General features: G+C 44.9%; 1 pseudogene; it reads right to left on the bottom strand.

Moving 5' to 3' along the window:
* Window positions 1-30,770: 30,770 nt before the first annotated feature.
* Window positions 30,771-111,269, bottom strand: LOC138664089 (zinc finger protein 585A-like; annotated as a pseudogene).
* Between the last annotated feature and the right edge of the window lie 32,910 nt (window positions 111,270-144,179).

Genomic DNA, 144,179 nt, shown 5'->3' with positions numbered 1-144,179 from the left:
CTCTTGCCTCCAGAGAAATACCCCACAGAAATAGCAGCCCGCCACATATAATGACGGTGAAATGAGAGGAAGGCACATACACAGTATGAAAACAGATTCAGCAAAATGAGGCCCGCTAAAACTAGATAGCAGAGGATACAAAAGTAAACTGCGCGGTCAGCAAAAAACCCTTCAAAAAACCATCCTGCAATTACTTGAACTCATGTTCCAACTCATGGACCATGAGGAGCAATTACAGCCCACTAGAGCAACCAGCAGCAAAGAAACAATTATATGCAAGCTGGACAAGACAAAAATAAAGCAAAACGTGGAACAAGAAAATCAAAAACTTAGCTTGTCCTGAAGATTACTGAAGCCAATAGCTGAGGTAACAAAACACTCTGATAACCTTGATAGCCGGCGGGGAAATGACAAGAAAGCCCGGTTAAATAGGAAACTCCCAAATCCTAATAGAACAGGTGGACACCAGAGACAGCAGAATACAAATCACCCAGTACCATCAGTAACCACCAGAGGGAGCCCAAAAACAGAACTCACAACAGGCAGCGCCTGAATCCACAAATGCCGTGACAGAATAGGAAGACAAAGAGCAGATCAAAGTAACGGACAAAAGAAATTTCGACTGTACCGTACCAATGGTGGCAGACTTAGCGTACCGCTTAGTGCGCTTAGGACAATCGGAGATAGCATGAGTGGAATCACCACAGTAGAAACACAGCCCATTCTGACGTCTGTGTTCCTGCCTTTCAGCTCTGGTCAAAGTCCTATCGCACTGCGTAGGCTCAGGTTTATACTCAGATAATACCGCCAAATGGTGCACAGATTTACGCTCACGCAAGCGTCGACCGATCTGAATGGCCAAAGACATAGACTCATTCAGACCAGCAGGCATAGGAAATCCCACCATGACATCCTTAAGGGCTTCAGAGAGACCCTTTCTGAAAATAGCTGCCAGCGCACATTCATTCCATTGAGTGAGCACGGACCACTTTCTAAACTTCTGACAATAAATCTCTATCTCATCCTGACCCTGACACAGAGCCAGCAAATTTTTCTCTGCCTGATCCACTGAATTAGGTTCATCGTACAGTAATCTGAGCGCCAGAAAAAACGCATCAATATTACATAATGCAGGATCTCCTGGCGCAAGGGAAAATGCCCAGTCTTGAGGGTCTCCACGTAATAAAGAAATAATGATCTTAACTTGTTGAACTGGGTCACCAGAGGAGCGAGATTTCAACGCCAGAAACAGTTTGCAATTATTTTTGAAACTCAGAAATTTAGCTCTATCTCCAGAAAACAAATCAGGAATAGGAATTCTTGGTTCTAACATAGAATTCTGAGCCACAAAGTCTTGAATATTTTGTACTCTTGCAGTGAGATGATCCACACATGAAGACAGACCTTTAATGTCCATCACTACACCTGTGTCCTGAACCACCCAAATGTCTAGGGGAAAAAAAAGGCAAAACACAGAGCAAAGAAAAAAAAATGGTCTCAGAACTTCTTTTTTTCCCTCTATTGAGAAGCATAGTACTTTAGGCCTCCAGTACTGTTATGAATAGGTAATTCAGAACCACAATGGACCTTGAAGTTCAGAGCACACAAAGTGACCTGACAATAACCAAAAAACATAAGACGAGCTCTGAGACGTGGAACTCTGCTGACCGCAATCCCTAAACCTATCACACCACACTAGAGGTAGCCGTGGATTGCGCCTAACGCTCCCTATGCAACTCGGCACAGCCTGAGAAACTAACTAGCCCTGAAGATAGAAAAATAAGCCTACCTTGCCTCAGAGAAATTCCCCAAAGGAAAAGGCAGCCCCCCACATATAATGACTGTGAGTTAAGATGAAAATACAAACACAGAGATGAAATAGATTTAGCAAAGTGAGGCCCGACTTACTGAATAGACCGAGGATAGGAAAGATAGCTTTGCGGTCAACACAAAAACCTACAAACAACCACGCAGAGGGGCAAAAAGACCCTCCGCACCGACTAACGGTACGGAGGTGCTCCCTCTGCGTCTCAGAGCTTCCAGCAAGCAAGAAAAACCAATATAGCAAGCTGGACAGAAAATAAAGCAAACAAAAGTAACACAAGCAGAACTTAGCTTATGCTGAGCAGACAGGCCACAGGAACGATCCAGGAGGAAGCAAGACCAATACTAGAACATTGACTGGAGGCCAGGATCAAAGCACTAGGTGGAGTTAAATAGAGCAGCACCTAACGACTTAACCTCATCACCTGAGGAAGGAAACTCAGAAGCCGCAGTACCACTCACATCCACCAACGGAAGCCCATAGACAGAATTAGCCGAAGTACCACTTGTGACCACAGGAGGGAGCTCGACCACAGAATTCACAACAGGGTACATGGTGATGTTCCATTGCTGTCAATTTCGCCTTCCACTCCTTCTGAAGTCCCTGAGTTTTTATCAGATTGCCAGGATGTATTTGAAGAGCCCAAATCTGGTGCACTACCTCCTCATAGGGATTGCGACTGTGCTATTAATTTGATTCCGGGTAGTAAGTTTCCTAAGGGCCGTCTGTTTAATTTATCTGTGCCAGAGCACGCCGCTATGCGGAGTTATATAAAGGAATCCTTGGAGAAGGGTCATATTCGTCCGTCGTCGTCACCATTGGGAGCAGGGTTCTTTTTTGTGGCCAAGAAGGATGGTTCTATGAGACCTTGTATTGATTACCGCCTTCTTAATAAGATCACAGTCAAATTTCAGTATCCTTTGCCGCTGCTGTCTGATTTATTTGCTCGGATTAAGGGGGCTAGTTGGTTCACCAAGATAGATCTTCGAGGGGCGTATAATCTTGTGCGAATTAAACAGGGTGATGAATGGAAAACAGCATTTAATACGCCCGAGGGCCATTTTGAGTACCTGGTTATGCCATTCGGGCTTTCTAATGCTCCATCTGTGTTTCAGTCCTTTATGCATGACATCTTCCGAGAATACCTGGATAGATTTATGATTGTATATTTGGATGACATTTTGGTCTTTTCGGATGATTGGGAGTCTCATGTGAAGCAGGTCAGAATGGTGTTCCAGGTCCTTCGTGCGAATTCCTTGTTTGTGAAGGTGTCAAAGTGTCTCTTTGGAGTTCAGAAGGTTTCATTTTTGGGTTTCATTTTTTCCCCTTCTACTATCGAGATGGACCCTGTTAAAGTTCAGGCCATTTACGATTGGACTCAGCCGACATCTGTGAAGAGCTTGCAGAAGTTCCTGGGCTTTGCTAATTTTTATCGTCGCTTCATCGCTAACTTTTCCAGTATTGCTAAACCGTTGACTGATTTGACCAAGAAAGGTGCTGATGTGGTCAATTGGTCCTCTGCGGCTGTAGCGGTTTTTCAGGAGTTGAAGCGTCGTTTTGCTTCTGCCCCTGTGTTGTGCCAGCCAGATGTTTCGCTCCCTTTTCAGGTGGAGGTTGATGCTTCTGAAATTGGAGCAGGGGCTGTTTTGTCGCAAAGAAGTTCTGATGGCTCGGTGATGAAACCTTGTGCCTTCTTTTCTAGAAAATTCTCGCCTGCTGAGCGCAATTATGATGTGGGCAATCGGGAGTTGTTGGCCTTGAAATGGGCATTCGAGGAGTGGCGACATTGGCTTGAAGGAGCTAAACATCGCGTGGTGGTCTTGACGGATCACAAGAATTTGACTTATCTCGAGTCTGCTAAACGGTTGAATCCTAGACAGGCTCGATGGTTGCTCTTTTTCTCCCGTTTTGATTTTGTGGTTTCATACCTTCCGCGATCTAAGAATGTGAAGGCTGATGCCCTGTCAAGGTGTTTTGTGCCTGACTCTCCGGGTGTTCCGGAGCCGGCGGGTATTCTTAAAGAAGGGGTTATTTTGTCTGCCATTTCCCCTGATTTGCGGCGTGTGCTGCAAAAGTTTCAGGCTGATAGACCTGACCGTTGTCCTACGGAGCAACTGTTTGTCCCTGATAGATGGACTGGTAGAGTTATCTCGGAGATTCATTGTTCAGTATTGGCTGGTCATCCTGGAATCTTTGGTACCAGAGATTTGGTGGCTAGATCTTTTTGGTGGCCTTCTTTGTCATGGGATGTGCATTCTTTTGTGCAGTCCTGTGGGATTTGTGCTCGTGCTAAGCCCTGCTGTTCTCGTGCCAGTGGGTTGCTTTTGCCCTTGCCGATTCCGAAGAGGCCCTGGACGCATATTTCCATGGATTTTATTTCTGATCTCCCTGTTTCTCAAAAGATGTCGGTCATTTGGGTGGTTTGTGATCGCTTCTCTAAGATGGTCCATTTGGTACCCTTATCTAAACTGCCTTCCTTCTCTGATTTGGTGCCATTGTTTTTCCAGCATGTGGTTCGTTTGCATGGCATTCCGGAGAACATCGTCTCGGACAGAGGTTCCCAGTTTGTTTCGAGGTTTTGGCGGTCCTTTTGCGCTAAGATGGGCATTGATTTGTCTTTTTCTTCGGCTTTCCATCCTCAGACTAATGGCCAAACCGAATGAACTAATCAGACTTTGGAGACATATCTGAGATGCTTTGTTTCTGCTGATCAGGATGATTGGGTGTCCTTCTTGCCTTTGGCTGAGTTCGCCCTTAATAATCGGGCCAGCTCGGCTACTTTAGTTTCTCCTTTTTTCTGCAATTCTGATTTCCATCCTCGTTTCTCTTCAGGGCAGGTTGAGCCTTCGGACTGTCCTGGTGTGGATGCGGTGGTGGACAGGTTGCAGCAGATTTGGACTCATGTGGTGGACAATTTGACATTGTCGCAGGAGAAGGCTCAACGTTTCGCTAACCGCCGGCGTTGTGTTGGTCCCCGACTTCGTGTTGGGGATTTGGTTTGGTTGTCATCTCGTCACGTTCCTATGAAGGTTTCCTCTCCTAAGTTTAAGCCTCGTTTCATTGGACCATATAAGATTTCTGAGGTTCTTAATCCTGTGTCATTTCGTTTGGACCTTCCAGCTTCTTTTGCCATCCATAATGTGTTCCATAGGTCGTTGTTGCGGAGATACGTGGCGCCTATGGTTCCCTCCGTTGATCCTCCTGCCCCGGTGTTGGTCGAGGGGGAGTTGGAGTATGTGGTGGAGAAGATTTTGGATTCTCGTGTTTCGAGACAGAAACTCCAGTACCTGGTCAAGTGGAAGGGTTATGGTCAAGAAGATAATTCCTGGGTTTTTGCCTCTGATGTTCATGCTGCCGATCTTGTTCGTGCCTTTCATTTGGCTCATCCTGATCGGCCTTGGGGCTCTGGTGAGGGTTCGGTGACCCCTCCTCAAGGGGGGGGTACTGTTGTGAATTCTGTTGTCGAACTCCCTCCTGTGGTCTTGAATGGTACTTCGGCAAGTTCTGTCTATGGGCTCCCTCTGGTGGCTATGAGTGAAGCTGCTGCTTCTGAGGTTCCTTACACAGGTGACGTGGTTTATCCTTTGGTTGGCTTCCTCTGACTTCAACCCTATAGAGAACCTTTGTAGTATCATCAAGCAAAAGATCTATGAGGGTGGGAGGCCGTTCACCTCAAAACAGCAGCTATTCTGACTTCATGCAAAGAAGCAGAAACTCTCCAAAAACTCACAAGTTTAATGGATGCAAGGTGATATCGAAGAAAGGTTCCTATGTTAACATGTAACTTGGCCTGTTAGGATGTTTTGGAGTTAAAGGGAACCTGTCACCTGAATTTGGCGGGACAGGTTTGCGGTCATATGGGTGGGGTTTTCGGGTGTTTGATTCACCCTTTCCTTACCCGCTGGCTGCATGCTGGCCGCAATATTGGGTTGAAGTTCATGCTGTGTCCTCCGTAGTACACGCCTGCGCAAGGCAATCTTGCCTTGCGCAGGCGTGCACTACGGAGGACACAGCATGAACTTCATACACTTCATACACTTCAAATTTATGTTAAGGACCTTGTTGTGAATTCTGTTGTCGAACTCCCTCCTGTGGTCGTGAATGGTACTTCGGCGAGTTCTGTCTATGGGCTCCCTCTGGTGGCTATGAGTGAAGCTGCTGCTTCTGAGGTTCCTTACACAGGTGACGTGGTTTATCCTTTGGTTGGCTTCTCTATTTAACTCCACTCAGATCGTTACTCCATGCCAGCTGTCAATGTTTTAGCATTGGTTTAGTTCGCTCCTGGATCTGCCTGGTGACCTGTCTTCTCCTGCAGAAGCTAAGTTCCTTATTGTTATTTTTGCTCATTGTTTCTTTGTCCAGCTGGTTATCCTGATTTTGTCTTGCTAGCTGGAAGCTCTGGGATGCAGAGTGCCTCCCCCCCCCGCGCACCGTTAGTCGGTGCGGAGGTCTTTTTGCACACTCTGCGTGGTCTTTTGTAGGTTTTTGTGCTGACCGCAAAGATTCCTTTCCTATCCTCTGTCTATTTAGTAAGTCTGGCCTCCCTTTGCTGAAACCTATTTCATTTCTGCGTTTGTGACTTTCATCTTTACTCACAGTCATTATATGTGGGGGGCTGCCTATTCCTTTGGGGAATTTCTCTGAGGCAAGGTAGGCTTTATTTTATATCTCTAGGGCTAGCTAGCTCTGAGGCTGTGACGAGGCGCCTAGGGAGCATCAGGAGCGCTCCACGGCTATTTTTAGTGTGTGCGATAGGATTAGGGCTTGCGGTCAGCAGAGCTCCCACATCCCAGAGCTCGTCCTGTATGAGTTTAACTATCAGGTCGGGTGCTCCTAACCACCAGGTCATAACAGGACCTATAATTCTGCCCTTCACCTCGCCAAACAGACCTACTTCACCACCCTGATCTCCTCACTATCCAATAACCCCAAGAAACTTTTTGACACCTTTCACTCCCTCCTCAGGCCAAATGCACAAGCCCCTATCACAGACATTTGTGCTGATGACCTTGCCTCCCACTTTATAGAGAAAAGAGACAATATCCGTCAGGAAATCCGCTCCCAATCACCAAGTTCAGTGACTCCCATCCCTCCCTGCATTTCCCCTGGCTCACTCTCCACATTCGATCTCATCACAGAAGAAGTCTCCAGGCTCCTCTCCTCTTCTCGTCTGACTACATGCACCACCGACCCCATTCCCTCACATCTCCTCCAGTCTCTCTCTCCAGTCGTCACAAATCACCTAACTACAATCTTTAATCTCTCCCTCTCCTCTAGCATTTTCCCCTCCTCCTTCAAACACTCTATCATTACTCCATTACTAAAGAAACCCACCCTCGACCCATCCTGCACAAACTACAGACCAGTCTCCAATCTCCCCTTCATCTCTAAACTCTTGGAGCGCCTGATATACTCCCGCCTTACCCGTTACCTCTCCACTCACTCCCTCCTAGACCCTTCACAGTCCGGTTTCCGCCCCCTACATTCGACAGAAACTGCACTCATCAAAGTGACCAATGACCTTCTGACAGCAAAACGTAACGGTGACCACTCTCTGCTCATTCTTCTTGACCTTTCTGCAGCTTTCGACACTGTTGACCACCCTCTCCTACTCTCTAGGCTCCAGTCACTTGGCATCAAGGACACTGCTCTCTCCTGGTTCTCCTCCTATCTTTCTGACTGCTCCTTCAGTGTTCTGTTTTCCGGCTCCACTTCATCTCCTCTTCCTCTCACTGTCGGGGTACCTCAGGGCTCAGTCCTTGGCCCCCTTCTCTCTCTACACGGCCCCAACTGGACAGACCATCAGCAGATTTGGCTTTCAGTACCATCTTTATGCCGATGACACAGAACTATACACATCCTCCCCTGACCTTACCCCCGCTGTACAACAGAACGCCACTGACTGTCTGTCTGCAGTCTCCAACATCATGTCTGCTCTCTATCTGAAACTCAACCTATCCAATACTGAACTTCTTCTGCTCCCGCCATCTACTAACCTCCCTAAACCTGACATTTCCCTCTCCGTGGATGGCACCATAATAACACCCAGCAGCAGGCGGCCTGTCTGGGTGTTATGTTTGACTCCGATCTCTCCTTCACCTCCCATATACAATCTCTTGCCCGTTCGTGCCACTTACACCTAAAGAACATCTCTAGAATCCGCCCTTTTCTCACCATGGAAACAACAAAAACCCTCACTGTCGCCCTGATCCACTCCCGCCTGGACTACTGTAATGCTCTACTAATTGGCCTCCCCCTTACTCGACTTTCCCCTCTCCAGTCTATCCTTAATGCAGCAGCCAGGGTCGTCCATCTGGCTAATCGTTACTCGGACTCGTCCGCTCTTCGCCAGTCATTATTCTGGCTGCCCATTCATTACATGATACAATTCAAAGTACTTGTTCTCACCCACAAAGCTCTCCACAGTGCGGCACCCCCATACATCTCCTCCCTGATTTCTGTCTATGGCTACGTTCACACTAGCGTTCGGCTAGTGTGCATCGCGCTAGCGTCGGGCGACGCAGCGGCGACGCACGCGTCATGCGCCCCTATGTTTAACATGGGGGACGCATGCGTTTTTGCTTGTTGCGTTTTCCGACACGTGCGTCTTTTTTGACGCTAGCGTCGGACCAAGAAAACGCAACAAGTTGCATTTTTCTTGCGTCCGATTTTCGTCAAAAAACGACGCACACGTCAAAAAACGCAGCGTTTTTGCGTGCGTTTGCACGCGTTTTTCGGTGCGTTGTGCGTCGCGTCGCCGACGCAGCGGCGCACAACGCTAGTGTGAACGTAGCCTATCGGCCTAACTGACCGCTGCGCTCTGCAAATGACTTTTGACTAACCTCTGCACTAATCCGTACCTCCCACTCCCGACTCCAAGACTTCTCCCGTGCTGTGCCAATCCTCTGGAATGCTCTACCCCAAGATATTAGGACCATCCACAATTTGCATAGTTTTAGGCGCTCGCTCAAAACGCATTTGTTCAGAGCGGCCTATCACATTCAGTAATCAGTCATTTTATGTCTGTGTGTGTAGCCCATTCACTATCTCCATCTATCCCCCACCCCCTGAAGATGGCTGGACCATCATTGTAAATACATCATTGTAAATACACACCTGTACTTTGTATTGCCCCCACCTCATTGTAGATTGTAAGTTCTCACGAGCAGGGTCGTTTTATTTCGCTTTAATTATTGTATTGTTAACGTTGTTACTGTTTGTGTTTGAAACTGTTAAACTGTAAAGCGCTGCGGAATATGTTGGCGCTATATAAATAAAGATTATTATTATTATTATTATGAACTTCAACCCAATATTGTGGCCAGCATGCAGCCAGCGGGTAAGGAAAGGGTGAATCAAACACCCGAAAACCCCGCCCATATGACCGCAAACCTGTCCCGCCAAATTCAGGTGACAGGTTCCCTTTACATAGCTTTTTTGTTCAGTGAATGTGACCTCCTAATGCTGCAAATTCCAGAAATGAGCATTTTCAGTTCTTTAAATCATATGAAATGTTTAGAAATTCTAGTGTGCCTAATAATTAGGAACAGTGCATTTTGAGTTTTCATTCATTTTGGAGATTATACTGTTATCATTGGGATGTTTCTTCATTAAAATGAACTTTATTAGACTGACTGTCATCTGCACCGACCATTTAGGAAAATCCGAGAAAAATGTAATTTGTAAACAAAATGCTAACAGTTATGTAATTAGGACTATGGAAATATAAATGCCTTTGTAGGGTGCATTGTAGTGTAACTGCTATGTCACATAACACTTGGTGTATATATATGTAGCACCATTTCGTATTATCATTAAGATATCATATTATCTTTATTACTTATATATTTTTTAATTAATTGATGACGCACTGGCACTTTAAATAACTTCACATATGTTGCATTTATAATTCTGCATTTCATGTGACTCTTACATGATCATGCAGTGTTGGATATTTTGAAGCTGGTGGGTGACTCATTGGGGATGGTTGTCCGTCTGTGGGCCCCTCTGCCAGTTCCTCTGCCCATACCCAAGATGGCGATTCCATACAGGAAGCGCTCACTCCGCAAGTGTTGAGGGAGGTATCACAATATGATCACTTGTGCGCAAGTCTCTGACGTGAGCTCTCTCCGTGTCATCGCTTCCAGCATCTGCTAGTGACGTGTGCGGGTCACTGACATCATCTGGGAGTTCCCCGTGACCTGCACCGTCATGATGTCGCTGGAGGTGATGTAGGACTTGGTGCTCATTTGTTCGGGCACATGCGCCACCTTTTGTGATAATTGGGATCCCATCCAGAGGGGTATTTAAGAAGGACATAGGGGACATCTTGGCCCCCTGAGGAAGCAGATGCGAAACGCGCGTAGAGGCGCGTTTTATGCCACATCCATAAAACAGGATTTTTGGTTGCTTACCGTAAAATCTGTTTCTTGGAGCCTCCATTGGGGGACACAGGAACCATGGGTGTATGCTGCTGCCACTAGGAGGCTGACACTATGCAAATAAAAAAGTTAGCTCCTCCTCTGCAGTGTACACCCCACCAACTGGCATTATACTCTTCAGTTAGTGAGAAAGCAGTAGGAGATAAATAACAAGGTTGAAAAACCATAACCACAAACATGAGAACTGTAAATGTGAGAACAGCCATAGAACATAAAACAACAGAAACTGAGAAACATTGGGAGGGTGCTGTGTCCCCCAATGGAGGCTCCAAGAAACAGATTTTATGGTAAGCAACCAAAAATCCTGTTTTCTTTATCGCCTCTCATTGGGGGACACAGGAACCATGGGACATCCCAAAGCAGTCCCTACGGAGGGAAAAACAGACTTCCATCAGGTCAGAGGACTCACCACTGCCGCCTGCAAGATCCTTCTGCCTAGGTTGGCATCCGCCGAAGCTGTTGTGAATTCAGCTTTTGGGCTCCCTCCAGTGGTTGTAGAGGGTAATGCAGTTGTGCCTGGACTGCAGGAGTGGACAGGTGTATCTACTAATTGCAAAACTGACTGGGGTATATAGCTTTGCAGGATCCTTTAGTCAGTGCCAGTTGTCCATTGTTCTTGAAGGATTCACTTCCCTGCTGGTCTCTCCAGTTTGCTGTGTTTTTCTACAAAGATAAGTCCTGGCTTTGTTTTTGCTGTCCACCTGCTGTGGACCTTATAGTTCTGTGCATTTTCATGTTTTTGTCTTGTCCAGCTTAATCTGTGAAGGATTTTTTGCAGCCTAGCTATTTCTCTGGAGATGCAGATATACCCCCCATGTCTTTAGTCAGATGTGGTGATTCGTATTTTCTGCGGTGGATATTTTCTAGTGTTTTTATACTGACCGCATAGTACTCTGTTCTATTCTTTCTTTTTAGCTAGTATGGCCTCCTATGCTAAAATCTGATTTCATATTTGCGTATGTTATTTCCCTCTCCTCTCACAGTCAATATTTGTGGGGGGCTATCTATCCTTTGGGGATTTTCTCTGAGGCAAGATACGTTTCCTGTTTCTGTCTTTAGGGGTAGTTAGATCTTAGGCTGTGCCGAGGGGCCTAGGGAGTGTTAGGTACCCCCCACGGCTACTACTAGTTGCGCTGCTAGGTTCAGGGTTTGCGGTCAGTACAGGGACTGTTGTGAATTCTGTGGCCAAACTCCTTCCTGTGGTCGTGAGTGGTACTTCGGCTGGTTCTGTCTATGAGCTTCCTTTGGTGGATGAGAGTGGTACTGCGGCTTCTGAGTTTCCTTCCTCAGGTGATGAGGTTAAGTCGTTAGGTGCTGCTCTATTTAACTCCACCTAGTGCTTTGATCCTGGCCTCCAGTCAATGTTCTAGTATTGGTCTTGCTTTCTCCTGGATCGTTCCTGTGGCCTGTCTATCCTGCATAAGCTAAGTTTTGCTTGTGTTATTTTTGTTTGCTATTTTTTCTGTCCAGCTTGCTATATTGGTTTTTCTTGCTTGCGGGAAGCTCTGGGACGCAGAGGGAGCACCTCCGTACCGTTAGTCGGTGCGGAGGGTCTTTTTGCCCCCTCTGCGTGGTTGTTTGTAGGGTTTTGTGTTGACCGCAAAGCAATCTTTCCTATCTTCGGTCTGCTCAGTAAGTCGGGCCTCACTTTGCTAAATCTATTCCATCTCTGCGTTTGTATTTTCATCTCAACTCACAGTCATTATATGTGGGGGGCTGCCTTTTCCTTTGGGGTATTTCTCTGAGGCAAGGTAGGCTTATTTTTCTTTCTTAGGGCTAGCTAGTTTCTCAGGCTGTGCTCGAGGCGCATAGGACTGGTCAGGAGCGCTCCACGGCTACCTTTAGTGTGGTTGGATAGGATTAGGGATTGCGGTCAGCAGAGTTCCCACGTCTCAGAGCTCGTCCTATGTTTTTGGTAATTGTCAGGTCACTTTGTGTGCTCTTAACTTCAAGGTCCATTGTGGTTCTGAATCACCTGTTCATAACAGTACTGGTGGCCAAAAGTACTAATGCTTCTCAATAGAGGGAAAAGAGAAGTTCTGAGACCATTTTTTTTTCTTTGCACTGTGTTCTGTCTTTCTTTTCCCCTTTACATCAGGGTGCTTCAGAACACAGGTGTGGACATGGACATTCAGGGTCTGTTCTCTTTGATGGATAATCTCGCTATAAATGTACAGAATATTCAAGATTTAGTGGTTCAGAATCCTATGTTAGAACCTAAAATTCCTATTCCTGAGTTGTTTTCTGGAGATAGAGCTAAGTTTTTGAATTTTAAAAATAATTGTAAACTATTTCTGGCTTTGAAACCCCGCTCCTCTGGTGACCCAGTTCAACAAGTTAAGATAATTATTTCTTTATTACGTGACGACCCTCAAGACTGGGCATTTTCCCTTGCGCCAGGAGATCCTGCATTATGTAATATTGATGCGTTTTTTTCTGGCGCTCGGATTGCTGTACAATGAACCTAATTCAGTGGATCAGGCAGAGAAAAATTTGCTGGCTCTGTGTCAGGGTCAGGATGAGATAGAGATTTATTGTCAGAAGTTTAGAAAGTGGTCCGTGCTCACTCAATGGAATGAATGTGCGCTGGCAGCTATTTTCAGAAAGGGTCTCTCTGAAGCCCTTAAGGATGTCATGGTGGGATTTCCTATGCCTGCTGGTCTGAATGAGTCTATGTCTTTCGCCATTCAGATCGGTCGACGCTTGCGTGAGCGTAAATCTGTGCACCATTTGGCGGTATTATCTGAGCATAAACCTGAGCCTATGCAGTGCGATAGGACTTTGACCAGAGCTGAAAGGCAAGAACACAGACGTCAGAATGGGCTGTGTTTCTACTGTGGTGATTCCACTCATGCTATCTCCGATTGTCCTAAGCGCACTAAGCGGTTCGCTAGGTCTGCCACCATTGGTACGGTACAGTCGAAATTTCTTTTGTCCGTTACTTTGATCTGCTCTTTGTCTTCCTATTCTGTCATGGCATTTGTGGATTCAGGCGCTGCCCTGAATTTAATGGACTTGGAGTTTGCTAGGCGCTGTGGGTTTGTCTTGGAGCCCTTGCAGTGTCCTATTCCATTGAGAGGAATTGATGCTACGCCTTTGGCCAAGAATAAGCCTCAGTATTGGACCCAGCTGACCATGTGCATGGCTCCTGCGCACCAGGAGGATATTCGCTTTCTTGTGTTGCATAATCTGCATGATGTGGTCGTGTTGGGGTTGCCATGGCTACAAGTCCATAACCCAGTATTAGATTGGAAATCAATGTCTGTGTCCAGCTGGGGTTGTCAGGGGGTACATGGTGATGTTCCATTTCTGTCTATCTCATCATCCACCCCTTCTGAGGTCCCAGAGTTCTTGTCTGATTACCAGGATGTATTCGATGAGCCCAAGTCCAATGCCCTACCTCCGCATAGGGATTGTGATTGTGCTATCGATTTGATTCCTGGTAGTAAGTTTCCTAAGGGTCGACTGTTTAATTTATCTGTACCTGAGCACGCCGCTATGCGGAGTTACGTGAAGGAGTCTTTGGAGAAGGGTCATATTCGCCTGTCATCGTCGCCATTGGGAGCGGGGTTCTTTTTTGTGGCCAAGAAGGATGGTTCGCTGAGACCTTGTATTGATTACAGCCTTCTAAATAAAATTACGGCCAAATTTCAGTACCCCTTGCCGCTGCTGTCTGATTTGTTTGCTCGGATTAAGGGGGCTAGTTGGTTCACCAAGATAGATCTTCGTGGTGCATATAATCTTGTGCGTATTAAACGGGGCGATGAATGGAAAACAGCATTTAATACGCCCGAAGGCCATTTTGAGTACCTGGTTATGCCATTCGGGCTTTCTAATGCTCCATCAGTGTTTCAGTCCTTTATGCATGACATCTTCCGAGAGTACCTGGATAAATTCCTGATTGTATACTTGGATGATATTTTGGTCTTCTCGGATGATTGGGAGTCTCATGTGAAGCAGGTCAGAATGGTGTTCCAGGTCCTGCGTGCTAATTCTTTGTTTGTGAAGGGGTCAAAGTGTCTCTTTGGTGTTCAGAAGGTTTCATTTTTGGGGTTCATTTTTTCTCCTTCTACTATCGAGATGGACCCTGTTAAAGTTCAGGCCATTTATGATTGGACTCAGCCAACATCCCTGAAGAGTCTGCAGAAGTTCCTGGGCTTTGCTAATTTTTATCGTCGCTTTATCAATAATTTTTCTAGTATTGCTAAACCGTTGACTGATTTAACCAAGAAGGGTGCTGATGTGGTCAATTGGTCTTCTGCTGCTGTGGAAGCTTTTCAGGAGTTGAAGCGTCGTTTTTCTTTTGCCCCTGTGTTGTGCCAACCAGATGTTTCGCTTCCGTTCCAGGTCGAGGTTGATGCTTCTGAAATTGGAGCAGGGGCTGTTTTGTCGCAGAGAAGTTCTGATTGCTTGGTGATGAAACCATGCGCCTTCTTTTCCAGGAAATTTTCGCCTGCTGAGCGAAATTATGATGTTGGCAATCGAGAGTTGCTAGCCATGAAGTGGGCATTCGAGGAGTGGCGTCATTGGCTTGAAGGAGCTAAGCATCGCGTGGTGGTCTTGACTGATCACAAGAACTTGCCTTATCTCGAGTCTGCCAAACGGTTGAATCCTAGACAGGCTCGTTGGTCGCTGTTTTTCTTCCGTTTTGACTTTGTGGTTTCGTACCTTTCGGGCTCTAAAAATGTGAAGGCGGATGCCCTGTCTAGGGGTTTTGTGCCCGATTCTCCGGGTTTGCCTGAGCCGGCGGGTATTCTCAAAGAGGGGGTAATTTTGTCTGCCATCTCCCCTGATTTGCGGCGGGTGCTGCAAAAATTTCAGGCTAATAGACCTGACCGTTGCCCAGCGGAGAAACTGTTTGTCCCTGATAGGTGGACGAATAAAGTTATCTCTGAGGTTCATTGTTCGGTGTTGGCTGGTCATCCTGGAATCTTTGGTACCAGAGATTTGGTGGCTAGATCCTTTTGGTGGCCGTCTCTGTCGCAGGATGTGCGTTCTTTTGTGCAGTCCTGTGGGATTTGTGCTCGGGCTAAGCCCTGCTGTTCTCGTGCCAGTGGGTTGCTTTTGCCCTTGCCGGTCCCGAAGAGGCCTTGGACACATATCTCTATGGATTTTATTTCGGATCTACCCGTCTCTCAAAGAATGTCGGTCATTTGGGTGGTTTGTGATCGCTTCTCTAAGATGGTCCATTTGGTGCCCTTGTCTAAATTGCCTTCCTCCTCTGATTTGGTGCCATTGTTTTTCCAGCATGTGGTTCGTTTACATGGCATTCCAGAGAACATCGTTTCTGACAGAGGTTCCCAGTTTGTTTTGAGGTTTTGGCGAGCCTTTTGTGCTAGGATGGGCATTGATTTGTCTTTTTCCTCGGCTTTCCATCCTCAGACAAATGGCCAGACTGAACGAACCAATCAGACCTTGGAAACATATCTGAGATGTTTTGTTTCTGCTGATCAGGATGATTGGGTGTCCTTTTTGCCTTTGGCTGAGTTCGCCCTTAATAATCGGGCCAGCTCGGCTACTTTGGTTTTGCCGTTTTTCTGCAATTCTGGGTTCCACCCTCGTTTCTCTTCAGGGCAGGTTGAGTCTTCGGACTGTCCTGGTGTGGATACTGTGGTGGATAGGTTGCAGCAGATTTGGACTCATGTAGTGGACAATTTGACTTTGTCCCTGGAGAAGGCTCAATGTTTCGCTAACCGCAGGCGCTCTGTGGGTCCCCGACTTCGTGTTGGGGATTTGGTTTGGTTGTCATCTCGTTATATTCCTATGAAGGTTTCCTCTCCTAAGTTTAAGCCTCGTTTCATTGGTCCATATAGGATTTCTGAGGTTCTTAATCCTGTGTCTTTTCGTTTGACTCTTCCAGCTTCTTTTTCCATCCATAACGTGTTCCATAGGTAGTTGTTGCGGAGATACGTGGCACCTGTGGTTCCATCTATTGATCCTCCTGCTCCGGTTTTGGTTGAAGGGGAGTTGGAGTATATAGTGGAGAAGATTTTGGATTCTCGTGTTTCGAGACGGAAACTCGAGTATCTGGTTAAGTGGAAAGGTTATGGTCAGGAAGATAATTCCTGGGTCTTTGCCTCTGATGTCCATGCTGCCGATCTGGTTCGTGCCTTTCATGTGGCTCATCCTGGTCGGCCTGGGGGCTCTGGTGAGGGTTCGGTGACCCCTCCTCAAGGGGGGGGTACTGTTGTGAATTCTGTGGCCAAGCTCCCTCCTGTGGTCGTGAGTGGTACTTCGGCTGGTTCTGTCTATGAGCTTCCTTTGGTGGATGAGAGTGGTACTGTGGCTTCTGAGTTTCCTTCCTCAGGTGATGAGGTTAAGTCGTTAGGTGCTGCTCTATTTAACTCCACCTAGTGCTTTGATCCTGGCCTCCAGTCAATGTTCTAGTATTGGTCTTGCTTTCTCCTGGATCGTTCCTGTGGCCTGTCTATCCTGCATAAGCTAAGTTTTGCTTGTGTTATTTTTGTTTGCTATTTTTTCTGTCCAGCTTGCTATATTGGTTTTTCTTGCTTGCTGGAAGCTCTGGGACGCAGAGGGAGCACCTCCGTACCGTTAGTCGGTGCGGAGGGTCTTTTTGCCCCCTCTGCTTGGTTGTTTGTAGGGTTTTGTGTTGACCGCAAAGCAATCTTTCCTATCTTCGGTCTGTTCAGTAAGTCGGGCCTCACTTTGCTAAATCTATGTCATCTCTGCGTTTGTATTTTCATCTCAACTCACAGTCATTATATGTGGGGGGCTGCCTTTTCCTTTGGGGTATTTCTCTGAGGCAAGGTAGGCTTATTTTTCTTTCTTAGGGCTAGCTAGTTTCTCAGGCTGTGCTCGAGGCGCATAGGACTGGTCAGGAGCGCTCCACGGCTACCTTTAGTGTGGTTGGATAGGATTAGGGATTGCGGTCAGCAGAGTTCCCACGTCTCAGAGCTCGTCCTATGTTTTTGGTAATTGTCAGGTCACTTTGTGTGCTCTTAACTTCAAGGTCCATTGTGGTTCTGAATCACCTGTTCATAACAAGGGACCACCTTCTCCAGAGTCCGTCTCATGCTGCTCCTAGGCCACCGGATCATAACAGTACAACTGGCCAACAATGAGTTAAACGCATCTCAGAAGAAGGGAAGGAAAGTGCTGAGCCATTTTTTTTTCTGTAGTCTGTTGTGTCTTTCCTTTCCTCTTTACCTCTGGGTGGCTACGGAGTCTAGTATTAACATGAATGTTCAGGAGTTAGTTTCTCGGGTGGATCAGCTTGCTGCTAGGGTACAGGGTATTTCAGATTTCATTGTTCAGACTCCTGCCTTAGAACCTAAGATTCCCACTCCTGATTTATTCTTTGCTGACAGATCCAAATTTTTGAGTTTCAAAAATAACTGTAAACTGTTTTTTGCATTAAGACCCCGGTCTTCTGGTGATCCTATTCAGCAGGTTAAAATCATCATATCTCTGCTGCGTGGTGACCCACAGGATTGGGCATTTTCCCTGGAATCTGGCAATCCTGCTTTTCTTAATGTTGATTCGTTCTTTCGGGCATTGGGGTTGTTGTATGATAAGCCTAATTCTGTGGATCAGGCAGAGAAAATCTTATTAGCCCTGTGTCAAGGTCAAGAAGCGGCAGAATTGTATTGCCAGAAATTTAGAAAATGGTCTGTACTGACTAAATGGAATGAGGATGCCTTGGCGGCAATTTTCAGAAAGGGTCTTTCTGAATCCGTTAAAGATGTTCTGGTGGGGTTCCCCACGCCTGCTGGTCTGAGTGATTCTATGTCTCTGTCCATTCAGATTGATCGGCGCTTGCGCGAGCGCAGAGTTGTGCACACTGTGGCATTGTCCTCTGAGCGGAGCCCTGAGCCTATGCAGTGTGATAGGATTTTGTCTAGAGCTGAACGTCAAACATTCAGGCGTCAGAATAGGTTGTGTTTTTACTGCGGCGATTCTGCTCATGTTATTTCTGATTGCCCTAAGCATACTAAGAGAATCGCTAGTTCTGTTGCCATCAGTACTATACAACCTAAATTTCTGTTATCTGTGACCTTGATCTGCTCATTATCATCATTTTCTGTCATGGCATTTGTGGATTCAGGCGCCGCTCTGAACTTAATGGACTTAGAATTTGCCAGACGTTGTGGTTTTCCCTTGCAGCCTTTCAGAACCCTATTCCTTTGAGGGGCATTGATGCTACACCGTTGGCTAAAAATAAACCTCAGCTTTGGACACAGCTGACCATGTGCATGGCGCCAGCCCATCAGGAAGATTGTCGTTTTCTGGTGTTGCATAATTTGCATGATGATATTGTGCTGGGTTTTCCATGGTTGCAGCTACATAATCCGGTGTTAGATTGGAAATCCATGTCTGTGACTAGTTGGGGTTGTCAGGGGGTTCATGATCAGGTTCCTTTGATGTCAATCTCCTTTTCCCCCTCTTCTGAAGTTCCTGAGTTTTTGTCTGACTTCCAGGATGTATTCGATGAGCCCAAATCCAGTTCCCTTCCACCGCATAGGGACTGTGATTGTGCTATTGACTTGATTCCAGGTTGTAAGTTCCCTAAGGGTCGACTTTTCAACCTGTCTGTGCCTGAACATACCGCCATGCGGAGCTATATTAAGGAGTCTTTGGAGAAAGGGCATATTCGGCCATCTTGTTCACCGTTGGGAGCGGGGTTCTTTTTTGTTGCCAAGAAGGATGGCTCCTTGAGACCCTGTATTGATTATCGCCTCTTGAATAAGATTACGGTTAAATTTCAATACCCCTTGCCTTTGCTTACTGATTTGTTTGCTAGGATTAGGGGGTCTAGCTGGTTTACTAAGATTGACCTTCGAGGGGCATATAATCTTATTCGTATCAAGCAGGGTGATGAATGGAAAACTGCATTTAATACGCCCGAAGGCCATTTTGAATACCTTGTGATGCCATTCAGACTCTCTAATGCCCCATCTGTGTTCCAATCCTTCATGCATGATATCTTTCGGAGTTATCTTGATAAATTCATGGTTGTATATTTGGATGATATTTTGATTATTTCCAATGATTGGGAGTCTCATGTGAAACAGGTCAGGATGGTATTTCAGATCCTCCGTAATAATGCTTTATTTGTGAAGGGGTCAAAGTGCCTCTTTGGAGTGCAGAAGGCTTCTTTTTTGGGTTTCATTTTTTCTCCCTCATCTATAGAAATGGATCCGGTTAAGGTTCAGGCCATTCATGATTGGATTCAGCCCATATCTGTGAAGAGCCTTCAGAAATTCTTGGGCTTTGCTAATTTTTATCGTCGTTTCATTGCCAACTTCTCCAGTGTGGTTAAACCTCTAACCGATTCGACCAAGAAAGGCGCTGATGTGACGAATTGGTCCTCCGCGGCTGTTTCTGCCTTTCAGGAGCTTAAACGCCGATTTACTTCTGCCCCTGTGTTGCGTCAGCCAGATGTTTCTCTTCCATTTCAGGTTGAGGTTGACGCGTCTGAGATTGGGGCAGGGGCCGTTTTGTCTCAGAGGAATTCTGATGGTTCCTTGATGAAACCGTGTGCCTTCTTTTCTCGGAAGTTTTCGCCTGCGGAACGCAATTATGATGTCGGCAATCGGGAGTTGTTGGCTATGAAGTGGGCATTTGAGGAGTGGCGACATTGGCTTGAGGGGGCCAAGCACCGTATTGTGATCCTGACCGATCATAAGAATCTGATTTACCTCGAGTCTGCCAAATGACTGAATCCTAGACAGGCTCGATGGTCCCTGTTTTTCTCCCGTTTTGATTTTGTGGTCTCGTACATTCCTGGTACTAAGAATGTTAATGCGGATGCCCTCTCTAGGAGTTTTTTCCTGATTCCCTGGGGTTCTTGAGCCGGTTGGCATTTTGAAGGAAGGGGTGATTCTTTCTGCCATCTCCCCTGATTTGCGACGGGTTCTTCAGGAATTTCAGGCTGATAAGCCTGACCGCTGTCCTGTGGGGAAACTGTTTGTTCCTGATAGATGGACTAGTAAAGTGATTTTTGAGGTTCTTTGTTCTGTGTTGGCTGGCCATCCTGGGATTTTTGGTACCAGAGATTTGGTTAGTAGGTCCTTTTGGTGGCCTTCCTTGTCATGGGATGTGCGTTCTTTTGTGCAGTCCTGTGTGATTTGTTCGCGGGCTAAGCCTTGCTGTTCCCGCACTAGTGGGTTGCTTTTGCCATTGCTGTTCCCTGAGAGACCTTGGACGCATATTTCTATGGATTTTATTTCCGATCTTCCTGTTTCCCAAAGAATGTCGGTTATCTGTGTTGTCTGTGACCGATTTTCTTAGATGGTTTATTTGGTGCCTTTGCCTAAATTGCCTTCTTCTTCTGATCTGGTTCCGTTGTTTTTTCAGCATGTGGTACGTTTGCATGGTATTCCGGAGAATATTGTGTCCGACAGAGGTTGCCAGTTTGTTTCTAGGTTTTGGCGGGCCTTTTGTGCCAAGCTGGGCATTGATTTGTCATTTTCCTCTGCATTTCATCCTCAGACAAATGGCCAGACTGAGCGAACTAATCAGACCTTGGAGACCTATTTGAGATGCTTTGTGTCTGCTGATCAGGATGATTGGGTGGCTTTTTTGCCATTGGCAGAGTTTGCCCTTAATAATCAGGCTAGTTCGGCTACTTTGGTTTCGCTTTTTTTTGTAATTTTGGTTTTCATCCTCGTTTTTCTTCTGGGCAGGTTGAGCCTTCTGACCTTCCTGGTGTGGATTCTGTGGTCGACAGGTTGCAGCAGATTTGGGCTTATGTGGTGGACAATTTGGTGCTGTCTCAGGAGGAGGCTCAGCGTTTTGCTAACCGTTGTCGGTGTGTTGGTTCCCGGCTTCGGGTTGGTGATCTGGTTTGGTTATCTTCCCGTCATGTTCCTATGAAGGTTTCTTCCCCTAAGTTTAAGCCTCGATTTAATGGTCCTTATAGGATTTCTGAGATTATTAATCCGGTGTCCTTTTCCCTGGCGCTTCCGGCCTCTTTTGCTATTCATAATGTCTTCCATAGATCTTTGTTGCGGAAATATGTGGAGCCCGATGTTCCCTCTGTTGATCCTCCGCCCCCTGTATTGGTCGATGGGGAGTTGGAATATGTTGTTGAGAAGATTTTGGATTCCCGTTTTTCGAGGAGGAAGCTTCAGAACCTTGTCAAGTGGAAGGGTTATGGCCAGGAGGATAATTCTTAGGTTTCTGCCTCTGATGTCCATGCCGTTGATTTGGTTCGTGCCTTTCATCGGGCTCATCCTGATCGGTCTGGGGGCTCTGGTGGGAATTCGGTGACCCCTCCTCAAGGGGGGGTACTGTTGTGAATTCAGCTTTTGGGCTCCCTACGGTGGTTGTGGAGGGTAATGCAGTTGTGCCTGGACTGCAGGAGTGGACAGGTGTATCTACTAATTGCAAAACTGACTGGGGTATATAGCTTTGCAGGATCCTTTAGTCAGTGCCAGTTGTCCATTGTTCTTGAAGGATTCACTTCACTGCTGGTCTCTCCAGTTTGCTGTGTTTTTCTACAAAGATAAGTCCTGGCTTTGTTTTTGCTGTCCACCTGCTGTGGACCTTATAGTTCTGTGCATTTTCATGTTTTTGTCTTGTCCAGCTTAGTCTGTGAAGGATTTTTTGCAGCCTAGCTATTTCTCTGGAGATGCAGATATACCCCCCATGTCTTTAGTCAGATGTGGTGATTCGTATTTTCTGCGGTGGATATTTTCTAGTGTTTTTATACTGACCGCATAGTACTCTGTTCTATTCTTTCTTTTTAGCTAGTATGGCCTCCTATGCTAAAATCTGATTTTATATCTGCGTATGTTATTTCCCTCTCCTCTCACAGTCAATATTTTGGGGGCCTATCTATCCTTTGGGGATTTTCTCTGAGGCAAGATAGGTTTCCTGTTTCTGTCTTTAGGGGTAGTTAGATCTTAGGCTGTGCCGAGGGGTCTAGGGAGTGTTAGGTACCCCCCACGGCTACTTCTAGTTGCGCTGCTAGGTTCAGGGTTTGCGGTCAGTACAGGGACCACCTTCTCCAGAGTCCGTCTCATGCTGCTCCTAGGCCACCAGATCATAACACGAAGCATAGGTATGGACCTTGTAAAATTTGGCAAACGTGTGAATGGAAGACCAAGTTGCCGCTTTGCAAAGCTGTAGGGCAGAAGCCCTGTGGTGCACCGCCCAGGAGGCGCCGACTGCCCGGGTAGAGTGGGCATTCTGTTCTTGACCCGGTAAGCCTCCAGAATTGCCGTTCTGATCCAGCGAGCAATAGTCGCCTTAGAAGCCGGTTGGCCTCTGCGCATGCCATCAGAAATGACGAAAAAAGAATCCGTTTTTCCGGAAAGTGGACGTTCTATCCAGGTAGATCCTCACTGCCCTGACGAGGTCCAGCTTGTTCAACGATCGCTCCAGAGGATGAGTCGGAGCTGGACAAAAGGAAGGTAGAACGATGTCCTCGTTGAGGTGGAAACCACCTTAGGAAGGAAGGAAGGCGGGGGTCTGAGGACCACCTTGTCCTGGTGAATGACCAAGAACGGAGGCCGGCAAGACAGGGCCGCCAACTCGGAAATGCGGTGGATAGCACCTTCCAAGATAGAACTGACAGGGGTATCTCCCTGAGAGGCTCAAAGGGGGAAACCCTCAGAAAGTCCAGTACAAGATTTAAATCCCATGAATCCACCGGGGCCCTAAATGGATGGACAGCAAGGGCTGCTCCTTGAAGGAAGGTCTTAACCTGAGGCCGAGAAGCTAAGGTCTTCTTGAAAAGGATGGAAAGCGCAGAAACCTGGCCCTTTAGGGAACTTAGAGCAAGGCCCGAATCCAGTCCTGCCTGAAGGAAGGCCAAGATGGAAGGCAGAGAAAAGGACGTAGATGAAACGCGGTTGGACTCACACCAACGGAAGCCTTCCAGGTACGATAGTAGATCCTGGAAGATGAAGGCTTCCGAGCCTGGATCATGGTGAGGATCACCCGGTCCAAAAGGCTGGACGCTCTTAGAACTGCGGTCTCAACAGCCACACCATTAAACTGAGCGACCGAGAATTCGGGTGGCAGATGGGACCCTGAGACAGCAGATCGGGCCTGTCTGGAAGGCGCCAGGGAGTGTCCATGAGGTTGACGAGTTCCACGAACCAAGCTCTCCTGGGCCAATCCGGGGCGATCAGAATGACCGTCACCCCTTCCGCCTTGATCTTTTTCAACAGTTTGGGAAGTAATGGAAGGAGTGGGAACAGGTAGGGTAGCACAAACTGTGACCAAGGAATGGCCAGAGCGTCGACGCCCACTGCAAGAGGGTCGCGAGACCTGGAGACGAACTGCGGGACCTTCCTGTTCATTCGAGACGCCATGAGGTCCACGTCTGGAGTCCCCCATCGAAGACAAAACTGATGGAAGACCTCCTGATGCAAGGACCATTCCCCTGCCTCGAGGCCCTTGCTGCTGAGGAAGTCGGCGGCCCAATTGTCTACGCCAGGGATATGCACCGCGGATATCATCGAAACCATTGCCTCTGCCCAGAGGAGGATCTTGGATACCTCGGCCAGGGCCATGGAGCTCCGATTCCCCCCCCTGATGGTTGACATACGCCACAGCCGTGGCGTTGTCCGTCTGGATCTAGATTGGTAGGCCCCTGAGAATCCTTTCCCAGTGGCAGAGGGACAGAAAGATGGCCCGAATCTCGAGAACATTGATCAGCAGACATGACTCCTGCGCCAACGGCCCTGAACCGTCAGGTGGCGAAAGACCGCACCCCAGCCGAGCAGGCTGGCGTCCGTCGTCACCACTTGCCAGTGAACTGTAGGGAAGGACCTGCCCTGGGAGATGAGAGGTGACATCAGCCACCAGTTGAGAGACCGTTTGACCCGAGAAGAGAGTCGGATCGGATGATCCGACCTGTGCCACTGCGACAAAATGGCTTGCTGAAGGGGTCGCGAATGAAATTGGGCAAAGGGAATCGCTTCTAATGTTGCTACCATCCTCCCCATTACCTTCATGGCCGATTGGAGGGAGGGAGGCCGAGGACCCTGGAGCAAGCGTATGTCCCGACAAAGAGTGGATCTCTTGTCTTTGGGAAGGAAGACCTTGGTCTGACGAGTGTCGAAGAGCATGCCCAGAAAGATGATGCGCTGACCAGCCACCCGAAGCGGTCTAGGGTGTCGAGAACGATGGACAGACTTTCGTGAGCCTGAGAAAAGGACGGAGCCTTGATGAGGATGTCATCGAGGTATGGAAACAGAACCAGGCCTCTGACCCCCAAGATGGCCATCAGCGCTGCCATGATCTTCGTGAAAACTCTTGGAGCGGTTGCAAGACCGAACGGCAGGGCGACGAACTGAAAATGTTCCTGGAGCACTGCAAAGCGCAGGAATCGGTGATGTCCGGGGAATATCGGGACATGGAGGTAGGCGTCCTGAATATCAATGGAACACAGAAATTCTTGAGCCTCCATGGAAGCAATTACTGAACGAAGGGATTCCATCCTGAAGTGTCTCAGACGAACTCTCCTGTTCAGCAATTTGAGGTCCAGAAAGAGGTGGACCCTGCCATCTTTTTTCGGTACCACGAAAAGCTTTGAATAGAAACCTGTGAACCGTTCTTTTTCTGGGACGGGAATGATTACCCCGGCTTTGAGAAGAGAAGCGATGGCTGCGAAGAAACCCGGAACTAGAGCGGGATCTCTTGGAGGTCGGGATTCGAAGAAACGATCCCGTGGTCGTGAAACAAACTCTATCTTGTACCCCCAGGATACAACTTCCCTGACCCATGTGTCCTCTACTGAGGAGATCCAGATGTCCTTGAAGAAGAGAAGACAGCAGCCCAACCTTGGAGGTTGTAATGTGAATATAAAAATGGTTATTTTGAGTCCATTTTGAAATATACTGAATGCATTCAGACCATTACAGAGCAGGATTTCTTGTCATACATTTACAGACAATGCTCATTGTGACAATCTTGAGAGCTGTTTATTTATTGTCTGAAGACCTTTCAGTTCACAAACAGTTCTATGTTTCTGTTTGTTATTGTAAAACAAGGTTTATTTAACCTCTGTCTGTGGTGGGTTTATCTAACCCTTGTGGGCTTTTATGTATCTATGGGTTTATGGCCCATTGTCTGATGTATGACTGATATCTTGGTCTCATCCTATCTTGAAAGCTGGCCACTTGAAGGGCAGGGTGAAACCAAAGTTAAACATAGTGCAAATCACTATATAAGACCAGAGAAACATGACTAAGACATAAGCATAAACTGGTATACCTGTACTTAGTGTTGTGATACCTGCATAAGTGGGGACGCCCGTGCAGTGTTGTGAATTTTCCAGGGGTTCTCTGTCTTGGTGTTGCTTCTCTGATTTTCCAGACAGATGATGTTTAAAAGCTCCTTGGTGACGGATGATGTGAGTATATGTACTTAATCATTAAATGTATTTAATCCTTATATGTTCTTAATCATTATATGTATTTAATCCTTATATGTTCTTAATCATTATATGAATTTAATCCTTATCCTGTATGTACTTTGTATCATAAAATATACAAAGGTGTACACAATCATACTATTCAATCATATTATTCCTTTAATTTTGTACTTTGAATTAAAATTGCATTATATCGCAAGTAGTAGCCTTCTTTAAAGCCGTATCCGAACCTTAGTGTTAAAAACTAGGCAATACAGAGGTGGGCTGGGGTCTTGCCGAGAGTCATGCCGAGGTGGATCTTCCAGTCCTGGGCCTGGAGGATCTACCCTGGGAGTAGCGAGGACGCCAGGACACTGTCTTCTTCTCCTGATGTGCCTGTGGCCTCTGGTGCTGCTGAGAAAAGGAGTTTGATGCCGCGAAGCGACGAAAAGGCCTAAAGGACCAAAATTGCCATCTAGGAGGAGGGCGACGAGGCTTAGCCTGGGGGAAGAAGAGAACTTGTACCCCCGGTGGCGTCCAGCTTGGAACCAAAGAGACGTGAGCCTTGAAAGGGCAGACTGGTAAGGGACTTTTTGGAAGATAAGTCCACCTGCCAGGCCTTGAGCCAAACGGTCCGACAGATGGCCAGCTCCGCCAGCTGCACGGGTGGCGCCCCATCTAGGATATCTCGACGGAGTTCTTTGGCCCATTTAGAAATGGATTTCGAAACCCAAGTGGAAGCAAAGGCTGGGCATAGAGCAGCTGCAGCCGCTTCAAAGGCGGACTTCGCAAAGGATTCTATAACTCTATCGTTAGAATCCTTCAGAGATGCTCCACCGGACAGTGGAAGCACCGTGTTGGTGGACAGCCTGGAAACAGGGGGATCCACCAAGGGAGCGACCGTCCAATTGGCGGTAAGTTCTGGAGAAAAAGGATATAACACACCAAGGCGTTTTCCTCTCTGAAAACATCTGGTCAGGTTCTCTCTTTCTCTGGTCATGATTTCCTCGAATTCAGGATGAGGAGCAAAAAACTTGGAAGGTGGTTTAGCCCATCTAAACGAAACCGCCTGATCTGTGGGTTCCGTAGAGATCCTTGATGCCACAGGTTTGTTTTATAGCCCCAATGAGATTCTGGACCATATCCCTCATGGTGGCGATTTGGTTAGAATCCAGCTCCGAAATATCCTCCGAGGGCGCATCAGAGAACGCCTCGCTTGACTCAGGGAAGGAGGATCGGGAGGACGCCGACCGCAGAGGAGGACTGTGTGGCGAGATGGAGCGTGAAGAGGACTCAGACCGACGTTCCCGTATGGACCTTTTGCGGCTTATCAAGGAGGGCTCGGACGGAGGCTCCTGCGACCCGCTGGCCACTGCGGGGGTCTGCAGAGGTAATCGATCCAGCACAGACACCAGAGTTTGAGACACCCTTGTTAGATCGGCCACCGATTGTGACAGAGAGGAAGCCCAGCCTGGGATGGGGGTATCACTCTCGGGCGGATCGGCCGTGGGGATCCTGGGCGGTGGGAACAATCGGGTTGCTGCAGGCCTGACAGAGCGGAGAGGACTGACCTGAGGGAAGTTTGCAGTTACAGGACGAACATGCAAAGTACTTGACTAAGGCAGAAGAGGAAGAAATAGAAGGACGAGAGCGGCCCCCTTTAGAGGTAGATATTTTGAAGAGGTCCCTGAAGGAAATGCCAGAGGGTTAGGGGACAGGGGAGCAGAGAGGGGTGTCGGTCTGCAGTGCAGAGCTACTCACGGCCAACGAAATTCCGGACGGAAGACGCAGCCCAGGTTGTAGTCCCTCAGGGAAGATAGCCTTTCGTGGAAGAGATGCGCGTCTGCAGCAGTCCAGCCAAGGGAATATGGAACCCTAGGCATTCCCTGCAGCGTACAGATATAAGAGGCATGCGTGGACTCGGGAGTACTAAGATGGCGCCGGTGGGCAGGGAAATGCCAAGTCATCATGGAAGGATGGTCGGGCGGGAGAAAAGCCTGCCCGAGTAAAGGGGGAAGTGGGCGGAGTGGCGTCGCCAGAAGTAGGCCCCAGGAAAAGCCGGGGCCTAAATTAGGAGCCGGCGACAGCCGGAGGGAGCCGCGGTGCCGGCGCTGCCCGGCTAGAGCGGCGCGGCAGCTGCACGGCCGCCGCATGGAAGAGGGAGCACTGCCGCCGGTGGATGTGTCGCCGGAAGTAGGCCCCAGGAAAAGCCGGGGCCTAAATTAGGAGAAAAAAATCCTTTCCCAGCTGGAGGGTGAGCGGCGCGGCAGCCTGAGGCCGCCGCATAGAAGGGGGGGAGCGCTGCCACGGGCAGGTGTTATGCCGCAAGTAGGCCCCGGGAAAAGCCGGGGCCTAAATTAGAAGCCGGAGACCGCCGGAGGAAAACTGGCTTCAGGCAGGAGTGTACTGCAAGTAGGCCCCGGGGGAAGCCGGTGCCTGAAGGAAAAAACGGCGATCGCCGGAGGAACGCGGTGGTGCTAGGTGCTGGCTGCAGGTGCCGCAGGAAAGGTAGCACGGCTGGCAGAAAATCCGCCGCGCCAGACAGGACCACCACACTGGGAACGGGGAAAGTGCTGCAAATGCAGCGATGACCCCGTGTTGAATCCTGGGAACCCCTATAGGAATACTCACCTAAGAACATCCCACGTCGTCCGTTACTATCCTTAGCTGGTGATGGACATCCACGTCTCCTCCAACCAACAGGCTCTGGTGGGCGAGTGGGTGGGGGACTTCTGAGCACGCTTGTGTGCTAGGCTCTTGGTCCTGGAGAGGGATCTGTGAGGATACGGGGTGGCAGTACATGCCGTACTCATAGTCCGCCTTGTGGGAATGCAGGTGTGACTGTTCACCCTGTATCCCTTCCGGAAAAACCTGAAAGGAAACAACGCAAATTGAGGTAGATAAGGGTCTAATGAAAGACCCGTGTCCACCTCCTACTGACACTAAGCTAAACTGAAGAGTATAATGCCAATCGGTGGGGTGTACACTGCAGAGGAGGAGCTAACTTTTTTATTTGCATAGTCTCAGCCTCCTAGTGGCAGCAGCATACACCCATGGTTCCTGTGTCCCCCAATGAGAGGCGATAAAGAAATATGCGTAAGAGCCAACAGTGACTTGATTTGCTTCACCACCGTTAGGACTAAGTGAATTTAAATGGCCACTGATCTCACCTAACAGCACTGTATACTGTTGCTTGGTGGTGATTAAGAGTCTGCCATTATATAAATGATTTTTTTGTATAATTACTTGCACTGTCAGATTACATATGTTATTGAATATTCTGCTTTTATGCTTTTCTACCCTGTATTTATGTTTGTGGGGTGACATCATATTTTTTGGTGCAAAATTTTTACCGGATTTGAACATCTCTGTTATTGACATAACTATTGTGAGACACATTTGTATTGTCTTTTATGAATTGATTTTTCATTAAAATTTACCTTTTAATCGTTACTTCTATGTGACTTATGTGCTCCATGTTTCTATATCTGCTTCTCTCATTGGTCTGACTAAATCATCAAAAAACCTAGCTGTGCAAGTTGCTGCAATAGCAGGTCTTAAACTGCCCTGACGCTTCCCAGGCACCTCTAAGGAAAGAATATACTCTTTTGTCTAGTGGATCTTTCAATACACCCATGTCATCAAAGGGAAGGGAAAATTTCCTGGAATCCTTAGCATTAGCTACGTTTAACTTTGGGTCTTTTTCCCAGGACATGGAAGCTAGATCATCAAAAAGATATTTCATTTTAAGGGATGGCACACAGGAGTTTCTTCTTTTGAGTCTATTCCATTCCTTCTTAATTAGAGATAGTATATTCTCATTAAGAAGAAAAAAGTCCCCAAACATAACATCCTGCACTGATTTTCTAGGCAAGGCTCCATCACTCCCATCATGACCTTTACAGCTTTGACCAGACGATCTACTTCTTCTAATGGGAAACAATGGCACCCTCCCATCTCTTCGTCTGAGGATAAAGAAAAGTCCAATGAACACGAGGGTCTCTGTTCTTCCCTGATTCAGGGCACCTCCTGCTGGTCTTTTGCCTCTTGATACTACCCCCCTGGGAGAGGGATTTAAAGGTGCTTTCGACTTCCGATCTGATTACAGATCCTAACTCAGAGGCAAAATTTGGGGTCTTCTCACATACTCTACGCATGATTGGCAGTCTTTTTTCCCAGGTGACAGGTAAATCCTCATTACAAATTGGGCAACTCGTGCTTCGCCAAGCATTTTCTTCCCCGTTTTAAAGGAGGAATGGGATCTACTGATGGGCCTCTGGAGATTTATCCACCATATCGGAGCTCTTACTCTGCTGGGTATAATGGCCACCAGAATGTCCAATCTGTTGGAATGAGGGTTCATACTGCCGCACCTATTTGGTTACTGCTGCCTTGGCTGCTATGTAATCCTGTGCCTCCATTCCTATAGGGGACAGAATTATGCTGCCAGGAATATCTTCCCATGCTACCTTTTGAACGCAGGCAGCCTCAGCATGTCCCGTCTCCTTCCGGTTTCCTCACCGGAGTTCCTTCTGGTCATGTGACCCGCCGGCCGCATCATCAAAGGACGACTCCGGCGTGGTCCCGCGCATGCACAGAGCTGGACGCCTGGAAGCCAGCACAAGCATGGTGCGATGGCTGCGCTCCCCCCCTCCAGCACACCATGAAAGGCCCCAGGTCCCAGTGGTGGTGGCTTCAGGACAATGAACCGGCCGTGGCAGGGGCATCCCTGCCGCCTGTACCCGTCTGGCCAGTCCTGGACTCCGTTCTTCCATCTTCTTTCAAGGACAGGAAGTCAACTGATGCGAGGGAGAGGTACTGCCCTTTTTATCTGTAGGTTTCTTGTCCTTGAAGGGTGGATCCCCTCTCTCCACGGTGCTGTCATGAGGGAAGGAGAAATAAGAAAGATATAGGGGATTTCATTGAGGACAAAGAGTCTATTGTGTTTTACAAATACATCTCACGGAAAATTAATTGGACCCAGAAAGTATGTTGAGGAAGGGGTACATTTATAGAATGAAAAGCCCAAGAAGGGAATCTGCATATGTAAATAGAACAATAATATTTATTTACCTACATCTGGGTATGCAAGCCTCCCTGGTATTGGCTACATGCTGAAACTGGCAAAGCATTTTTTACATTCTGAACAAAAATATGGATAGTCCCTTTTGTGAGATCTCTGAGGTTTAAGATTTGATTTCACTGTATAACATTTTGAACATGAATATGGCTTCTCCCTTGTCTGAATTCTTTTATGTGTAAGATGTGATTTATTTTTAAAACTTTTCTCATTCAGAATATGAAAATGGTTTCATGCCTGTGTGCATTATCTGATGTAACAGTATGGCATTTCTGTGTAAATCATTTCCCACATTCTGAACATGGTTATGGCTTCTCACTTGTGTCTTTTCTGATGCTTAACAAGACTTGATTTCACTGTAAAACATATTCCACATTCGAAACAAGAAAAAGGCTTCTCCCCTGTGTGACTTCTCAAATGTGCAACAAGATTTGATTTTTGTGCAAAACGTTTCCCACATTCCGAACATGAAAATGGCTTCTCACCTGTGTGATTTCTCTCATGTGTAACAAGATTTGATTTCTTTTTAAAGCATTTCCCACATTCCGAACATGAAAATGGCTTCTCACCTGTGTGATTTCTCTCATGGGCAGCAAGATTTGATTTGTGGGTAAAACATTTCCCACATTCTGAACATGAATATGGCTTCTCACCAGTGTGTCTTTTCTGATGCTTAACAAGACTTGATTTCACTGTAAAACACTTTCCACATTCTGAACATGAAAAAGACTTCTCCCCTGTGTGACTTCTCTGATGTGCAAGAAGATTTGATTTTTGTGTAAAACATTTCCCACATTCTGAACACGAAAATGGCTTTTCCCCTGTGTGACTTCTCCGATGTGCAAGAAGATTTGATTTTTGTGTAAAACATTTCCCACATTCTGAACATGAAAATGGCTTTTCCCCTGTGTGACTTCTTTCATGTGCAACAAGACTTGATTTTTGTGTAAAACATTTCCCACATTTTGAACATGAATATGGCTTCTTCCCTGTGTGATTTTTTTGAAGTTTAAGAAGATGTGATTTCTTTTTAAAACATTTCCCACATTCAGAATTTGAAAATGGTTTCTCCCCTGTGTGCATTTTCTGATGTGTTTTAACATGGTATTTCTGTATAAAACATTTCCCACATTCTGTACATGAAAAAGGCTTCTCCCCTGTGTGTCTTTTCTGATGCTTAACAAGACTTGATTTCACTGTAAAACACTTTCCACATTCTGAACATGAAAACGACTTCAGCCCTGTGTGACTTCTCTGATGTGCAAGAAGATTAGATTTTTGTGCAAAACATTTCCCACATTCTGAACATGAAAAAGGTTTCTCCCCTGTGTGACTTCTCTGATGTGCAAGAAGATTTGATTTTTTTGCAAAACATTTCCCACATTCTGAACACGGAAATGGCTTCTCCCCTGTGTGACTTCTCTGATGTGCAAATAGATTTGATTTTTGTTTAAAACATTTCCCACACTCTGAACATGAATATGGCTTCTTTTTTCTGTGACCTCTTAGATGTTCACTATCAAGTCTGTTATTGTTGTTTTGCATAATAGTCTCTGATGAATCATAAGATAGAAGCTTTTCAAAAGGATCAGATGGTAGTTCTTTACTGTGAAGGGCTGGGGATAAATCCAGAATATTGTCATGTTCTTCCCATGCATCCGGTGTGGTAGTATGATCATGTGCAGTCAAATATGAAAGTGTCCCCAATCTGCTGGTACAGTCATCTGCCAAGAAAAAAAAGGAAATTATAACATATACCACCTTGAAATTAGATTAATAATTATAATATTTATACTTTCTATAACATTTCTGTACAAATTGTTCTAAAATTCGATTAGGAACTGATGAAGGCGCTAGTGGCAGCAATACATATCAAAGCTGGAACTCAGAGTGTTATGTTAGACCATTAGGTTTATGTTCTTTTCGTCTTTCACTTCAACACTTTATAAGTCCATGTTTTAGTGTACCGGTCACCAAACTTTTGTGAAATATAAAATATTTATTTATATTTAATTAACTTTTCAGTGAAGTCTAATAGATGTTAAACTCCCAAAAAATTCTCAAAACTATCCTACCACATTCACTTTCCCTACAACAAATATAAAACCAACAAACAATATTGAAGTGCAGTCAATGAAACACACAAGCGACACGTGTTAACCACCTAACCATTCATACGTCCTTTGCAAAGAACAACTTGCCCAAATCCAGCCTTGGTGAAGCATCCCCAGATCATCACGGATCCTCCACCAAATTTCACAGTGGGTGCAAGACACTGTGGCTTGTACGCCTACCCAGGTCTCCGTCTAACCATTAGATGACCAGGTGATGATCTGGGGATGCTTCAGCAAGGCTGGAAATGGGCAGGTTAATCTTTGCGAAGCCTGTATGAATCAAGCCGCATACAAGGTTATCCTGGAAAAACAGTTGATTCCTTCTGCTCAGGCAATGTTCCCCAGCTCTGAAGACTGGTTTTTCCTGCAGGAAAATGCACCATACCACACAGCTAGGTCAATCAAGGTGCGGATGCAGGATCACCACATCAAATTCCTGTCATGGGCATCCCAATCTCCAGACCTGAAACACATTGAAAACCTCTGGAATGTAATCAAGAGGAAGATAGATAGTCACAGGCCATCTGTCACGAAGTGACTGTCCTAGCGTGACACGACTCGACGAGTGGACGGTCACAAAATGGCAAAACACACAAGAGTACACCGGGGACACAATAACAAATGGTGGTCCCTGAAAATAGGGAACGTGAAATGGACACCTCCTGCATTCACCTGAGGCTGTACCTTAAGCTCCCTAACGTCCCTATACGGGTTCTTTCACCCCGTCACCGAGCAGGACACCTAAACCCTAACTTGCCCTGTTCCTATCCCTAAGTAGGGAATTGGCAAGTGAAGACATTGGTCCCACCGCTGCACTAAAACAACACAAGGTAAGGTAAGACAAACACCACAGGGAAAGGAAACACAAAACAACACTTAGCTTTTCTCTGCTGAAATGCACCGCACAGCAGAGTAAGGCACGAAATTACAGCATTCAACTGAAGCACCATTGAACCAGCAACCTGCAGTCTTCAGCACGGTTGGTATCCAAAAGGACCTGTATAACCAACAGTCAGCTGATGCATCAGGTGACCTTTTGAAGGATGGTAGGAGTGACCGCCAACCACATAAGCAGACTAGGCAGCAATGTAATTACACCAGCGGCCACCGGGGGGGGGGGGGGGGAGAAACAGACACTAACCCCCAATGGCCTGAAAGGAAAAAAGTTTTAATATGAAACGCCAAATATGCCACAGATCCAAAAATAGATCGTGACAGTACCCCCTTTCAAAGAAATGGCGCTGAAGGAAATGCCAACAATGAAGGCTCCGAAGGCGCCACAAATATCCAGAGCGCCGACCTGGGGAATGAGTTGTGTACATTCATAACAGGGGGTAACTCCAACTGGAAAGTCCCTGGGCTGAGAATGGCCGACACCCGATATGGTCCGATCACCCTGGAACTCCAGGTCCCAGTTGCACACTTCCACCTGATATTTTTGGTGGACACCCATACGTACTCATTCACACACAAGTCCGGACCTGAACGTTTATTGCCACACATACATTTGCTTCAAGACGGTGAACTCTTCGAGGAATCGACAACAGATATGCCCCCATGTGTCGCCACACTCACACCCCCACAAAGCTCAATGGGAACAACCACCCTCCCCTGACCCCTCCTCCTAAGAGGACGCCGACACTCAGGGTTAGCTTGTGCTGAGGGTTGAGTCCCCTACCTCTCCTTCCCCCACTGGAGAATAAGGGGTAGGTTGTAGAAGGATGGCAGAGACAGTAGCCCCCGGGCAGCAGCCCTCACATGACTGATCCCAGCTGACCACTTCCCTTGACCGCCAATCTATGACCGGGTTGTGTTTTTTCAACCAAGGGAATCCCAAAACAATGGGTGTAGGCATTCCTCCCAAGACGTAGCAAGACAGGAACTCCTCATGAGGAGTCCCTATACACAGGTGTATATCATCCATGACTTGGGTCACCAACCCCTGGCTGAGTGGTACGGAGTCAATGGCCTGGACGCTTAGGAGTTTAGTTAGAGTCCTACATCTCAGGTTATGGGTCTGGACAAAATGAGCATCCACCAGACTGATACCTGCTCCACTGTCAACAAGCATCAGTATACACTCAGTTACCCCGCCAACCACCACTTCAGTAGGCAAGGTACATTGAAGGCAAGAAATGGAGGAAATATACACTTCCTGGTCACCTCCCTCCACATGACTAGGGGGACGCAGCTTCTAACATGGTACAGGTATTTTGGCATGAGCTGGGCAGACACTGATGAAATGACCAGTCTGCCCACAGTAAAAACATACCCCCACAACACGGCGAACCGCACGCAACCCCGTTGGGAACCAAATCCTCCCACCTGCATGGGTACGTCTACCTGCTCAGGTGTGTCCCCCTCCCTAGCAATGACTGCAGGGGGCACATTTGGTGTATGTCTCTCCCTCAAACGTCTATCTACCTGGATGGCAAGGGACATGGCTGCCTAAAACGACCTGGGGGCGGCATACTGCACAAGAGTATCATGCAACCTTGGAGACAGACCCTGGGTAAAATGGCTCCTAAGGGCAGGGTCATTCCACTGTGTGTCAGTGGTCCACCTCCTGAACTCCGAGCAGTACTCCTCAGCCGGCCGCCCCCCCTGCTTGATTTTACGCAGTCAGGATTCCACCAGGGAGACGCCATCTGGATCCCCATACACAAGTGCCAATGCTACAAAAAACTCATCCACCGACCGTAAAGATGGAGAACCGGGCAGCAGGGAGAAAGCCCAGGATTGGGGATCATCCTTAAGAAAGGAGATTATAATCCCCACACACTGTTCCCCACTCCCTGATGAATGAGGGCGGAGCCTGAAGTACAATTTACAGGTTTCCTGAAAAACCAAAAATGTATCTCTCCCTCCAGAAAACCTGTCAGGAAGAGATATCTTGGGTTCTGGTTGAACCTGCACCTGGGCCAAAGCTTAAAACACCACCAACTGCTGCAGCTGCTGCACCACCTCACCACAAAGCACCTTAAACTTATCGGTGAGTGCCTGAAACAGTTGGGCAAAGGTCTGTATTTGAGCCATGGCTCACCAGAAAAAATGGGATGGTTGGTTATAATGTCACAAAGTGACTTTCCTAGCGTGACACGACCCGATCAGTGGACGGTGACAAAACGGCGAAACACAAGAGTACACCAGGGACACAATAAAAACGGTGGTCTCTGAAGATATTAACCCCCGATGGCCTGAAAGGAAAAAAAAAGTTTTAATATGAAACGCCAAATTTGCCACAGATCCAAAAATAGATCGTGACACCATCAAACAAAGAAGAACTCCTTAAATTTTTGTACCAGGAGTGGCATAAGGTCACCCAAAAGCAGTGTGAAAGACTGGTGGGAAGCATTCCAAGATTCATGAAAGCTGTGATTAAAAATCATGGTTATTCCACAAAATATTGATTTCTGAACTCTTAAAACATTAGTATTGTGATTATGAACTTGTTTTTTTTTGCATTATTTGAGGTTGCAAGCAATGCATTTTTTTTTGTTATTTTGACCATTTCTCATTTTCAGTAAAAAAATGCAAAATGTATTGCTTTCAACTTCGGAGACATGTTGTCAGTAGTTTATAGAATAAAAGAACAATTTACATTTTACTCAAAAATATACCTATAAAGATAAAAATCAGACAAGCTGAAAATTTTGCAGTGGTCTCTAAATTTTTATAAGTGTGTGTTGCCAGTGGAACAGAAGCTTCCATCAGCACAATATTTTCAAAATACAGCCCAATAAAAACTTAAAATGCAACCAATATTTGAATTTGCATTTTCATTTTTTTTCTTCTATTTCTTCAAGAGCCCACTTTTTCATATTCCTGACAACATAGACATTGTGAGGGAATTTTTTTCTTTTTTTGCGGGATGAGCTGTTATTTTGTATGACACCATTCAGAATACCATATAATTTTCTGAAAAATAGAAATAAAAAAAAGCCAAAAGTTGGGAAAAATCGGTAAATACCTTCAGTGGCAATTTTGTATTCCCATGTCAGTGCTTGATATTTTTTCATTTTGATTTTATCTTGATTTCTTAAAATAATTATTTTATCATACAACATACAGAAAAACAGTGAAAATAATTTTGCCATTGCTGTGTGGGTTCTGAGTTCATTGTGTTGCAAAATTACCTTGAACATGATTCTCCAGGTCAGAGCAATTACAGAGATGCAAAACTTTGTTTTAAGTTGTAAAAAAAATGGTATCTGTTGCCCTTTTATAGAGAATCAGAACTTTTTTCCCCGTCACTGAAGCTGTATGAGAGATTGCTTTTTTGCTTGGTGAGCGGATATTTGGTAAGTTTATTTGTTTTTACTCCATTTTTTAGAGGACTGGCAGTAATATTTGTAAGCACCTCTGGGGACCTAAACCTGAAATCTCTTGAGCTCCTCTTCTAAAACACCATTTAATTTAGTCAATTTAAACGTTTGCTATCAAACTTTTTTGCTAGTCCGATCAGATATTAATATTCGGTGTTACAAATCCCAATGAGATAATCATACAATTCTACAATCCAGTGTTTTACCTAAGATAAAAATAAAGTGTGCAAATACCCTGCAGTAAATAAATAGCAATAGTGCATGAAAATAACTTACTGTACTTGGTTAGCATAATTGTGATAAAAAAAACTGTGTGACCATTATGAACATGCACCTATATGTTACACACATACCAACTTATATTCTAGTTCATTTCTTAAAGTTTCTATTCCAACGACTGAGAATAATCTGTGACTTATCTACATATAGTGGTCACTACTCACCTATACAGTTATCTGTATTAATCTCCTCTTTACACCACTCATCATCCCTCACATATGTCTCTGTAGTAATAATATGGGATAGATCTTCACCCTGAAACAAAAATTGTAAAAATCACAGACAAATGGAAAAGTTGTGTGAATGATTTAGAAGAACAGAAAAGATGAAATAGCTGCAGGTCTCCTGTCGGCTCCTAATCCTAAGCAGCAGTCTCCATAACCAGAAAATTGTGAGAAAAATCAAGACAACACCTAATGTCTATGATCATTTTTTTCCTGTCATCTACACCAAATAGAACATACACTGAATGGTCAAATTATTAGAGACACCCACTTGAACCTCCTTTGGTCTTCAGAACCTCAGCAAATTGTTATGTTGTCAGTTCCAAAAAGTATTAATCCTTCTACATGAATATTGTCCTTTGACCACAGGATAGGTTTTTACATCTGCCACAATATAGATGGATTTGCTAACTTGCTCTGATCAAGTCATTCTTACTTGTAAAGCAGATGTTCTATAGGATTAAGAACTAAACCCTATGAGAGCCGCGTGAGCAAGAAAAAAATGCACTGTCAGGTCCCTGGAAGCAATCCATGACGAAATGACCATTGTGGCATCGAGCATTGTCCTGCCGTAACTGTCCTTCTGCCAGAAAAGGGTGAACTTAGTTGACCACTGGCCACAAAGACTAGGTAAGCTCCTGAGCTGACGAGCTGTTTTTTCAGTCACTATAGTTGTAGATCCAGCGTTGCATTCAGCTGCAGGACATGATTGTGCACCTCCTGTTCTTAGAACGACTCTTACCAAATGCCTCTGACTTCTTTAATTCATGAGTTGCTTGCATTCATAGTATTGTATTCATCTATTTTTGCATTGTATGTAATAAATGTTCAAAGTCGATTATTTTATGTTCCTATTATACTGTAGATTCTCATTGCAAATATCCACAGAAAACTAAATCACTGGATTCCCCCCTGCACTCTGGAGTCACTGGTCATATTTCCATTCACGAAAAATTATATTAGAAAAGTTCCGGTGTCTCTAAGGCTAGTTTCACACTAGCGTTTACCTGATCTGCGGCGGGTTGCGGACTTCCTCCGTGAAGCACCGCCCTCCGCCGCACCTCCGCTGCTAGCTCCGCCTACATCTGCATGCGGCCCGCATGCGGCCTGCGTATCTATATTTAACATTAGGTACGCAGGTCGTGCGGCTGTATGCGGATGGTGCCGCATGCGTCGTTTTGACGATGCGGCAACCAGCGTAGGACGCAGCCTGTAGCATTTTTTTTCCGCATTGTCAAAACGACGCATGCGGCACCATCCGCATACAGCCGCACGACCTGCGTACCTAATGTTAAATATAGGTACGCAGGCCGCATGCGGGCCGCATGCAGATGTAGGCGGAGCTAGCAGCAGAGGTGCGGCGGAGGGCGGGGCTTCACGGAGGAAGTCCGCAGCCCGCCGCAGATCAGGTAAACGCTAGTGTGAAACTTGCCTAATAAATCGACAGTTCAGTGCAAAATACTGATGGTTAAAACAAGCCTGAAGACAAGATCTTCACGGCTTTCTACACATTAGGGAGATTTTATAATACATTCTCTCCATCTACCTGATGATCCTGAGGAACATTGGGATCTTCTTGTTTACAGTCCTGCGGACAAGGGAAGGGACATCTCTCTGGTGTTGTCCTCTTACCGGATAGAACTGGCAGAAACATAAAGAGGGACTGAATTCATTCTTTACATACAGATAATTATAGACCGTGTGTATTTAGTCCTGTTTATTACCTGGTGATGTGAGGGGCTGGGGAACCTCCATCATGACGTCCTTGTACAGATCGTTGTGTCCTTCTAAATACTCCCACTCCTCCATGGAGAAATAGACGGTGACATCCTGACACCTTATAGGAACCTGAGACATACAATGATACCGTCATCCCCCCGATCCCTTCATAGTGTTACTGCATAATGTCCCAGCATTCCCAGCAGTGTCACCTCTCCAGTCAGCAGCTCAATCATCTTGTAGGTAAGTTCTAGGATCTTCTGGGCATTGATGTCCTCATATATCAGGGAGTGAGGTGGAGGCCCCATGATTGGGCTCAGGGGTCTTCCCCATCCCTCAGACACAGGGGCCTGACAGCGCTCACTAGAGGTCTTCTTCACTACTGTGTAATCCTGGTTATGGAGAGACATATTAATAAATCTCACTACAGACATTTCCAAAGTCCTCACCTCTCCAGTTCTGTCCATCTGTTATTCCCATAGATAAGAATGATGTAATGTGACGTCATCAGAATCTCTCACCTCTCCAGTAAGCTGGAAGAGGATCTCTAGGGTGAGGTGTAATATCCTCTCCGCCATCTTGCTCCTGTCTCTATCCATTCTTTATGGATCAATCAGGAAAATGTTATTATATAGAAGATCTCCACTGATCGGATCCGATATTGTAGGGTCCTGAATGGGGAGAAAATGATGTAACAGTATTATATTACAGCACTACTGACTCTCTGGTGCGGTGTATATGTAGACGCCTTACATATGTAATTACAATACAGTGAAATATCATTGACAGACTAGTACAGAGGGGAGAGGACTCTGTCCTCATGGACTGATTTCAGAGTCTCCCAAAATGATGGGAGGAGAAAGTTTAGGAAACTAAAGAAGCTGTAGGAGAAATCAGCGCAAATAAGATCTTATCTGATATATATTATCAGTATGTCATCAAATTATACTAACCTGATTTGGTCCTTTGAATAAAGCAAGAAATATAACAAGGTAGATATCAGAGGCAGCAGATCCACGGGTCAGCAAGTGACTGTATCAGTACCAGAATATAGTGGAATGTGCTGCTGAATAAAGCATTAATCTAGATATAATGAAATAAAAGATGATGGTTTATTCTACGCGTTTCTAAGCATAAGTTCTTCTTCATCAGGAAATTACCACATGGAGCATAGATTGAGGGGGACGATATTGTTATGTCGCTGTCACATACGGACAATGATGGAACCACTGTACTCGCAATGTTCTTTGCCTTCTCCTGTGCGCTCAATACCTTACTGCCACTTTTATTACACAGAAAGATGACTGACATGAAGGTGGAGGAGAGGATGATAAATTGGATAACTGACTACCTGTCAGACAGGCCACAGTTTGAACAGATAAAAGCGATTGTGTCTGACAGATTATTGAGCAGTGTACGTGCCCCTCACAGAACAGTGCTGTCCCCCTTTCTTTTCACGTTGTATACAAATGATTTTCAGTATAAATCTGATTTTTGCCAGCTTCAAAATTTCTTGGATGACTCCGTGGTAGTCTGATGTATTAGAGGGGGCCGGAGTGAGGTAGAATATAGAAGTTGGTGTCAGATTTTGTAGAATGGTGCAGTGACGACAAAGCATTTAATCTTAATTATCCAGATGTCTATTTTCAGCTGGTTAAGAACCATGTGCTGTTGTCATACGAGCCTTAACCCCTTAGCGACCGCCGATACGCCTTTTAACGGCGGCCGCTAAGGGTACTTAAACCACAGCGCCGTTAATTAACGGCGCTGTGGAAAAAGTCCATAGCGCCCCCCAGAGGCCGATTTTCTCCGGGGTCTCGGCTGCCGAGGGTAGCCGAGACCCCAGAGAACATGATTCGGGGGGTTTTTAACCCACCCCGCATTTGCGATCGCCGGTAATTAACCGTTTACCGGCGATCGCAAAAAAAAAAAAAAAAAAAAAAAAAAAAGCGATCTCTTTTTAATTTCTCTGTCCTCCGATGTGATCGCACCCAGGTGGCCCCCCAATACTCACCTAGCTCCCCCGATGCTCCTCGTGTCTCCCGGTGGGCGCCGCCATCTTCAAAATGGCGGGCGCATGCGCAGTGCGCCCGCCGGCCGGCACCGGGAGAATCTTTGGGGTCTCGGCTGCCGGGGGTAGCCGAGACCCCAAAGAGCACGATCGGGGTCGGTATTACCGACCCCTGTTTTGCGATCGCCGGTAATTAACTGTTTACCGGCGACCGCAAAAAAAAAAAAAAAAGTTAAGTGTAATTCTCTGTCCTCTGATGTGATCGCACATCAGAGGACAGAGAAATAGGGGGATTCGGGGACCCTAGCATACTCACCTAGGTCCCTGGATCCTCTTGCTGCTCCTCCTGGCCGCCGGCAGCAGAACATGGCGGACGCATGCCCAGTGCGCCCGCCATCTGTCTCCATCTGCCGGCCGGCAGGAGAACAGCAGTTGGGGCTAAAATTAGGGGTAGGGTTAGGGTTAGGGGTAGGGGTAGGGTTAGGGGTAGGGTTAGGGGTAGGGTTAGGTTAGGGTTAGGGGTAGGGTTAGGGGTAGGGTTAGGTTAGGGGTAGGGTTAGGGGTAGGGTTAGGGGTAGGGTTAGGTTAGGGGTAGGGTTAGGGGTAGGGTTAGGTTAGGGGTAGGGTTAGGTTAGGGGTAGGGTTAGGGTAGGGCTAGGGTTGGGGCTAAATTTAGGGTTAGGGTTGGGGCTAAATTTAGGGTTAGGCTTGGGGCTAAACTTAGGGTTAGGCTTCTTTCACACTTACGTCGGTACGGGGCCGTCGCAATGCGTCGGCCCGACATACCGATGCACGTTGTGAAAATTGTGCACAACGTGGGCAGCAGCTGTAGTTTTTCAACACATCCGCTGCCCAATCTATGTCCTGGGGAGGAGGGGGCGGAGTTACGGCCACGCATGCGCGGTCAGAAATGGCGGATGCGACGTACAAAAAAACGTTTCATTGATCCGTCACGATCCGTCGGCAATACAAGTCTATGGGCAAAAAACGCATCCTGCGGGCACATTTGCAGGATCCGTTTCTTGTCCAAAACGACGGATTGCGACGGAATGCCAAACGACACAAGTGTGAAAGTAGCCCTAGGGCTAGGGTTAGGGTTGGGGCTAAAGTTAGGGCTAGGGTTGGGGCTAAAGTTAGGGTTAGAGCTGGGATTAGGGTTAGGGTTTGGATTAGGGTTCGTATTAGGGTTAGGGTTGGCATTAGGGTTACGCTTGGGATGAGGGTTAGGTTTGGGATTAGGGTTAAGGTTAGGGTTGTGATTAGGGGTGTATTGGGATTAGGGTTAGGTTTGAGGTTAGGGTTGAGATTAGGATTAGGGGTGTGTTGGATTTAGGGTTTTGATTAGGGTTATGGTTAGGGTTGACTTGGGGTAAGGGTTGTGATTATGGTTAGGGTTAGTGATTAGGATTATGGATGAGGTTGGGATTAGGGTTAGGGGTGTGTTGGGGTTAGGGTTGGAGCTAGAATTGGGGGGTTTCCACTGTTTAGGTACATCAGGGGGTCTCCAAACACGACAGCCAATTTTGCGCTCAAAAAGTCAAATGGTGCTCCCTCCCTTCTGAGCTCTGCCGTGCGCCCAAACAGTGGGTTACCCCCACATATGGGGCATCAGGGTACTCGGGATAAATTGGACAACAACTTCTGGGGTCCAATTTCTCTTGTTACCCTTGTGAAAATAAAAACTTGGGGGCTACAAAATCTTTTTTGTGAAAAAAAAATATTTTTTATTTTCACGACTCTGCATTCTAAACTTCTGTGAAGCACTTGGGCATTCAAAGTTCTCACCACACATCTAGATAAGTTCCTTGGGGGGTCTAGTTTCCAAAATGGGGTCACTTGTGGGGGGTTACTACAGTTTAGGTACATCAGGGGCTCTGCAATCGCAACATAATGCCCACAGACCATTCTATCAAAGTCTGCATTCCAAAAAGGCGCTCCTTCCCTTCCGAGCTCTGCCGTGCGCCCAAACAGTGGTTTACCGCCACATATGGCGCATCAGCGTACTCGGGATAAATTGGACAACAACTATTGCAGTCCAATTTCTCCTGTTACCCTTGTGAAAATAAAAACTTGGGGGCTACAATATCTTTTTTGTGGAAAAAAAAATATTTTTTATTTTCACGACTCTGCATTCTAAACTTCTGTGAAGCACTTGGGCATTCAAAGTTCTCACCACACATCTAGATAAGTTCCTTGGGGGGGTCTAGTTTCCAAAATGGGGTCACTTGTGGAGGGTTTCTACTGGTTAGGTACATCAGGGGCTCTGCAAATGCAACATAATACCCGCAGACCATTCTATCAAAGTCTGCATTCCAAAACGGCGCTCCTTCCTTCCGAGCTCTGCTGTGCGCCCAAACAGTGGTTTACCCCCACATATGGGGTACCAGCATACTCAGGACAAATTGGACAACAACTTTTGGGGTCCAGTTTCTCTTGTTACCCTTGTGAAAATAAAAATTTGGTGGCTAAAAAATCTTTTTTGTGGAAAAAAAAAAATTTTTTTATTTTCACGGCTCTGCATTATAAACTTCTGTGAAGCACTTGGGCATTCAAGGTTCTCACCACACATCTAGATAAGTTCCATGGGGGGTCTAGTTTCCAAAATGGGGTCACTTGTGGGGGATTTCTACTGTTTAGGCACATCAGGGGCTCTCCAAACGCGACATGGCGTCCGATCTCAATTCCAGCCAATTCTACATTGAAAAAGTAAAACGGCACTCTTTCTCTTCCAAGCTCTGCGGTGCGCCCAAACAGTGGTTTACCCCCACATATGGGGTACCAGCATACTCAGGACAAATTGGACAACAACTTTTGGGGTCCAGTTTCTCTTGTTACCCTTGTGAAAATAAAAATTTGGTGGCTAAAAAATCTTTTTTGTGGAAAAAAAAAAAATTTTTTATTTTCACGGCTCTGCATTATAAACTTCTGTGAAGCACTTGGGCATTCAAGGTTCTCACCACACATCTAGATAAGTTCCATGGGGGGTCTAGTTTCCAAAATGGGGTCACTTGTGGGGGATTTCTACTGTTTAGGCACATCAGGGGCTCTCCAAACGCGACATGGCGTCCGATCTCAATTCCAGCCAATTCTACATTGAAAAAGTAAAACGGCACTCTTTCTCTTCCAAGCTCTGCGGTGCGCCCAAACAGTGGTTTACCCCCACATATTGGGTATCGACGTACTCAGGAGAAATTGCACAACAACTTTTGTGGTCTAATTTCTCCTGTTACCCTTGTGAAAATAAGAATTTGTGGGCAAAAAGATCATTTTTGTGTAAACAAAAGCGATTTTTTATTTTCACGGTTCTACGTTATAAACTTCTGTGAAGCACTTGGGGGTTCAAAGTGCTCACCACACATCTAGATAAGTTCCTTAAGGGGTCTAGTTTCCAAAATGGTGTCACTTGTGGGGAGTTTCTACTGTTTAGGCACATCAGGGGCTCTCTAAACGTGACATGGCGTCCGATCTCAATTCCAGCCAATTCTGCATTGAAAAAGTCAAACGGCGCTCCTTCACTTCTAAGTTCTGCGGTGCGCCCTAACAGTGGTTTACCCCCACATATGGGGTATTGGCGTATTCAGGAGAAATTGCATAACAAAATTTATGGTTACATTTCTGTTTTTACACTTGTGAAAATAAAAAAAATGGTTCTGAATTAAGATGTTTGCAAAAAAAAGTTAAATGTTCATTTTTTCCTTCCACATTGTTTCAGTTCCTGTGAAGCACGTAAAGGGTTAATAAACTTCTTGAATGTGGTTTTGAGAACCTTGATGGGTGTAGTTTTTAGAATGGTGTCACACTTCATTATTTTCTATCATATAGACCCCTCAAAATAACTTCAAATGAGATGTGGTCCCTAAAAAAAAATGGTGTTGTAAAAATGAGAAATTGCTGGTCAACTTTTAACCCTTATAACTCCCTAACAAAAAAAATTTTTGGTTCCAAAATTGTGCTGATGTAAAGTAGACATGTGGGAAATGTTATTTATTAACTATTTTTTATGACATATCTCTCTGATTTAAGGGCATAAAAATACAAAGTTTGAAAACTGCAAAATTTTAAAAATTTTCGCCATATTTCCGTTTTTTTCATAAATAATCGCAAGTAATATCGAAGAAATTTACCACTAACATGAAGTACAATATGTCACGAAAAAACAATCTCAGAATCAGCGGGATCCGTTGAAGCGTTCCAGAGTTATAACCTCATAAAGTGACAGTGGTCAGAATTGCAAAAATTGGCCTGGTCATTAAGTACCAAATTGGCTCTGTCACTAAGGGGTTAAACATTGACTTTTGATATGTTTGAATGGCTGTTGTTTGCCTCTTATATCAGCTCCTACAGCTTATTGTCTGCTATCTTTGCAAGACAGGCATGCAGGGTCATTGAACAATTGATGTTTGATAATATGTTGATTGACCATTTTGTGGGACCCTGTGGCCTGATGACTTGCAAAACAAAGGAGTAAAAACTATGCAAATTGATTAAATACTCAAACGATGCAAGTTATTCTCATCACATCTTCCTCTTGACCTCTGGATGATGACTTGAAGGACAACAGTTGTGATCTACATAACAAGAGTTGTGATATCTGTAATAACAGATCCAGAGAACCACAGACTCTTTACAAAACCACAGCCAGGAACACCCTACAAGACAGTTGCCAGAACATCATGGCTCATGAGGAAGACAGATTTGACATTGTACAGGATGCCAGCTTAGGGACCACGGCCCCGGCTGAAAAACAGAGCTGGTCCATTGACCATCACTGAACCCATGGATACGTTTGGGGAAGTCCGGATTTGAACCCACCGGTGAACTGGCTTCATGGACATGTTCAAAGAAGACAGGTTGTGACCCTTCGGTCACCTGGTCTTGCACCGCTGGAATGCTCTACCCCAAGAAATCAGGACTAACCACCACCTATACAGTTTTAGGTGATCCTTAAAATCACATCTGTTTAGTGCCACCCATCACATTCCTTAATCGAAGTCCTTTTATACATATAGTTCACACACTTTTTCTAAACATAACTCTCCTTCAAACTCCACCACACCCAAAAGCGTCACAAATTCTGGCTGGTGACCAGCTCATGCAGCCTTTATCTATCCCCATTCCCTCAAGATGCCTGGACCATCATTGTAAATAAGCACCTGTATTTTGTGTCTTCCCCACCTCATTGTAGATTGTAAGCTCTCACGAGCAGGGTCATAATTACTTTTGCTTTACTTATTGTATTATCTTTAACGTTGTTACTTATGACTTGTGTATGAAATGTTGAATTGTAAAGTGCTTCAGAATATGTTGGCATTATAAAATATAGGTATTAGACCTACCGTAAAGGTGCCTGTGTGATGTGCAGTGCACTATGTAAGGTGGAAGACCAGGCTGCAAGTACCTGCATTAAGCCGGATCTGGAACTGCTGAGGCTGCATCCCCTGTTTCTTGGGGGAAGGAATAGGGGACCAGACAGGCACCATGAACCAGGAAGAATGGGCGTGTTTAGAGAGAAAACCCAGCCAGAAGCTGAGGTAGAAAGTGTGCAAAGCTGCAGAGAGGCCCCCGCCGTCAGACTCGGTGACCCAGAGAGAGATCAGGTGCAGGGCTGCCATCTGCACCCCGATTCACCGGGGAATATCTGCCAAACCACGTCAGGCTCAGACAGTGCTGGAGCCCACCGCAGTAATAACGAAAGAGCCGGGAGCCCTGTTCAGCTAAGTGTCGCGCACCAGCCTAAGAGCCAGGGCAGAGTTCAGGACTGTTCACTGCTGCCCTCATTGTCGGATCGTGGTCTGCAGGACCACACTGGTGAAGCAGCACGCCAGTCGTCTTCGGCGCTTCATTCTTGGCGGGATCAGGCAGCATGGAGCATAGAGAGAAGAGTGCAGTGCGCCCCGTAGCTGACAGAGATCGAGATGCCGTGTGCTTCATGCCACAAAGAGAGAACTGAGTACTGGACACACTTTTGTAACCCACCTTACCAGCATATACTTTCCTGCCCATGGGAGACCCTGATCGTGCTGCGGCCTGGTTTGCACCGGGTGCATTTGTTCATGGATAGGGGCTCAGTGGAAGGTACCGGAGACTGACCCCTGCCGCCAGAAGACAGACCGTTGTTTGCAGGACCCCACTGGAACAGCACCTCGCCAACCGTTGTTGGCATGATCGCCTGCTCCTTACAACCCTCCTTTCCTTCCAACCAGAAAAAATGTAAAACCTGTCCATTTATAATGACCAAGGACGAGACAAAGATCCCCAATTCACATCAGCACTACAAGATCCCAGGTACTTTCAGCTGCATCACATCTAATGTGGTTTACCTAACTATTTGTACTAAATGTCCAGTTGGGGGTCTGTATGTGGAGGAGACAGGGCAAAAACTTAGAACAAGGATGAATTCTCATTGCCACAATAAGAGAAAAAAGAATGGATTTATCTGTGGCAAAACATTTTTGTATCCCAGACCACAACACCATACACATGAAATTACTTGTATTAAAAGGTAACTTCAACTCTCAGAGAGACAGGAGAATCTGGGAATATAAGCTGATGATGACCTTTGACACTCTCAGTGCAGGAATGAATGTGTCGCATGGATTTATGTCTTTTTACATCAGTTAATTAATTTGCACCTCAGACCATGTGGGGTCATCATAACACAGAACTAGACCTCAATTGGAGGACAACAAAACATTCACTGCTTATCTATGAACTGTTCCAATATTTATGGACACAACTGTTTATCACTGTCACATAATGGTAGTTCTGCGTCATGTCACCTGTCTTATCTATGGCATTATTTCTGTGCTGTGTTGTGCATAAATATGTGATTCTTCAGATGTTGTATTAGTCTATGCCTGATGAAGAGACCTGAGTAGTGTCGAAAGCTTGCAAATTGTTACCATCTTTTCAGTTAGCCATTAAAAGGTATCAACTAGGGTTGAGCGACTTTTACTTTTTTTAAGGTCGAGTCGGGTTTCGCGAAACCCGACTATCTCAAAAGTCGAGTCGAGTGAAATCGGCCGATTATGGCGAAAAGTAGGGGATCGACCGAAACACGAAACCCAATGCAAAGTCAATGGGAAATCTATCCTTTTTCTTTTTCTTCTCTCTCTCTCTCTGAACAGAAAATCACTACAGCGCACAAGCGAGAAGATGGCGATAGGTGTCCACGCCCCTAACACCTATGTCATCACTCTGCCCACGCTCCATCATTGGCTGAAAAAATGGCGCCAAATGCGTCATACGAAACGCGACTTTGGCGCGAAGATCGCCGACCGCATGGCCGATCCCACAATAGGATCACTTTGCCAAAAGTCGGCGACTTTTGAATTTGTCCGATCCGTTTCGCTCAAGCCTAGTATCAACCACTGAGGACTCTCAATTCTAAATATTTTTCGATCTACCGGCTAACACGGTACCAAGATATATTTCTTTCCTGTATCGCCTGCTCCGTAATTGCCACGGCCTGGAAGATGACTGACAAGCTAAGTTAATCTAACAAGAACACTGCCACTATCTTTTCCCCTTGTTTTCATTGACTCTGCACATCTTTTTGCATCAGAACTGTTTTTGTTCTCCCTTTAACTGTTTGCCTCCCTTCATGGAGTATTCCTCTGTTAAGTAAACTTGTTAACCCTTGCTCTGCCTCCTGTCACTGCATCCCGCGCACTGGCTTACACACTGCATACATCAGAAACTGCAGGAAATCTCCAGTAAACAAGCAGTGACTGAGATTATTCCCCTCTAATACCTCACTTGTCGCCTCAGGTTCATCAGCGGCTTCTCTCAGGATGGAAACCTGTGTGCACAGGACCTGTGATGAGGTCACAGCAGGGGAGGAGTCAGGGGTCACATGATCAGGGGCCTCAGTGTATGCAGGACTCTGCTGTGCTGGTTGTCATGGTGCTGGATGAGGGGAAGTTTATGTGTGGGGTCAGGAGGAGTTTACAGGGTGGATGTAGCCGGGGTGTACAGAGTGGAGCTGTGTGTGTACGAGGTGTTCGGAGTGGAGCCGTGTGTGTACGAGGTGTACGGAGCGGAGCCGTGTGTACGGGGTGTATGGAGTGGAGCCGTGTGTATGGAGGGGAGCCGTGTGTGTATGATGTGTACAGAGCGGAGCCATGTGTCTGAGGTGTACGGAGCGGAGCCGTGTTTGTACGAGGTGTTCGGAGTGGAGCCACGTGTGTACGAGGTGTACGGAGTGGAGCCGTGTGTGTATGATGTGTATGGAGCGGAGCTGTGTGTGTACGGAACGGAACCGTGTGTACAAGGTGTACGGAGTGGAGCCGTGTTCGTATGATGTGTACAGAGCGGAGCCGTGTGAGTACGGGTTGTACGGAGCAGAGTTTGTGTGTGTATGAGGTGTACGGAGCAGAGCCGTCTGCGGATGGAGCCGTGTGTGTACGGGGTGTACAGAGTGGAGACGTGTTTGTACGGAGCAAAACCGTATGTGCGGGATGTACGGAGCAGAACCTCATGTGTACAACGTGTACGGAGCAGAGCCGTGTGTCTATGATGTGTACGGAGCGTAGCCGTGTGTGTACGGGTTGTACGGAGCAGAGTCGTGTGTGTAAAAGGTGTATGGAGCGGAGCCATGTGTGTACAAGGTGTATGGAGCGGAGCCATGTGTGTACGAGGTGTATGGAGCGGAGCCGCCTGTGTACGAGGTGTTCGGAGCTGCGTGTGTACGAGGTGTATGGAGCGGAACCACGTACGTACGAGGTGTATGGAGCAGAGCCGCGTGTGTACGAGGTGTTCGGAGCGGAGCCGTGTGTGTATGGCGTGTAGGGAATGGAGCCGCGTGTGTACGAGGTGTACGGAGCGGAGCCGTGTGTGTACGAGGTGTACGGAACAGAGCCGTGTGTGTACGAGGTGTACGGAGCAGAGCCGTGTGTGTACGAGGTGTACGGAGCAGAGCCGTGTGTGTACGAGGTGTACGGAGCAGAGCCGTGTGTGTACGAGATGTACGGAGCTGAGCCGTGTGTGTACGAGATGTACGGAGCTGAGCCGTGTGTGTACGAGATGTACGGAGCTGAGCCGTGTGTACAACTTGTACCTAGCAGAGCCGTGTTTGTATTACCATTGTGTGTATTGGAACAACACAAAAAAAAACAGGAAAAAATGCAAATTGGACATAATTTCACATTTCTGGGAGAAATACTTCATTTTCTGGGACAATTTCAAGGGTGCCAATACGTTCGGAAATGACTGTATATGGTTCCATAATTTCTTTTTACATATTATCCTTGGATGATCCATGGTGTCAGCAGTACCGTGCACCTTGTGAATATACATTTAGTGATAGAGATTTTTCTCTGTCTAATAGGGATCACTGCTGTAAGGCACAAATAGAAACCGATGAAACAATGCTTTTTAATACAAAAGAAAAAAAAAAAAAATGAAGAGAAACCATCTCACCTACTAGGCATTTGTTGTGGGGGAAGCCCGGATGCCGTGCAGTCTTCACGTGAAACAATAGAACAAAATAGAAGAGAAAATCCAGCTTCCAAAAATATCCAATTTATTAAAGTTAAAATCCAAGGTCCAAAAACATGGTTCACAGGAGAAGAGATAGCAGCATGGTACGCGTTTCGAACACTAGGTTCTTTTTCAAAGCTTTGAAAAAGAACCTAGTGTTCGAAACGCGTACCATGCTGCTATCTCTTCTCCTGTGAACCATGTTTTTGGACCTTGGATTTTAACTTTAATAAATTGGATATTTTTGGAAGCTGGATTTTCTCTTCTATTTTGTTCTAATGCTTTTTAATGTCTTGCGTGTTTTGCCCATTAGGTGGCGCTGGTGTCTTATGTAATATATTTTGTGTAGATTCTAACTAACATATTCTATACATACATGCTAGCCACCTTAGGGAGAGACCCAAGTTGGGCTAAATGTAGCGGGACGAAAGAGACCGAAAAGCCCTCTACTTAAAGGAAATACATAGTGGATGCTTTCCTGAAACGGAAAGTACTTGCAAGCAGCATAATACAAAGAATAACAGGTTTACCCAGAATCCTTTGCAGTAGGCGGAGCTATGCAAATCATCTCTTTCCACCCCTGTCTAATCCACAGCTAACATATTCTATAAATTATTCTATAAATTTTCAAAATATATGAGCTTGATACTGTCTTTTCATGGAATACTGCGGCTTTAAGTCTCGTCATCTCGACATGCTTAACATGTCACTCTCCGCAAGATTCACATTTTTAATACATTTAGTCATGGGTAGTTTAATCTCTGTTGGTGCTCCTGTGTATAATGTCACTGGTGATCAATGTATTACCTGTACACTGACACTATATTCAGGGCTCCTGTCTATAAAGTAACCTGTAATCCCTGTATTACCTGTACACTGACACTATATTCAGAGCTCCTCTGTATAATGTCACTGGTGATCACTGTATTTCCTGTATACTGACACTATATACAGAGCTCATGTGTATAATGTCACTGGTGATCACTGTATTAAATGTATGCTGACACTATATACAGAGCTCCTGTGTAAGGTTTGAGGTGTGGAGGCAGAGCTGGGGTGGAGCCTGGGCAGAGTATCAAGAGGGTCTGAAAATGTTGCCAGTACAGGACCCTTAATGTCACTGGTGATCCCTATATTGCCTGTACACTATATACAGAGCTCCAGTGTATAATGTCACTGGTGATCTCTGTATTACCTGTACACTAGCGCTATATACACAGCTCCTGTGTATAATGTCACTGGTGATCACTGTATTAAATGTATGCTGACACTATATACAGAGCTCCTGTGTAAGGTTTGCGGTGTGGAGGCAGAGCTGGGGTGGAGCCTGGGCGGAGTATCAAGAGGGTCTGAAAATGTTGCCAGTACAGGACCCTTACATTTCTGCTGGCAGCCCTGAGCAGTCCACTGCTAAACACTAAGTGACAACATAGTAGAATGAATGCCGCAATACAGAACAAGCATTGGAACTGAACCTGATCTAGCAATTTTCCTGCATCCCAATGCATGTTTTGCTCTGCTTTATCATGGTGTGTGCAAGGGGAAGAGGTATGTCTTCTGACTATTATGAGGACTGATCAAAAGAGAGTGGTACAGGTAGTTAGCTAATTCCCAGCAGCCTAGAACCTCTGATGGATGTTAGCCTGTAAGTTCTGATGTATGGTCTATCTTATCCTGTCTTTATAAGGAGACTTCAGGACTTCTCACTGCACAAGCTCTACATTGTCCCCCTGGATAATGATAACTTAACAATTACACGTTACAGAATATTCACCCTAGAACATTATTGGGACCATGTGTAAAAATATTCTGACTAACCTATCATCATATACCATATAAATATACCATGCACAAAAGATGATACTAAGGTCCATATAAATAGAAAAAATACAAAACTTTATTATTAAAATACAATAAACTCATGTGAGGGGGGAAAGGAGTATACAGAAATTGTCATTCACAGTATAGTGTAGTAAAATGGGACACGCAAAAACTGGATAAGTGGCAGTGGAATAATATATTACAGACCCTAACTTGAGCACCCCGTGCTCCATAGTATAATCACTGTATCATATAGCGTACATTGCATCGTACCTCCACTATGCCCACAACTGATGCCAGACCACACTATTTAGTCTTATATACAGTGCCTTACGAAAGTATTCGGCTCCCTGGAACTTTTCAACTTTTTCACACATATCAACCTTCAAACATACTGTAAAGATACCAAAAGTAATTTTTGGGGTAAAGAATCAACAACAAGTGGAACACAATTGTGAAGTTGAACAAAATTTATTGGTTATTATAATTCTTGTGGAAATTCAAAAACTGAAAAGTGGGGTGTACAATATTGTTCGGCCCCTTTAACTTAATACTTTGTTGCGCCACCTTTTGCTGAGATTACAGCTGCAAGTCGCTTGGGGTATGTCTCTATCAGTTTTGTACATCGAGAGACTGAAATTCTTGCCCATTCTTCCTTGGCAAACAGCTAAAGCTCAGTGAGGTTTGATGGAGATCGTTTGTGAACAGCAGTTTTCAGCTCTTTCCACAGGTTCTCGATTGGATTGAGGTCTAGACTTTGACTTGGCCATTCTAACACCTGCATACGTTTATTTGTGAACCATTCTATTTTAGATTTTGCTTTATGTTTGGGATCATTGTGTTGTTAGAAGACAAATCTCCGTCCCAGTCTCAGGTCTTTTGCAGACTCCAACAGGTTTTCTTCAAGAATGGTCCTGTATTTGGCTTCATCCATCTTCCCATCAATTTTAACCATCTTCCTTGTCCCTGCTGAAGAAAAGCAGGCCCAAACCATGATGCTGCCACCACCATGTTCGACAGTGGGGATGGTGTGTTCAGGGTGATGAGCTGTGTTGCCTTTACGGCAAACATATCGTTTGACATTGTTGCCAAAATGTTCGATTTTGGTTTCATCTGATCAAAGCAGCTTCTTCCACATGTTTGGTGTGTCTTCCAGGTGGCTTGTTGCAAACTTTAAACAACACTTTTTATAGATATCTTTGAGAGATGGCTTTCTTCTTGCCACTCTTCCATAAAGGCCAGGTTTGTGCAGTGTATGACTGATTGTTTTCCTATGGACAGAATGTCCCACCTCAGCTGTAGATCTCTGCAGTAGAGTGATCATGGGCCTCTTGACTGCATCTCTGATCAGTCTTCTCCTTGTTTGAGATGAAAGTTTAGAGGGACGGCCGGGTCTTGGTAGATTTGCAGTGGTATGATTCTCCTTCCATTTCAATATGATCGCTTGCACAGTGCTCCTTGGGATGTTTAAAGTTTTGGAAATCATTTTGTATCCAAATCTGGCTTTAAACTTCTTCACAACAGTATCTCGGACCTGCCTGTTGTGTTCCTTGGTCTTCATGATGCTCTCTTTACTTCAAACAGAACCCTGAGACAATCACAGAGCAGATGCATTTATACGGAGACGTGATTACACACAGGTGGATTATATTTATGACCATTAGGCATTTAGGACAACATTGGATCATTCAGAGATCCATAATGAACTTCTGGAGTGAGTTTGCTGCACTGAAAGTAAAGGGGCCGAATAATATTGCACGCCCCACTTTTCAGTTTTTGAATTTCCACAAAAATTTAAAATAACAAATACATTTCGTTACAACTTCACAATTGTGTTCCTCTTGTTGTTGATTCTTCACCAAAAATGTACAGTTGGTATCTTTATGTTTGAAGCATGATATGTGGGAAAAGGTTGAAAAGTTCCAGGGGGCCAAATACTTTCACAAGGCACTGTATCTTCCATAGTGTAGATATGCATTTTAGTATTATAAGGTAGCTGTATGTTGTGAATTGTTTTCGAACTCCCTCCTATGGTCATGAATGGTACTTCGGCGAGTTCTGTCCATGGACTCCCTCTGGTGGCTGTGAGTGGAGCTGCTGCTTCTGAGGTTCCTTCCACAGGTGACGTAGTTTATTCTTTGGCTGGCTGTTCTATTTAACTCCACTCAGATCGTTACTCCATGCCAGCTGTCAATGTTCTTGTACTGGTTCAGTTCGCTCTTGGATCTTTCTGGTGACCTGTCTACTCCAGCAGAAGCTAAGTCCCTGCTAGTTAATTATTTGTTCATTGTTTCCTTGTCCAGTTGGCTATCATGATTTTGTCTTGCTAGCTGGAAGCTCTGGGATGCAGAGTGGCACCTCCGCACCGTGAGTCGGTGCGGAGGTCTTTTTGCACACTCTGCGTGGTCTTTTGTAGTTTTTTGTGCTGACTGCAAAGATACCTTTCCTATCCTCAGTCTGTTTAGTAAGTCTGGCCTCCCTTTGCTGAAACCTGTTTCATTTCTGTGTTTGTGACTTTCATCTTAACTCACAGTCAATATATGTGGGGGGCTGCCTTTTCCTTTGGGGAATTTCTCTGAGGCAAGGTAGGCTTTATTTTCTATCTTTAGGGCTAGTTAGCTCTTAGGCTGTGAAGAGGCGTCTAGGTCGTGTTAGGTACGCTCCACGGCTATTTCTAGTTGTGTGATAGGATTAGGGGTTGCGGTCAGCAGAGCTCCCACTTCCCAGAGCTTGTCCTGTGTGAGTTTAACCATCAGGTCATTCCGGGTGCTCCTAACCACCAGGTCCATAACAGCTGTAGTTACTGGCAATCAGGGGCACAGTCCACAGTCCAGGTAGCTGCGCGTCTACCCCGACGCGCGTTTCAGACCTTCCTTCTTCGGGGGGCCTGTCCCCCTGGAAACTATCCATAGTATCAAATGCTGAGTGTACCCATGACTTTATGCCAGAGTGGCAAATCTCCAAGTACTTGGTGAGACCGTGCATGTTCTCAGAGCATTCATCTGTGCCTCTGATACCTACGTCTAAATATCTCCAATAGGTTAAGTTGTGTCCAAAATAAAATGTCGTTACTAATTATTCAGTGTAAAACACCAATAAACAAAGTACAAGTTGCTGTTCCTCAGTCAGCATAGAGTCAATACATTAATTAATACAAATTGCTGAAGGCAAAATAGAACCCCTAAACTAAAGACTTAAATTAAAATTTTAGTTTTATAGTGTTGGTTAACAATAATTAAAAAGTGCTTTAAATGTACGGATTGGAGCCGTGTGTGTATGAGGTGTACGGCGCAGAGCCACGAATGTACGAGGTGTACGGAGTGGAGCCGCGTGTGTATGAGGTGTAAAGAGCGGAGTCACGTGTGTACGAGGTGTACGGAGCGGAGCCATGTGTGTATGAGGTGTATGGAGCGGAGCTGTGTGTGTGTGTATGGAGCTGAGTTGCGTGTGCATAACTCCCAACCGTCCCGGATCCAGCGGGACAGTCCCAATTTTGAGACACTGTCCTGCTGTCCCGGCCGGGATCCTCCTTTTCCCATATTGGCCTCAGACCAAATGTATCGCCGCTTTAAAAGGAACCTGTCACCTGAATTTGGCGGGACCGATTTTCGGTCATATGGGTGGAGTTTTTGGGTGTTTGATTCACCCTTTCCTTACCCGCTGGCTGCATGCTGGCCGCAATATTGGATTAAAGTTCATTCTCTGCCCTCCGTAGTACATGCCTGCGCAAGGCAATCGGTCCCGCCAAATTCAGGTGACAGGTTTCCTTTAAACTGCTTGCGCGATCACTAGCTGTGTTGGATCGGAGCAGATATTGCTTCTCGCTCTGGCACTGACTGGCACAGGAGACATGGAGAGGTCTTTATCAGTGGCGCACCGGAGCTGCAATGACGTGAGCAGTCAGCGGCATAGCTGGATGACGTCGTTCAGCACCGCGAGAGAGGAAGCTGCCGGCTGCTGCTAGGGAGCACGGTGAGAGTTGTGTGTAATCAACATGCGTTAGTCTGAGAATCTGATTGAGCTAGAATGCAGCCTAGTGGTCCTCGCCAACCACTAGCTGCGCCATCAACCACATCTGCCATCAAAAGCATCACTTCCTGTCATCCACATGCTGGAGCACACTTTGAATAGTATGCAGGAGGAGGGGGTGGTCCCTGTGGAAGAGGAGGTAGCAGAGGAGGATGCAGAAGGGATAGCAATATCTTCAAGTTGTGGTCTGTCGTCGTACATGGACTTGGACGTCATGGAAGCACCCGACACATGAGCGCCTTCTTGCTGCATCCTCAACATGATGCCCGTATTGTAAGGATTAGAAATAGTGCTGACTACTGAACTGCCAATCTACTAGATCCATGGTGCAAGAGTAAATTTTGCCAGAAGCTTCTCCCTTTGGAAAGGGACGTGCGCATGTTGGAGTATAGAAACAAGCTTGTAGACAATCTTAAGAGTGGTTTTCCCCAAGATAACAGTGAGGCACACAGTGTGCATCGCAGTTATAGATTTCCAACCCTGGGAACATCCCCCAGAGGAACGACGGGAGCATGCAGCCCGCTTTGATCTGTGACCCGTTGCAATGGCCGCAGCGCCTGCCGCCAAACAGGCAATAGCGATGCCTGAACTGTGTGAGGTGGCTGCAAATACAGCATCAGAACCGGAAGCTCTGGGGGCTATGGGACCACCGCTGGAGGGGACACAGAGTTGAAGGAACAGTGGAGACTCCTCTTCTTGCGATTCCTCGTCCCACACCTATATTGTCGTTCAGGGCCTGCATGTGGCCCATTACACCAACCAACGACCATGCGTTGACTGACGCAGCCCCTTTAAGAAAAAAATGTGTGTTGTGCCGATTGAAATGGAGAAAAATGTAAAGAGATTGTTCTGCATCTCTTGGTGGCCAATCCAGTCACGGTTATAAGACTTTGTTTTTCCCTTCCTCCCAGTTTGTTTGCGCACCCTCTGCCGGGCCTGAAAACACTGAGGGTTGGCTACCTGGAACTGTGCGTGTAGCTGTTGCAAGGACTGACTTCTTTTAACCCGGAACTTTATTCCCTTTTAACCTTGGACTAGCCCGTTATGCACAGTGCAACAATTTGCTGATAAGTCTGTGATCTTGTCAAAGGAGGGAGGGGGACAGCTTGGTCAGGAGGACCCGAGGACTGAGCCAGGTCAAGACTGTGAGAACTGCATTAAATGACCATTGTGCAAGGGTATTTGTTTTTTTTTACCGGTCCCAGGAGCAAAGGGACCAGGGTCAAATGGACCTGTGTTAAGAGAGACTGCTGTTATGATACGGTGGTCTAGGAGCAACATGGAACGAGCTCTGAAGGAAGTGGTAACTGTACTGACCGCAGTCCCTAAGCTCAACACAACACTAGAAGTAGCCGTGGAATGCTCCTAACTCTCCCTAGGCATCTCGTCACAGCCTAAGAGCTAACTACCCCTAAAGAAAGAAGCAGGAAAGCTATCTTGCCTCAGAGAAAATCCCCAAAGGATAGATTAGCCCCCCACAAATAATGACTGTGAGTGGAGAGGGAAAAGACATACACAGAATGAAACCAGGATGAGCACAGTCTAGCTAAATAGATAGGACAGGATGGAATACTGTGCGGTCAGTATAAAACACTACAAAAATCCACGCAGAGTTTACAAAAAATCTCCACACCCGACTAAAGGTGTGGAGGGCAAATCTGCCTCCCAGAGCTTCCAGCAAGACAGAATTAATTCACACTGATAAGCTGGACAAACATAGAAAGCACAGAATGGATAAGTCCACAATCTATGGACAGAAAAGAGCAAGCAAAAACTTAGCTTTGCTGAACTGGTCAGGATAACAGGGAACTCCAAAGAGATGTGAATCCAACCAGGAACCATTTACAAGTGGCACTGGCTGAAGAAAGAGCCAGGCCTAAATAGCCGAGCAGAAGAGACGATAAGTGGAGGCAGCTGATGACAGCTAACTCCAAGGAGCAGCCATACGACTAGAAACCACAAGAGGGAGCCCAAGAGCAGAACTCACAAAAGTGCCACTTACAACCACCGGAGGGAGCCCAAGAGCGGAATTCACACCAGACTGCCATGCTGTTATTATTCTTTTATCCAAAAAAAGAGAAAAAAATCCAGCTTCCAAAAACTTACAAATTTATTCAGGATAAAAGGCAAAGTCCAGTCCAATCCAATAAATCACATAGTGAAGAGTAGCAAGCTACGCGTTTTGAACAATGGTATGTTCTTTCTCAAAGCTACTGCATACATGTGGCAGCAAGGTTAAATACCAGCTGTCACCAATGAGAATTACTCTGTCGATCACATGATAAACAGAGCAAATCATCTGGTTAAAAATCTTATATTAACAAAAAAACAAAGAATAACTTGAACAACTTACAACAAAATAAATAAATAAAGAAAAACGCAAGAAAAACATAATACATATTATAGTTGCAATTCAGTAGTGGAACATGATCTCTCTCCGCACATTCAGACCTGCAGGGTAGCAGGTATTCAGGCAGAACATCCAGTATGCTTCACGGGTCATTAAACGTCTCTTGAAATCTCCCCCTCTCGCTGACAGTTTAAGTTTCTCAATGCCGATGACTCGCAGAGATGCCGTGCTCCTCTGATGACAGGTAATAAAGTGCTTAGATGCAAATGACATAGATCGATTATCATTAACAGAAGTAATAATATCTGTAATATGTTCAGAAATGCGAGTTTTGAGCATTCTTGTGGTGCATCCTATATAACTTAAATTACATTCTATACATTTAATCATGTAAATTACATTTTTACTACTACAATTAATGAACTGTTGTATTTTATATTGTTGTTTATCTTCACTGTCGTAGAAAAAATGTGCAGTGTTAGAATGGGCACACGTCCTGCATCTAGAAGCACCACAGAAGCATCTCAGGAATTTGTGAAAGAGTGGAATTCAATTTTAAGTAATTGTTCCATTCAACTCATGCAACTAATCATGAAACATGAGGACTTGAGACTAAAAAACATCCAATCAGAGATGAATGACTTAAAAACTAGTTTGGAAAGTAAAAATAATGTGAAATTTAACGATGAACTTTTAAATATAAAAAAATCTCTTTCCAAATTAGAAGATGCAATTATGAATCGCAAAGGGAGTAAATTCCAGCGAGATCTGGGAGACTATCAAATGGATCAGGTGTATGAGTGGGGCAGGTGGCAAAAATCATCTAAAAGCCCTCGCCCAATTCTCAAACGCACTAACTACTCCTCCGATGCATCTGAGCGTCGAGTCTCTGTTAGTTCCTCAGATATGGATTCTGCAGATAACAGCGCTAATGAAGATGTGAATACAAGTTACAACACTGAGAACAATACATACTATCGTAGACCAAGAAGACAGCATTCAAAAAACGCAAGAGGCGCGGGGGCCGCAAGCATAGCAGTAAACACAAGAATGGCTACCCGCAACAGGAAATAATACCATCTTCTGAAGGTGATTTTTCTAATGTTTTAAATATTTCAAGTTGCAATCTCACAGTGGAACAGTTACAAGTTCTCTCTCTAGGATTGAAATTTGCACCGGATCGACGATTTGATCTGTTTCACACACTGTTGGATATTAATAGATTCATCCGCAATTTAACTGTTAAGAGACATTTTTTTGATACTGAATCTGGAGCTATAACTATGGAATCCAACATTCAGAATGAATATCATGGTTTGATGTTTAATGAACAATGTGTTTTAAAAAATTTAAATGAGCTAAATATGATCAATTTATCCAATCATAAAGATGTACATCAAGCTGATCAACTATGCACAAAAAATCCCAGGTTTTACCCTGTCCAATCAAGAGTAGAGTGCATGGACAGATTTCAAACTGTTATTGAACGGGAACTAAGATCTCTAGACATGTGTGTGAAACAAAAAGTGCATACTGGCAATCTTAATTATAAGCAGCGCAAAGCTATTCAAGAGATCAAAAATATGAAAGAAATAGTTGTAAAAAAGCAGACAAGGGTGGCTTAATTGTGGTGATGGACACTGCTACATATGGAGATCAGATGAATGATTTACTAAATGATAAAACCACATATAAAAAACTATCCACAGATCCCACAGTCTCTTTTAAAAAAGAGCTGTTTTGTTTGGTGGATGATGGTGTAGCACTGGGCGTGCTGACTAAAACACAGATGGAATATTTAAAAGTCAACCATCCTGTCATCCCCACTATATACGGTTTACCCAAAGTCCACAAGGAAATTGTACCCCCTCCAATGCGTCCTATTATTTCTAGTGTAGGATCTCTGACTGAGCACCTTAGTCAATGGGTGGATTAGTTGTTGCAGCCTTTAGTTATGAGAGTTCCAGGTTTTTTGTGAGATTCTAAAGATGTTTTATATCAACTCTCTAATATTACATGGAAGGAGAATTTTCATTGGATTGGGTGTGACGTCATTTCGCTTTACACGTCCATACCACAGAATGTCATTATTCAGGCGTTAGAATTCCATCTAGATAAATACAGTAATTACACTAATGATCTATGTAATTTTATAATGCAAGCTGTATTTTTTCTGATGAATCATAACCATTTTTCTTTTGATCGACAGTTTTATCTTCAATGTAAGGGAGTTTCTATGGGCGGTAAGCACTCACCTTCGATAGCCAATTTGGTTATGTCCTACTGGGAGGAACTGTTTTTGTATTCTGATGACAACCCTTTTCTGTCTGATGTGTTCTGGTATGGTAGATACATAGATGATACGCTCCTTATCTGGAGTGGTGATGTATCTGCCATACCAGAGCTTCTGAGCTACTTTAACTCAAATGCGCTCAAGCTTCGTTTTACATGCAGTACTGATCCCCATATGATTGCATTTTTGGATCTTGCACTATGTGGCACTGTTGATGAGACCATCACCACTTCTACGTATTACAAACCTCTATCTGGTAACAGCATTTTACATGCTTCTAGTAGCCACCCAAGTCACACTATTAAGTCAATACCAGTAGGTGAATTAAATAGAATCACCAGAAATTGTAGTGATGCTGTGGCTTTAAAACAAGAGATAGATACATGTTGTGAAAAGTTAAAAAAGAGGGGATATCCTAATTGGTCGCTAAATAGGGCTAGGAAAATTGTTCAAAAGAAAAAACGATGTGATATGATAAGACCAAAAGAAAAAAATAGTAGCAATACTGAGAATCAAAAAGTGATTTGCTCTATTCAATATAGCCCTCAATACAACAATATTAAATCATTGATTCTTAAAAATATTCCCATTCTGTATGAAGATGAGACACTTTCTACCATTTTGTCGTCAGGGTGTCAGGTAGTAGCAAAAAAAGCCACCACTCTTTCAGATACTCTTTCTCCTAGTTTTTTCAGCTCAGTTAACCCATTGTGCACTTGGTTACATTCCAGTGGTTTTTATCGCTGTGGTGCTTCTAGATGCAGGACGTGTGCCCATTCTAACACTGCACATTTTTTCTACGACAGTGAAGATAAACAACAATATAAAATACAACAGTTCATTAATTGTAGTAGTAAAAATGTAATTTACATGATTAAATGTATAGAATGTAATTTAAGTTATATAGGATGCACCACAAGAATGCTCAAAACTCGCATTTCTGAACATATTACAGATATTATTACTTCTGTTAATGATAATCGATCTATGTCATTTGCATCTAAGCACTTTATTACCTGTCATCAGAGGAGCACGGCATCTCTGCGAGTCATCGGCATTGAGAAACTTAAACTGTCAGCGAGAGGGGGAGATTTCAAGAGACGTTTAATGACCCGTGAAGCATACTGGATGTTCTGCCTGAATACCTGCTACCCTGCAGGTCTGAATGCGCGGAGAGAGAGATCATGTTCCACTACTGAATTGCAACTATAATATGTATTATGTTTTTCTTGCGTTTTTCTTTCTTTATTTATTTTGTTGTAAGTTGTTCAAGTTATTCTTTGTTTTTTTGTTAATATTAGATTTTTAACCAGATGATTTGCTCTGTTTATCATGTGATCGACAGAGTAATTCTCATTGGTGACAGCTGGTATTTAACCTTGCTGCCACATGTATGCAGTAGCTTTGAGAAAGAACATACCATTGTTCGAAACGCGTAGCTTGCTACTCTTCCTTTATTAAACAAGTTGCCACTGTTGAGCCCTAAAGAATGTTACGTGTGGTGCATCTGTTCCAGCATGAAGAGCAGCCATCTATTTGAAGTAACTCACTGTGACTTTGGGCTCTGACTGGAACTGTCTATTCCTGTGAGAGGGGCCAGGGTTCTCACTGACTCATCTAGTGAAATTGCCCACGACTACCTCCCTGTGCCACCTTGTTACAGCTGCACTACACTTTTAGCACAAATTATTTAGATTGTAAAATGTGGACTCTCCTGGCTGCACCACACGATTATAAACGATTTACATCCTGGAAGGCTGAACTAGCTGACAATAAACCGCTTAGCTAACTATGTGACTACTGGCAGCAGCAGGCTTTCTGCACTGTTACACTGACAAATTGGCGCAAAAAAAACATATTAAGTTAATAAAAAAAGAAAATATAGTCTGTCACTAGTCTGACATCTCCGCACACCGTCCCCTCATCAAACAAGTCCCTCCCGCTGATCATACAGCACGTCATTGGATGTGGTATATCTAGATTTTTCCAAAGCGTTTGATACCGTGCCGCACAAGAGGTTGGTACACAAAATGAGAATGCTTGGTCTGGGGGAAAATGTGTGTAAATGGGTTAGTAACTGGCTTAGTGATAGAAAGCAGAGGGTGGTTATAAATGGTATAGTCTCTAACTGGGTCGCTGTGACCAGTGGGGTACCGCAGGGGTCAGTATTGGGACCTGTTCTCTTCAACATATTCATTAATGATCTGGTAGAAGGTTTACACAGTAAAATATCGATATTTGCAGATGATACAAAACTATGTAAAGCAGTTAATACAAGAGAAGATAGTATTCTGCTACAGATGGATCTGGATAAGTTGGAAACTTGGGCTGAAAGGTGGCAGATGAGGTTTAACAATGATAAATGTAAGGTTATACACATGGGAAGAAGGAATCAATATCACCATTACACACTGAACGGGAAACCACTGGGTAAATCTGACAGGGAGAAGGACTTGGGGATCCTAGTTAATGATAAACTTACCTGGAGCAGCCAGTGCCAGGCAGCAGCTGCCAAGGCAAACAGGATCATGGGGTGCATTAAAAGAGGTCTGGATACACATGATGAGAGCATTATACTGCCTCTGTACAAATCCCTAGTTAGACCGCACATGGAGTACTGTGTCCAGTTTTGGGCACCGGTGCTCAGGAAGGATATAATGGAACTAGAGAGAGTACAAAGGAGGGCAACAAAATTAATAAAGGGGATGGGAGAACTACAATACCCAGATAGATTAGCAAAATTAGGATTATTTAGTCTAGAAAAAAGACGACTGAGGGGCGATCTAATAACCATGTATAAGTATATAAGGGGACAATACAAATATCTTGCTGAGGATCTGTTTACACAAAGGAAGGTGACGGGCACAAGGGGGCATTCTTTGCGTCTGGAGGAGAGAAGGTTTTTCCACCAACATAGAAGAGGATTCTTTACTGTTAGGGCAGTGAGAATCTGGAATTGCTTGCCTGAGGAGGTGGTGATGGCGAACTCAGTCGAGGGGTTCAAGAGAGGCCTGGATGTCTTCCTGGAGCAGAACAATATTGTATCATACAATTAGGTTCTGTAGAAGGACATAGATCTGGGGATTTATTATGATGGAATATAGGCTGAACTTGATGGACAAATGTCTTTTTTCGGCCTTACTAACTATGTTACTATGTTACTATGTTACTATCCTAGCCAAAGTCCTAACAAAATCATTAGTGGAAACTCGATGATTCACCGAGCTTTGGCTGAATTTTGACGATTTTGACGACAAATGCTTGGGAATCTGAACACGAATCCCAATGTGCAGTGTTCATGCTGAATTTGAGATTGGCAAAAGTTTGCTCATCTCTAGTTGTGACAGATATGAGAGACATATTTTTGATGTTGTGACAAAGTGGCGAAAGTAACGCTTTCTCTTAAATTGCCAAGCAGTAGCGGCAGCGCCTCCAAGTTGATATCGGATGGATGCCTGTGTCCATGCCATGTTTCCCACCTATAGAAAGGTAAAATTGTAATAGGAAATATGGCATTAATATGTCCTCCAGGTGCGAAGATATCGTGGAATTTGGGAATTTTATAATTTTCTAAAGACTTAGCCACATCACATGACCAGTCCAGTTATAGGTCACCAAAGGGGAGGTTTATGGGTGTAACTTCTGTTAATAAAAGCAAATGACAAACTATAATCCTTCTCAGTACTGGAAGACAGTGCATTGCTATTCTGTCCATTGCCTTAATGAGTGCTTCCCTCCGTTAAGTTCTGAGCCCTTTTCACGACACTGATTTAGTACAATTCTTGTTCATTCTTTTTAGTTTATTTAATTGTATATACTGTATTGTTTTGTCCATGTCCTAACATCTTTGTATATTTTTAGAAACACTACTTTTCAGATTAAATATATATAATGTAATACCTCCATTTCTCTTGCTCTATAAACTGCACCACCTGAAGAAATATGCTGTTAGGGGTCAAGTTCCCACCTCTGCACAGGGGGAATCTCAAACCATCTCCACTGCGGTCTCCCATTCTTCTCCAGCCACAGTGGAGCCTGCTCAGCGGAGACGTCAGTCTCAGCCTGATACTGTGCAGATGGTTACTGCCGCCTTTCCAGGCTCAGCCATTGTAGCCAGTATTGGTCAGCGGTGAGCGGACGTCTCTGGGACGAAGTCCTGCTTTTCCCCTTCTGAGCATGCCCGGGGTAAGACCTCTCATTGGAGGTCGGGGTCACATGCTCAGGTACTGTGCATCTCCCATTGGTCCTCTAGGAAGGTCCTGAAGTTGCTCATGTACTGTAGCAGCTCCCATTGGTCCTCTAGGAAGTTCCTGAAGTTGCTGCAGCTATTTATTATTATTATTATTTATTATTCCATGGCGCTTTACATGTGAGGTGGGGTATACATAATAAAACAAGTACAATAATCTTGAACAATACAAGTCACAACTGGTACAGGAGGAGAGAGGACCCTGCCCGCGTGGGCTCACAATCTACAAGGGATGGGTGAGGATACAGTAGGTAGGGTAGAGCTGGCCGTGCAGCTATAAAAGGTTTGCATGGCCACACGGCCATGCGCTAGTATCAGCTTGTTATGAGCTTTAGCTACTCAGTGGTCTTGTATGCTTGTGGTCAGGGTCCGGCTGAAATAAGCCACTAGAATACCGGCACCTCCGGTGAGGAGTTTGTATGGTGAATTCAGGGCTGGCGTAAAGCCATTAGAATTCCAGCTCCCCCGGACAGGTGTTTGTGTGCTTGCTACTCCCTGACCACTGATTGCTTTTGCTCTGTTAGGCTGCTGATTCCCCTGTGACGCTAACAGGGCACAGCGGTTTCCCTTCTGTTCGACTCCGTGAAGTAACAGAGTTCGCTTCTACCGCCATATTGTGCCACCATTTGCTAGCAGCAGGTTGGTCTCCTGCACGGTGGACCCCGGGCTGCGAACGCACCAATAATAATATCTAAATATACTCGGTGCGTTCTGCCAGCCCTAACATATGCTATCTGTAATGGATGTTCAAGAGACCTGTTATTGTGGAGTTTGGTAGTGACCATATCGGGGTATATATATATATATATATACACACACATTCCATGCATTGGAATTGGATGTGCATATATTATACGTTCACGGAGTTCCTCAATAACTGACCCAGTAGTAAAAATGACTGCGGCCTCGTTCATCACTCGTTAGGAAATTGCGTAATTGTCCAGATTGGAGGCAGAGTGTTGTCATTGACAAATTGGTGGCAGAGGTAGGATCTGTGTGATCTCCCAGTTAGCCCAAGCGCAAATCTACAGGTTTGAGAATATTAGAGAGTATTTCTTCATCAGGAGGTTATTGATTTAAAAAACAGTTAAGTTTTAAAGGGGGGGGGGCATTGTAGAAAACAATAAAATCCATAAAGCTGATCTAGTGAGAGTGCACTCACCCCCTCCCTCCTCCTCTCTCACAAGCAAGCGAGTGTTTAAAATAGGAGGCAGATCACTGAAGGTTCAGTGACCTGTCATTCAAGCCCATAAGGATGAATATAAGAACAGAGCACCAAAAAAGTCCCTCCCGCAGGCCCGCCCCAAAGCAGGAGAATCTCACTAACTGAAACTGCAAATACAGATTAAACAACCACAAGACGGATTTCATAAACCCAGATATCATTTTAAGCAGTGTAACGGTGCCAAACTGACAGTGCTTGTAGTTTACTTAGCAAAATCCTGATGACAGGTTCACTTTAAATATTGACCCATTGGGATACCAGCTTTCAAAGAGAGTGTCACAGATTCACCAGGACAGAGAGAAGCCAGAAAACTGCAGTCTTATTTGTCCTAATCCTGCATTGTTTAGAAGCATTTCCCCTTCATATTAAACAGTACACGACTAATCCCAGATCGTTACATGTGAGAAGAAGAGGTCCATTCATAATTAAAACCAATGTTTATTAATATGTTTTTTAAAATAACTTGATAAAAAAGCAAAATTTACTGTAGCGGACACTACAATACAAGGCTATATCTATAGGTATGCTTCCAGAAGCCTCTCCCACAAGTTGGTTTGGCTTGATGGGCACTTTTTGTGTACCATATGGTCAAGCTGCTTCCACAACAGCTCAATTGGTTTGATATCTAGTGATTGAGCTGGCCACTCTATTACAGATAGAATACCAGCTGCCTGCTTCTTCCCTAAATAGTTCTTGCATAATTTGGAGGTGTGCTTTGGGTCATTGACCTGTTGTAGGATGAAATTGGCTCCAATCAAGCGCTGTCCACAGGATATGGCATGGCGTTGCAAAATGGAGTGAAAGCCTTCCTTATTCAAAATCCCTTTTACCTTGTACAAATCTCCCACTTTACCAGCACCAAAGCAACCCTAGACCGTCACATTACCTCCACCATGCTTGACAGATGGCGTCAGACACTGTTCCAGCATCTTTTCAGTTGTTCTGCGTCTCACAAATGTTCTTCTGTGTGATCCAAACACCTCAAACTTGGTTCATCTGTCCATAACACTTTTTTCAATCTTCCTCTGTCCAATGTCTTTGTTCTTTTGCCCATATTATTCTTTTCCTTTTAATAGCCAGTCTCATATATGGCTTTTTCTTTGCCACTCTGCCCTGAAGGTCAGCATCCCGGAGTCGCCTCTTCACTGTAGACGTTGACACTGGCGTTTTACGTGGACTACTTAATGAAGCTGCCAGTTGAGGACCTGTGAGGTGTCGATTTCTCTAACTACAGACTCTAATGTACTTGTCTTGTTGCTTAGTTGTTCAGCGGGGCCTACCACTTCTCTTTCTACTTTGGCTAGAGCCTGTTTGTACTCTTCTCTGAAGGGAATAGTACACACCGTTGTAGGAAATCTTCAGTTTCTTGGCAATTTCTCACATGGAATAGCCTTTATTTCTAAGAACAAGAATAGACTGTTGAGCTTCACAAGTAAATTCTTTTTTTCTTGCCATTTTGAGAGTTTAATGGAACCAACAAATGTAATGCTCCCGATTCTCAGTCAGCTCAATAGGTCAGGTTTATAGCTTCTCTAATCAGCCAAACTGTTTTCAGCTGTGCTAACATACTTGCACAAGGGTTTTCAAGGGTATTCTAACCATCCATTAGCCTTCTTACAAAGTTAGTAAACAAAAAGTACCATAAGAACACTGGAGTGATGGTTGTTGGAAATGGGTCTCTATACAACTATGAAGATATTGCATTACAAACCAGATGTTTGCAGCTAATATACAATAATATAAGTAATTTACCACATTAACAATGTATAGAGTGTATTTCTGAATCATTTAATGTTAGCTTCATTGGAAAAAAATGTGATTTTCTTTAAAAAATAAGGACATTTCTAAGTGACCCTAAACTTATGAGTGGTAGTGTATATAATCTTATATAATCCTCAATTGATTAAATATTGCCCTCTTTATCAGATGGCTTAATTATGAGTTTATTAATTGTCCTGTAAATCTTTTAAAGCATTACATTCCTCTGAATTTACATTGCCGATTGTCTTTTGGCAGTATTTGCTAAATTTTATTAGGTCAGTCTGGATCATGTTAACAAAAGTATCTATGTGCAGATTCTGTGAAAAGAGGGGAGAGTTTATGTTCTTATGTTTAAAACTGATCATTCGCACAGTGTGCTTTCAAATTTAATGCACTATATTCTTATTATCAAACAACGCAATAAAAGTAAAAATGTTATTTTGGTATTTAGTTTATGGATTATTTTTTGTTTTAGGCAATTTGTACAGTGACCACCAGTGACATTATACACAGGAGATCTGTATGTAGTGTCAGTGTACAGGTAATACAGGGATCACCAGTGACTTTACACACAGGAGCACTGTATTTTCTGTCAGTGTACAGGTAATTCAGGGATTGCGAGTGACATTATACACAGGAGCTCTGTACATAGTATACAGTGTCAGTGTACAGGTAATACAGGGATCGCGAGCGACATTACACACAGGAGATCTGTATATAGTGTCAGTGTACAGAGATCACCAGTGACAATATACACAGGACCTCTGTGTATAGTATACCGTGTACAGTGCCAGTGTACAGGTAACACACATTTCGCACCCGCACATTTCGCCCCCAGCATTTCGCCCCCGAATGTTTCGCCCCCAGCAGTTCGCCCCCGGATGTTTTGCCCCCAGATGTTTCGCCCCCAGCAGTTCGCCCCCAGATGTTTCGCCCCCAGCAGTTCGCCCCCGCACATTTCGCCCCCTGGATGTTTCACCCCCAGCAGTTCGCCCCCGGATGTTTCACCCCCAGCAGTTCGCACCCAGCAGTTCACCCCTGGGTACATTTTGCCCCCGCACATTTCATCCCCAGCACTTGGCCCCCAGGATGTTTCGCCCCCGCACATTTCACCCCCAGCAGTTTGCCACTGGGTACATTTCGCCCCCGTACATTTCCTCCCCAGCATTTGGCCCCTGGATGTTTTGCCCCCGGCAGTTCGCCCCAGACGTTTGTACCCTTGTGGTTCATGAATTCCTTTCCATCATCAATGTTTAGCCCCAAAAAGTTTGCCCCCGGCAGTTCGCCCCTGGATGTTTGTACCCTTGTGGTTCATGAATTCCCATCCGTCATCAATGTTTCTTCCCCAGCAGTTCGCCCCCGGATGCTTGTACCCTTGTGGTTCATGAATTCCTGTCCGTCATTAGTTTCACCCCCAGCAGTTCGCCCCCGGCAGTTCGCCCCCAGATGTTTGTACTTTTGTGGTTCATCAATTCCTGTCCGTCATCAATGTTTTGCCCCCAGCAGTTCGCACCCGGATGTTTCACCCCCGAATGTTTCTCCTACAGCATTTTGTCCCTGGATGTGTCGCCATCTTATGTTTCGTACCTAACATTTTGACCCCAGATATTTCACCCTCAAATTTTGAGGTCAACATGCAGAGATCAAAACATCTAGGGCTGAACATACCTGGGGGTAAAATATACAGGACCCCAATTGCTGAAGATTCCTGTGGCTGCCTTTTCAGCAGCTCACCCAGTGCCTCTTTTGGTTGGCCTTAAAGGAGTAATATCTCCCTAGAACAAAAAAAATGGACATACTTATCAGTCGCAGCTGCAGCTCCTTGGGTCACGGAGTGCAGTCTAGCAGTTCCCCGTGATGTCTTCTCCTGCTTCTGGCTGTCTTTTCATCTTCCCTGGATCACTGATCCATGAAGCATGATGAATGCCGCAGCAGTGAGGCCGAATGTCTCCAGTCCGCTCACTGACATGAAGTCACTGCTGCCCCATTCATCAGTTAATCCAGGGGGCATGATGCCTCTCCTGTCACCATGGAATTGCATATATAGATCAATAGTTGGCGGTTTGTAAGTAGAGCGCTGGCAGTAGTCCCAGGAAGGGGAAGGTAGACAGCCGAGTCCCTGCAGCTCCAGCCGGGCACCCCCAATAGAGGATATAATAACAGGTTATAGAATTAAAAGCCGGTCCTAGGAGCGCAGAAAAAAGGACTCTGACACCAGGTTGAGTTGAGCCACAATGCGTTTCATTGGCATACACCGTCTTCTTCAAGTGGTCCACCTGAAGTAGACGGTGTATGCCGTTGAAACGTGTTGTGGCTCAACTCAACCTGGTGTCAGAGTCCTTTTTTCTGCGCTCCTAGGACCAGCTTTTTCTTCTATTTCCTGTCACCAAGACTCATGGTGGCCTCCGGATCCAGCATGGCCATCGCCAGCCCACACAACCAGGATAAGATTAGGCAAAGATGAGCAGAAGACCTCTAGGTAAGTACCAGGAGGGGAAGATCGGCAGCATGCTTACTGCAACATGATTGCTGAATCATGCTGCCTTATTTTGATTTTGCAATCTGGCATGAGAATACCCCTTTAATGCAGGCTATGTATGGAAGCAGGGGGATTGTTGACTGACTACAGGGTTAATCCCACCAACCATCTCTGCAGAACAGAGATATTGGCTTTGCTGAACTAAAGTGGTGGTTAACCAGCTTCTACAGAACCTCTTTATCAGGTCTTCAGATGGGGGATTTTGGGATTAGCCCTCACAGAACACTCTGCCAGTATACAAAAGAATGGAGCAGCAGATAAAAGTGGTATTCTCACTTCAGGATCCGTTTTTCTATAGATACCCATTCCTCAGATTAGGCCAAGAATAGGTTGCAGTTGTATTCTGTTAGGACTGGCGGAATGCACCAAGTATAAGGTGAAATAATATTGGTGCGTTTGCAGTCCGGGGTCCACCGTGCAGGTGAAAACCTGCTGCTAGTAAATGGCAGTGCTATATGGTGGTGGAAGCGAACCCAGTAACATAGTAACATAGTAACATAGTTAGTAAGGCCGAAAAAAGACATTTGTCCATCCAGTTCAGCCTATATTCCATCATAATAAGTACCCAGATCTACGTCCTTCTACAGAACCTAATAATTGTATGATACAATATTTTTCTGCTCCAGGAAGACATCCAGGCCTCTCTTGAACCCCTCGACTGAGTTCGCCATCACCACCTCCTCAGGCAAGCAATTCCAGATTCTCACTGCCCTAACAGTAAAGAATCCTCTTCTATGTTGGTGGAAAAACCTTCTCTCCTCCAGACGCAAAGAATGCCCCCTTGTGCCCGTCACCTTCCTTGGTATAAACAGATCCTCAGCGAGATATTTGTATTGTCCCCTTATATACTTATACATGGTTATTAGATCGCCCCTCAGTCGTCTTTTTTCTAGACTAAATAATCCTAATTTCGCTAATCTATCTGGGTATTGTAGTTCTCCCATCCCCTTTATTAATTTTGTTGCCCTCCTTTGTACTCTCTCTAGTTCCATTATATCCTTCCTGAGCACCGGTGCCCAAAACTGGACACAGTACTCCATGTGCGGTCTAACTAGGGATTTGTACAGAGGCAGTATAATGCTCTCATCATGTGTATCCAGACCTCTTTTAATGCACCCCATGATCCTGTTTGCCTTGGCAGCTGCTGCCTGGCACTGGCTGCTCCAGGTAAGTTTATCATTAACTAGGATCCCCAAGTCCTTCTCCCTGTCAGATTTACCCAGTGGTTTCCCGTTCAGTGTGTAATGGTGATATTGATTCCCTCTTCCCATGTGTATAACCTTACATTTATCATTGTTAAACTTCATCTGCCACCTTTCAGCCCAAGTTTCCAACTTATCCAGATCCATCTGTAGCAGAATACTATCTTCTCTTGTATTAACTGCTTTACATAGTTTTGTATCATCTGCAAATATCGATATTTTACTGTGTAAACCTTCTACCAGATCATTAATGAATATGTTGAAGAGAACAGGTCCCAATACTGACCCCTGCGGTACCCCACTGGTCACAGCGACCCAGTTAGAGACTATACCATTTATAACCACCCTCTGCTTTCTATCACTAAGCCAGTTACTAACCCATTTACACACATTTTCCCCCAGACCAAGCATTCTCATTTTGTGTACCAACCTCTTGTGCGGCACGGTATCAAACGCTTTGGAAAAATCGAGATATACCACGTCCAATGACTCACCGTGGTCCAGTCTATAGCTTACCTCTTCATAAAAACTGATTAGATTGGTTTGACAGGAGCGATTTCTCATAAACCCATGCTGATATGGAGTTAAACAGTTATTCTCATTGAGATAATCCAGAATAACATCCCTCAGTAAAGCCACAGGACCGCAATACCGCACTAATGAGTGCAAGCAAGGAGTCAGCGAACTCAATCCCAAGACTCAGGGTTGAAGTCCGTTCAGACTACTTGCGCACAACACTGCAACTGGGTGTATTAGGTAACTGATTAGAAATAGAGCACCGAAGTGCGAACTGTGCCGTGCTGGCAGACACCACTAAGCACCCAGACGTGGGTTAGGAAGTGCACTACTGGCGCGTGGCGACGCACTGGCGGTCACAGCAATAGACGCTGATTCGTGTGTAACACGTTGAGAGGATAGTCGGGCGCTAGATAGCAGCCATACACCTTACGCAAACAGTCATACAATAGGGTAGGGGTATTTAAAGAACGACTTGCACTCATCAACAAATACACGTATACAATTGCACACTAGCGCATGGCCGTGCGGTCATGCGAAGCTTATATAGCTGCAGCACATTCAGGACCTTCCAATAAAGGACCAATGGGAAGCTGCCACAGAAGTTAGCACCTTCAGGACCTTCCAGGAGGACCAATGGGACCCGCTGCAGCATCTGAGCATGTGACCCTCGATCTCCAACGGGAGATCACACCCTGGGCATGCTCAGAAGGGAAAAGCAGGACTTAGTCCCAAAAGCGTCCGCTCGCTGCTGCCCAGCACTGGCTTTAATGGCAAAAGCTGGAAAAGCAACAGCAAGCCTAAGCACAGAGTGAGACTGAGCCAGACGCAAGGACCGACGTCTCCGCTGAGCAGGTTCCACTGCGGCAGGAGAATGGGAGACCGCAGCAGAAACGGCCCGAGATTCCCCCTGTGCAGAAGCGGGAACTCGACCCCTAACATATTCTGCATTGAACCAGTGGTTTATAAGCAACTTTCAGCACTAACGACAATTACAAGTGACTGTAAGCTGCACCCATAGCTCTCCATGATTTCAGTGAGATCCAGGGAAGATGTGCCTGGCAAAGAGCTGATCCACCGTGCCATGCCTTATGCAGGGGCATGTACTGCTCTGTGCAGAGAAATGCATGTTCTGGATGGGACTCACTTGTGCGCATTCGGTCTTTCAGCAACAAATGGCCCTTTGGGGACAACCATTAAATTGGTGTGGCCCTTGGTGAATATGAGTTTGACACCCCTGATCTAAGACAAGTGACCATCATTTTACTGTCATGTACTAGTGGTGTTACACTTAATGGCTTCTTTTTGTCATCCATTACATATCATACTGTACCTAGTGATAAGCAAACCCGATCTAGAAATTACTTATTTTCCCTTTTGCTGAGGTCCCGACCTGTGTGGAGATTCACGATAATGTATAAAATGTAATATGATTATTAGTTTTCCCTGTTAGCACACCGTGGGCTCTGAACCCCTTCTGTCTGTGTTTCTGCTTGCTGAAATGTGTGTGTGTGTATGGATCCCAAATCCCTCATTCCCTCACACCAAAAGAATATTTACGACCTCTGTAAATAGACAATTGTACCAGCTAAAACTGGTCTGATATCTCTCTTAAGACAGGAGGTTCTTTGTTCTAATATAGTAAGATATTGGGCCACCGATTTAGGCTAGGAAAATAATAAGTGCATACTGCTAACATCCATCGGTAGATCTGCCAAACACTGTAAGCACGAGCCTCTAATCCCAACGGGTACAAAGTACGGATTTCTCTGGAACCGTGTGTCCCAACTAGCCCGAATTTGGTACCAATAAAAAGCCAATTTTAATACAAGATGGATGAGATGTGTTATGACTCTGCCAGATTCTCCAGCGAAAATATGACAATTATAAGAATTGCTGTTGAAATCTGTATGTCTGAGGAGAGGGGAGGGTCCCAGGAAACCAGCCCCTTTAGTGATGTCACCAGGCTGCAGGTATAAGGGACTCCACTTAACCCAGCCTTCAGTTATGCCCGAGGAGCTGTTCCTGTCCAGACCTCCTGATGCACTGGGACATTTGGGGCTCTGCCTACCAGCATGGTTTTGCCTGAAATGATCTGAGAACATGCGAGTTTTATCTTTCTTCTTTAATCCATGTTATTTTTTTAATTGCTTTGTACATACTTTCAATTGTCTCTTAATGTAACATCCTTGTAGTCTTTTTATAAACACTGCCTAATCTTTCGGAGTAAAATATTTAAATTACTAGTTTCGTTCTCCTGCTCTAAAACGTACCCTCAGTCTCTGGAAGGGAATTACGCTACTGTTTTGGGTTATCTTCGGACCCATTAATCGAAGCTGGTGGCGGCACACCATGTCCTGTACTTTTGGAAGTCGTTGTAGCGATGGCGGCATTGATAATTATTGTTCCTGCCTGAGTGGAAGTAGTTATATCGCCTCACTGCAGCGTGCCCAATAGCCAGTACCTAGCAGGCAGGCTTTCTGGCGACTAATTACCCCAGGTGCAGTACCTAATCTGACCTGAGGGCAAGGGGGCACCAGAAAGCTGCAAGTTTTCACACGGAACTGTAAAGCGGGATATACGTAAATCCCTGCAGTTCGTGTTATATTGTAGGAGCAGTGGGATAACTAAAATAAGTCCCTGCGGTCAACTAAGAGGTCAATAGCCTTGTGTGTGTTTTCGTCACATTTGAGCAGTGGAGGGATAACTAAGATAAGCCCCCCTGCACGTGTCATAGCCATGGGCTGGCCAAAGGTCACCCCGATCAAGACATATTGGTGACAGTCATGGTGCGATCCGTGACAGGTACAAACATCCGGGGGCGAACTACCATGGGCAAACTGCTGGGGGTGAACAATTGATGATGGACAGGAATTCATGAACCACAAGGGTACAAATATCTGGGGGTGAAACATTGATGATGGACACAAATTCAAGAACCACAAGGGGACAAACATCCGGGGATGAACTTCCAGGGGCGTTCTGCTGGGGGCGAAACATTGATGACGGACAGGAATTCATGAACCACAAGGGTACAAACATCTGGGCGCGAAACATCCAGGGGCGAACTGCTGGGCGCGAAACATCCGGGGGCGAACTGCTGGGGGTGAAACATCCGGGGGCGAAATGTGCGGGGGCGAACTGCTGGGGCCGAAACATCCGGGGGCAAAACTTCCAGGGGAGAACTGCTGTGGGGCGAAACATCCGGGGGCGAAATGTGCGGGGACCAACTGCTGGGGGCGAAACATTTGGGGGCAAACTGCTAGGGGCGAAATGTGCGGGGGCGAAATGTGCGTAGGCGAAACAACCTGGGGGCGAAATGCTGGGGGCGAAATGTTCGGGGGCGAAGTGTACCTGGGAGCGAAACTTCCAACTCCCAAATTAATTAGCACCTGTATTTTCCCCCAATTCATTACCAGTCACTGCATCCTCAACGCCCCCATTATGTAACTCCCACTCTAACCCCGATCCATTATAGTTACATGCCTTTTCTGCCCCAATTCATTGTCATGTCTTGCTCTCCTATACTCTATTCATCATCAACTGCTCTCCCCTATATTCAATACATAATTTACTCCCCCATTCATCATTATATCCTCTCCCCCAGGTTATTTGCCCTCCCCACCCCCCTCTTTCAATTCAATTTCTGTCACTCCGTCACTCACACTCAATTCATCATTAGCAGTCCCCCTCACCCCTCACTTCATCATGTGCAGTCTCACTCCCCCCACTTCATCATGTGAAGTCCCCCACTCAGGCACACTTCATCACATGCAGTCCCCATCCCCTTCTTCCCTCACCCATTTAATTCATTTTTATAAAGAAAACAAAAACATTTTTCATACTTACCGCCCTGACGATCCCTTGCAGGTGCAGCACTGCTTCCAGTACATGTCAGCATGTACGGGATGACTTCATTGCGTACACACCGTCACCTGACCGAAATTACAGAGAAGATGGAGGGAGCGGGAGCTGCACAGCCATCAAGATTAGACGGCCGTACACAGCTCCGAGAAAGCTCCCGGGCACCAACACTAATGTGTGCGCAACAGTGCACAGCACTTTAGTGCACAGACCTATGGGCCCCCCTCTGTACTGCTGCTCACCAGGCCCAATATAGCAATAAGGTAAGTAATGCCCTGACCTGGTGAAATAAAATAAAGACATGTGAAACTGTCTGTGCTTATAATGGTACCTGTGAATAACTGTACCTAAGTGTTGTGCAATTGATAAAACAATGACAAATATGCAATGGGGACTGATGAAGTGAAATATATCTGTGAATAGATTTAGAAATACATTTAAGAGGACACTGAAATGTATGAGGTGAGCATAATCGTTATATGTGAATATTAACAAAGTTACATACATAGCTGTGTAAAATCCAGCATCCAAGGTTTTAACTTAAATGCTATCCTATTAAAAATGCACACATCCAAGTACAGTAATTCCATTTCTTTACAAAAAAAAGTCACAAAACTGATCAAATGTATTAAGGATCTAAAGGCCCATTTAGATGAGCTGACAACGGGCAACTGAGCGCTTCTCAGGACGCTCATTCCGATTTCAGCCTGTGTAATCATGCAGATAATCACACAATGAACAAGAAAATGGTTCATTTGTTGGGCGATAGATCATTTTGGCATGAAAATCACTGTAATCATCGGCACATCATTCTGTGGAAACAGGTGATGTGATATAAATCCATGATATTCTCTTAGTACAGAACGATCATTCTGTTCCCATTATTGCTTATTGACCTATGTGCACAGACCAGTAAACACCAGCATATTGATTTCTACATTGCCAGTCGTTTAATAATCTGAAATTGTCCAATGTCAATGGGCCTTTAGTTTCGAGGAAAAAGGAAAGATTAACAGAATGAAATTTAGTCTTGAAAGAGATATCAAAGGTGGACCAAATAATTGCAAGTATTCACTGTAAATGGACCATTTAAAAAAAAGGTGAAAAGTTGTTATATTTAAACACCACCTTAATAGATAAAGGGCACTCTCTTCATCTAGAGAAAAAAGGTACACTCTCAGGGGGCGATGAGAGAACTCTGCTGCATAGCCTATCAAAAACTCTCGGCACAGCTGTAACCATCAGGAACTTCAAAAAAGGTTTAGATGAATACTTAAAACAAAATAAAATTAATTCTTATGTAAATATGTAAAATTATTGTTCTGAATCCAGTCTGATCAACATTCGGGATCAAAAACAAAAGTTGCCATTTTGAACTTCAAGCAGCAGCACAGCTGACTTTAGCTGTATCTGTTCACATTATAAACCCTTCAATCAGCTCACTGCCTCTCATAGCACTGTCAGCTCTGCTCTACTGTCTCTCCTCCCACACTGCCAGGGAAGGTAGGGATTCATTTATCACCAAGTAGATTTATGAAATTTGCCCCCAAGTAGAAGGGGATTGCCTACAGTGGCATGTAAAAGGTTGGGCACCCCTGGTCAAAATTACTGCTATTGTGAAGACTGAAATATCAAGAATTTGTTGAAAAGTCATTGAATCCATTATTCCCTCTACCGGTGAAATGTTCTCCGTGTTATTGGTTGCACCAACCCCAAAGCATAATTGATCCACCCCCATACATAATTGTTGGCGAGATGTTTTTTTCCTGAAATTCTGCCCAATTTTTTCTACATACAAACATTTGATTATTGTGGCCAAAGAGTTCTATTTTAACCTAATGAGTCCATAGGACGTGTTTCCAAATGCATCAGTATTGTTTAGATGTTCTTTAGCATATTTCTGATGCTGATTCTTATGGTGAGGACGCAGGAGAGGTTTTCTTCTGATAACTCTTCCAAGAAGGCCATATTTGTTCAGGTGTCTCTCAACAGTAGAACAATGTACCACAACTCCAGAGTCTGCTAAATCTTTTTGAAGGTCAATTTCCCCCAAGCGGGTGTACTGATTTGCCTCTCTAAAAACCCTACAAGCAGCTCTCATTGAAATTTTGCTTGGTCTTCTAGACCTTAGCTTAATCTCCAATGTTCCTGTTAACTGCCATTTCTTAATTACATTTCGAACTCAGGAAAGGGAAACTTGAATATGCTTTGCTATCTTTTTATAACCTTCTCCTGCTTTGTGGGCCTCCACCATGCTAGGCAGCTGCTTAGAAGAACCCATGGCTGCTGTTTTTTTGTCGCAAGGTTAGAGGAGGCTGGAAATTTGCATCACCTGACCTTTCCTAATGATGATAGCGAACAAGCCATAACCCTGTCAGGCTAATTAAGGTCTGAAACCTTGGTCAAAGTTACGTAAGCACACAAATCTCCATGGGTGCCCAAACTTTTACATCTGCCCATTTTCCTTTTTATGATTTTTAAACTGTAAAAGATGAAAATATGTATTTTTTTTGCCTGAAATACAAAGGAAATGAGTTATCTTTAACTTTAGACCTTTTAGATATCATTAATCTTCATCTTGCTTCACTGTTCACAATAACTGTAATTTTGACCAGGGCTGCCCAAACTTTTACATGTCACTGTACATATCTTCTCAAAAGTGATGGGGCGAGAGACGTGAGTAGAGTCAAAAAGGGAAAAAGCAAAGTACTTTTAATAGTGATAACACCCTTGCTCAGAGAGCTTAAATACAGTTTTTATAAAATTGAAAGAAGAACACAGTTCTCATATTGGCTTCAACTTTGTAAATTGAATTGGAGATTGGGGATCGTGTTATGACCTGGTGGTCAGGACAATAATGGACCTGGTGGTTAAGAGCACACGGAATGACCTGATAGTTACTGATAATAAGGACGAGCTCTGGGACGTGGGAACTCTGCTGACCGCAATCCCTAAACCTATCAAACACACTAGAAATAGCCGTGGATTGCGCCTAACGCTCCCTATGCAACTCGGCACAGCCTAAGAAACTAGCTAGCCCTGAAGATAGAAAAATAAAGCCTACCTTGCCTCAGAGAAATTCCCCAAAGGAAAAGGCAGTCCCCCACATACAGTGGGGCAAAAAAGTATTTAGTCAGTCAGCAATAGTGCAAGTTCCACCACTTAAAAAGATGAGAGGCGTCTGTAATTTACATCATAGGTATACCTCAACGATGGGAGACAAACTGAGATAAAAAAAATCCAGAAAATCACATTGTCTGTTTTTTTATCATTTTTTTTGCATATTATGGTGGAAAATAAGTATTTGGTCAGAAACAAACAATCAAGATTTCTGTCTCTCACAGACCTGTAACTTCTTCTTTAAGAGTCTCCTCTTTCCTCCACTCATTACCTGTAGTAATGGCACCTGTTTAAACTTGTTATCAGTATAAAAAGACACCAGTGCACACCCTCAAACAGTCTGACTCCAAACTCCACTATGGTGAAGACCAAAAAGCTGTCAAAGGACACCAGAAACAAAATTGTAGCCCTGCACCAGGCTGGGAAGACTGAATCTGCAATAGCCAACCAGCTTGGAGTGAAGAAATCAACAGTGGGAGCAATAATTAGAAAATGGAAGACATACAAGACCACTGATAATCTCCCTCGATCTGGGGCTCCACGCAAAATCCCACCCCGTGGGGTCAGAATGATCACAAGAACGGTGAGCAAAAATCCCAGAACCACACGGGGGGACCTAGTGAATGAACTGCAGAGAGCTGGGACCAATGTAACAAGGCCTACCATAAGTAACACACTACGCCACCATGGACTCAGATCCTGCAGTGCCAGACGTGTCCCACTGCTTAAGCCAGTACATGTCCGGGCCCGTCTGAAGTTTGCTAAAGAGCATTTGGATGATCCAGAGGAGTTTTGGGAGAATGTCCTATGGTCTGATGAAACCAAACTGGAACTGTTTGGTAGAAACACAACTTGTCGTGTTTGGAGGAAAAAGAATACTGAGTTGCATCCATCAAACACCATACCTACTGTAAAGCATGGTGGTGGAAACATCATGCTTTGGGGCTGTTTCTCTGCAAAGGGGCCAGGACGACTGATCCGGGTACATGAAAGAATGAATGGGGCCATGTATCGTGAGATTTTGAGTGCAAACCTCCTTCCATCAGCAAGGGCATTGAAGATGAAACGTGGCTGGGTCTTTCAACATGACAATGATCCAAAGCACACCGCCAGGGCAACGAAGGAGTGGCTTCATAAGAAGCATTTCAAGGTCCTGGAGTGGCCTAGCCAGTCTCCAGATCTCAACCCTATAGAAAACCTTTGGAGGGAGTTGAAAGTCCGTGTTGCCAAGCGAAAAGCCAAAAACATCACTGCTCTAGAGGAGATCTGCATGGAGGAATGGGCCAACATACCACCAACAGTGTGTGGCAACCTTGTGAAGACTTACAGAAAACGTTTGACCTCTGTCATTGCCAACAAAGGATATATTACAAAGTATTGAGATGAAATTTTGTTTCTGACCAAATACTTATTTTCCACCATAATATGCAAATAAAATGTTAAAAAAACAGACAATGTGATTTTCTAGATTTTTTTTTCTCAGTTTGTCTCCCATAGTTGAGGTCTACCTATGATGTAAATTACAGACGCCTCTCATCTTTTTAAGTGGTGGAACTTGCACTATTGCTGACTGACTAAATACTTTTTTGCCCCACTGTATAATGACTGTGAGTAAAGATGAAAATACAAACACAGAGATGAAATAGATTTAGCAAAGTGAGGCCCGACTTACTGAACAGACCGAGGATAGGAAAGGTTACCTTGCGGTCAGCACAAAAACCTACAAAAAGACCACGCAGAGGGCGCAAAAAGACCCTCCGCACCGACTCACGGTGCGGAGGCGCTCCCTCTGCGTCCCAGAGCTTCCAGCGAGCAAGACAACAAATTAAATAGCAAGCTGGACAGAAAAATAGCAAACCAAAGAAATACAAGCTGGAACTTAGCTTCTGATGGGAAGACAGATCACAAGAACGATCCAGGAGTGAACAGACCAATACTGGAACATTGACAGGTGGCATGGAGCAAAGATCTAAGTGGAGTTAAATAGAGCAGCAGCTAACGAATTAACCTCGTCACCTGTGAAACTCAGAAACACCCACCAGAGGAAGTCCATGGACAGAACCAGCCGAAGTACCATTCATGACAACAGGAGGGAGCCCGACAACAGAATTCACAACAGGATCGCACCTATTCATCCTATTTTTGTATTTAGTCCATTTATTGAATGAGAAGCCCAAGAACAGATTCTGCAAAGGTAAACGGCCCAATAATATTTAGCTACATCTAACATAACTGGTATTGGCTATATACTAAAACTTGCAAATAATATTTACATTCTGAACACAAATATGGCTAATCCCCTATGTGAGATCTCTGATGTTGAACAAGACTTGATTTCACTGTATAACATTTCCCACATTCTTGACATGAAAATGGCTTTTCACCTGTGTGAGTTCTATGATGTGTAACAAGATGTGATTTCCTGTTAAAACATTTCCCACATTCAGAACAGTAATATGGCTTCTCGCCTGTGTGAGTTTTTTGATGTGTAACAAGATATGATTTTTCTCTAAAACATTTCTCACATTTTGAACATGAATATGGCTTCTCACCTGTGTGAATTCTTTGATGTGTAAGAAGATGTGATTTCTTTATAAAACATTTTTCACATTCGGAACATGAAAATGGTCTCTCCCCTGTGTGCATTCTTTGATGTGCGACAAAATGGTATTTTTTTGTAAAACATTTCCCACATTCTGAACATGAATGTGGCTTCTCACCTGTGTGTTGTTTCTGATGATTAACAAGATTTGATTTCTCTATAAAACACTTTCTACATTCTGAACATGAAAAAGGCTTCTCCCCTGTGTGACTTCTCTCATGGGTAACAAGATGTGATTTCCTTGTAAAACCTTTCCCACACTTTGGACATGAATATGGCTTCTCCCCTGTGTGAAATTTTTCATGTCTAAGGAGATGTGATTTCTTTTTAAAACATTTCTCACATACGGAACATGAAAATGGTTTCTCCCCTGTGTGTATTCTCTGATGTATGACAAGATAGTATCTTTGTGTAAAACATTTCCCACATTCTGAACATGAATATGGCTTTGCACCTGTGTGCGTTCTCTTATGTTTAACAAGACTTGATTTCTCTGTAAAACACTTTCCACATTCTGAACATGAAAAAGGCTTCTCCCCTGTATGAGTTCTCTGATGTGCAAGAAGACTTGGTTTCCTTGAAAAACATTTCCCACATTCTGAACATGAATATGGCTTCTCACCTGTGTGTCTTTTCTGATGCTTAACAAGATTTGATTTCTCGGTAAAACACTTTCCACATTCTGCACATGAAAATGGCTTTTCCCCTGTGTGACTTCTCTGATGTGCAACAAGTTTTAATTTTTGTATAAAACATTTCCCACACTCTGAACATGAATATGGCTTCTTCCTTGTGTGAGCTCTTTGAGGTTCACTATCAATCCTGTTTTTTTTTTGCAGAATAGTCTGTGATGAAACAGAAGATAGAAACGTTTGAAAAGGATCAGATGGTAGATCTTTACTGTGAACAGAAGGGGATAAATTTGGGATATTGCCAAGTTCTTCAAATGTATCCAGAGTGATTGTATGATCATGTGCGGTCAATTCTGAAATTGTAAGATATACCTCCGATCTACTGGTGCAGTCATCTGCCAAGAATAAAATGGAAATAACATAACCTTGAAATTATATTAATAATTCTAGTATTTATACTTTCTATAACATTTCAGTACAAATTGTGCTAAAATTATGGTAAATTAGGAACTGATGAAGGCACTGGTGGCAGCAGTAATGTCAAAGCTGGGACTCAGAATATTATTATGTTAGATGTTTAGGTTTCTTCTCTTTTCAGCTATCACTTCAACACTTTATAGGTCCACGCTTTAGTGTACCTGTCCCCAAACTTTCGTGAAATATTATAAAATGTGAAGTGAGTGAAACCCAAGTCACCTACCTCACAGATTCATAGCTGGTGTATCCACCGAGTTGAAAAGTTGGCTACTGTAGTTGTGCCGTCCGTGCAACTACAAAGAAAGCGGCGTTAGCCCTGCACCAATCAAAGGGAGTGTACTCCCGTGGTGAAAAAATTCCCTGCGTGCTTGCAGCTGGTTGAGAGGGCAGGCAGCCTCGGCCGATGGCGCCGCGGTGCAGTCGCATAGCGAGCGGGGGGCCTGGCTATATAGTGACGTCACCTGTCTGTGAGACGGACACTAGCAGGGGCCAATCCCGACGTGTTTTGAGGGAACCGTCCCTCTTTCTCAAGGTTACCTTGCCCAGGAGGTAGCCATGGCACTGGTCGAGTGAGTCTTAATGCCTTCAGGAACCAGAGAACCACTTGTAGAGTAAGACAAAGTAATGGCCTCCCTGATCCATCTGGCAATGGTAATCTTAGACACCCCATACTCCTTTCGACTACCCTGAAAGGCTACGAACAGAGACTGGTCATGGACATATATTCTAACATGGACCTCCTCATATCTAAGGTATGGAATTTTTTGACTCCTGGATTTTTAGTGTCATAACAAAAGGAGGGCAAAGTAATCTCTTGGCTCCTACAGAATTTAAGAATCCCCTTTGGGAAATATGCCGGGTCCGGCCTTAGAACAACTTTGTCGTCATACACCTGTGTGCAGGGGGGACATATGGACAGGGCTTGTATATCACTCACCCTGCGGGTTGATGTTAGGGCCACTAGCAACAACCTTCTTAAGCGTGAGAAACTTTGCACATAAATCCCATAAGGGCTCAAATGGGTTCCTAGTTAGCGCCTCTAAAACTAGGTTCAGGTCCCATGGAGGAATTTTTGGGACTATAACCGATGTTGATGTACTACAGGATCTTATAAACCGACACACCCATTTATTTGCTGCTAGGTTGCAATTATACAAGACACCTGCACCTTGGGAAGTATTAGTTGCTAAACCTAGTTCCAACTCCAACTGCAGAAACTCTAGAATCGACCCAAATGGGGCCTCATCCCCTAAGTGCTGCCCTAAAGACTCCAGGAATCTTTTCCATGTTCTACCATAGATCCTTGATGTAAATCAGTTTCCTACTTTTAACAGAGTGGAGACTAGCTCTGGTGAGAACCCTTGCCGACTAAGTAATGCTCTCTCAAATTCCATGCTCAGAGATGGAATCCCTTCAACTGAGAGTGGCACACCGGTCCCTGGGTAAGAAGGTCTGGGATCTCTGATAGAATCCATGGATCGGACACAGATATTAGCCTTAGAAGAGAAAACCATGTTCTCTATGGCCAGAATGGGGCAATGAGAATTACCCTCGCTTGATCCTCTCTGATCTTCCTCATGATTGCTGAAATCATCGCTACTGGGGGAAATGCATAGGCCATATTGAACCTCCAAGGAATCTGAAGAGCATCTACTGTGAATGGTTTCTCGTTTGGGTACAACAAACAGAAGTTCCTCACTTTCCTGTTGTGTAAAGTGGCAAACGATCTATCTCCGGCCGCCCACATACCCGCTCTATGCTGGAAAACTTGGGAATTTAGAGACCATTCTCCGTCTCAATTTCATGTGACTCAGGAAGTCTGCCTTTGTGTTGTCTATTCCCCTTATGTGAAGTGCTGCAAGGGACAGTAGGTGTTGATCCACTAGTTGGAGTAAGAGGTCTACTGCCATCATTAGGGTATGGGACCTTGTTCCCTCTGGTGGTTGATATTCGCCATGACTGGGAGATTGTCCGACATGACTCGGACTTGGCGAGCCAGGAGGAAGGGGAGAAAGTGTCTCAAGGCTCTCTTCTCAGCCCCCAGCTATTTCAAGTTCAACCCCTGGCCCCTCTCTAGAGGAGACCAGGTCCTCTGAACTGAATGAGACCTCAGATGTGCCCCCCATCCGGTATTGTTCGCATCTGTCATGATAATGTCCTCCACTGGTCTTATCCACTGGACCCCTGACGACAAATGTTTACTTACTATCCACCAAGACAGGGAATCCCTTATTGCAGGAGATGTAACTTTCCCTCTAAACGCCCTTTTAACAACCTCTGTACAGACAGGACCTCCTACTGTAGCTGCCTTAGGTGAAATTGGGTCCATCTTACTGCTGGGATACAAGATGTTAGAGATCCTAGCAAGGACATTTTTTTCATAATTTCATTTTTGGCTGATGTATCACTGACAGTGCTAGGGCAATTATCTTGGCTAATTTGTCCTCTGGTAAGAGACAGATCTGGCGCTTGGAGTCCAAAACCAACCACATTAAGGACTGTATCCTTTCCGGCTTTAGTCTTGATTTGAGGGATGATAACGGTGTTTCGAGAATGAAGGTGTCCATCACCTCCGATATTACCATGGTAAATACTCTCGGAACTATTGACAGTACGAATGGAAGGGCTGTATACTGGTAATATGCCTTACCCGTCCCTGGACATACAGAGCCACCCTCAGGAATTTTTGATGGACCCGATGGATTGGGATATGATAATAGGCATCCTTTAAGTCAATGACCACCATGAAACAAATTCTGAAATAGCCGCTTTTTAGCTGTGTTCACTGACTTCATCTTGAAGGAATAATTCACAATCCATTGGTTGAGCTTTCTTAGGTTGATAACACTTAGAAAAGCATCCAGCTTCTTTATCAAAAAGAGGGGGGAATAAAATTCCCTACCTATTTCTTCCACAGGGACTTTGCACAGAACCCGCTTTTGTAAGAGTCCCATGATCTCTGCCTTCAGGGCCAGCAGTTCTCCTGGTGATTTCCTGCAGGGTTTAAATACAAAGGTCTGGCGAAGCGGATGAACAAAGTCTATCTTCAGACTGTCTTTGATGAAAATTCAGTTACTTGTGGAGATGTTCACTCAAGCAAGGAGAAAGAAGGAAAGCCTTTCCCCTACCGCTGACCTGATGTCATTTAGAAGGCTTTATAGAAAATGTAGAGGGTTCTCTGAACATGTATCCAGACCCCATTCTAATGTTGAACTCCCAGCTCTGACTTTCTCCTGGAGGATATCTCCTATAAAACTTCCTCCTCCGAAAAGGTTTCCTCACTTCAGCCGGAAAACGAGGATATCCATTCTTTTTGTCACCTGCCTTCTCCAAAATGTCTTCTAGCTTCTGTCTGAAGAGAAACTGGTCATCACATGGGATGCAGCAGAGTCTATTTTTTTAAGCCACGTCTCCTGGACACCCCTTCTTCCATAAGGCCCATCTAGCCGCATTGGATAGGCTAGCCGACCTAACCACTAACCTCACAGAGTCTGCTGAGGTGTCTGCCAGAAAGGTTGCAGCTCCCTACAACAGAGTCATATTGGCCAAGATTTCATCTCTCGTGACCTTACTCTTAAATTGCTCCTCCATCTGTTGCAGCCAGACCATAAGAGAGCAGGCAGCAGAAGTTCCAGCTATTGCCTGCTTCAGATACCCTGTGACTGCCTCCCATGTGTGCCTCAGGAACCCATCAGCTTTTTTATACAAGGGGTCTCTAAGTGCGCCAGAATCATCAAAGGGCAGGGCTAAGTTTTTAAAGGATTTCACTACTGCACAGTCGATTTTAGGGATTTTATCCCAACTCTCCTAGTCTTTCTCCTCTTAGAAGATGAGGGCAGACTATCTATGAGCGCCCGTATCCTGGAATTAACAGGAAAGGTGCACTTCCTTCAGGCCCCCAAACATTATATCCTCTAGGGACTTAGGTGATTTCTCCTCCTTCAGGCCCATTGTTGACCTGACTGCCCTAACCAACCTATCCGTATCCTCAGCCGGAAAGCAAGTTGGCCACCTATATCACTGTCCGAGGAGGAGGAGAACGGAGATTCTCTATGGTATTCTCCAACAGACTGTAGAGAGGCCTCTGATTCCGTAACAACCTCCTGAGCTCTCGTTCACCTTGTTTAACAGGGTCTTTAGGGAACCTTGCAGATCAGCCCTGATCATGGACCTAAGGCTCGTTGTGAAGTCAGGGGTCTCATCCCATACAATTTTTTGAATGCAGTCAGAGCAGAGATTTTTCTGCAAATGAACTGCCAGCAGGGTCCTACAAAGGGCACATTTTTTAATTTTATTTTTGGTGCTAGCCTTCCTAGGCCCCTAGTGATTTAAGCAAGAAATGGCACTTATTAACAAAAAAGGTGACATTCTTGTAGATCACTCACCACCCACTGTCATATCGAGGGTAACGGATTCGGAGGCTGATCGGGGGTACATATGACATCCCTCCTGGATACTAAGGAGTCCTGCGACCTCTAACCGGCACGGCTGCCACTCCTGCCACTTGAGCGGCTGCTCCTCTTAGTGCGCACGAGCTGGTGACCAGGCACAGATATTGGTGACTGTTGGTGCTGCTGCTGTAAAGACTGCTGCTGTTGTCCTGAGATCCTCCATGATGGGGAGCTTTGGACATAAGCGCTTCTTCTGTGGTCATCCTCCATTTTATGAGGGGTCCACTGCACTTCCCGCCTCCTCCGATGCCCGCAATAATGCCCCTCCCCCCATTGTCCCCGCTAGGATGCACCAAGCCTCCACGCATCTCGGCCAGCTTTTTCACCCAGGGCGCCGCTATTTTGCCTCCAGCGCACCCCCTCTGACGTCACGTCAGTGTGGGGGCTTTCTGGATTGATTTGAAGCTTTTATTGGGAAAATTTTACATAACGTTTGGCATCACATTTATCCGCCGTTCTACGCTGAGCACTTACATCTGGTTTTCCATTTAAATCTCCAAATGACAATTCAGATGAAACCCCTAAGAGATCCATTGACTATAACGAGCCAGCAGTTACTCTGGACCCCATCTGGCCTCTGTTCAGTGTTGTCCTTTTCAGAAGTGCACAAAACTGTCAGGGACCGTACTTTTATGCACAACTAAAAAGACTGACACAGCCAGATCATAGGTCAGACGGCATCCACAATGCCTCCATCTGCTTCATTATAGGCATCAAGGTTTCTGTCTGAATCACCTATTTCAGAGATTTCTCCAGAAACTCCGCTGTAAGCTCTCCACGCAGAGCATAGGGTAAATGTCAGGCGAGCCTTACTGAGATCTTTGGTAGGCAGAATGAACAAATCAACAGCAGGTAAAGTATTGGTTTTATTTATTTTTTACGTCATTCCTTGTGCAGTGTAAGTGATTAGAAAAAGCAATTCTTCGGGTTTGTGTGATTACAGCGTTACCAGATTTATATTTTTTTTTACGTTTGACTGCTGTCACTCACTAAAAGATGCTTTTTTTTCTCCCCAAAACAAGTTTTTGCATCGCCATATTTTGATACCTATAAATTTTTCCATATTTCGGCCAACATAGTCATGTGAGGGCTTTTTTTTCAGTTGACTTTTTTTATTTGTACCATTTTCGGGCACATGACATATTTTGATATTTGATATTTCTATTCTGATTTTTGGGTAGCAGAATGAGCAAGAACCAGCAATTCAGGAATTTTTCTATTTGGGGAGCATGGCTTTATGTCATTCTGCGTGTGGTAAAATCAATAATTATTCTTCAAGTAAGATTACAGCGATACCATGTTTATATTGTTGTTTTGTGTTTTGGAGTTTTACACAATAAAAACTATTTTATATAAAAATAATTATTTTTGCATCACTATATTCTTAGAGCTATAACATTTCATTTTCCCACTGATGGAGCTGTATTGTGGCTTGTTTTTCGTGGGACAAGATGATATTTTCAGCAATACCATTTTTATTTACATTTGTCTTTTTGATCGTGTTTTATTCCACTTTTTGTTCAGCAGAATGATGAAAGAAGCATAGTTTTTCCTTTTCTTTTACGATGTTCACTGAAAGGGTTAACTAGTAGGAAAGTTTTATAGGTCGGGTCATTCTGGACGCGGCAATACCAAAATTGTGCACTTTTTTTTCATAAAAATATTTATAGGGTTGCACTGCCAGGACCAGTGCGGGCTGTAACAATCGCTGAACACCCTCCGGCAATAGCGCGTGCACAGCCTCTGTGACTGCAAATTCGCCTGGACATATCTATACATCCAAGGTCCGACTTATGGATACATCAAAGGTCGTGAAGGGGTTAAATGAGTTTTCCCAGGAACAAAATTAACTTTAAATCAACATTTTAATGAATAGATCTTTGAATAATAATTTCTATAATTGGAGGTGTTAAAAAATGCTCCTGTGCTGAGATAATCTTATAATGATGCACCTGCTATGTACTGTGTAATGGCAGTTGTAATGCTATTGCTATTGCCGGTGCCCCTGCATTATTATTATTATTTATTTATATAGCCCCATTAATTCCATGGTGCTGTACATGAGAAAGGGGTTACATACAGAGTTATAGATAACATTTACAGTAAACAAGTTTACAGTGACAGACTGGTACAGAGGGGAGAGGACCCTGTTCTTGCGGACTTACAGTCTATTACAGGTGGTTCCTCTTGCCCATCCTTGCAAGGACGCTGGCATAGTCAGTGCCCCAGCTGCGCAGCAAGTCTGTTGTGCTCCCTGTGTTATGTTTGCTAATGACAGGTGTTATGAAGGCAATCCAGAAACACAGTGTGCTTAGCGATCAGAGCGCACACAGTGATCTGACAAATACCCAAAATACAAGAACGAGCTCTGAGACGTGGAAACTCTGTAGACTGCACACCTGATCCTATCCTAAACACAACTAAAAGCGGCTGTGGATTGCGCCTAACAACTACCTAGGCAACTCGGCACAGCCTAAGAAACTAGCTAGCCTGAAGATAGAAAAATAGGCCTGACTTGCCCCAGAGAAATTCCCCAAAGGAAAAGGCAGCCCCCCACATATAATGACTGTGAGTAAGATGAAAAGACAAAACGTAGGGATGAAATAGATTCAGCAAAGTGGGGCCCGATATTCTAGGACAGAGCGAGAACAGTAAAGCGAACTTTGCAGTCTACAAAAAACCCTAAAGCAAAACCATGCAAAGGGGGCAAAAAAAAAACCACCGTGCCGAACTAACGGCACGGCGGTACACCCTTTGCGTCTCAGAGCTTCCAGCAAAACAAAAGACAAGCTGGACAGAAAAAAAGCAACAAAAAAGCAAAAGGCACTTAGCTATTCAGAGCAGCAGGTCACAGGAACAATCAGGAGAAGCTCAGATCCAACACTGAAACATTGACAAGGAGCAAGGATAGCAGCATCAGGCGGAGTTAAGTAATGAAGCAGTTAACGAGCTCACCAGAACACCTGAGGGAGGAAGCTCAGAAGCTGCAGTACCACTTGTGACCACAGGAGTGAATTCAGCCACAGAATTCACAACAGTACCCCCCCCTTGAGGAGGGGTCACCGAACCCTCACCAGAGCCCCCAGGCCGACCAGGATGAGCCGCATGAAAGGCACGAACAAGATCGGAAGCATGAACATCAGAGGCAAAAACCCAGGAATTATCTTCCTGAGCATAACCCTTCCACTTAACCAGATACTGGAGTTTCCGTCTAGAAACACGAGAATCCAAATTCTTCTCCACAATATACTCCAATTCCCCCTCCACCAAAACCGGGGCAGGAGGCTCAACAGATGGAACCATAGGTGCCACGTATCTCCGCAACAACGACCTATGGAATACATTATGTATGGAAAAGGAGTCTGGGAGGGTCAAACGAAAAGACACAGGATTGAGAACCTCAGAAATCCTATACGGACCAATAAAACGAGGTTTAAATTTAGGAGAGGAAACCTTCATAGGAATATGACGAGAAGATAACCAAACCAGATCCCCAACACGAAGTCGGGGACCCACACGGCGTCTGCGATTAGCGAAAAGTTGAGCTTTCTCCTGGGACAAGATCAAATTGTCCACTACCTGAGTCCAGATCTGCTGCAACCTATCCACCACAGAATCCACACCAGGACAGTCCGAAGACTCAACCTGTCCTGAAAAGAAACGAGGATGGAACCCAGAATTGCAAAAAAATCGAGAAACCAAGGTAGCCGAGCTGGCCCGATTATTAAGGGCGAACTCAGCCAACGGCAAAAAGGACACCCAATCATCCTGGTCTGCAGAAACAAAACATCTCAGATATGTTTCCAAGGTCTGATTGGTTCGTTCGGTCTGGCCATTAGTCTGAGGATGGAAAGCCGAGGAAAAGGATAGGTCAATGCCCATCCTACCACAAAAGGCTCGCCAAAACCTTGAAACAAACTGGGAACCTCTGTCAGAAACAATATTCTCAGGAATGCCATGCAACCGAACCACATGCTGAAAGAACAAAGGTACCAAATCAGAGGAGGAAGGCAATTTAGCCAAGGGCACCAGATGGACCATTTTAGAAAAGCGATCACAGACCACCCAAATGACTGACATCTTTTGAGAAACGGGAAGGTCAGAAATGAAATCCATCGAAATATGTGTCCAAGGCCTCTTTGGGACCGGCAAGGGCAAAAGCAACCCACTGGCACGAGAACAGCAGGGCTTAGCCATAGCACAAATCCCACAGGACTGCACAAAAGTACGTACATCCCGTGACAGAGATGGCCACCAGAAGGATCTAGCCACTAACTCTCTGGTACCAAAGATTCCAGGATGACCAGCCAACACCGAACAATGAAGTTCAGAGATAAGTTTATTAGTCCACCTATCAGGGACGAACAGTTTCTCTGCTGGACAACGATCAGGTTTATTCGCCTGAAATTTTTGCAGCACCCGCCGCAAATCAGGGGAGATGGCAGACACAATGACTCCTTCCTTGAGGATACCCGCTGGCTCAGATAAACCCGGAGAGTCGGGCACAAAACTCCTAGACAGAGCATCCGCCTTCACATTTTTAGAGCCCGGAAGGTACGAAATCACAAAGTCGAAGCGGGCAAAAAATAACGACCAACGGGCCTGTCTAGGATTCAAGCGCTTGGCAGACTCGAGATAAGTCAAGTTCTTATGATCAGTCAATACCACCACGCGATGCTTAGCTCCTTCAAGCCAATGACGCCACTTCTCGAATGCCCACTTCATGGCCAGCAACTCTCGATTGCCCACATCATAATTACGCTCAGCGGGCGAAAACTTCCTGGAAAAGAAAGCACATGGTTTCATCACTGAGCAATCAGAACCTCTCTGTGACAAAACCGCCCCTGCTCCAATCTCAGAAGCATCAACCTCGACCTGGAACGGAAGAGAAACATCTGGCTGACACAACACAGGGGCAGAACAAAAACGACGCTTCAACTCCTGAAAAGCTTCCACAGCAGCAGAAGACCAATTAACCAAATCAGCACCCTTCTTGGTCAAATCGGTCAATGGTTTGGCAATGCTAGAAAAATTACAGATGAAGCGACGATAAAAATTAGCAAAGCCCAGGAACTTTTGCAGACTTTTCAGAGATGTCGGCTGAATCCAATCCTGGATGGATTGGACCTTAACTGGATCCATCTCGATAGTAGAAGGGGTAAAGATGAACCCTAAAAATGAAACTTTCTGCACACCGAAGAGACACTTTGATCCCTTCACAAACAAAGAGTTAGCACGCAGGACCTGAAAAACCATTCTGACCTGCTTCACATGAGACTCCCAATCATCTGAGAAGATCAAAATGTCATCCAAGTAAACAATCAGGAATTTATCCAGATACTCACGGAAGATGTCATGCATAAAAGACTGAAACACAGATGGAGCATTGGCAAGTCCGAACGGCATCACTAGATACTCAAAATGACCCTCGGGCGTATTGAATGCAGTTTTCCATTCATCTCCTTGCCTGATTCTCACCAGATTATACGCACCACGAAGATCTATCTTAGTGAACCAACTAGCCCCCTTAATCCGAGCAAACAAGTCAGATAACAATGGCAAGGGATACTGAAATTTAACAGTGATCTTATTAAGAAGGCGGTAATCAATACACGGTCTCAGCGAACCATCCTTCTTGGCTACAAAGAAGAACCCTGCTCCCAGTGGTGATGACGATGGGCGAATATGTCCCTTCTCCAGGGATTCCTTCACATAACTGCGCATAGCGGCGTGTTCGGGCACGGATAAATTAAATAATCGACCTTTAGGGAATTTACTACCAGGAATCAAATTGATAGCACAATCACAATCCCTATGCGGAGGTAGAGCATCGGACTTGGGCTCTTCAAATACATCCTGATAATCAGACAAGAACTCTGGGACCTCAGAAGGGGTGGATGACGAAATCGACAAAAATGGAACATCACCATGTACCCCCTGACAACCCCAGCTGGATACCGACATGGAATTCCAATCCAATACTGGATTATGGGTTTGTAGCCATGGCAACCCCAACACGACCACATCATGCAGATTATGCAACACCAGAAAGCGAATAACTTCCTGATGTGCAGGAGCCATGCACATGGTCAGCTGGGCCCAGTATTGAGGTTTATTCTTGGCCAAAGGTGTAGCATCAATTCCTCTCAATGGAATAGGACACCGCAAAGGCTCCAAGAAAAACCCACAACGTTTAGCATAATCCAAATCCATCAGATTCAGGGCAGCGCCCGAATCCACAAACGCCATGACAGAAAACGACGACAAAGAGCATATCAAGGTAATGGACAGAAGAAATTTGGACTGTACAGTACCAATGACGGCAGACCTAGCGGACCGCTTAGTGCGCTTAGGACAATCAGAAATAGCATGAGTGGAATCACCACAGTAGAAACACAGACCATTCAGACGTCTGTATTCCTGCCGTTCAACTCTAGTCATAGTCCTATCGCACTGCATAGGCTCAGGTTTAACCTCAGGCAGTACCGCCAAATGGTGCACAGATTTACGCTCGCGCAAGCGTCGACCGATCTGAATGGCCAAAGACAAAGACTCATTCAAACCAGCAGGCATAGGAAATCCCACCATGACATCCTTAAGAGCCTCAGAGAGACCCTTTCTGAACAAAGCTGCCAGCGCAGATTCATTCCACTGAGTGAGTACTGACCATTTCCTAAATTTCTGACAATATACTTCTATATCATCCTGACCCTGGCACAAAGCCAGCAAATTTTTCTCAGCCTGATCCACTGAATTAGGCTCATCGTACAGCAATCCGAGCGCCAGGAAAAACGCATCGACACTACTCAATGCAGGGTCTCCTGGCGCAAGAGAAAATGCCCAGTCTTGAGGGTCGCCGCGCAAAAAAGAAATAATAATCAAAACCTGTTGAATAGGATTACCAGAAGAATGAGGTTTCAAGGCCAGAAATAGCTTACAATTATTTTTGAAACTTAGAAACTTAGTTCTATCTCCAAAAAACAAATCAGGAATAGGAATTCTTGGTTCTAACATAGATTTCTGATCAATAGTATCTTGAATTTTTTGTACATTTATAACGAGATTATCCATTGAAGAGCACAGACCCTGAATATCCATGTCCACACCTGTGTCCAGAATCACCCAAATGTCTAGGGGAAAAAAAAAAAGTGAACACAGAGCAGAAAAAAAAAAAAAAATGATGTCAGAACTTTTTCTTTCCCTCTATTGAGAATCATTAGTTTGGCTCCTTGTACTGTTATGTTTGCTAATGACAGGTGTTATGAAGGCAATCCAGAAACACAGTGTGCTTAGCGATCAGAGCGCACACAATGATCTGACAAATACCCAAAATACAAGAACGAGCTCTGAGACGTGGAAACTCTGTAGACTGCACACCTGATCCTATCCTAAACACAACTAAAAGCGGCTGTGGATTGCGCCTAACAACTACCTAGGCAACTCGGCACAGCCTAAGAAACTAGCTAGCCTGAAGATAGAAAAATAGGCCTGACTTGCCCCAGAGAAATTCCACAAAGGAAAAGGCAGCCCCCCACATATAATGACTGTGAGTAAGATGAAAAGACAAAACGTAGGGATGAAATAGATTCAGCAAAGTGGGGCCCGATATTCTAGGACAGAGCGAGGACAGTAAAGCAAACTTTGCAGTCTACAAAAAACCCTAAAGCAAAACCACGCAAAGGGGGCAAAAAAAAACCACCGTGCCGAACTAACGGCACGGCGGTACACCCTTTGCGTCTCAGAGCTTCCAGCAAAACAAAAGACAAGCTGGACAGAAAAAAAGCAACAAAAAAGCAAAAGGCACTTAGCTATTCAGAGCAGCAGGTCACAGGAACAATCAGGAGAAGCTCAGATCCAACACTGAAACATTGACAAGGAGCAAGGATAGCAGCATCAGGCGGAGTTAAGTAATGAAGCAGTTAACGAGCTCACCAGAACACCTGAGGGAGGAAGCTCAGAAGCTGCAGTACCACTTGTGACCACAGGAGTGAATTCAGCCACAGAATTCACAACACCCTGGTTCTGAGTTCCACCGGCACAGCAGTGCACGCACGCTCCCTTACTCTTAAAGGAGAAGTGCTCGCACATAGTAATATGCCCCCAGCCAATGGCTGGGAGGCATTAGTATAAGGCTGCCGTCACACTAGCAGTATTTGGTCAGTATTTTACATCAGTATTTGAAAGCCAAAACCAGGAGTGAGTGATAAATGCAGAAGTGGTGCATATGTTTCTATTATACTTTTCCTCTATTTGTTCCACTCCTGGTTTTGGCTTACAAATACTGATGTAAAATACTGACCAAATACTGCTAGTGTGACGGCAGCCTAAGAAAGCACCTGCAAGACAGCACCCAGCCAATTGGTTTGAGGAATTTTGTACAAAAGACACCCTCCCCTATAGGGAGGGGCCAAGCAACATAGCATCATTAGGTAGTGTTGTGCTCTACTAGTGAGTTGTGAGGTCCCCTGGTCCTGGTATGGCCAGTGACCTAAATCCAAAGTCCCTGGTTCTTGTGTAGCCAGTCCTGAACCCTGAAGCTGCTCCAGAAGTACCTGAATTAGTATCTGAAACCTGTGTATCTGAACGTGTGCCTATCCGAGTACTCTGTATACCCAGACCGACCTAACACTCCCCGAATCAGCCCTGTCTGAGACTCCGCGTCAGTACTCCGCTCTACCCGTGAATACTGAACTCAGTAGTCTGAAAGAAGTCGGAGTCCTTTCTGTGTCTGCGTATCTGACCCCTGGTGTCAGCAGCTGCAGTACAGAGGACTGCCTAGGTGTGGTACCTATTACATGTGCAGAACAACACCACAGAAAGATGAAACAATGGGGGTAAGTTAAGGATACATTTCGACCCTCCTGGGTTTTTGACAAACCTGTCTGATAATGGCTTGTAAAGAGATAATGAATAGATAGTGTCTGCATATATGGAGTATGGCACAACCAGTGCCTGTTGTGGTATCAGAAATTATTTTGCAAACAATAACATTGTCTGAGTGTGACTATTTTCCTGTAAGTCAGTACTTTGGGTCCACCCAAGTGCAGCCTGCACCTCCCTTCAGCAAAGTGCAGCTGATTTCTTATATCTAGGAGTGGTACCCGGTGGCTAAATGGAGCTCAAGTCTGATTCTACTACCAGGAACTCCAGTGAAGACCAGGTAGCTGCTTAGCTACGACCCTCCTAGGTAAGCCTTGCCCCGTGGCACAGCGGGTCCACGAAACACATGCGCCACCTCCGTGCATAACAGTTTTACAAAAACTGAAAAGTGAGGAGTGCAATATTATTCGGCCCCTTTAACTTAATACTTTGTGTTGAATATTAATTATTAATTAAATTATTCTTATTCTCAATTCTGTACTGAGCACATTGCTTCTTGCTAACATTACATAAAGCTATTTATGTATATATAGCTCAGAGTATAAGTTAACACCATATAGAGGGAACACGTGGTCTGTGGGATATATAAATAACGTCTCTTAGGAGGGTGGGGGCTTGTCACGTGGGGGCTGTCACCATCATTCTCCATGGACGTCAGACAAGTCACACAAGGAAGGAACAGCTGGTAGCCATCATAACTTGAGACTTCTCACAGACAGACGGCTTTTACCATTCAGAACTTTGGGAAAGATGAGTAACAAGCGCTGATATTTACTAATGGACAATCTGTTCGTAACGATTTCATCTATTTTTATGTTTTGCTGCAATGTGGTTTTTCTGTGGACAATTTAATAAACCACTACATCTTTTATGAAAATATCATTACATTTTTTCTTTAAGAGTAACGCACCTGGTAAAGTCTTAATTAAATAAATGTGCAAAATAAGCATATTTAACACTTTGTTGCTGAGATTACAGCTGCAAGTCGCTTGGGGTATGTCTCTATCAGTTTTGTACATTGAGAGACAAATTAAATTCTTGCCCATTCTTCCTTGGCAAACAGCTGGAGCTCAGTGAGGTTTGATGGAGATCGTTTGTGAACAGCAGTTTTCAGCTATTTCCACAGATTCTCGATTGGATTGAGGTCTTGACTTTGACTTGGCCATTCTAACACCTGGATACGTCTATTTGTGAACCATTCCATTGTAGATTTTGCTTTATGTTTGGGATCATTGTCTTGTTGGAAGACAAATCTCCGTCCCAGTCTCAGGTCTTTTGCAGGCTCCAAAAGGTTTTCTTCAAGAATGGTCCTGTATTTGGCTCCATCCATCTTCCCATCAATTTTAGCCATCTTCCCTGTCCCTCCTGAAGAAAAGCAGGCCCAAACCATGATGCTGCCACCATCATGTTTGACAGTGGGGATGGTGTGTTCAGGGTGATGAGCTGTGTTGCCTTTATGCAAAGATATCGTTTGGCATTGTTGCCAAAAAGTTCGATTTTGGTTTCATCTGACCAGAGCACCTTCTTCCGCATGTTTGGTGTGTCTCCCAGGTGGCTTGTTGCAAACTTTAAACAACACTTTTTATGGATATCTTTGAGAAATGGCTTTCTTCTTGCCACTCTTCCATAAAGGCCAGATTTGTGCAGTGTATGACAGATTGTTCTCCTATGGACAGACTGTCCCACCTCAGCTGTAGATCTCTGCAGTTCATCCAGAGTGATCATGGGCCTCTTGGCTGCATACCTGATCAGTCTTCTCCTTGTTTGAGATGAAAGTTTAGAGGGACGGCCGGATCTTGGTAGATTTGCAGTGGTATGATACTCCTTCCATTTCAATATGATCGCTTGCACGGTGTTCCTTGGGATGTTTAAAGTTTTGGAAATCATTTTGTATCCAAATCTGGCTTTAAATTTATCCACAACCCTATCATGGACCTGCCTGTTGTGTTCCTTGGTCTTCATGATGCTCTCTGTGCTTCAAAGAGAACCCTGAGACTATCACAGAGCAGGTGCATTTATACGGAGACATGATTACACACAGGTGGATTATATTTATCATCATTAGGCATTTAGGACAACATTGGATCATTCAGAGATGCACAATGAACTTTGGAGTGAGTTTGCTGCACTGAAAGTAAAGAGGCCGAATAATATTGCGCGCCCCACTTTTCAGTTTTTTAATTTCCACAAAAATTTAAAATAACCAATAACTTTCGTTCAACTTCACAATTGTGCTCCACTCGGTGTTGATTCTACACCAAAAAATTACATTTGGTATCTTTATGTTTGAAGCATGATATGTGGGAAAAGGTTGAAAAGTTCCAGGGAGCCGAATACTTTTGCAAGGCACTGTATCTTATTTATCTCTCCCCCTTATGTTTTGAGTGTGTATATCAGTATTTGAGGCCCATTTTTAAATTGTCATTTAGGATATCCAATAGGGATGTTATTAACCTCTTTCCTCTCTGACCTTTCCAGGCGCCTGCGCACTGCAGTACTTTGCGCTGCCCTTAACAGGGCAGATAAAGTACAAGACAGGAAGCAAAGAAGAAGACGTCACTGTATGAAAATGGGAGGAGCTGGACCCAGGACGGGACCGCCCCTGGGTGAGTATAATCTAACTTGTTTTTCTTATCTTTCAGGATACATTGGGGGCTTATCTACAGCATTACAAAATGCTGTAGATAAGCCCCTGATGCTGGTGGCCTTAGCTTATAGGCCATTTTTGGGGGGGACAGATTCCCTTTAACCCCTTTCTGACCTCGGACGAGATAGTACGTCCGAGGTCAGATCCCCTGCTTTGATGTGGGCTCCGGCGGTGAGCCAACATCAAAGCCGCGACATCTCAGCTGTGTTTGAACAGCTGACATGTGCGCGCAATAGCGGCGAGTGGAATCGCAATCCACCTGCCGCTATTAACTAGTTAAATGCCGTCAAACGCTGACAGCGGCATTTAACTACCACTTCCGGCCGCGCGGCCAGAAATGCGTGCATTGCCGACCCCCATCACATGATCAGGGGTCAGTGATGGGTCAGGATAGTAACCATAGAGGTCCTTGAGACCTCTATGGTTACTGATGCCAGTTTGCTGTGAGCGCCACCCTGTGGTTGGCGCTCATAGCAAGCCTGTAATTAAGGTACATAGGAGCGATCTGATGATCGCTGCTATGTAGCAGAGCCGAACAGGCTATGCCAGCTTCTAGCCTACCATGGAGGCTATTGAAGCATAGCAAAAGTTAAAAAAAAATGTTTAAAAAAATATGACATAAATTAAAAAAAATATAAAAGTTTAGATCACCCCCTTCAAAATAAACCAATAAAAATAAAATCAAATATACACATATTTGGTATCGCCGTGTTCAGAATCGCCCGGTCAATAAAACAAAAAGGATTAACCTGATCACTAAATGGTGTAGCGAGAAAAAAAATTGAAACGTCAAAATTACCTTTCTTTGGTCGCTGCGACATTGCATTAAAATGCAATAACGGGCGATAAAAAGATTGTATCTGCACCAAAATGGTGTCATTAAAAACGTCAGCTCAGCACGCAAAAAAATAAGCCCTCACCTGATCCCAGATCATGGAAAATGGAGACGCTACGTGTATTGGAAAATGGCGCAATTTTTTTTTTTTTTTTTTAGCAAAGTTTGAAATTTGTTTCACCACTTAGATAAAAAAGAACCTAGACATGTTTGGTGTCTATGAACTCGTAATGACATGGAGAATCATGATGGCAGATTAGTTTCAGCATTTAGTGAACCTAGCAAAAAAGCCAAACAAAAAACAAGTGTGGGATTGCACTTTTTTTGCAATTTCACCGCACTTGGAATTTTTTTTCCCTTTTTCTAGTACACGACATGGTAAAACCAAAAGGTGTCATTCAAAAGTACAACTCGTCTCGCAAAAAATAAGCCCTCACATGGCCAAATTGATGGAAAAATAAAAGTTATGGCTCTGGGAAGGAGGGGAGTGAAAAACGAAAACGGAATATTCCAAGGTCATGAAGGGGTTAGTACATGATTTTGCAGTTTTTAACATTATTATGTATCTCTTTTTTTTGGGGGGGGGATACTAACTATAAGGCCAGGGTCACACTTGCGAGTGTCATGTGAGAATCTCGGGGAGTCTCTCGCATCAATACCCGACACCTCCGCAAGCTGTTCGGACCGGAGCGTTCAGCTGCATAGAAATACATGCACCCGCGTGCTGGTGGCACTGCACTTGCAAGTGTGACCCCGGTCTAACTCAGAAAAAGGTTATTTTGTAATGGCTGTGTCTGACCATGCAGGAAGAAGGTCTGCACATACCACATCACCTGGCCACGAGAGAAAACAAAAGAGATGACACACGGAGGACAAACACAAAAAGGTAAAACATTGTTTAAAAAAAATCAGATCTCATACTTTGCACTAATGAGGGGCAGTACCCCAAAACACTGTGTCTACAAATTGAAATTCTGATTTAGCTTTTATCCTAAGTAATATTTCAAGGCTCGTTAAAGGGTCAACAGTGACTTGTAGGATTGCTACTTCCTATAGGTGGGGCTATAGAGTTCAAGTCCTCTTCCTCTCTGAAGAGACAATTTCCATGCTTAAAACAGTGTTGTGAATTCTGTGGCTGAATTCACTCCTGTGGTCACAAGTGGTACTGCAGCTTCTGAGCTTCCTCCCTCAGGTGTTCTGGTGAGCTCGTTAACTGCTTCATTACTTAACTCCGCCTGATGCTGCTATCCTTGCTCCTTGTCAATGTTTCAGTGTTGGATCTGAGCTTCTCCTGATTGTTCCTGTGACCTGCTGCTCTGTATAGCTAAGTGCTTTTTGCTTTTTTGTTGCTTTTTTTCTGTCCAGCTTGTCTTTTGTTTTGCTGGAAGCTCTGAGACGCAAAGGGTGTACCGCCGTGCCGTTAGTTCGGCACGGTGGGTTTTTTTTGCCCCCTTTGCGTGGTTTTGCTTTAGGGTTTTTTGTAGACTGCAAAGTTCGCTTTACTGTCCTCGCTCTGTCCTAGAATATCGGGCCCCACTTTGCTGAATCTATTTCATCCCTACGTTTTGTCTTTTCATCTTACTCACAGTCATTATATGTGGGGGGCTGCCTTTTCCTTTGGGGAATTTCTCTGGGGCAAGTCAGGCCTATTTTTCTATCTTCAGGCTAGCTAGTTTCTTAGGCTGTGCCGAGTTGCCTAGGTAGTTGTTAGGCGCAATCCACAGCCGCTTTTAGTTGTGTTTAGGATAGGATCAGGTTTGCAGTCTACAGAGTTTCCACGTCTCAGAGCTCGTTCTTGTATTTTTGGGTATTTGTCAGATCACTGTGTGCGCTCTGATCGCTAAGCACACTGTGTTTCTGGATTGCCTTCATAACACCTGTCATTAGCAAACATAACAGTACAAGGAGCCAAACTAATGATTCTCAATAGAGGGAAAGAAAAAGTTCTGACATCATTTTTTTTTTTTTTTTCTGCTCTGTGTTCACTTTTTTTTTTCCCCTAGACATTTGGGTGATTCTGGACACAGGTGTGGACATGGATATTCAGGGTCTGTGCTCTTCAATGGATAATCTCGTTATAAATGTACAAAAAATTCAAGATACTATTGATCAGAAATCTATGTTAGAACCAAGAATTCCTATTCCTGATTTGTTTTTTGGAGATAGAACTAAGTTTCTAAGTTTCAAAAATAATTGTAAGCTATTTCTGGCCTTGAAACCTCATTCTTCTGGTAATCCTATTCAACAGGTTTTGATTATTATTTCTTTTTTGCGCGGCGACCCTCAAGACTGGGCATTTTCTCTTGCGCCAGGAGACCCTGCATTGAGTAGTGTCGATGAGTTTTTCCTGGCGCTCGGATTGCTGTACGATGAGCCTAATTCAGTGGATCAGGCTGAGAAAAATTTGCTGGCTTTGTGCCAGGGTCAGGATGATATAGAAGTATATTGTCAGAAATTTAGGAAATGGTCAGTACTCACTCAGTGGAATGAATCTGCGCTGGCAGCTTTGTTCAGAAAGGGTCTCTCTGAGGCTCTTAAGGATGTCATGGTGGGATTTCCTATGCCTGCTGGTTTGAATGAGTCTTTGTCTTTGGCCATTCAGATCGGTCGACGCTTGCGCGAGCGTAAATCTGTGCACCATTTGGCGGTACTGCCTGAGGTTAAACCTGAGCCTATGCAGTGCGATAGGACTATGACTAGAGTTGAACGGCAGGAATACAGACGTCTGAATGGTCTGTGTTTCTACTGTGGTGATTCCACTCATGCTATTTCTGATTGTCCTAAGCGCACTAAGCGGTCCGCTAGGTCTGCCGTCATTGGTACTGTACAGTCCAAATTCCTTCTGTCGATTACCTTGATATGCTCTTTGTCGTCGTTTTCTGTCATGGCGTTTGTGGATTCGGGCGCTGCCCTGAATCTGATGGATTTGGATTATGCTAAACGTTGTGGGTTTTTCTTGGAGCCTTTGCGGTGTCCTATTCCATTGAGAGGAATTGATGCTACACCTTTGGCCAAGAATAAACCTCAATACTGGGCCCAGCTGACCATGTGCATGGCTCCTGCACATCAGGAAGTTATTCGCTTTCTGGTGTTGCATAATCTGCATGATGTGGTCGTGTTGGGGTTGCCATGGCTACAAACCCATAATCCAGTATTGGATTGGAATTCCATGTCGGTATCCAACTGGGGTTGTCAGGGGGTACATGGTGATGTTCCATTTTTGTCGATTTCGTCATCCACCCCTTCTGAGGTCCCAGAGTTCTTGTCTGATTATCAGGATGTATTTGAAGAGCCCAAGTCCGATGCTCTACCTCCGCATAGGGATTGTGATTGTGCTATCAATTTGATTCCTGGTAGTAAATTCCCTAAAGGTCGATTATTTAATTTATCCGTGCCCGAACACGCCGCTATGCGCAGTTATGTGAAGGAATCCCTGGAGAAGGGACATATTCGCCCATCGTCATCACCACTGGGAGCAGGGTTCTTCTTTGTAGCCAAGAAGGATGGTTCGCTGAGACCGTGTATTGATTACCGCCTTCTTAATAAGATCACTGTTAAATTTCAGTATCCCTTGCCATTGTTATCTGACTTGTTTGCTCGGATTAAGGGGGCTAGTTGGTTCACTAAGATAGATCTTCGTGGTGCGTATAATCTGGTGAGAATCAGGCAAGGAGATGAATGGAAAACTGCATTCAATACGCCCGAGGGTCATTTTGAGTATCTAGTGATGCCGTTCGGACTTGCCAATGCTCCATCTGTGTTTCAGTCTTTTATGCATGACATTTTCCGTGAGTATCTGGATAAATTCCTGATTGTTTACTTGGATGACATTTTGATCTTCTCAGATGATTGGGAGTCTCATGTGAAGCAGGTCAGAATGGTTTTTCAGGTCCTGCGTGCTAACTCTTTGTTTGTGAAGGGATCAAAGTGTCTCTTCGGTGTGCAGAAAGTTTAATTTTTGGGGTTCATCTTTACCCCTTCTACTATCGAGATGGATCCAGTTAAGGTCCAAGCCATCCAGGATTGGATTCAGCCGACATCTCTGAAAAGTCTGCAAAAGTTCCTGGGCTTTGCTAATTTTTATCGTCGCTTCATCTGTAATTTTTCTAGCATTGCCAAACCATTGACCGATTTGACCAAGAAGGGTGCTGATTTGGTTAATTGGTCTTCTGCTGCTGTGGAAGCTTTTCAGGAGTTGAAGCGTCGTTTTTGTTCTGCCCCTGTGTTGTGTCAGCCAGATGTTTCTCTTCCGTTCCAGGTCGAGGTTGATGCTTCTGAGATTGGAGCAGGGGCGGTTTTGTCACAGAGAGGTTCTGATTGCTCAGTGATGAAACCATGTGCTTTCTTTTCCAGGAAGTTTTCGCCCGCTGAGCGTAATTATGATGTGGGCAATCGAGAGTTGCTGGCCATGAAGTGGGCATTCGAGGAGTGGCGTCATTGGCTTGAAGGAGCTAAGCATCGCGTGGTGGTATTGACTGATCATAAGAACTTGACTTATCTCGAGTCTGCCAAGCGCTTGAATCCTAGACAGGCCCGTTGGTCGTTATTTTTTGCCCGCTTCGACTTTGTGATTTCGTACCTTCCGGGCTCTAAAAATGTGAAGGCGGATGCTCTGTCTAGAAGTTTTGTGCCCGACTCTCCGGGTTTATCTGAGCCAGCGGGTATCCTCAAGGAAGGAGTCATTGTGTCTGCCATCTCCCCTGATTTGCGGCGAGTGCTGCAAAAATTTCAGGCGAATAAACCTGATCGTTGTCCAGCAGAGAAACTGTTCGTCCCTGATAGGTGGACTAATAAACTTATCTCTGAACTTCATTGTTCGGTGTTGGCTGGTCATCCTGGAATCTTTGGTACCAGAGAGTTAGTGGCTAGATCCTTCTGGTGGCCATCTCTGTCACGGGATGTACGTACTTTTGTGCAGTCCTGTGGGATTTGTGCTAGGGCTAAGCCCTGCTGTTCTCGTGCCAGTGGGTTGCTTTTGCCCTTGCCGGTCCCAAAGAGGCCTTGGACACATATTTCGATGGATTTCATTTCTGACCTTCCCGTTTCTCAAAAGATGTCAGTCATTTGGGTGGTCTGTGATCGCTTTTCTAAAATGGTCCATCTGGTGCCCTTGGCTAAATTGCCTTCCTCCTCTGATTTGGTACCTTTGTTCTTTCAGCATGTGGTTCGGTTGCATGGCATTCCTGAGAATATTGTTTCTGACAGAGGTTCCCAGTTTGTTTCAAGGTTTTGGCGAGCCTTTTGTGGTAGGATGGGCATTGACCTATCCTTTTCCTCGGCTTTCCATCCTCAGACTAATGGCCAGACCGAACGAACCAATCAGACCTTGGAAACATATCTGAGATGTTTTGTTTCTGCAGACCAGGATGATTGGGTGTCCTTTTTGCCGTTGGCTGAGTTCGCCCTTAATAATCGGGCCAGCTCGGCTACCTTGGTTTCTCCATTTTTTTGCAATTCTGGGTTCCATCCTCGTTTCTCTTCAGGACAGGTTGAGTCTTCGGACTGTCCTGGTGTGGATTCTGTGGTGGATAGGTTGCAGCAGATCTGGACTCAGGTAGTGGACAATTTGATCTTGTCCCAGGAGAAAGCTCAACTTTTCGCTAATCGCAGACGCCGTGTGGGTCCCCGACTTCGTGTTGGGGATCTGGTTTGGTTATCTTCTCGTCATATTCCTATGAAGGTTTCCTCTCCTAAATTTAAACCTCGTTTTATTGGTCCGTATAGGATTTCTGAGGTTCTCAATCCTGTGTCTTTTCGTTTGACCCTCCCAGACTCCTTTTCCATACATAATGTATTCCATAGGTCGTTGTTGCGGAGATACGTGGCACCTATGGTTCCATCTGTTGAGCCTCCTGCCCCGGTTTTGGTGGAGGGGGAATTGGAGTATATTGTGGAGAAGATTTTGGATTCTCGTGTTTCTAGACGGAAACTCCAGTATCTGGTTAAATGGAAGGGTTATGCTCAGGAAGATAATTCCTGGGTTTTTGCCTCTGATGTTCATGCTTCCGATCTTGTTCGTGCCTTTCATGCGGCTCATCCTGGTCGGCCTGGGGGCTCTGGTGAGGGTTCGGTGACCCCTCCTCAAGGGGGGGGTACTGTTGTGAATTCTGTGGCTGAATTCACTCCTGTGGTCACAAGTGGTACTGCAGCTTCTGAGCTTCCTCCCTCAGGTGTTCTGGTGAGCTCGTTAACTGCTTCATTACTTAACTCCGCCTGATGCTGCTATCCTTGCTCCTTGTCAATGTTTCAGTGTTGGATCTGAGCTTCTCCTGATTGTTCCTGTGACCTGCTGCTCTGTATAGCTAAGTGCTTTTTGCTTTTTTGTTGCTTTTTTTCTGTCCAGCTTGTCTTTTGTTTTGCTGGAAGCTCTGAGACGCAAAGGGTGTACCGCCGTGCCGTTAGTTCGGTACGGTGGGGTTTTTTTGCCCCCTTTGCGTGGTTTTGCTTTAGGGTTTTTTGTAGACTGCAAAGTTCGCTTTACTGTCCTCGCTCTGTCCTAGAATATCGGGCCCCACTTTGCTGAATCTATTTCATCCCTACGTTTTGTCTTTTCATCTTACTCACAGTCATTATATGTGGGGGGCTGCCTTTTCCTTTGGGGAATTTCTCTGGGGCAAGTCAGGCCTATTTTTCTATCTTCAGGCTAGCTAGTTTCTTAGGCTGTGCTGAGTTGCCTAGGTAGTTGTTAGGCGCAATCCACAGCCGCTTTTAGTTGTGTTTAGGATAGGATCAGGTTTGCAGTCTACAGAGTTTCCACGTCTCAGAGCTCGTTCTTGTATTTTTGGGTATTTGTCAGATCACTGTGTGCGCTCTGATCGCTAAGCACACTGTGTTTCTGGATTGCCTTCATAACACCTGTCATTAGCAAACATAACAAAACAGGCAGTGAATTGCTTTGCCTCACAAAGAGAATAATTTGCGATCCTATGTTGTAATGTCTGTATACTCTCTTTTGCGTCCTCCCCTGCCCAGGAGCTGTGGTATGATCAGACCATGTCCCTGTACACTCAGACACAGCCATTATACAGTACACAGCAGGTGCACATTTATAAGATTATCTCAGCACAGGAACATTTATTTAGCACATCCAATTGTGAAAATTATTATTATTGCAAGAGCTATTAATTAAAATTTACTTTGTTCGTGGGAAAACCCCATTAATAGTAATTTTGTTTCCTCAAACCATGACAACCCCCATTTACGCCCATCAATCTTTATTGTTCTCATCCACTATGTGTTGAGGGTTTTTATATTGTGAGGTTAGAAAAAAAAGTTGCTTAATAAATGTTTATTTAATTCCTTGGTGTCAATTTTCTTTTTTGAATTTTCAATTTCAATCTGTTTTTACATTTTCTTTCTTGTCCTTTGTCCAAGAGCCATAACTATTTTTTTTATTTTTCCATGTGATAGCATGTGTTTTGAATATTTATTTTAACATACAACAAAATGGAAAGCAGTAAAAAAAAATTTCACATTGCTGTTTGGGTTGTGGTATGGCGACTGGTCTTGTGGTTGTTGGGCGGTATGTATCGTAGAGGTAGATGGCCCTGTGATGGAAGCCTGAGCTTGTTTCTCAAGAGATCTACTGTTGAGGGATTACTATACATTGGGAAGGTTTCTAGGTTACTTGGAGAGATGGGTGGGTCAAAAAACACCAGAAAAAAAGGCAGAGATGCTTACCTGCCCAGGCAGGCCTCCAAACAAATGCAGTGTGCAGTGGACCTGATTAAAGATGGCGGCAACACAGGTGCAGCAATACCGATGAAACAATCATTCAACCTACCAATCCATGAAGGAGGTGGTTGTTTGGTATATTAGTGCACAAAGAGATGGAGAGATGGGTGGGTCCAGTCACCTACATACATACTCCACTCAAGGGGGGGTGTCTGAACACCCAAGATGGTGCCTGTGTGTGTGTTTGTGCACGGGCGGCAGTGCTGGCGAGTGTGAGCCAGAGTGAGGAGGCCTGTGATACACCTCCGGAGAGGACGCCTCTGAGGATATAAAAGGTATCCGGGAACCTGTGCGGACGTCACGGACACTTAACAGACACCAATTTGAATTAGGCACACCAGGGCTCAGCGAGGACTGTGGGTACTGTAGAGCCAAACGGTTGCCCGACGGTGCACGGGTTGCTGCATGTTACCAAGTACCTGAGAGATTTATGCTGTAAAAATTATCCGGTAACATCATTTTCCAGGTCAGAACAATTACCGAGATGCAAAACTTGTCAGTTTGTAAAAAAATTGGTATCTGTTGCCATTTATTTAGACTCAATGTTTTTTCTCGTCATTGGAGTTGTATGAGGGATTGTTTTTTGCTTGGTGAGACAATATTTTTTTATTGGTACAATTTTATTGGTTTTTACTTTTTTCATTTTTAACACTTAAGGGGACCTAAACCTGCAATCACCTGAGCTCCTCTTCTCTTTTTTTGTGTAGAAAAAAAAAACCATATAGTCATTTTAACAGTGTCATCAAATTTTTCTACCAGTCCAATCACACATCAATATTCTGTGTTACAGACCCTAAAAAAGATCAACACTTATTTCTACAATCCAGTGACTTATATGAATCAGTGACTTCTCAACAAATAGTGGTCACTACTCACCTGTGCGGTTATCTGTAGGAATCTCCTCATTACACCGCTCATCACCCCTCACATATGTCTCTGTAGTATTAATATGGGGCAGATCTTTACCCTGAAACCAATAATGTAAAAGTCACAGACAAATAGAAAAGTTGTGTGAAATGATTAGAACAATAGAAAAGATGAAATAGCTGCAGGTCTCCTGTATAAATCCAACCTGTCAACCAATAATTGTATCCAGCAGTCTCCATAACCAGAAAATTGTGAGAAGGTCCAGACAACATCTATAGTCTATGGTCAGCTTTATTCTGTCATTTCCAAGTATAAAACATATACTGAATGGTCACATTATTAGAGACACCCCGTTGGACCTCCTTTTGTCTTCAGAACCTCAGCAAATTGTTATATTGTCAATTCCACTGAGTGTTATTCCTTCTACATTAACAGTATTCAATGAAGACAGGATAGGTTTTTTACAGCTGCCACAATGTAGATGGAGGTGCTGACTTGCTCTGAAAAACTCCTTCTTACTTGTAAAGTAGATGTTCTATAGGGTTAAGATCTGAACACCGTAAGGGCCGGGTAATGAAGAAAAAATGTATTGTCCTGTTCCTGGAAGCAATCCATGACTATATGACCAATGTTTCATCAAGCAATGTCCTGCCGCAAGTGTCCTTCTGCCAGAAAAAGATGAACTTAGTTGACCAAATGGCCACAAACCGTAGGTAAGCTCCTGTGCTGAAGAGCTGTTTATTTGTACACCCTAGTTGTAGATGCGTTGTATTCAGCTGCAGGACATGACTGTGCTCCGCCTGTTCTTAGATCAACTTTTGATAAACGCCTCTGACTTCTTTAATTATTGAGTTCCTTGTATCCATAGGATCTGTTTTTGTTGGATGTTTTCCTCAATCACAACATTCTCAGTATAATCTCACCACCACTGTATGTAATAAATGGTCAAAGTCGATCACTTCACTTTATGTTCCCGTTATAATGTAAATTCACATTGCAAATATCCACAAAAGAGTGGTCACTGGATTTCCTGCCACACTCTGAAGTCACTGGTCACATTTCCATTCACGAAAGTTTATATTAGAAAAGTGTCGGTGTCTCGAATAAATCGACCATTAGTGTATAATACTGGGAGATAAAACAAGACTGATCACAAGACCTTCACAGCTTTCTACACATCATAGGGGAGATTTCATGACACCTTCTCTCCATCTACCTGATGATCCTGAGGAACATCGAGATCTTCTTGTTTACAGTCTTGTGGAAGAAGAGGACGGGGACATCTCTCTGGTGTTGTCCTCTCACTGGATAGAACTGGAAGAAACACATACAGGGACTGAATTCATTCTTTACAGATAATTATAGGCCGTGTGTATTTAGTCCTGTCTATTACCTGGTGATGTGAGGGGCTGGGGAACCTTCATCATGACGTCCTTGTACAGATCTTTGTGTCCTTCTAAATACTCCCACTCCTCCATGGAGAAATAGATGGTGACATCCTGACACCTTATAGGAACCTAACACATACAATGATACCATCATCCCCCCGATCCCTCCATAGCGTTACTGTATAATGTCCCAGCATTCCCAGCAGTGTCACCTCTCCAGTCAGCAGCTCAATCATCTTGTAGGTGAGTTCTAGGATCTTCTGGTCATTGATGTCCTCATGTATCGGGGGGTGAGGTGGAGGCCTCGTGATTGGGCTCAGGGGACTTCCCCATCCCTCAGACACAGGGGCCTGACAGCGATCACTAGAGGTCTTCTTCACTACTGTGTAATCCTGGTTATGGAGAGACACATTAATAAATCTCACTACAGACATTTCCAGAGTCCTCACCTCTCCAGTTCTGTCCATCTGTTATTCCCATAGATAAGAATGATGTAATGTGACGTCATCAGAATCTCTCACCTCTCCAGTAAGCCGGAAGAGGATCTCTAGGGTGAGGTGTAATATCCTCTCCGCCATCTTGTCCCTGTCCCTATCCATCCTTGTAGGGTCACTCAGGAGAATTCTCTTATATAGAAGATCTCCACTGAGAGGATCCGATATTGTAGGGACCTGAATGGGGAGAAGATGACGATGTAACATCATAAAGATCCCATGTAAGAAATCTCCGGAGCTGTTACCGGCGTCACATGATCACTACATCCAGTCATGGCCCCGTCCTGCCCCCGGTATAACACACAGTCCCATTATAGTCACATACAGAGATTTATCACAGGCCCAGCACTGAGGAGGTTAATGTCCCCTGCCCCCTCCCAGTAATGGGGAATCTCCAGCACCTACCTCCACCTGCAGAGCCGCACACACCACATATATGGCTGTTCTGTGCGCACAAGACCTGTGATGAGGTCACAGGAGGGGAGGAGTCAGGGGTCACATGATCAGGGGCCTCAGTGTATGTAGGACTCTGCTGTGCTGGTTTCATGGTGCTGGATGAGGGGACGTTTCTGTGTGGGGTCAGGAGGGGTTTACACAGTGGATGTAGCAGAGCCGTGTGTGTACGAGGTGTACGGAGCGGAGCTGTATGTGTATGAGGTGTACGGAGCGGAGCCGTGTGTGTATGAGGTGTATGGAGCAGAGCCGTGTGTGTGCGACGTGTTTGGAGTGGAGCTGTATGTGTATGAGGTGTACGGAGCGGAGCCGTGTGTGTACGAGGTGTTTGGAGCAGAGCTGTATGTTTACGAGGAGTACGGAGTGGAGCCGTGTGTGTACGAGGTGTTTGGAGCAGAGCTGTATGTGTACGAGGAGTACGGAGTGGAGCTGTATGTGTACGAGGAGTACGGAGTGGAGCTGTATGTGTACGAGGAGTACGGAGTGGAGCTGTATGTGTACGATGTGTACAGAGCGGAGCCGTGTGTGGGGCCAGGAAGGGTTTGCAGGTTGGATGTTAATAGTTAACCCCTTTACCCCCAAGGGTGGTTTGCACGTTAATGACCAGGCCAATTTTTACAATTCTAATAAAAAAAGACTGACTTGCACATCCATAGTGAGAATAGGTGTGCAGCGCCCCCACGTCAGGGCAATGGGATACTCGGTACCGGCTCCTTCTGTTTGGGGAATGTCACGGTGGCCCGACCCGGCCCGTGTCCCTTTGAGGGGCGCCCAATAAAAGGCAAGAGTGTTTATAAGAATAATGTTCGTAACGCCACCTGTGGTATTCGGTCAGGGTGACCGACGCTGCTTAGGGGTCCACTGGGGTGATGTTATGGCAGCCAGATGGTATACCTTCCCACAGGTAAAGTGTTTCCCCAGGGCTTCCCACAGGTGTAGATGGTGGATGATGTAAGGTGCAGTGAAAAACGAGGACACAAGGTTGCAGTCTCTTAACCTTTACTGAAGGCTTCAACATCCACAGTCCAGGGTACGGACCACAGGGTAGGCAGAGTCCGGCCGGTCTGAAGGCAAATTCAGAGTCCCCTTATCCAGGTGGAATTCAATAGCCTTCCTCTAGCGCCTGGGTGTTGTAGTACCTCCCTGCTGAGCAACTCGGTGAGGCCCTCACAACTATTGTAAATGTAATGTCTCTTCCTCTCTGTTCCCCTGATGGTTGGGATAGGACAAAACCCGTATGACTGGTGGCCTGAGGCTTTTTATAGAGACGCCCTGGCCTCCACAAGTTGCCACCGTGCCTGCTGGGTATATGGTCCGGCAGCCAACGTGGAATTAACTGTCCTGCCAGTCTCTGAAGTAAAGCATAGAGATCCTTACTCCCTCGGTGTTCTGGCTACCGGAATCTTTGCGCCTCAGAAGGAGTCAGCCTTTTACAGGGCAGAACTCCTTCTGGTTTTCCTCTCCTTTTGCTATGACTTCATTTCTCACTCACTGCAACACAATTCCTTTCAATGTCTCTCGCTTTGGATGCTGCCGCACGTGGGGCAGGCGCAGCTCCGTGTACCCTCGTCCTCCATAGACCGTAATCTGGATCTGGCTGGAACCCACTCCAACCAGCTTCTGCCAAACTCTGTCGGGTTCTGACTAACTCGCTGTCCAGACTACCAGTTTTACCTATATGTGAGGACTGCCCTAATAGATAGAAGCTTAGCTCCCCCTGGCGGACTGGAGTGTGAAGTGTGTTATGTGGTTGTGATACCTGGACAGAAGATCTTCATTGCCTTCAGACGTAACATCACTCCCCCTGGTGGAAGAATAACATTACTGCAACAACCAGGACTCTGGGGCGCTGCAGGTGCATACCATATTAGGCCGGTTTCACACGTCAGTGGCTCCGGTACGTGAGGTGACAGTTTCCTCACGTACCAGAGCCACTGACACACCCCTGTGCGCCCCCCCGCTGTTATTAAAATACTCACCGGCTCCCTCGCTGGCTGGCGCTGCTTCCTGTCCTGGCCGCACCTTCTACTGTATTAGCGGTCACGTGGGGCCGCCCATTACAATCATGAATATGCGGCTTCACCTCCCATAGGGGTGTAGCCGCATATTCATTACTGTAAATGAGTGGCCCCACGTGACCGCTCATACAGTAGAAGGTGCGGCCAGGACAGGAAGCAGCGCCAGCGAGCGAGGGAGCCGGGTGAGTATTTTAATAACAGCAGGGGGGGGGGGGGGGGCGCACAGGGGGTGGGTGGGGGTTTGGGGTCATGGATCTTTATTTTAATCACGATTATTCATATCTTCTCTACAGCAAACGCTGCTGCAGGGAAGATATGAATCGCGGCTTCAGCACCAGATGCAGGGGACAGCGCTAAACTTTAGCGCTGTCTCCTGCACGGTGCGTGTGGTACCCAGTGGGCACACGTGTGCCACACTGATGTGCCACAGAAACGCACCGGCACACGGACACGGATAATTCCGGTACCGATTTTTCCGGTACTGGAATTATCTGGACGTGTGAGACTGCCCTTATGCACACTAGTTTGGATGTGCCAGTCAGTCTTTTGTCATTTCTATGCTTACTGACCGAGCACTCCGCCCTTCACCATGTGGGGATTTTAATTGCTGCAGGTTCCTATCTACCCCCATAAATGCAGGCATTGCTGACAGAGGTGTCCACATTCACCCAGGAATTCAGACATCAGCCTAAGGGCTCATTTTCACTTGCGAGGAAAATGGACCAGTGCAATCCGATAAAAAATCGGATTGCAGTCGGACCAATGTTATTCAATAGGTGTCTTTTCATTTGCGATTTTTTCCTCAGCCGAAATCGGACTGAGAAAAAAATCGCAGCATGCTGCGTATTGCTGTGATTCTTGGACGAGACTCGCCAATGCAAGTCAATGGGTGCGAGAAAAAAACCACATGGAATATGGACCATTCGTATTCCATCCGTTTTTTACCATTACCATTCTGTGGCATAGAACACTGTAAATAGTCCTGTAAATGACTGTATAAAAATAGTTGCAGAGAAAAAAAACGGATTGCATACGGATGTCATACGGATGGTGCGATTAAAAAATCGTATTGAACTCGTATGACGATCGCATATTTTTCATCCCTTTTTTACAGACCGTTTTTTCTCTCGCAAGTGGAAATGAGCCCTTAGGCCATGGTCACACTTGTGAGTGTGATGTGAGAATCTCAAGCTAGCCTCACGCATCAATACCCGGCACTGCCGCCGGCACTTGGGACCGGAGTGTTCAACTGCATAGAAATACATGCAGCCGCATGCTCCGGTCCTGAGTGCCGGCGGCAGTGCCGAGTATTGATGCGTGAGGCTAGATCGAGATTCTCACATCACACTCACAAGTGTGACCCCTGTTGTGAATTCTGCTTTTGGGTAGGTGGTAATGCAGTTGTCCCTGAGTTGCAGTCCTGGTCAGGTATATCTGCTGATTGCAGCTCTGACTGGGGTATTTAGGTGTGCAGGATTCATTAGTCCTTGCCAGTTGCCCATGGTTCTGGGAGGTTTTGGATCTTTGTCTGGTTCCTCCTGCCTTGCTGCCATTTCAGCAAAGATAAGTGTCTGGTTTTTGTTTCTGTGGCACACATGCTGTGTGCTTAATAATTCTGTGCTATTCATTTGTTTTTCTCTTGTCCAGCTTAGATTGTGTCAGTGTTTTCTCAGTCTTGCTGGATTCTCTGGAGTTGCAGATATACGCTCCACATCTTTAGTTAGATGGTGGAGTTTTTTTTGTATTTTCTGCTGTGGATATTTTTGGAAGGGTTTTAATACTGACCGCATAGTATTCTGTCCTATCCTTTCCTATTTTAGCTAGAGTGGCCTCTTTTGCTAAATCCTGTTTCCTGCCTGCGTGTGTCTTTTCCTCTACTACTCACAGTCAATATTTGTGGGGGGCTGCCTATCCTTTGGGGTTCTGCTCTGAGGCAAGGTAGAATTTCTATTTCCATCTATAGGGGTATTTAGTCCTCCGGCTGTGTCGAGGTGTCTAGGATTTGTTAGGCACACCCCACAGCTACTTCTAGTTGCGGTCTTAAGTTCAGGATTTGCGGTCAGTTTCGTTTCCACCAACTCCAGAGAAAGTTCCATGCGGCTCCAAGGTCACCGGATGATAACAATACAACTGGCCAATAATGAGTTAAATGCATCTCAGAGGAAGGGAAGAAAGGTGTTGAGCCATTTATTTTCTGCACTCTGCGTTGTCTTCTCTTCCCTCTTTTTCTCTGGGTGGCTGAGGAGTCTTGTGCTAACATGGATATTCAGGAATTAGCTTCTTGTGTACCAGCTTGCTGCTAGGGTACAGGGTATTTCTGATTATATTGTTCAGACTCCTGTTTTAGAGCCGAAGATTCCTACTCCTGATTTGTTTTCTGGTGACAGGTCCAAATTTTTGAGTTTTAAAAACAACTGTAAACTGTTTTTTGCTCTGAGACCTCGATCCTCCGGTGATTCCATTCAGCAGGTTAAAATAGTCATCTCCCTGCTGCGTGGCGATCCACCGGATTGGGCATTTTCCCTGGATTCTGGTAATCCAGCTTTGCTTAATGCAGACTCCTTTTTTCAGGCTTTGGGATTATTATATGATGAACCTAATTCTGTGGATCAAGCGGAGAAGATCTTGTTGGCCCTGTGTCAGGGTCAAGAAGCGGCAGAATTGTATTGCCAGAAATTTAGAAAATGGTCTGTACTGACTAAATGGAATGAGGATGCCTTGGCGGAAATTTTCAGAAAGGGTCTTTCTGAATCCGTTAAAGATGTTATGGTGGGGTTTCCCACGCCTTTCGGTCTGAGTGATTCTATGTCTCTGGCCATTCAGATTGACCGGCACTTGCTGGAGCGCAGAACTGTGCGCGCTGTGGCGTTGTCCTCAGAGCAAATTCCTGAGCCAATGCAGTGTGATAGGATTCTGTCTAGAACGGAACGACAAGGTTTCAGACGTCAGAATAGGTTGTGTTATTATTGTGGTGACGCTTCTCATGTCATTTCTTTCTGCCCTAAGCGGACAAAGAGGATCGCCAGTTCATTTACCATCAGTACTGTACAACCTAAATTTCTGTTATCTGTGTCCTTGATCTGCTCATTGTCATCATTTTCGGTCATTGCGTTTGTGGATTCAGGCGCCGCCTTGAACTTAATGGACTTTGAGTTTGCCAGGCGTTGTGGTTTTCCCTTGCAGCCTTTGCAGAACCCTATTCCTTTAAGGGGCATTGATGCTACACCTTTGGCTAAAAATAAGCCCCAGTTTTGGACACAGGTGACCATGCGCATGGCGCCAGCCCATCAGGAAGATTGTCGATTTCTGGTGTTGCATAATTTGCATGATGCTATCGTGCTGGGTTTTCCGTGGTTGCAGGTACATAATCATGTGTTGGACTGGAAGTCTATGTCTGTGACTAGTTGGGGTTGTCAGGGGATTCATAATGATGTTCCTTTGATGTCAATCTCCTCTTCTTCCTCTTCTGAAATTCCTAAGTTTTTGTCTGATTTTCAGGATGTATTCGATGAGCCCAAGTCCAGTTCCCTTCCACCGCACAGGGACTGTGATTGTGCTATTGACTTGATTCCAGGCTGTAAGTTTCCTAAGGGCCGACTTTTCAACCTGTCTGTGCCTGGACATACCGCCATGCGGAATTATATTAAGGAGTCTTTGGCGAAAGGGCATATTCGGCCATCTTCTCACCGTTGGGAACGGGATTTTTTTTTGTTGCTAAGAAGGATGGCTCCTTGAGACCCTGTATTGATTATTGCCTCTTGAATAAGATCACGGTCAAGTTTCAATACCCTTTACCTTTGCTTTCTGATTTGTTTGCTAGGATTAAGGGGGCTAGTTGGTTTACTAAGATTGACCTTCGGGGGGCATATAATCTTGTTCGTATTAAGCAGGGTGATGAATGGAAAACTGCGTTTAATACGCCCGAATGTCATTTTGAATACCTTGTGATGCCATTCGGGCTCACTAATGCTCCATCTGTTTTTCAGTCCTTCATGCATGATATCTTCCGGACTTATCTTGATAAATTCTTGATTGTATATTTGGACGATATTTTGATTTTTTCCGATGATTGGGGTCTCATGTGCAACAGGTCAGGATGGTATTTCAGATCCTTCGTGACAATGCTTTGTTTGTGAAGGGGTCTAAGTGTCTCTTTGGGGTGCAGAAGGTTTCTTTTTTGGGCTTCATTTTTTCTCCCTCATCTATGGAGATGGATCCGGTTAAGGTTCAAGCCATTCATGATTGGATTCAACCCACATCCGTGAAGAGCCTTCAGAAATTTTTGCGTTTTGCAAATTTTTATCGCCGTTTCATTGCTAACTTCTCTAGAGTGGTTAAACCCTTGACCGATTTGACGAAGAAAGGCGCTGATGTGGCGAATTGATCCTCTGCGGCTGTCTCTGCCTTTCAGGAGCTTAAACGCCGATTTACTTCTGCTCCGGTGTTGCGCCAACCGGATGTTTCTCTTCCGTTTCAGGTTGAGATTGACGCTTCTGAGATTGGGGCAGGGGCCGTTTTGTCTCAGAGGGATTCTGTTGGTTCCTTGATAAAACCGTGTGCCTTCTTTTCCCGTAAGTTTTCGCCTGCTGAATGCAATTATGATGTCGGCAATCGGGAGATGTTGGCTATGAAGTGGGCGTTTGAGGAGTGGCGACATTGGCTTGAGGGAGCTAAGCACCGTATTGCGGTCTTGACCGATAATAAGAATCTGATTTACCTCGAGTCTGCCAAACATCTGAATCCTAGACAGGCTCGATGGTCCTTGTTTTTTTCCAGTTTTGATTTCGTAGTTTCGTATCTTCCGGGTTCTAAGAATATTAAGGCTGATGCCCTCTCTAGGAGTTTTTTGCCTGATTCTCCTGAGGTCCTTGAACCGGTCGGCATTCTGAAAGAAGGGGTGGTCCTTTCTGCCATTTCCCCTGATTTACGATGGGTTCTTCAGGAATTTCAGGCTGACAGACCTGACCGCTGTCCAGTGGGGAAACTGTTTGTTCCTGACAGATGGACTAGTAGAGTGATTTCTGAGGTTCACTGCTCTGTGTTGGCTGGTCATCCTGGTATTTTTGGTACCAGAGATTTGGTTTGTAGGTCCTTTTGGTGGCCTTCTTTGTCACGTGATGTGCGTTCTTTTGTGCAGTCCTGTGGGACTTGTGCGCGGGCCAAGCCTTGTTGTTCCCGTGCTAGTGGGTTGCTTTTGCCATTGCCAGTCCCTGAGAGGCCCTGGATGCATATTTCTATGGATTTTATTTCTGATCTTCCGGTTTCCCAGAAGATGTCTGTTATCTGGGTTGTTTGTGACCGGTTCTCTAAGATGGTTCATTTGGTGCCTTTGCCTAAATTGCCTTCCTCTTCAGATTTGGTTCCGTTGTTTTTTTCAGCATGTGGTTCGTCTGCATGGTATTCTGGAGAATATTGTGTCCGACAGAGGTTCCCAGTTTGTTTCTAGGTTTTGGCGGGCCTTTTGTGCTAGGCTGGGCATTGATTTGTCTTTTTCTTCTGCATTTCATCCTCAGACAAATGGCCAGACCGAGCGAACTAAATCAGACTTTGGAGACTTATTTGAGATGCTTTGTGTCTGCTGATCAGGATGATTGGGTGGTCTTCTTGCCATTGGCCGAGTTTGCCCTTAATAATCGGGCTAGTTCGGCTACTTTGGTTTCGCCTTTCTTTTGTAATTTTGGTTTTCATCCTCGTTTTTCTTCTGGGCAGGTTGAGCCTTCTAACTGTCCTGGTGTGGATTCTGTGGTTGACAGGTTGCAGCAGATTTGGGCTCATGTGGTGGACAATTTGGTGTTGTCTCAGGAGGAGGCTCAACATTTTGCTAACCGTCGTCGGTGTGTTGGTTCCCGGCTTCGGGTTGGGGATCTAGTCTGGTTGTCTTCCCGTCATGTTCCTATGAAGGTTTCTTCCCTAAGTTTAAGCCTCGGTTTATTGGTCCTTATAGGATTTCTGAGATTATTAATCCGGTGTCTTTTCGATTGGCGCTTCCGGCCTCTTTTGCTATCCATAATGTCTTCCATAGATCTTTATTGCGGAAATATGTTGTGCCCGTTGTTCCCTCTGTTGATCCTCCGGCCCCTGTGTTGGTTGATGGAGAGTTGGAGTATGTGGTTGAGAAGATTTTGGATTCTCGTTTTTCGAGGCGGAGGCTTCAGTACCTTGTCAAATGGCAGGGTTATGGCCAGGAGGATAATTCTTGGGTTTTTGCCTCTGACGTCAATGCTGCTGATTTGGTCCGTGCCTTTCATATGGCTCGTCCTGATCGTCCTGGGGGCCCTGGTGAGGGTTCGGTGACCCCTCCTCAAGGGGGGTACTGTTGTGAATTCTGCTTTTGGGTTCCCTCCAGTGGTTGTAGGTGGTAATGCAGTTGTCCCTCAGTTGCCGTCCTGGTCAGGTGTATCTGCTGATTGCAGCTCTGACTGGGGTATTTAGGTGTGCAGGATTCATTAGTCCTTGCCAGTTGCCCATAGTTCTGGGAGGTTTTGGATCTTTGTCTGGTTCCTCCTGCCTTGCTGCCATTTCAGCAAAGATAAGTGTCTGGTTTTTGTTTCTGTGGCACACATGCTGTGTGCTTAATAATTCTGTGCTATTCATTTGTTTTTCTCTTGTCCAGCTTAGATTGTGTCAGTGTTTTCTCAGTCTTGCTGGATTCTCTGGAGTTGCAGATATACGCTCCACATCTTTAGTTAGATGGTGGAGTTTTTTTTGTATTTTCTGCTGTGGATATTTTTGGAAGGGTTTTAATACTGACCGCATAGTATTCTGTCCTATCCTTTCCTATTTTAGCTAGAGTGGCCTCTTTTGCTAAATCCTGTTTCCTGCCTGCGTGTGTCTTTTCCTCTACTACTCACAGTCAATATTTGTGGGGGGCTGCCTATCCTTTGGGGTTCTGCTCTGAGGCAAGGTAGAATTCCTATTTCAATCTATAGGGGTATTTAGTCCTCCGGCTGTGTCGAGGTGTCTAGGATTTGTTAGGCACACCCCACAGCTACTTCTAGTTGCGGTCTTAAGTTCAGGATTTGCGGTCAGTTTCGTTTCCACCAACTCCAGAGAAAGTTCCATGCGGCTCCAAGGTCACCGGATCATAATAGACCCCGACCTAAGGGCTCATTATCACAAGCAAGAAACTCAGATGAGTCTCGCATGTCACCTGGCACTCGGATCAGAGCGTGCGGCTGCGTAGCAATACATGCAGCCGCACCCTCCACTCATGAGTGCCGAGAATTGATGTGCGAGACTCATACGGGTTTTTCGCATGTGAGAATGAGCCCTATGAGAGGTATTCAGATACGTAGGGACCCATCAGTTTTTGAGACCACCTTGACAATGGTTGATGGGCAGATATAATTTGGCTAAATTGTGTGCAAAGCGTCTCATTTTTTCCTAATATTCAAAAGCCGTATTGCTATTCATATTTCATATATTTCACATTGACATGTAGGGCTGCCATTAGGGCATTACTGCCCTGACTGGTGTATGGGGCCCGCATCGGGCCCGGGCCCCAGCAGCAGGATTCTATTAATAACTGAACCTGCGTCCGAGACGCAGGTTCAGTTACTCTATTGACTATTGCAGCCTTGCGGGCCCATGTGGGCCCGCACTGCAATGGTTAAAGCCGCCAGCCAATCAGAGGCTGGCGCGCATCGCTGGCTTATGACGTCATTGTCTCCATCCAGCCCGGCACAGAAGGGAAACAGGGAGCAGAAGGGAGACAAGGGGGGGCAGAATGGAGACAAGGGGGCAGAATGGAGACAAGGGGGCAGAATGGAGACAAGGGGGCAGAATGGAGACAAGAGGGCAGAATGGAGACAAGGGCAAAATGGAGACAAAGGGCAGAATGGAGACAAGGGGGCAGAATGAGACAAGGAGGCAGAATGGAGACAAGGAGGCAGAATGGAGACAAGGAGGCAGAATGGAGACAAGGGGGCAGAATGGAGACAAGGGGGCAGAATGGAGACAAGGGGGCAGAATGCAGACACTGGGCAGAATGAGTCAAGGGGCAGAATGGAGACAAAGGGGCAGAATGAGACAGGGGAGCAGAATGGAGACAAGGGTGCAGAATGGAGACAAGGGTGCAGAATGGAGACAAGGGGCAGAATGGAGACAAGGGGCCAGTTTGGAGATAAGGGGGCAGAATGGAGACAAGGGGGCAGAATGAGACGGGAGCAGAATGGAGACAAAGGGGCAGAATGGAGACAAGGGGCAGAATGAGACAAGGGGGCAGATGGGAGACACGGGGTGTAGGATAGAGACATGGTGCAGGATGGAGACAGATGGGCCAGCATGGAGGCAGATGGTGCAGGATCATGGGGTAGGATGGAGATAGATGGTGCAGGATCAAGGGGTAGGATGGATACGATGGAGACAGATGGGGCAGGATCATGGGACAGGATGGGGAGATCATATGGGGCAGGATGGGACATCACATGGGGGCAGGATAGAAGAACATATGGCTGGAGCCAGGAATGAGATACACGGGGCCAGGATGGGGGATATTGTTACCATAGGGGCTAATTAAGGGATATTATTACTGCAGTGATGTATTTATTTTTTGAGGATGCGGTTTTAAATGGGGTGCACGGTCCTGTTACTGTGCAGAGTAACACTGTCACTTTTTTTCTTCATCTGTTGTAGTTTAGAATTTGGGAAAAAAATAAGTAATGTGTTCTGCAAGCGGTCCTCTAAATAACTGTTATTTCCTGCAGAAATGAGCCCTGACTGGATGAAGTGATGGCGGAATGTGCTGGATGAAGATTAAAAGCAAAGATGAAGGACTTCACCTAGAGATGTCACTGGTGAGTCAGTGTGTTACCTGTACACTGATGCTATACACTGTATACTATATACAGCAGTCCTGTGTACAATGTCACCAGTGATCACTGTATTACCTTTACATTATACACTATATACAGAGCTCCAGTGTATAATGTCACCGGTGATCACTGTATTACCTGTACACAGACACTGCATACTAAGTACAGATATCCTGTGTATAATGGCAATAACGGTGATATTAGTATTGTTTTTTTATTACTGATCACTATTGTAGTACTCAGTCACTATGTGGTGGTAATATGTTGTCCGGCCATGGTGTGACGGTATTTGTTCCTTGTGTGTGCTATTATTTGGTCACTATGTGGTGGTAATATGTGGTCTGGTCATGGTGTTGGGGTATTTGTTCCTTGTATGTGGTATTATTGGTGATCATACTGTGGTAATATGTGGTCTGGACATGGTGTGGTGGTATTTGTTCCTTGTATGTGATATTATTTGGTCATTATGTGGTGTGTTATGATCTGGTGGCCTAGGAGCAGCATGAGACGCACTCTGGAGAAGGTGGTACCTGTACAGACCGCAAACCCTGAACTTAGCAGCGCAACTAGAAGTAGCCGTGGGGGGTACCTAACACTCCCTAGACCCCTTGACACAGCCTAAGAACTAACTTCCCCTAAAGACAGAAACGGGAAAACTATCTTGCCTCAGAGAAAATCCCCAAAGGATAGACAGCCCCCCACAAATATTGACTGTGAGAGGAGAGGGAAATAACATACGCAGACATGAAATCAGGATTTAGCATAGGAGGCCATTCTAGCTAAAAAGAAAGAATAGGACAGAGTACTATGCGGTCAGTATTAAAACACTAGAAAATATCCACCACAGAAAATACAAATCACCACATCTGACTAAAGACATGGAGGGCATATCTGCATCTCCAGAGACACAGCTTGGCTGCAAAAAGTCCTTCACAGACAAAGCTGGACAAGACAAAACATGAAAATGCACAGAACTATAAGGTCCACAGCAGGTGGACAGCAAAAACAAAGCCAGAACTTATCTTTGTTGAAATGAACAGCAAACAGGAGAGACCAGGAATGGATGTGAATCCTCCAAAAACAATGGACAACTGGCACTGACTAAAAGATAAAGCAGGATTAAATAGCCCAGCCCAAATTGCAAAAAATGGATACACCTGATAAATGCTGCGATTCAAAGACAGAAGCACTACCACTCATAACCACCGGAGGGAGCCCAAAAGCAGAATTCACAACAGTACCCCCCCCCCTTGAGGAGGGGTCACCGAACCCTCAACAGAGCCCCCAGGCCGATCAGGACGAGCCAAATGAAAGGCACGAACCAAATCGTCGGCATGAACATCAGAGGCAACAACCCAAGAATTATCCTCCTGGCCATAACCCTTCCATTTGACCAGATACTGAAGCTTCCGCCTCGAAAAACGAGAATCCAAAATCTTCTCAACCATATACTCCAACTCCCCATCAATCAACACCGGGGCCGGAGGATCAACAGAGGGAACAATGGGCACCACATACTTCCGCAACAAAGATCTATGGAACACATTATGGATGGAAAAAGAGGCTGGAAGGGCCAAACGAAAAGACACTGGATTGATAATCTCAGAAATCCTATAAGGACCAATAAACCGAGGCTTGAACTTAGGGGAAGAAACCTTCATAGGAACATGACGGGAAGACAACCAGACCAAATCCCCAACCCGAAGCCAGGAACCAACACACCGACGACGGTTAGCAAAATGTTGAGCCTCCTCCTGAGACAACACCAAATTGTCCACCACATGAGCCCAAATCTGCTGCAGCCTGTCAACCACAGAATCCACACCAGGACAATCAGAAGGCTCAACCTGACCTGAAGAAAAATGAGGATGAAAACCAAAATTACAAAAAAAGGCGAAACTAAGGTAGCAGAACTAGCCCGATTATTAAGGGCAAACTCGGCCAATGGCAAGAAAGCCAACCAATCATCCTGATCAGCAGACACAAAGCATCTCAAATAAGTTTCCAAAGTCTGATTAGTTCGCTCGGTTTGGCCATTTGTCTGAGGATGAAATGCGGAAGAAAAAGACAAATCAATGCCCAGCCTAGCACAAAAGGCCCGCCAAAACCTAGAAACAAACTGGGAACCTCTATCGGACACAATATTCTCCGGAATTCCATGCAAACAAACCACATGCTGAAAAAACAATGGAACCAAATCAGAAGAGGAAGGCAATTTAGGCAAAGGTACCAAATGAACCATCTTAGAAAACCGGTCACAAACCACCCAGATAACCGACATCCTCTGGGAAACCGGAAGATCTGAAATAAAATCCATAGAAATATGCGTCCAAGGTCTCTCAGGGACCGGCAAAGGCAGAAGCAACCCACTAGCGCGGGAATAGCAAGGCTTAGCCCACGCACAAATCCCACAGGACTGCACAAAAGAACGCACATCACGTGACAAAGAAGGCCACCAAAAGGACCTACCAACCAAATCTCTGGTACCAAAAATCCCAGGATGGCCAGCCAACACAGAACAATGAACCTCAGAAATCACTTTACTAGTCCATCTATCAGGAACAAACAGTTTCCCCACTGGACAGCGGTCAGGTTTATTAGCCTGAAATTCCTGAAGAACCCGTCGTAAATCAGGGGAGATGGCAGAAAGAATCACCCCTTCCTTCAGAATGCCGACCAGCTCAAGAACCCCAGGGGAATCAGGAAAAAAAACTCCTAGAGAGGGCATCCGCCTTAACATTCTTAGTACCAGGAAGGTACGAGACCACAAAATCAAAACGGGAGAAAAACAGGGACCATCGAGCCTGTCTAGGATTCAGTCGTTTGGCAGACTCGAGGTAAATCAGATTCTTATGATCGGTCAGGACCACAATACGGTGCCTGGCCCCCTCAAGCCAATGTCGCCACTCCTCAAATGCCCACTTTATAGCCAACAACTCCCGATTGCCGACATCATAATTGCATTCCGCAGGCGAAAACTTCCGAGAAAAGAAGGCACACGGTTTCATCAAGGAACCATCAGAATTCCTCTGAGACAAAACGGCCCCTGCCCCAATCTCAGACGCGTCAACCTCAACCTGAAATGGAAGAGAAACATCCGGCTGACGCAACACAGGGGCAGAAGTAAAATGGCGTTTAAGCTCCTGAAAGGCGGAAACAGCCACAGAGGACCAATTCGTCACATCAGCGCCTTTCTTCGTCAAATCGGTCAGAGGTTTAACCACACTGGAGAAGTTGGCAATGAAACGACCATAAAAATTAGCAAGGCCCAAGAATTTCTGAAGGCTCTTCACAGATGTGGGCTGAATCCAATCATGAATGGCCTGAACCTTAACCGGATCCATTTCTATAGATGAGGGAGAAAAAATGAAGCCCAAAAAAGAAACCTTCTGCACTCCAAAGAGGCACTTCGACCCCTTCACAAATAAAGCATTATTACGGAGGATCTGAAATACCATCCTGACCTGTTTCACATGAGACTCCCAATCATCGGAAAAAATCAAAATATCATCCAAATATACAACCATGAATTTATCAAGATAACTCTGAAAGATATCATGCATGAAGGATTGGAACACAGATGGTGCATTAGAGAGTCCGAACGGCATCACAAGGTATTCAAAATGGCCTTCGGGCGTATTAAATGTAGCTTTCCAGTCGTCACCCTGCTTAATACGAATAAGATTATATGCCCCTCGAAGGTCAATCTTAGTAAACCAGCTAGCCCCCTTAATCCTAGCAAACAAATCAGTAAGCAAAGGCAAAGGGTATTGAAATTTGACCGTGATCTTATTCAAGAGGCGATAATCAATAAACGGTCTCAAGGAGCCATCCTTCTTGGCAACAAAAAAAAACCTGCTCCCAATGGTGAAGAAGATGGCCGAATATGCCCCTTCTCCAAAGACTCCTTAATATAGCTCCGCATGGCGGCATGTTCTGGCACAGACAGGTTGAAAAGTCGGCCCTTAGGGAATTTACAACCTGGAATCAAGTCAATAGCACAATCACAGTCCCTATGCGGTGGAAGGGAACTGGATTTGGGCTCATCGAATACATCCTGGATATCTGACAAAAACTCAGGAATTTCAGAAGAGGGGGAAGAGGAAATTGACATCAAAGGAACGTGACCATGAACCCTCTGACAACCCCAACTAGTCACAGACATAGATTTCCAATCTACACCGGATTATGTAGCTGTAACCATGGAAAACCCAGCACAATATCATCATGCAAATTATGCAACACCAGAAAACGACAATCTTCCTGATGGGCTGGCGCCATGCGCATGGTCAGCTGTGTCCAAAACTGAGGTTTATTTTTAGCCAACGGTGTAGCATCAATACCCCTTAAAGGAATAGGGTTCTGCAAAGGCTGCAAGGGGAAACCACAACGTCTGGCAAATTCTAAGTCCATTAAGTTCAGAGCGGCGCCTGAATCCACAAATGCCATGACAGAAAATGACGATAATGAGCAGATCAAGGTCACAGATAACAGAAATTTAGGTTGTACAGTACTGATGGTAACAGAACTATCGATTCTCTTTGTACGCTTAGGGCAATTAGAAATAACATGAGCAGAATCGCCGCAGTAAAAACACAACCTATTCTGACGCCTAAATCCTTGTCGTTCAGCTCTAGACAAAATCCTATCACACTGCATAGGCTCAGGGCTCCGCTCGGAGGACAAAGCCACAGTGTGCACAACTCTGCCCTCGCGCAAGCGCCGATCAATCTGAATGGCCAGAGACATAGAATCACTCAGACCAGCAGGCGTGGGGAACCCCACCATAACATCTTTAACGGATTCAGAAAGACCCTTTCTGAAAATTGCCGCCAAGGCATCCTCATTCCATTTAGTCAGTACAGACCATTTTCTAAATTTCTGGCAATACAATTCTGCCGCTTCTTGACCCTGACACAGGGCCAACAAGATCTTCTCAGCTTGATCCACAGAATTAGGCTCATCATACAATAACCCCAATGCTTGAAAGAAAGAATCAACATTAAGCAAAGCAGGATTGCCAGATTCCAGGGAAAATGCCCAATCCTGTGGGTCACCACGCAGCAGGGATATGATGATTTTAACCTGCTGAATGGGATTACCAGAGGACCGGGGTCTCAATGCAAAAAACAGTTTACAGTTATTTTTGAAACTCAAAAATTTGGATCTGTCACCAAAAAATAAATCAGGAGTGGGAATCTTAGGTTCTAAGGCAGGAGTCTGAATAATATAATCTGAAATACCCTGTACCTTAGCAGCAAGCTGATCCACCCGAGAAACTAACTCCTGAACATTCATGTTATTACTAGGTTCCGTAGCCACCCAGAGATTAAGAGGGAGGAAAAGACAAAACAGGCTAAGGAGAAAAAAAATGGCTCAAAACCTTTCCTCCCTTCTTTTGAGATACAATTAACTCATTGTTGGCCAGTTGTACTGTTATGGTCTGGTGGCCTAGGAGCAGCATGAGACGTACTCTGGAGAAGGTGGTACCTGTACAGACCGCAAACCCTGAACTTAGCAGCTCAACTAGAAGTAGCCGTGGGGGGTACCTAACACTCCCTAGACCCCTCGACACAGCCTAAGAACTAACTTCCCCTAAAGACAGAAACGGGAAAACTATCTTGCCTCAGAGAAAATCCCCAAAGGATAGACAGCCCCCCACAAATATTGACTGTGAGAGGAGAGGGAAATAACATACGCAGACATGAAATCAGGATATAGCATAGGAGGCCATTCTAGCTAAAAAGAAAGAATAGGACAGAGTACTAAGCGGTCAGTATTAAAACACTGGAAAATATCCACCACAGAAAATACAAATCACCACATCTGACTAAAGACATGGGTGGTATATCTGCATCTTCAGAGACACAGCTTGGCTGCAAAAAATGCTTCACAGACAAAGCTGGACAAGACAAAACATGAAAATGCACAGAACTATAAGGTCCACAGCAGGTGGACAGCAAAACAAAGCCAGAACTTATCTTTGTTGAAATGAACAGCAAACAGGAGAGACCAGGAATGGATGTGAATCCTCCAAAAACAATGGACAACTGGCATTGACTACAGGATAAAGCAGGACTAAATAGCCCAGCCCAAATTGCAAAAAATGGATACACCTCATAAATGCTGCGATTCAAAGACAGCAGCACTACCACTCATAACCACCGGAGGGAGCCCAAGAGCAGAATTCACAACAGTGGTGGTAATATGGTGTCTGGTCATGGTGCCATGGTATTTGTCATTTTAAATTTTTTTAAAATAAATAACAGTATACCTAAATTGCATTGGATATTTTAGCAAATGTTTAGTAGGTTAGAGTAGGGTAGGGCCTGACCTTGTCGTGGTGGCGGCTTTAAAAATCTTTTGACTGTGGACAGTTTGAGGGGTGGAGGCGGGGCTGGGGTGGAGCCTGGGTGGAGTCTCAGGGGGGCCCCGAAAATTTTGCCAGTATGGGGCCCCGAAATTCCCAGTGGCAGCCCTGGTGACATGCTTTAGCATGATATTGTGCAATCTTTTTTTTGCATAATTTTTACAATTCTGACCACTGTCACGTTATGGGCATGTGCACATGTTGTGGATTTTGCTGTGGATCCGCAGCAGATTTCCCTGAGTTTACAGTACCGTGTAAACCTATGGAAAACAAAATTCGCAGTGCACATGATGTGGAAAATACCGCGCAGAAACGCTGCATTTTATTTTCCGCAGCATGTTAATTATTTGTGCGTATTCTGCAGCATTTTACACCTGCTCCATAATAGGAATCCGCCGGTGTAAAACCGAAGGTGAATTCCGCACAAAAAACGCAGGAATTCCGCAGTAAATCCGCAGGTAAAACGCAGTGCATTTTACCTGTGGATTTTTCAAAAAGGTGTGTAAAAATCTGCACACTAATCCGCAACGTGGGCACATAGCCTATCAGGTTATAACTCTACGGGTCGGATGATTCTGAGTTTGTTTATTCGTGACATATTGTACTTTATGATGGCAGTAAAATTTATTTGATATGACTTGTGTTTATTTGTGAAATAATCGAAATTTGGCAAAAATGTTGCAGTTTTCCAACATTGAATTTTTATGCCCTTAAATTACAGAGATGTCACACAAAATAGTTATTAAATAACATTTCCCCACATGTCTACTTTACATCAGCACAATTTTTTAAGCAAAATTTGTTTTTGTTAGGAAGTTATAAGCGTTGAAAGTTGACCAGCGATTTCTCATTTTTACAACAAAATTTACAAAACTAATTTTTTAGGGACCACCTCACATTTGAAGTCACTCTATGGGCTCTATGTGATAGAAAATACCCCAAATTGACGAAATTCTAAAAACTGCACCCCTCACTGGGCTCAAAATCACACTCAAGAAGTTTATTAACCCTTCAGGTGTTTCACAGAAATTTTTGGAATGTGAAAAAAAAATGAGCATTTAACTTTTTTCACAAAAAAATTATTTCAGGTCCAAATTTTTTTTATTTTGACAAGGGTAAGAGGAAAAAATGGACGCTGACATTTGTTGTGTAATTTCTCCTGAGCATGCCGATACCCTATATGCAGGACCCGTTGAAGCGCTGAGGTGCGAAACAGCTGTAGTCCATACCTTGCACATGTCTCCCGTGCCTGAGCCGGACAGCGTTCAATAAAGTAAGAAAAAAATACATTGGTGAGTGCCATCCATTATTCTCTTCGGTCTTTGTGGATTCCCTGCATGTTTTCTTCACATGGATTGAGCACCTACAGTGGTGTTTTTGGTGGCTATATGACGTTTATGATTTAGTGTGGCTAACCTCATTTCATCATTTTGAGGTAGAGGTGGTGCAGTGGTGCCAAACACTTTTTTGCTGTTTGTTTTTTTACTCAAAGAAATTCGAGACCTTTGAGATGTTGCTACCCTGGAACGTTATCTAGCCTATGACTGTATCCCAAAAGGTCCAACTGTATACAACCCCCTATCAGGAGACCAAACTACTCTATCTGAATGGGAATCCATGTTCAAAAATTATTCAAAACAGGCAGTATCTTTCATTATTGACAAAAGAAAGAAACAGCTATTGGAAAGTATAAATAAGATTTCTAAACTATTTGATGAAGTTAAACCTTATAAACACCATCCTAAAATTATAAACCTATCAAATAGTATAAGGAACAAAATACAGAGTAAAGAAAAAGACATCATGGAGAAGAACCTCAAGCTGAAAATAATTCTTTGAATCACCAACCATCTGGTAAAAAGGTGGTTAATTCATCTTTTTCTAATTAGGTACAAAAAAAAAAACACGTAGGAGGGACTGCGGGGAACTGATCCATAAAAAAGAAACCTCAAAAAGTAAGCACCAATGATCAAACGATTTTCAATTTTAGTAGCCATATTTTACAACCAAATGAAATAGCATTGTTAACTAAAGGTTTAAAATATGCCCCGGTGACTAAGTTTGATAAATTTCAAGCTTTTATTGGGAACCAACAGTTCATGAGGAAATTAGCTATAAAAAAATGTAATAAAAAAAAAGAACCTAGTAGAACTACTTCTACCACGGAACAAAATCAAGATCCCAGATTCAAATATATCCTCTTATGGAATAAATCAAACTTTCATCCTTTAATGAGTACTCTGAGTCATTTTAAGCCTTCCAAAAGAACGTAATAGATGACATGAGATGGGTGAGTAATACAAGATGCTCCAATTTTAGATATAACCTAACATCTAGAGAGCGTAGAGCCATTAAACAATTACACGTCAATGATGACATCGCAGTACGTCCAGCAGACAAAGTGGGTGGGATAGTGATATTAAACCATGAGCAGTACCACAAAGAATCCATGCGCTTTTTAAGCGACAAGCAAACATATAGCAAAATGGATAGTGGCCCCATACTGACTTATGTCAGTAAAATGAAAGATTTAATTATTAGAAGGTTGAATGCTGTTTTCGTAAATAAGTCTGAATTTGAATTTATTAATATCACACACCCTAGGACTGCAATTTTTTATTATTTACCGAAAATTCACAAAAGCCTTACCAACGCACCGGGATGTTCAATAATTTCAGGGATTCAATGTCTCACTTCCAATTTTCACGTTTTGCCGACTGTCACTTACAGGACTTAGTACCATTACTTCCAGCCTACCTCGAAGACAGCATACATGTCTTACAATTCCTGGCACATATACAATGGCATAATAACTATATTCTTGATACGTTGGATATCACATCGCTTTATACTGTAATCCAACATGACAAGGACTGTCAAGCAGCCATATATTTTTTAAACAAATTTGAACAACTGCCGAATGATTAAATTAACTTTATTAAAGAAAGTATTTATTTTATTTTAACTCACAATTTTTTCAAATATGATTCAGACTACTATACAAGAGCAGTGGGGTACGGCCATGGGTACCAGGTTCGCGCCCAGCTACGCCAACCTATACGTTGGAAGATAGAAAGAAGAGACCATCTACCCGGGTGGGGTGCTGCACTCAAACCTGGTCCTCTGGCAACGCTTCTTAGACAATATTTTATTCATGTGGTCAGGAGACCATATATCACTATCTAAATTTTTAAGCGATATTAATAAAAATGAGTTTTACTTGCAATTTACCCCAACACGAAACACACAGTTAATTTTCTCGACTTAAACATCTTTATTGAAGAAGGATCTATATACACTTCCACCTTTAGTAAAGCTACGGACTCTAAAAGCTATATCCCGATAGAAAGTTGCCACTTACCTAGCTGGCTGACCAATGTCCCCCGAAGTCAATACATGAGGGCATTCTGTAATTGCTCCAAACCCAGACTTCGTCAACGAAGCAAAAATATTAACAAAACATTTTTAAAATAAAGGTTATGACAACGACCTCCTTATGGAAGCCAAAAAGAAACTTTGAAGATAAAAGTACAGGTGTGATTAGTAAAGAAACCATAGACATGCCCCCTATTATTATTCAGTATAACTCCAATGATCACATCCTTAAAAAAAAATTTAAGACGTCATTGGGATACACTGAATGATGATAAAATTATAGGTGAAAAAATTCCTATACACCCCAAGTTCATATATAAATAGCATGTAACTTGGGGAATCTTATTGCTCCATCAGTTCAAGAAAATCGTATAAATATATTTTCTTAGTCAACTTTTGAAAACAATTTAAAGGCTTTTCCCCTGTGTAGAAAATGTAAAATGCACCGAACCTTACAGATTAAAGGGAACCTGTGACCCCCAAAATCGAAGGGGAGCTAAGACCACCAGCATCAGGGGCTTATTGACAGCATTCTGGAATGTTGTAGATAAGCCCCCGATGTATCCTGAAAGATGAGAAAAAGAGGTTAGATTATACTCACCCAGGGGCAGTCCGGGGCCTCCCATCTTCTTACGATGACGTCCTCTTCTTGTATTCACGCTGCGGCTCTGGCGCAGGCGTACTTTGTCTGCCCTGTTGAGGGCAGAGAAAAGTACTGCAGTGCGCAGAAACCGGGAAAGGTCAAAGAGGCCCGATGCCTGCTCACTGCAGTAGTTTGCTCTGCCCTTAACAGGGCAGACAAAGTACGCCTGCGCCAGAGCCGCAGCATTAATACAAGAAGAGGACGTCATCGTAAGAAGATGGGAGGCCCCGGACTGCCCCTGGGTGTATAATCTAACCTCTTTTTCTCATCTTTCAGGATACATTGTGGGCTTATCTACAGCATTCCAGAATGCTGTAGAGAAGCCACTGATGCTGGTGGGCTTAGCTCACTTTCGATTTTGGGGGTGACAGGTTCCCTTTAAAAGACAATTGACCCTTACCAAAGGGGATAAAGAATATAAAATTCATGATTTCAATACCTGTACTACACAGGAGTTATATATGCCATCAAATGCCCCTATAGTAAACTATATGTTGGTGGCACAAAACGCCCCATGAATATACAGATTAATGAACAGCTCCGCAACATAAAGAAAAAATATGACGGTCACCCTTTATCAAAGCATTTTCTAGAATATCATGGCGGCTCTGCACAGGGTGCAGTAGAAACGGGTTTTCAAATTATAAACATTGACGTAAGGGTGATTACATCAAACAGATGTTATGAACTGAAAGCAGCTGGATTTTCCAACTGGATTCCCTTAAAGGGAATCTGTCACCCCATTTTTCGCCTATAAGCTAAGGGTACCGTCACACTATAACATTTTGATCGCTACGACGGTACGATTCGTGACGTTCCAGCGATATCGTTACGATATCGCTGTGTCTGACACGCAGCAGCGATCAGGGATCCTGCTGAGAATCGTACGTCGTAGCAGATCGTATGGAACTTTCTTTCATCGCTGGATCTCCCGCTGTCATCGCTAGATCGGTGTGTGTGACACCGATCTAGCGATGCGATCCAGCGATGCGTTCGCTTGTAACCAGGGTAAACATCGGGTAACTAAGCGCAGGACCGCGCTTAGTTACCCGATGTTTACCCTGGTTACAAGCGTTAAACTAAAAAAAAACAAACAGCACATACTTACATTCTGGTGTCCGTCAGGTCCCTTGCCGTCTCTGCTTCCCGCACTGTGACTGCCGGCCGTAAAGTGAAAGTACAGCGGCTGTGCTTTCACTTTCACTTTACGGCCGGCAGTCACTGAGTGCGGGAAGCAGACTGCAAGGGACCTGACGGACACCAGATGTAAGTATGTGCTGTTTTTTTTTTTTTAGTTTAACGCTTGTAACCAGGGTAAACATCGGGTAACTAAGCGCGGTCCTGCGCTTAGTTACCCGATGTTTACCCTGGTTACCCAGGGACCTCGGCATAGTTGGTCGCTGGAGAGCTGTCTGTGTGACAGCTCCCCAGCGACCACACTACGATTTACCTACGATCACGGCCAGGTCATATCGCTGGTCGTGATCGTAGGTAAATCGTATAGTGTGACGGTACCCTAAGGCCACCGCCATCAGGGGCTTATCTTCCACATTCTAGATAAGCCCCAATGTAACCTGAAAGATAAGAAAAACAAGATAGATTATACAGGGCAGATAAAGTACGCCTGCGCAGGAGCCGCGACAGGAAGCAAAGAAGAGGACTTTATCGTATGAAGATGGGAGGCGCCGGACCCGGACCGCTACGCCCATCGGACCGGACCTGGGTGAGTATAATCTAACTTGTTTTTCTTATCTTTCAGGTTACATTGGGGGCTTATCTACAGCATTACACAATGCTGTAGATAAGCCCCTGATGGCAGTGGCAGTGGCCTTAGCTTATATTCGAAAAGCCGGATTAGGCTTCTTTCACACTAGCGTCGGAATCTCCCCGTCGCAATGCGTCGGGGAGAGATTCCGACGCTAGCGTTTGCTGCATTGCACAATGGAGGCAGCGGATGCATTTTTCCAGCGCATCCGCTGCCTCATTGTAAGCTGCGGGGAGGTGGGGGAGGAGTTCCGTCAGGAGAAAAAGCGGTCCGTCAGGAGAAAAAAACGTTACATGTAGCGTTTTTTTCTCCCGACGGTCCGCCAAAGCACGACGCATCCGTCTTGCGACGGATGCAAAGTGTGGCAATCTGTCGCAAATGCGTCGTCAATAGAAGTCTATGGGGAAAAAACGCATCCTGCAAGCACTTTTGCAGGATGCGTTTTTTCTGCAAAACGACGCATTGTGACGGATTTAAAAACACGCTAGTGTGAAAGTACCCTTACTTACCAGTAATGCTCTTTTAATGAGACCACGACAGCACCCACATGAGAGGGGATCTGCCCATAGGAACAGGAAACCTACAGACTAAAAGGAGACGGTCCCCCTCTCCTCCTCAGTTTAGTTTTCAGAGTATGAGAGGAACCGCAAGGTTTTAGTACTAATTCATATCAGCAAATATAAATGTCTTAAAAACACTCTATACAACCATTATTTGTGAGCTTAAAAAGGAGGAAACTGTATAATTAGGGAGGGTAGTGAATGGGTGCTGTCATGGACTCATTAAAAGAGCATTACCGGTAAGTAATCCGGCTTTTTACCCTTTGCTACAACAGCACCCACATGAGAGACTTTCAGAGAACATCATCTGGGTGGGATTACTGTGCTAAGGACAGCTCTACCAAAAGCCAGGTCAGATGACGTAGATAGATCGAGTCTATAATGGTTGTAAAAGGTGGAAGGTGTTGACCAAGTTGCAGCCTTACATATTAAATCAATTGGCGCGTCTGCTTTCTCCTCCTAGGAGGATGCCATGCCTCGCGCAGTATGTGCTTTTATGCCCTCAGGAGGATTTCCGCCTTTTGACGAATAAGCCAAGCAGATAGCCTCTCTGATCTACCGGGATAAGGTAGCTTTTGTGACTCCATGTCCCTTCCTGGGGCCCTGAAAGGACACAAACAGAGCCCTACTCTGCCTCCAGGCCTGAGATCTTTCTATATAGGTCAAGATGGCTCTTTTAACATCAGGTATGGAATCTTTGTTCCTCTGTAGTTATTGGAGTATCAAAAAAGGAAGGGAGAAATATTTCCAGAGACCTATGATAGCTAGATGCCATTTTAGCGAGGTATGAGGGGTCTGGTTTAAGGATTACCCGATCTTGGAATACTAACAGGAAGGGTGGGTCTATGGTGAGGGCCTGGATGTCACTGACCCTTCTGGCTGACGTGTTGTTCCAGACTCCTAAGAGATGTTACTATAAATGAATCCGGAGGGATTTGTTCAAATTCTAATTTTAATCCGGACTCTATGATGTCAAGAATCCACAGGCTTGATGTTATAAGTTTCGATCTTTGGAAAAATTTTTTTAGTCTACCACCAACTTGAAGACTAGCAGTAATTGTTACGCCTTGCTGCAAAGGATCCACTAAACAATGCACCTTTTTGTTTTGTGTCCTTTGACTCCCAACAATCTTTTTGGGTCTCGAATGTTTTATTCCTGAAAAAGGATCGTCTTCTGAAGGCTCTCCTGTAGGAAGGAAGAGATTGATTAGAGAATCCTTTCTTTCTTTGCTCCGCTTTGGTCAGGAGGTCATCTAACGTCTTCCCAAAAAGGAACTCACCCTGGCATGGGATTGCACAAAGTTTTGCTTTTGCCTGTGCATTGCCCTTCCAGCTTTGTAACAAGACTGCTCGCCGTGCTGTGTTCACCAAGCCGGCTGATCTGGCTGCTAAACGTAGGGCATCTGCTGATGCATCTGCTAGAAATGCAACAGCTTCCTTAATTAGAGGGATTGCCGGCAGAATCTTTTCTCTGGGGATTTTACCTCTCATTTGGTCCTCCAACTGATCCACCCAAAACTAGTAATGATCTGGCGGTACATTTGCTAGAAATGGCCGGTTTGAATGCCCCCGTGTTGGCCTCCCATGATCTTTTTAACTTGCTTTCTGCCTTACTATCTAGGGGGTCCGGTAAATTCCCTGAATCTTCCACTGGCAGTACAGACTGTTTTGATGTAGATGCTACTGCAGCATCCACCTTAGGGACTTTAGACCATGAACTTATTTCGTCGTCACTAAAAGGATAGCGTCTCTTAGAGGATGATGGTAAAAAGCCTCGTAGGTTCTGCTTATCCCATTCCTTTTTAATCAACTCTTTAATAGTTGGAATTACCAGAAAGGTTCTACGTTTTTTCTGGGCCAACCTGGCAAACATTATGTCCTGTGCAGACTTAAGGTACCGTCACACTCAGCGACGCTGCAGCGATATAGACAACGAGCCGATTGCTGCAGCATCACTGTTTAGGTCGCTGTAGAGACGTCAAACATAGCAATGCCAGAACGATGCAGGAGCGATCCAGTGACGTAACGGCGACTCACTTATCGTTCTCGCTGGTTGTTAGCTCCATGTAAAAACATTGCTGGCATTGTTGCTTTTGCTGTCAAACATGACGATACACGCCGACCTGACGACGAAATAAAGTTCTGGACTTCTAGCTCTGACCAGCGATGGCACAGCGGGATCCAGATCGCTGCTGCGTGTCAAACACAATGAGATCGCTATCCAGGACGCTGCAACGTCATGGATCGTTGTCGTTCTCTTTGTAAAGTTGCTGAGTGTGAAGGTACCTTTAGATCCTTTTGTATCAGGGCATCCCATTGTCTTCCTGACAGATTTTATTAAATTATCTATGCTACCATCAGGGAGGCAAAGACAACCCTCATTTTCAGATTAACTTGATTGGGATCCTGGAGTGTCAGAGGATTTTTCCTGCGCATCATCTGAATCTGAGCTGGCCACTGGTAAAAGGGATCTATTCAGAATGCATGTACTTGAACCACTGGTCTGCCCTAAGGCCTGCATTTCTTCCCGAATTATGGCTCTTACATCCATAGGTGTCGTTACCCTTTCTTCCCGTAAGGTTAAACTAATGCAGTCAGGGCATAATCTTCTAGTATATGAATCCAGGAGGAGCTGCGTGCATAGAGCACATTCTTTATGTTTGGACTTGTGCATCCGTTTCTTAGTCTAAAATAAGAGGGGGGCATAGGAGGAGTAGATCAGCATATAGGAAGAGGACTTTACACTCACCCAGTGAAGCTGAAAGGTACCGGCTCTGGAGGTGGAGACACCCGGGTCTTAGGTTGATCATCCTGCTGTCTGCTTGGGACGCGCTGATCTTTAGGGCGACCACTTTTTACACTGCCGCTTCTAGTGCTTCCCTTTGCTGGGGAAGGGCGGGTTCTGTGCTGCCGCTTGTAGGTGCGCTTCATTAGCCAGTGGAGCCATGGTACACACACCGGCAATGTCTGGCGCCACATTTTTAAATTTGGCGCCCTGTCTCCTGCCTCTCCGGACTGACCCGGAAGTGTTCCGGCTACTTCCGGGTCAGACGTGCCGCTCTCCATACCGCGCAGTGGCCGCTACAAGTTTTAAAAAGACCAGCGGCCGCAGTAGCGTGTGCGTCCTCATGGAACGAGGTGTCCCAACCGGACCCAGACCATGGAATGACCGACAGACGAGGGAGGAGGCTGCAAGCAGGGGCTCCCCCATCACTGCATCTGGCAACGCAGCCCCTGCTGTTCCCTCAGCCACACAGGCGGATTCTTTCGGCCCAGGAATCCTTTTCTTACTGCAGGTATTGTGGGATTCCTATAGGAACAGGAAACCTAAACTGAGGAAAGGGGGACCGCCTCCTTTTATTCTGTAGCTTTCCTGTTCCTATGGGCGGATCCCCTCTCTCATGTGGGTGCTGTCGTGGCGAAGGGTAAAAAATGGGGTGACATTCCTTTTAAGCCAAAAGGCTTGAATAGTGAAATAGAACTATTTGCATTTCATTAATTAACTAGTGACTGAGAACTATTAACACATGGATTTAAAGAGGCCATGCTGAGGATAGGACCATCCCTTAGGAAGGAAAACGCATGTTTTCCAAAATGCGCTGGAATTTTGGTCCCCTTATCGCTCCGTACCGGTTTAAGCCATGTGTGCATCATGTGACCAGCAACTACACAAAGCTCCTGCTTCTATACCGGTGTTCTGAAGACTGGATCTGTGGTGTTCACTAGCTGGCGCAGCACCGGAAGAGCAGCAAGGAGCATCTGTCACTGGCCAGGACAGCAATCTGACTCCACCGCTCTGACTTACCAGCTGTCTCCAATCAACATCCGGATGGAACGGAAGGTAATAGGACACAGGATGTATATTTAAAATATACTACAGCCCAACAATATCATGAGGCTTATGAGGACATTTTTTCTTTGGTTTTTCTGATCTTCATGATCCTCCGTGTTCATATTGTGGGGCATTCTTTTGTGTTGACTATGAGACCCAGTTGACAATAAATCAGGTTGTTAAGTCATGAAGTTAGGAGGACCAGGATGTGACTGTGGAAGACCAGGTGGTGGATGACGAAGTCAATGACATAACCTAGAAGCTGGCATGCAGAGTGAGGCCAGCAGCCCTAAGAGGGGGGGATCAGCAGCACCAAAACAGGCAGTAAGAGGCAGTGGAATGACCAGAGTAAGATGGCAGGCTATGGTTCTGCAGAGCATTAACACTCGTGAATTTCTCCGTTAAAGAGTTAGGTGCTCCCCAGTGTGGGACTTTTTTAAAGAGAGTTCTGAGAGAAAAAAAATGGAAATTTGCAACCTGTCCCATGCCCAAGTCAGCAGGGGCCTGACCACTAAGAGCCTAACCATGAAAAGCGTGATCAGGCACATGTCATCTAAGCACCTGACTTGGTGAGCTGAACGCCTGGGTCAGCTGAACGCCTGGGTCAACAACTGGTGCTAGCGAGTGACACCACTTTCCTTGTGCTAGGTGCTTGCCAATCCACTGTCCATGACACTGGTGCAGATGCCTCTAGCCCTGGTCCTTTCCTTGAACATTGAGAGCAGCGATCCCCCCACAGGTCCAAATGCTAAACGGGCACATTTCCAGCCTGCTTACCATGGAAAGTAGACACGGAGGATTTCCACTGACTCGTGGCGGCAGCTGTCCCTCGGTACTCAGTCCCCAGCCACCGTTATTTCTCCTGGTGTCTGATCAACATTCGGGATCAGAAACAAAAGTTTGCCCTTTTAGGGATTATTGGTTCATTCATTATGGTTTTGCCTACCTGTGACACTAGTCACTTCTCACGGCCAAACCATGAGTTAGAGTGGTTAAGGAGTCCAAGGTCAGAAGCCTCGTGGATACATCATAAACAGAAGGAAGAGACAAAAGCATTGTCAGGTAATGTTCCAAAGTCAGAGTACCGGGAGGATAACGGAGCAGAGCTGAAGGGGTTAAACAGGTGGATGGTCAGAATGAAGTCCAAGGTCAGGCAACAGATCAAGCATAGAGAACTCAAGGCACAGGAGAGCACAGAACAAAGCTCACAAGCTGAATGTACGTCTGGCAGAGTTCTGGGAGACACAGCTCAGTTAAGAAGCATAGCAATTAACTGGAATAATGAACACATGGAGAAAGCCGATGCCTCACAGCCTCAGATTGCATAGTTGAGCTGTCAATCAACACACTGACAGCTCAGTACACCCCTGAACCAGATTGGATGGCCAAGCTGTCAAAGTACTGACAGCTTCAGCACATCCCTAAACCAGATTGAACGGCTGTGCTGTCAGTAGTAGGACTGGTATGTGAGACTCTGAGCCCTGCCACAGGGAGATAGAAGGGAAGACAGCGGACAGCCGTCATTGTGAGAGGATTTTCACTGCATTTCTGGGAGGGCAAGTTGCCTCACAGGGAAGAAAGCAGCTCAGCTACTGAGGTGTAACTGAGTGAGGTTCTCCACTGAGAGAAAACCTGAAAGCAGTCAATATCACACTGATAAACTGCCTGTCTGCAAATGTTCATCGGTGAGGAATAGGCTGACCTGTTTACCTCAAAACTGTATATAGTTATCTACCAGATTACCTCCAATAAAATCAGTTCTAAATACAAGCTCCAAAGAGTGCCCCACAATAAAAACAAGGAGGACCGTGTTCACAGTAGATATTAGGTGGTACGTCGTGGCAGTCCAGACTTCGGGTAACTATTCACCAGCCTAATATCTACTGTGAACTGTTGTTTACTTTATTTCCTATGCAAGGCTGTGATGTGCAGAGAAACACTTAGCTATAAGGCTCTAGAGCAATTTTATTTTTCTATGTACTGCATCATCTTACTGAATTAGTTGTATTGCAGTCCTGTAGAATATTTTGGGTCCACATGCACATGTACTCTTTTTTTCTATTTATTCTAAACATTGTGCTCTTCATCTGACTCACCTTTTGTGATTTATTACCAATATCTAATATATAAAGCTGAATGTGTGTATGTGTGTATGTATGTCCGGGATTGGCATCTGCACCGTCGCAGCCACAGCCACAAAATTTTGCAGTCACACGTCTGGACCCCGAGAGCGTCATAGGCTATGTTGTGAGGCAAAATTTTAACCCCGCGCGTTCCAATTCACCAAACAATTTTGCCCCTATCTACATAATGGGGAAAAAAGTGAAAGGAAAAGTGTTGGAGGCGTCGCAGCTACAGCCACAAAATTTTGCACAGTCACACGTCTGGACCCCGAGAGCGTCATAGGCTATGTTGTGAGGCGAAATTTTAACCCTGCGCGTTCCAATTCACCAAACACTTTTGCCCCTATCTACATAATGGGAAAAAATGAAAGGAAAAGTGTAGGAGGCAAATTGACAGCTGCCAGATGTGAACAAGGGGGACGTAAAGAGTGAGAGCGATGGCGCCAAAGAGTATATACCGTACAGTTGCTAAGGTGGGGCCCCGACATGGGATACTCACCACACACGGGGATATGAACACACACACAAAATGCGCCACACACTACCACGTGCTTGAACACATATCACCCTCAGCACACATTTCACCACACATTCTCCAACCTCGCCACATAAAAGTCGAAACACAAAAGTCGCCGCTCAAAACTCGCCACGCGCAGAACTCGCCACAAGTGCAAAACTCACCTCATGGAAAACTCGCCACACGCAAAACTTGCACACGCGGAAAAATTGCCACATGCACAAAAGTTGCAACACATGCAAAATTTGCCTCACACAAAACTTGCACATACTCAAAAGGCACTACACAAAACTCGCCACGCGCAAAACTCGCCATGCGCAAAACTTGCTGCACACAAGTTGCTACACTAACCTGTCACATGCAACTCGACACACAAAAAGTTGCTACACGCATGTTACCACACAAAACTCATCTCACAAAAGTCGCTACATGCATGTCGCCACACGCAACTCAACACACACAACTTGACAAACGAAACTCGCCCTAAAACACACAAGTCTGGTCTTATCCTTCAAAAATAAAAATCTGATTAATAAGCAGACAAACTACAACAAATGTACCATATAGGAAATACGGCAGCTGTCAGTCACATGACCTGTCTATTATGTGTATGTGTGAGCTAATATATACTGCCAGGGGGAGGGCTTCCTGTTGGCTGGGGATTTATCAGGCTGCCAATTTAGCTTACAAATACTGAGGTAAAAATACTGAGCAAATAACGTGTGAACGAGGTCTAATACAGGAGGAGATGACACACAGGTATATACTATATACAGGGGAGATGACACACAGGTATATACTATATAGAGGAGGAGATGACATACAGGTACATATATATACAGGAGGAGATGACATACAGGTATATACTATATCAGTGTTCCCCAACTCCAGTCCTCAAGGCCCACCAACAGATCATGTTTTTAGGTTTTCTTTTGTTTTGCACAGGTAATGCAATTATCACCTGGGCAATACTAAGGAAATCCTGAAAACATGACCTGTTGGTGGGCCTTGAGGACTGGAGTTGGGGACCCTTGTACTATATACAGGAGATGACATACAGGTATATGCTATATATACAAGATGACATGCAGGTATATACTATATACAGGAGGAGATGACACACAGATATATACTATATACAGGGGAGATGACACACAGGTATATACTATACAGGACGAGATGACATACAGGTATATGCTATATATAGAAGATGACATGCAGGTATATACTATATACAGGAGGAGATGACAGATATATACTATATACAGGGGAGATGACACACAGGTATATACTATATACAGGAGGAGATGACATACAGGTATATACTATATATAGGAGATGACATTCAGGTATATACTATATATAAGGGAGATGACACACAGCTGGTATATACTATATACAGGGGAGATGACATACAGGTATATACTATATACAGGAGATGACATACAGATGTATACTATATATAAGGGAGATGACAAACATGTATATACTGAGTTGATGAGGTGAAAATGAGAGGTGTGAGGTGAAAATGAAAAGGTGTGAGTGCAAAATGAGAGGAGTGAGGAAAAATAGTGGAGTGATCAGAAAATGACAGATGTGAGGTTGAAATGACAAGTGTTAGGGGGGAATGAGAGGAGTGAGGGAGAAAATGAGAGATGTGAGGGGGAAAATGAAAGATGTGATTGGGAAAATGAGAGGCATGATGGGAAAATAAGAGAAGTGAGGTGCTATAACTAACCACAGATATTTACTATGCCCAGGCAACGCCGGGCTCTTCAGCTAGTTTTCTATATATTTATCACTACTCTTTGGACCGGTTACATATTGCTGCCCAATGTATGCGTGTCCTTTCATTCCTTTTTTGTATAATATTATTCCCTTTTTTAATTATGTTTTAATATGATTCAATAAAAATTAAATTTTTATATGATTTCTCTTGGATGACTTTCTTGTTTTGGTTTTCTAAATACAAGCTGCCAATGTCATCTCTGGGGAAATATCTACATATAGTCGGTAGGATCATCGCATTTTTTTTAGTTTGTCACCACCATTGAACTGAACTTACTCTACTGTTTGATTTGATTTAAAGAGAAAAATGCCCTGACAGTGTATCAATCACCCAAACAGATTCTGCTATGTGTGTGGTTCTTTTACACCAAAAGGCCAAGTATGTTCAATCACTCATATTAAAAAGATGTACCAGATGTTCTTTAAGTGTCCAGTTGGTAATCAAGACAAAAACTGGACCCCTCATGTCATATAATCAATTTGTTCAAATGGTCTTTGTGACTGGTTGAATATGAGGAAAGTGGCTATGCCATTTGCTGTTCCCATGATTTGGAGAGAACTCAAAAAATCATAGTGATGACTGCTACTTTTGTTATGTCAAACTGAAAGGCTTTTCTACAAAGAACAAACATAAGATTAATTACCCTGAACTTGAAACTGCAATTAGGCCAGTTCCACATGATGGTACCTTGCCAGATCCTGTACCACCGTTGTGTGGATTGGATGAAAATGAAGTAGAATATGAAGACTATGGAGCTGAAGCTACTGGCGAAGACATGCAGGCCTCAAGTCAAGATGAGTATGTACCTGATGGAGCAGCCAGAACACTTTACTCAAAGTGAATTAAATGATCTCATCAGAGACCTTTCATAGTCAAAAGATAAATCTGAACTTCTTGCATCTAAAGGTACTGTCACACTAGACGATATCGCTAGCGATCCGTGACGTTGCAGCGTCCTCGCTAGCGATATCGTCCAGTGTGACAGGCAGCAGCGATCAGGCCCCTGCTGGGAGATCGCTGGTCGGGGAAGAAAGTCCAGAACTTTATTTCGTCGCTGGACTCCCCGTAGACATCGCTGAATCGGCGTGTGTGACACCGATTCAGCGATGTCTTTGCTGG

This window comes from Ranitomeya imitator, chromosome 2, assembly GCF_032444005.1.
Source record: "Ranitomeya imitator isolate aRanImi1 chromosome 2, aRanImi1.pri, whole genome shotgun sequence".
Taxonomy (NCBI): Eukaryota; Metazoa; Chordata; class Amphibia; order Anura; family Dendrobatidae; genus Ranitomeya; species Ranitomeya imitator.
The sequence above is the reverse complement of the archived record's forward strand: the minus strand, read 5'-3'. Positions and strand labels throughout refer to the sequence as shown.